This window comes from Hippoglossus stenolepis, chromosome 10, assembly GCF_022539355.2.
Source record: "Hippoglossus stenolepis isolate QCI-W04-F060 chromosome 10, HSTE1.2, whole genome shotgun sequence".
Taxonomy (NCBI): Eukaryota; Metazoa; Chordata; class Actinopteri; order Pleuronectiformes; family Pleuronectidae; genus Hippoglossus; species Hippoglossus stenolepis.
In genome coordinates this window covers 17627049-17771227 of record NC_061492.1, presented here as the reverse complement: position 1 = coordinate 17771227, position 144179 = coordinate 17627049, and the positions used below count along the sequence as shown (strand labels likewise).

The window sequence follows — 144179 nt, the reverse complement described above, 5'->3', positions numbered from 1 at the left end:
AGTCAGCTGTGAGTTAATGTTAGGTTTACGATTATCACTCAGGGACTTTACTTTTATGGCCTCGGAAAGCCTGAAACTTTATGGTGTCTCGGACATCTGGTGTTGGGATTTCACCCCAGGGGTCTAGACCAGAGATGAAGCCAGGATGTCCCCCATTGTAATGAAACATCAAAGAAGCTGATGAATAACTTCTCTTTAGCTAGTGGGAGGGGGCTATGCGTTATAAGAACACAGCGCTCCGGAGTGTTCTTTGCTCTTTGTATAATGTCCTTCTGATGATTGTACTTTGAGTCCATCTGCAGATGTAGAATTAAACTTACCGAAAGACAACTGTATGACTTTGTGTTTGATTAATAGAATTATCACTTTGTACAGTAACAATGTGCAACAAGTGACAAGTGGACACTTCACTGCATTACCATTACCATGTAGCCTATTGTGCATATCTTTATCTGATTCGATATCTGGTCTTTTTCTGCAGATACGCAAATCAGATAGAGTTCATCCTGAAAACCCCCAGAGAACAGGGCCAGCGGGTGGGCCGCGAATCCCAGGTGAGACTCACACGTCATCAACCGTGTGGAGTTTAACGTCATCTCATCTCCACACTGTGTGACGTCACACAAAGAGGAGGACACGTACCTTTAGTGTCTGAGTCAGTTACCTGTCTGAATGTCTTTTCACCTGTGTGTCTGTCTGTTTGTTTACCTGTCTGTCTGTCAGTCTATTCACCTGTCTGTCTGTCTGTCTGTTTACCTGTCTGTCTGTCTGTCTATTCACCTGTGTGTCTGTCTGTCTGTTTACCTGTGTGTCTGTTTACCTGTGGGTCTGTCTGTTTGTTTACCTGTCTGTCTGTCTGTCTGTCTGTCTATTCACCTGTCTGTCTGTCTGTCTGCCTGTTTACCTGTGTGTCTGTTTACCTGTGTGTCTTTTTACCCGTGGGTCTGTCTGTTTGTTTACCTGTCTGTCCTCAGTCCACATCAGTCCACATCCACCCAGGTGACCTCAGTTGACATTGAGTCACTTTTGGTTTGCTCTAATTTACTTTCACTGTGAGTAAAGTGGCTCTCAGCAGAAGAGAGGAACGTGTCTACGGCCGTGATGTCACTGAATGATTTAACCATTTGATGTCATGGTTTAGTCCAGGTAATGGAGCACTGCATCAGACAGAACAATGCTGTGGACAACTACCAGAAGTATCTGGAGGAGGAGAAGGAGGTAGAGGGAAGTCAGGAGCCACCATCTGCCAAGACCATCAATGTTTTTAGATGCAACTGTCAACAAATTGATGGACAGACGTTGACTGATTGATCGTTGAGGTTGTTTTGTGCATTGCACTCCCTCTCCTTTGTGCCTACAGAGATCCTAATGAGGTTTTGAATTTTGTTTGAACAAGAGAATTTCTGTAAATCAAACAAGGAAACGTTTTACGAGAAAAGATTAATAGAAGACATGAGGATGAGGGAGATAAAAGAAATAAAACCAACAGTGTTGTGATCTCACACCCTCGGGATTAGAGCGACAGATTGTTTGTTCCTGTTGCTATGGTAATGTCTGATAGCCGACGGGTAGCGTTTACTCTTCACACCTTTGTTTCCTTTGTTTAAATACTGTTTAGACTTTTTGTATCCTGAGAAATGTTCAGGTCTGTGCTGAAAAACAAGTTGTCGTCTTCAAAAAAGATGATCTGTGACAGTATATAAAGATGATCAGTGACTGTATATGAAGACCATCAGTGACTGAAAAAAATTACAGTATTTACAGCATTGATTAGAATAAACAGTGTGTAACATAATGGAAAGTAAATGAATTGAGTTATTGTCAGTTATGGTATCTGCGTAAACATATTGTATTTCAAGCAGTCTTGTTGTAATCATAGTCCATGATCAGCAGCCACCACGCTCAGATGCCACCATAATCCACAATCCATCGTCATGATCCACTGCCGCCATCAGGGTCCACGGCTGCCACCTCGATGGTCCACCACCACTATCCACAATCAGATGCCAACACGATACAAGATTCCGCCATTACGATCATGATCTCTGCTTCGCGATCAACTATCACAAACCACGATGTGACCACAGCTGCAGACCTGGATCTGCAAATGATAAAGCACAAGGACTCTGGTGAAGAAGTCAAGTCAGTAACGTGTTGATGAGACATTAATGTCTTTAATGTGATAGAGAGAAAAGAGAAACTCCATGTGTCCCCCGACATTTTAGACCTATAGCAGCAGAACTAAGAGCAGGTCCAAGTAAACAGAACGTGACATCAGGTCTTCTTTCTGGTGAGTTCCTGGAGTCTGCTTCATGAATCTGTGTTTATCTGTGGAACTGATGTTTGTTGGTCCCTTGGTTCAATCGTGAACTTTCCTTTCAGGCTGCAGCACTGACAGATGTAAAGCTTTAGTTAATGGTGAATATACAGAGTTTCACTGTTACTGTATTTTCACAATCAATGTGGATGGAAATAAAAGGGTTTTATTTATTTAACCGTTTTAGGTGATGTTAAAGGTTCGACTGATGAACTGATGAATATAACATTCTTCAGAAACAGCGTTTTTTTTACCTGTCAGAGTAAAAAACGTTATCATCTGTCATAAGGCGATGACTAAACACTGACACAGTAAAAATCTGAGAATGTAAATAAAGATGGACGAAATGACAAATCATCTTGATCGCCCACTGGTGTCTGGCTGCGGTATAGGCCATAAACTCTGCCTCCTCCATGTTAGCAGATGGGACGTGGACCAAACTAAAATATCAAAGTACATGTTAAATAAATGTTTATCAAAGATGGTTTCTGCCATTTTAGGTATAGTTCAGATCACACTGATGTTTGTTCAAGTGTTTCTGATCAATTTGATTTTAATTCGTTATTTGATAATAACAGCTTGATTCTATAAAGCGCCTTTCAAGAGACCCAAGGTTGCTTTACATGTGTCTGTGGGGACAAGAGACTCTGGCCTCAGTTAGTACTCCCCTCTGCATTTACTGATGTTTATTTCTATCCTGTCAGAGGCTCAGTTAGTAGTGAACAGGTGTTTGAAGAGTTCCTTGAAGCTGTCCAGAGATGCAGCGTTGCAGATTTCGTTGGAGATACAGTTCCAGAGGGTGGGATATAAAAACGGGCTCAGACGTCATGATTGACAGCTGAGACTGACTCAGGATTGGTTGAGTGTGTATAGGTAGGATCCCCAATCACTACTGCACAGAATCTGACTGTAGATGACATAATCATCACAAGATGGCAGCGTTTCTACTTTACTGTCTTGGTACTTTTACTTCAGTAAATGATCCGAATTCTTCTTCCCCTACTGGTTAAGTATATTTCAATCTATTCCTAGGCCCGGGGCTACAGAGCTCCAGAGTTTATGATGCCGCATTTAAACATCATGAAAATTGACTCGTCAACATGTTGTGCTCAGTACAACATGAGATGAGACGCTCACAGTCAGGAGGTTAGGACCAGCTTTGTCATTAGCATACGGACACAGAAATACAGAAAGAAATATATGTGGAAATAAATTTAAGACATTTATTTCTGTATTTATTTTCTCATTTGTTTAAGCATTTAAGTATTTATTCATACCTTTATTTATTTATATATTTATTCATTTATTTATAATTAAGTCATGTTTCGTCCTCCATATTTTCTACTGTGCAGTATTATCACTTTAGTTTCCTCCTCGTCCTCCAGTCCAGCAGGCGTCACTGTTGGCTCTGAGCTCGGTGTCTCTGTTTACCAGCCGCTGGCTCACTTTGTTCGCTCCGAGACTCAAAGTGCGCAAAGAGGAGGAACATGTGCGACGTGCAGCTGCTGCGGGTGTCAGTACATGAGCGGATCAGCGCTGCCGCTGAAGACTTTCTGCTGCAGCTGGAGAAAGGAGGAGAAACGGCTCAAGTCCCGGCGCTGAGAGCGCTGCTCACCGAGCGGCTAACGGCGGCGGCGGAGGAGATCGACGCAGGGATTGAGGAAACCGTGGCGGTGTACGAAGACAGAATGGAGCGGTCAGAGCGGGAGATCTGCCGCCAGAGGAGGCTGCTCGATGCCGTGATGAAGCCCGAACTCCGGCTGCACAGAGTTGGTCAGTCCCTGGAGGAGCCGCTCACAGGCTAACGTTTGCTAGCATCAGCTCTGCTAACACGAGTTGATCAAACTAACACTCCTTAAAGGGAATGATAAGTTTAAAACAATGTCTGGTTGGTTAAGTTGATGTAGATCAACGGATTAGGAGCTTTGACCCTCAACTGCAGCCAGGGGTCACATGTCCTTGATAATCATCTGCAAGATGCTGTTAGAAAGCTCAGCACACATCTGGGGTGTTCATGCATTTTGGCTCCTTTTGTGTAAAAAGTCCTCCAGACTGCTTCGTCTATTCCTGAAAAACAGACACATATTGTGTGAATATTTATGATACTGGAATATTTTAAAATGAGTATAATTTCTACATCACTGTTGTGTTATATTAATAACAATAGACCCTATTTTTGAGATGCTTGATTTCAAAACGATTGCTGTGACACATGGATGACTAAAATCCCTGTATGTCATAGCAACGCTTTCTCTGAACTGGAGAATCTGGGTTTTATTTAAGTACTAAAACTGGTTTATGACGTGGATTGATTCAGTCACTGGAGTTGTGTAGTTAAGATGATCCCAGGTATTCCAGTCTATTCCTATTCCATTCCACGTGTTGATAATCGTAATATATTACGCTTGTTTGAGAACAAAATTTAAAACTTGCGGTTCTGTCTCGCTCCAGCTGCCATCTTGAGAAATCTCCCCTGGCTGCTTCAGCTTCAAGTGCTCGTGCATCACGGTTGTGCTGCTGTGATCATTTTGGATTTGCAGAGTTTACAGAGAAACATGTTGTTTGGTCTCCATCTAAAAAAACTCCCACACTTTCGATGATCGTGGGCTATTTGTTTTTTTGCTTCAGTTTGCTCTTTGGGTGAATTCAAGCTTTGACTCGACGCAGCCATCTTCCTTCCTCCTAATGACGTCATCACTAGAAGACCAGACAGAGATGTGAAGAGAGTTTGTGGTGATAAGAGCTGACGACGCTGTCGGGGTGATGTAAACATGATCACATGATCTATGCAGCAGAGTAATACGTCACTTCCTGTCTCTGTCTGCTGCTCCACCTTCACCTGGTGAATAATGAGGAGGATTTGATACTGTTGTGAACGAGTCTGTGCAGAAAACCTGCTGCTGTGTTGTTCATGTGTGAAACACAAACTCTGGAGACAATTCAGTTTTTTACCCACAGGTCATGTCTAAAAACAGCTTCACCAACTAACTAACCTCCACTCGCCCTGCTCTGCTCTGCTAGTGTCCTAATTTGTTTATTTGGTCTCAAAATATAAAACTTTTTTACTGTAAACACTTGGTTTAATGCTGCTTAATTTACGAGCTGCATCGTAAAACCAACTATGAACTACCTCAACATCTCTGCTTCTTGAGTGTGATCGTTCAAAAATAATAACAGTCGACATTAAACGACCAACACAAGTTTTTTAAAACACTTCAGGAAACTCTGAAATGATAAACGTGTGTATTTTTGTTTCAGTGTGTCCTGCAGACGTACAGCAGCTGATGGTGAATAAAGAAGAGGTTCCCCCTGAGCAGCAGCAGTGGAGCCCCCTTGTGGAGCAGGAGGACCCAGAGCCCCCCAACATTAAAGAGGAACAGGAGGAACCGTGGACCAATCAGGAGGGAGAGCAGCTTCAACAACTTGAGCAGGCTGATATCAAGTTCACATTGACTGCTGTCACTGTGAAGAGTGAAGAAGATGAAGAGAAACCTCAGTTGGCACAGCTTCATCGGAATCAGACTGAGGAGAACAGAGCGGACTGTGGAGAACAAGAACCAGCCAGGAACTCAGGTCCTGATGGACATTTACAACAAGGTACTGAGGACAAGACTGTAGACAGTGAAGATGATTGGATGCAGACCAGGGGACCTCAGTCTGGTTTAAATACAAAAAATAACAAACAGCCTCTAAGTGATATGAAATGTAAAACGGGTAAGAAAGCATTTAGTTGCTCTGAGTGTGGTAAAACATTTAGACAAAAGGGGGATCTAACTGTACATATGAGGATTCATACAGGAGAGAAACCATTTAGTTGCTCCGAGTGTGGTAAAAGATTTAGCCAAAAGTGCAGTCTAACTTTACATTTGAGGAGTCATACAGGAGACAAACCGTTTAGTTGCTCCGAGTGTGGTAAAAGATTTCGCCAAAAGGGCGGTCTAACTGAACATATGAGGATTCATACAGGAGAGAAACCGTTTAGTTGCGCCGAGTGTGGTAAAAGATTTCGCCACAAGGGCAGTCTAACTTTACATATGAGGAGTCATACAGGAGAGCAACCGTTAAGTTGCTCCGAGTGTGGTAAAAGATTTGGTCAAAAGGGCGATCTAACTGTACATATGAGGATTCATACAGGAGAGAAACCGTTTAGTTGCTCCGAGTGTGGTAAAAGACTTCGCCAAAAGTGCAGTCTAACTTTACATATGAGGAGTCATACAGGAGAGAAACCGTTTAGTTGTTCAGAGTGTGATAAAAGATTTGGCCAAAAGGGCGATCTAACCGTACATATGAGGATTCATACAGGAGAGAAACCATTTAGTTGCTCCGAGTGTGGTAAAAGATTCCGCCAAAAGTGCAGTCTAACTGAACATATGAGGATTCATACAGGAGAGAAACCGTTTAGTTGCTCTGAGTGTGGTCAAAGATTTTGCCAAAAGGGCAATCTAACTGCACATATGAGGATTCATACAGGATAGAAACCGTTTTGTTGCTCTGACTGTGGTAAAACATTTATCTGAAAACACCTGCTGAATAAACTTAAGAGAAGTCATACAGGAGAGAAAGCATTTAGTTGCTCCTAGTGTGGTAAAATATTTAGACTAATAGGTAATCTAACTGCATATGAGTAGTCATACAGGGGAGAATGAATTGACTTGCTCTGTGTGGTTAAATATTTAAGTTGCATCGTTTGCAAAAAAAGATTTATTAGGATTTGTCCCCTATTCATATTATACGTATTAATAGTTCACTGTTGTAAATAGAGAATTTAGAATCCCACCTTCACCTGTTTTTATCAGAGTTAAACAATTTCTATATCCCTAGAAAAAATAACTCATTGAATAACATGAAAGATTTGTGTTGATATTTCTTGTTTCTACTGATTTGATTTATGCCATATATATTACATACCCATATATACTTAATGTATTTTTCATAATGTCCTCCATGTCTGGTAAAAAATTCGCCCGAAATTAACAGCTGAATATACAAAAGAGAAGTCATACAGGAGAGAAACTATTTAGTTGTTCCGAGTGCGGTAAAACATTTAGAAAAAAGTACCATCTAACTGTACATGTAAGAAGTCATACAGAAGAGAAACCATTTGTTGCACTCAGTGCGGTGAAAGATTTAACCGTACGTTCATTTTAAAGACACACATGAGAATTCATACAGGAGAGAAACCAATAAATTGCTCCTAGTGTGGTAAAAGATTTAAACTAATGGGCAATCTAACTGTATACGATTAGTCATACAGCAGATAATAATTTTACTTGCTCTGTTTGGAAAAAGATTTAACTGTAGGTACAATTTAAAGAGACATGAGGATTCATACAGGAGAGAAATGAATCGTTTGCAAGAAAATATTTATATAGATCTATCTACCCAGCTGTCTTGAGATCATTAACAAGTTCTTCCTGTGTAGTTTTGGGCTAATTCCCTCACCTTTCTCATGATCATCGATACCCCACGAGGCATGATCTTGCGTGGAGCCCCAGACCGAGGGCGATTGATGGTAATTTTGTGTTTCTTCCATTTCCGAATAAGGGCACCAACATTTGTCTACTTCTCACCAAGCTGCTTGCCGATGGTCTAGTAGCCAATTCCAGCCTTGTGCAAGTCTAAAATCTTGTCCCTGGCGTCCTTGGACAGCTGTTTGGTCTTGCCCATGGTGGTGAGGTTGGAATCTGACTGATTGATTCTGTGGACAGGTGTCTTTTATACAGTTAACGAGTTGAGATTTTGAGTACTTTCTTAAAGTGAGAGGACTAATCAAACTAGTCTATGGGAGCCAGAATTCTTGCTGGTTGGTAGGGGATCAAATACTTATTTCCCTCAATCAAATGCAAATCAATTTATAACTTTTGTATTTTGTGATTTTCTGGATTTTTTTATTTGAAAATCTGTCTCTCACTGTTAAAATAAACCTACCATTACAATTATAGACTGTTCATTTCTTTGTCAGTGGGCAAACTCGACAAAATCGGCAAGGGATCAAATACTTATTACCTTCACTGTATATACCTATGTATTTTGCATAATGTCCTCCATGTCTTTATGGTTAAAATGTTTTCCTTGCACAGTATGTATATGTATGTTCTTAACCATTTCATCTGATTAAATATGTTTGTTTTAAATCACTGCGCTAACTGATCAGTAACTGAAGAGACAGTTAAAAAGTGGAGGGACATGTGACCATGGCTGTGTTAAAATAATACATTTTTCTCAGGAAGGTTCAGAGTGAAATGGCCTGAAGTATTTCAGTGGCCGCCATTATAAAAGCTGTTAGAAATCTGAATGATAAGGAAAGGAGCTTCAATGCTTCCTAACTTATCACCTTTAGCATAGGAAACACCAGACCATCCTTGATGAAAGGAAAAAAGAAAATGTAGTCCCACAATTCATTTAAAGCGATGCAACCTCGTAGCTGCAGCTGGAAACGCCCACGTTAGCACGTCATTCTCTCATCTCCTCTGAGTCTGGGAGCAAAGCGGAGTTGATGCTGCATTCCAGACAACTCGGACGTCGTAATTTTCCAAACTCCTACTTGGAAAAAAGTGTAATGGACGCCACTCAAAGTCGGAGTTCGGACATGTGTTCTCGGAGAAGAGTCATCTACCCCGACTTCACCGAGCACCAGTTCTCTGACGTCACACAACAATGGCTGCGCTCATGGAGACGTAGATCCTGTAGCTGAGGCCCGTCTGTTGGATTCAGTGACAGTGTGTGTTCTCTCTTATGTATTGAATGGCGTCGTCTCCCTCCTCTTTTTTTCTGTACGAAAAAAGGCTGCGTGATGAGACAGTTGAATTGTCTCATCACGAGAAAAATAAATCAGCTGTTCACGGTCAGACATGTATGTTTATGTTTATGTTTATGTTTGATGTGAAGTTGGAACTGTGAAATTTCGAGTTGGAATATCTGACATCCGAGTCGTCTGGAATGCAGCATTACACACACACACACACACACACACACACACACACACACACAGACAATGAAGCAGCGGTGAGAGAGGAGAACTTGTTGATGACGAGGCGGTAAATGTCAAATGGGAGCAACACAAGTGTGAATACAGGGTTCCGGACTAATGATAAATTATTATCATCAGAGTCTGACATGATACAAACCAACCGCTGCTTCTGTTCTGATCCTGAAACAGCGGTGTGTCAGAGTGTGTCGTCCTCCACACTCACTGACCTGAGCTCACTTTACACTTTCACTATAAACACCAACACTCATTACAAGTTATGAGAACCTGAACAGAACTGAACTTTAATTTGTGTTTGTTTGATTCTCTCCAGAGTTTATGAGACACACACACACTAACCCCTTGCTCCTGGTATTTCACGTGATGGCCTATAGCATGATGATTATATATTTTTTCACGTTAATCATTTGTAAACTGATTTGTACAGTTCAGTTTTCATTGAACACGTTCATGCACAACACTTATTAAATGATCTGATTACTGACATCAGATCGATTTACTATGTTTAACTGAAAACTGGCTTCAAAATGGTGAATATGTACACTACCGTTCAAAAGTTTGGGGTCACTTAGAAATTTCCTTATTTTTCAAAGAAAAGCACAGTTTTTTTCAATGAAGTTAACATTAAATTAATCAGAAATACACTCTATACATTGTTAATGTGGTAAATGACTATTCTAGGTGGAAACGTCTGGTTTTTAATGAAATATCTACATAGGTGTATAGAGGCCCATTTCCAGCAACTATCACTCCAGTGTTCTAATGGTACATTGTGTTTGCTAATCGCCTTAGAAGACTAATGGATGATTTGAAAACCCTTGTGCAATTATGTTAGCACAGCTGAAAACTCTTTTGCTGGTGAGAGAAGCTATACAACTGGCCTTCCTTTGAGCTAGTTGAGTATCTGGAGCATCACATTTGTGGGTTCGATTATACTCTCAAAATGGCCAGAAAAAGAGAACTTTCATGTGAAACTCGCCAGTCTATTCTTGTTCTTAGAAATGAAGGCTATTCCATGCGAGAAATTGCGAAGAAACTGAAAATTTCCTACAACGGTGTGTACTACTCCCTTCAGAGAACAGCACAAACGGGCTCTAACCAGAGTAGAAAGAGAAGTGGGAGGCCCCGGTGCACTACTCAGCAAGAAGACAAGTATATTAGAGTCTCTAGTTTGAGAAATAGACGCCTCACAGGTCCTCAACTGGCAGCTTCTTTAAATGGTACCCGCAAAACGCCAGTGTCAACGTCTACAGTGAAGAGGCGACTCCGGGATGCTGGCCTTCTAGGCAGAGTGGCAAAGAAAAGCCATATCTGAGACTGGCCAATAAAAAGAAAAGATTGATATGGGCAAAAGAACACAGACATTGGACAGAGGAAGATTGGAAAAAGTGTTATGGACAGACGAATCAAAGTTTGAGGTGTTTGGATCACACAGAAGAACATTTGTGAGACGCAGAACAGGTGAAAAGATGCTGGAAGAGTGCCTGACGCCATCTGTCAAGCATGGTGGAGGTAATGTGATGGTCTGGGGCTGCTGTGGTGCTGGTAAAGTGGGAGATTTGTACAAGGTAAAGGGATTTTAAATAAGGAAGGCTATCACTCCATTTTGCAACGCCATGCCATACCCTGTGGACAGCGCTGATTGGAGCCAATTTCCTCCTACAACAGGACAATGACCCAAAGCACACCTCCAAATTATGCAAGAACTATTTAGGGAAGAAGCAGGCAGCTGGTATGCTGTCTGTAATGGAGTGGCCAGCGCAGTCACCAGATCTCAACCCCATTGAGCTGTTGTGGGAGCAGCTTGACAGTATGGTATGCAAGAAGTGCCCATCAAGCCAATCCAACTTGTGGGAGGTGCTTCAGGAAGCGTGGGGTGAAATTTCTACAGATTACCTCAACAAATTAACAGCTAGAATGCCAAAGGTCTGCAATGCTGTAATTGCTGCAAATGGAGCATTCTTTGACGAAAGCAAAGTTTGAAGAACAAAATTAATATTTCAAATAAAAATCATTATTTCTAACCTTGTCAATGTCTTGACTATATTTTCTATTCATTTTGCAACTCATTTGATAAATAAAAGTGTGAGTTTTCATGGAAAACACGAAATTGTCTGGGTGACCCCAAACTTTTGAACGGTAGTGTAGTTTTAAATGACGCCCCCCACCAATATAAACAATCATATTCCTCAAAGCACAGGCAGAGGTGGAGGGGTTGGAGCAATCTTTAAATCCGACCTATCGATCAACCCTCGACCAAAAGGTAGTTATAACTCGTTTGAAAATATTATAATCAGCCTCGTACATCCAAGTCTGAAGTTATATAAACCAATTCATCGAGTTATCATATATCATCCGCCTGCCCCTTACTCTGAAGTTTAACTGAATTCTCTGAATTTCTATCTGAGCTAGTTCTTACGACAGATAGTCATTATAGTCAGTGATTTCAACATTCATGTAGATGTTGTCAATGACTTAGTTCAGCATTTAATTCATTCATGAACTCAATTGGTTTTACTCAACATGTAAATAAACCCACTCACTTTTTCAATCACACTTTTAATCTTGTTCTGACATAGACATTGAAAATGTCATATTTCCCCAAAACCTTCTTCACATTACATTACATTTTACACACACATGACACACACTATTACATGTGTCAGTACAATACAGGAAAGTCATCAAATCTTCACTCCCAGACTAGTTGATAACTTTGTTAATTATTACAGCAGCCTCATTAAAAACAAACCTTGATGCTGTCGCCCCTGAAAAAGAAGAAAGTAAATCAGAGGAGATTAGCTCCATGGTGTAATTCTCATACATGTTACCTGCTCACTTATCAGTCTCTTCTCTCCTCTTTCTCTGCCTATATTTCCACAGCCAAAAGCACTTTTTACCAAACTACAATTCAATCCTCATTTTCTAACTCCAAAAAACTCTTCTCCATCTTTTCCAACCTCCTTGACCCCCCCAGTCCCCCTCCTCCTTCCTCCCTTCTACCAAGCCACTTTGTCAACTACTTTACAAAAAAGATAGATGACATATGCTCCTCATTTTCTAATCCTCCTTCTATAACTATATTTCAACAACTTCATCTTCATCCCCTTCGCTTTCTTTTTTCACCCTCCTGTCTCCCAATCAAGTTCTTACCTTGGTAACCTCCGCCTGCCCGACCACCTGCCCCCTTGACCCATCCCATCTCACATTCTCCAGTCTGTCGCTCCTGACCTTCTTCCTTTTCTCACCCATCTTATCAACACTTCCCTGTCAACTGGCTGTTTCCCTAACTCTCTGAAGGAGGCAAGAGTAAATCCTCTCCTGAAAAAACCCACCCTCGACCCGTCTGAAGTAAATAAGTATAGACCTGTCTCTCTTCTTCCCTTGTTTCCAAAACTCTCGAGTGCACTATCTTTAATCAACTCTCCTCCTATCTTAACCACAATAACCTTCTTGACCCTCACCAGTCTGGTTTCAAGGCAGGCCACTCAACTGAGACGGCCCTCCTTGCTGTCTCTGAGCAACTTCACACTGCTAGAGCAGCCTCTCTCTCCTCTGTCCTTATCTTTCTAGACCTCTCTGCTGCATTTGACACAGTGAACCACCAGATCCTTATTTCCTCCCTTCAGGACCTGGGTGTCTCAGGCTCTGCTCTCTCCCTGCTCTCATCCTACCTCAATGACCGCACTTATCGGGTAACTTGGAGAGGATCTGTGTCAATCTGAAACACAGGTAGCAGCACGAATCTCTGCCTGTCTGACTGACATCGCTCAGTGGATGTCTGCACACCACCTGAAAATTAACCTTGACAAGACTGAACTACTTTTCCTTCCAGGGAAAGACTCTCCCACCCATGACCTGACTATTAACTTTGACAACTCCGTGTTAACCCCCACTCAGACTGCTGGGAACCTGGGTGTGACACTCGACAGCCAACTCTCCCTTACTGCCAACATTACTGTAACAACACGTTCCTGTAGATTCATGCTGTACAACATCAGGAGAATACGCCACCTTCTCACTCAGAAGGCGGTGCAGGTTCTGGTCCAGGCCCTGGTCATCTCACGGCTAGACTATTGTAACTCCCTCCTGGCAGGTCTACCTCCTAGTGCCATCCGACCTCTGCAGCTCATTCAGAATGCAGCAGCTCGACTGGTTTTGAACCTACCTAAATTCACTCACACTACTCCGCTCCCTTCACTGGTTATCGATGGCTGCCTGCATCCGTTTCAAAACATTAGTACTTGCAGAAAGTTTACACATCTTCTGCCGCAAACTAAAAACACACCTCTTCCGACTATACCTTGAATAACATTTTCAAACTAACAATTTAGTAGCACTTAAATGGCACTTACTTATAGCACTTTGTAGTTTTGCTTTTTTGAAGAAATTGTACTTTCTCAATTCTTGTTGTTCTGGGTTTGTACCCTCATGGTTGAATGCACTTATTGTAAGTCACTTTGGATAAAAGCGTCAGCTAAATGAAATGTAAAACATCACGGAAGCTGGTGAGGAAGTGGCGTTCCACCAGCCAAGATGATTTTCACCTAGCCTGGGAAGATAGTCTGATAAAATACAAGAAAGCCAGAAGCTCCTATTATTCATTATTAATAGAAGAAAATAAGAACAACCCCAGGTTCCTCTTCAGCTCTGTAGCTGACAGAGAGCCACAGCTCTACTGATCCATTTAGTCCTCTAACTCTGAGAAGCAATGATTTTATGAACTTCCTTACAAATGAGATTATAACCATCAGGTAAACAATCCACCACCTCCTCCCCATGAACAGCATAGATACATTGTCTAGTACAGAAACCATAGAACCACCTGTAACACCAGATTTATATTTGGACCACTTTTCTCCAATTGATCTTCCTGAACTCTTCCTAGTTTCATCCTCTAAACATACAACCTGTCTATTAGACTCTGTCCCAACTAGACTATTTAAGGAAGTTTTCCCCCTAATTGACAGTTCCATACTAAATCAGATTATGTCTTTGATAACTGGCTACGTACCAAAAGCTTTTAAGGTAGCGGTAATTAAACCTCTGCTTAAAAAGGCCACTCTTGATCCAGATGTTTTAGCTAATTATAGACCTATATCAAATCTTCATTTCCAAATTCCTAGAAAAAGCTGTTGTTAACCAGCTGTGTTAATACCTAAACAGTAATGGTTTGTTGAAAGACTTTGTCAGGATTTAGAATAACCACAGCACAGAAATACCACTGTTAAAAGTTACCATTGACCTTTAATGGCATCAGATAATGGACTTGTCTCTATACTCGTCCTGTTGGATGTTAGTGCAGCATTTTACATCATAGATCGTAAGATTCTGTTACAGAGACTGGAACAACATGTAGGGATTAAAGGAACGACATTAGGCTGGTTTAAATCATATTTATCAGATAGATTTCAAGTTGTTAATGTTAACAATGACTCCTCAATGCACAGACAAGTTAGTCATGGAGGTCCACAAGGTTCTGTCCTTGGACCGATACTCTTCATCTTATATATGCTCCCTTTAGGCAACATCATCAGAAAGCATCACGTACACTTCCATTGTTATGCAGAAGACACCCAGCTCTACTTATCTATGAAGCCTGATGTAATCACTTAGTTCAACTTCAGGAATGTCTCAAGAACATCAAGGCCTGGATGACCCAGAACATCTTACTTCTAAATTCAGATGGAGGTCATTGTAATTGGCCCTAAACATCTCAGAGAAACACTGTCTGACCAGATAGTCACCTTGGTATTAGTTTGGCCCCTAGTTCCACTGTGAGGAACCTTGAGTTATGTTTGACCAGATCATTTTACCATTGTGGCAGTAGACCTTGCCACGGGGCTCTCACCACAGCAACCAGAGACGAACCATTCGCTTTTAAGCATATTTATTTATGAACATAAATTCAAACTTAAACTTCTAAGCTTTTCAGCTCCGTAGCTCACTCTGCAGCTCGCTCCGTGTCTCCGGGCGTCTCTCGAGTGTCTGAGTCTTTGAGGCAGCTCCGATGCTGCTTCTTAAGCATGAGGACCAATCAGCTAACAGCTCTCACCTGCACTGATATATCCTCTGTGGTGCAGGTGAGGGGGTTTTCCCAGCCCCGTGTAGTGTAATTACTTCCTGCTCTGTCTCGTTGGTTGACCTGCACATGTTTACACCCAGAGATAATATAATGATAACATAATTATGTCAGAGGAAAGCTGTTGTACAACATCGCCGAATAAACTTAAGGTCATGACCCCAGTGAATCACAGGTGACTTACCGGGTTTTATGAATTACTGTTTAATTAAAGTAGGCAACATATTTTTGGTGTTATTTAGTAATAATTTTACAATAATGTTTCAGCATAATGTAAATCAAGGGATCTGAGAGAAAACAAGACTTCTGCACTTCCACTAGGAAGACCTGGCAGGAGACTTTGACCAATCACAGGGCAGATCAGTTGAACATCCCGAGTATGAGACTCTACGATCAACTATTTTGCCAGCGATCCCATCTACAGCAGCTTTAAATCATTATTTAATTACTATCTTTATTTGATCAAATTCTGATTTGTTCAAAGTCTCTCTCTATCTCTCTGAAAAAGAATTCCCCTAACTTCCTGTCACAAGTTTTCTCACCACACGAACACACTCCATTTTACCTGCCCCTTCATTCGCTGAGACAAATCACCAGGTGTGAGTCACACTCCTGTTACTATAGAAACCTAATGTTACATTTGACAACAATACAAAACAAAAACAGCTCCAGATTGATCCATTTTATTCTCAATGTTTTTTACAGGAAAAGGAAGAAAGTAGGACATGATTTGATTAAGATATAAAATACAAATTTCCTCAGAGGGGTACCACAAGGACTCAAGCAATGATTGTACACACTAAACTCACAGCTTAATGCAATCCAATACAATACTACATCTACAGTACATTTCGCTCAACAAAAAAAGAACTGTTCAATATTGCATCCAAACCGTGTAGCATATATTTATTATATATATATATATATATATATAGTGTTTAAAATATAAACTCAAAATACATTTCAGTATATAAACAAAACAAATATATTTATATCTGATTCTGCATATAAAAGTAGTTAACATCATAATATGTTATAACTACATTTAGTGTATCATCCAACATTATAAGTATAAATATATTTCTATATATAAAATCTTATAAATGCATATAATAGAAAATAGTTATTATAATTAATAAAGATAATCTATTATCCAAGGGATAAATTTACAACATTCAGAGGGGTCACTGCAGTGCTACAGGGCAGTGAAGGGGTCCTTCCTCGTGTTGCGACTCTCCCAGCTTCCACAGCTTCCGTTCATGTTTAAGTCCGACTCAAGTAGCTTATTACTCCGCCTAAAACTAAAGGTAAAAATATTTAAAAGTTTCTTAATAAGAAAATTCAACCAAATGCCTGAAGTTCACAGGATTGGTTTCTCAGGTTTGTGACATCACAAACCCTGGCTGAATGAATCTGTTTTTTTTTGGTTAAGGTGGAAATACTGATATACTGGCGCTGACTGATTATTTCTCTAAAAATGTCTTTTATCATATAAAAGGCATGAGGGGGACAAAAACTTGATTTTGACCAGAGGAGGACTGTAACTGGGGCAGTTACAGCATTACTACTGGGCTTTGTTTGGTCCTCAAAGTGCACACGCTGGCACAGCAAAGAGTCCATTCAGCTTCCACAGCGTGAAGAACTTTTCACCTGTTCACCAATACGTCACAGCTATCTGCTGAGCAATTATCATTACAGGCCACATTTACATGGACACCAATATTCCAATATCAACCTGAACAGCATTCTCTGATTACCTTAACCCCTATGAGGTCACTCTATTAAAAAAGCTGGGCATACACTGTGCTACTTTAGAAATGATGTTGTTAAATTCACACTATACAAGTAGATTGTCTGAGATGGAAAGTCACAGCCACGACACTACCTGACTGCTCAGACTCTACGTTGCATCTGCTTTTTGAGGAAGAATTCAAGGTTTGTTTGCTGATATGCGAACAAGGGAGAAACATGCTGCCTTTATCATGTGTGCCAGAGGCATCAGTATTCAGATACACAAGTAGCTTGGAAGACAAAGATTTGGCCATCTTTGCAGAAAGCAAACAAACTGCATTTGAGGCAACTATATTGTAAATTGATCATGATCTACACTGATTACTGTACCGTAAGAACCCCTTTATCTCCTTTTTCTTTCTTGCTGTGCAATTGCTTTAGACAATTTCCTACTATTGTGTTTTACCATTTCACACGACTAAGTGAGAGAAAATGTGCTGATTATGGGGAAATCGACCTGAGTGCAAGAGCCTGACGACGGCCAAACAACATTTCTTTCATGTCAGAAATTCATCCGACTGTCCGAAGAGTGGTCAGGAGCATCTGACCGCTCCTCAAACCCCGCCCCCTTGTAAACAACACAACAAAATACGCAAGACAAAGCTGAAAATCGCTCCGATTCTAAAATGTGTCACGCGACTCCGAAATCTGGTCAAAATCTGGCTCATATCGCACACAGTGTATGCCCGGCATGAGTCATAATCAAATCAAGGCATGTGGAGTATTCTGACTTAAGTCACACTATGTAGACATGTCGACGTATCAATCGCTACATGGACATATGGCAGTTACCAGCTGCTTGGTGGCACATGCCCTGGGTTCAAGTGTAAACACTAAGTAGTACGTCTCACTGATCAGACTACGATCTGTAACATGTAAACAGGAGTATGAATGGAATGTTCTGTGAGTAACTCAGGTAAACATCACAACTGGAATGATGTCTTATTCATAATAAGGTTAATAGTCATACTATTGCTGTCCATGTAAACATAGTCAATGTTGGGACTATCAAAATACTGTTTGCGTTTTGCAATGCAAATGCACAGATGAAAAAGCTTAAAACCTGACTTAACATGAGGCCATGTGTGGTTCCAGCTGGTAAAGGAGAGAGTCTGTTGTGTCCAGTTGAACACAACAGTGGTGGATGTGAAGTGTACAAAGGTACATCACAAACAGTCTTTGCTCGAGTCCTAGTGATACCAACATCCCTAAAACCAGCACGTCCTGAACTGATTACATTCATGGACAGTTTGTCTTTAAAAAGCATTGGATACTATGTAAAAGCTTCAGCTTACCATGACTATGTAAATAGCTAAAATATGGATGTGAGAGAGAATAAGCTGCATCATTTCATACAAAATAAAGATGGTTTCCAACAAAAAGGCACTAAGCACTGATTTTGGCCAGATGTAAAGAGTATTGCAGCAGTAACAACGCGATAATGTAATAATAAAAAACACTTGTACTAAAAGATTCTACAGGAAGCATCATAAGCATAAATGTAGTTCTCATCAGTAGAAATAGACTTAGAGATTAAATGGACAGATTAATTGGATAAAAAGGCTGGTTGGTTAACAGATGAAGGTCCCTCTACTGTCCCACTGGTGCTTGTGCTTCCACGTCCTTCATGTTCACAGGAGAGTAAAAGCAGGTCCTGCCAAGAAAACATCATTGAATACATGCCACAGGAGGACAATGTGTGTTATTAAGAACACTCTACATACCTCTTTGTTCTGAAGTAGATCAAACCAACAAGCACAATAACGAAGGAAATGATGATGATGATGACAAGAATGATCCTGGAGCGGGATGTGGTCTTCTTAATTTCAGCAACATAATCTAACAAGGAATACATGGGAGGAAAAGGGGTTTAACTCAATTTTAAATAATAAATCCACAGATTTAAGTCACAATTATAATATGAACTGGTCAGGCAGGGTGTCGTCTAACACGTCTCATCCCCACAACAGCCACATAGTTTCCTCCACCAAGCAGGTTATGTTTCACCCCTGCAGCTTTAGACTGACACAACTCAACGACACAAACACTAACTTTAATTTATTGTTTTAATACATCCTCACCTTCCGGAGGCACGACCTTTTTACAGCAGACAACTGTAAAAAGAAAACATTCTTACATCAGATCGTTGGATAAATGGAAATACACATTTTAGATTAAAAGTATGAATACAAAGAATACAATGGAATAAAACACAGCATCATTAAACTTCATGAATAGGTCTGCCAGGAAATGATACTCACCGGTGCAGTTGGATGTGTGCTCTTCATCCTATGGAGAAGAAACAAAAAGGGACAATACAGTGACAACAGGATTTTGGGTCGCATTGTCGGGAGGCGAAGGCGGCACGAAATCTCTCTGTGCAGGAAAAACTCTGGATAATGTTATTGTCCTAGTCTGAGTTCACAGAATAAAGTTTTCACACGTGTCTGATGGTTGGTTGGTTTATCAGCACAAACTAAAAATGTATTTGCACCAGACTTGGAGGAGGGATGGGGTCGCAGCATGAGAAGAACTCGTTCAATTTTGCAACAACAAAGGGGCGAATCCTTACTTTAACATAACAGATTTAAAAAAATCTGCAGTCATATTTAGTGAGTTGATATTTATAAGTGTGCAATTTAGTGCAGCTTCAAATTTTCCAATTTCTTAAAATTATTTGTTCCACAACTGTAGTTTAACTGTAGCCTTTCCAGACACATATTTTGTGTTGCTATATAATACTGTGTTAAGTTTATTTCTCTTTAGCAGACACACGTAGTTAAGAGTAAAATATATGTTTCATTGGTTTTCATTTCACTCTGTAATCATTTAGGTGATCAGACCACTCCCCTTTTTCTTTAACATGTATACTATAACAACTAGACAGTCGTGCTGGATGGTTCAGTCTTGGCTGAGGTATAGATTCTGTACCTTCTATTCATAATTCTGAGAATGAAGTCCGTCACTATATTTCTTTTTACATTTCAAACATTTTGCATAACAAAATATTTTTTTTTCAGATTAGAGCTGTGATACCTCTGAAAGACAGTCTCGCGTGTAGATGACCTGTGGGAAGCATTCTGAGGTGATGAAGGTGCTCACGTCCGCACTCCTGACTGGACCATCCTTCCATCCTTCCTCATGCGCGAGCACGGAGTGCTAATGTCAACATACAGAGGGGAAAAGAAAAAGTCTGTGACACAAACCATATTACAAAAATGTACAAAACAATGTGAAACTCATCAAGATGAGCTCAACCCTCATACTGATGAAGTGATAACATATACATGCCAATACAAGAGTGAAGCCGATAAGATGAACATTTTGCAAGATGTGGAATTGTGAAATGAGTTGGTAGATGAAAATAATAAGAATAAGAATACTCTGGTTTATTTCACTTACACCTGTGTCACTTGCGTTGGCCCACGAATAGCTACAGCCTGATGCCCTCTCATCTGGGACGCTGTAGGTGGTTTGAGTGACAGTACAGGTGACGTTCTGAGTGACAGTACAGGTGACGTTCTGAGTGACAGTACAGGTGACGTTCCCTGCCCCACAAACTTGTAGAAGACAATCTGGAGGACAGAAAGACAGGACGATCACCAGAGGCACGATTCAATTATGAAGTGCCCTCAGGTCTGAGCTGGGTAGACTGTAACAAATCGAAAGACTGTAAAAACAATTGATCAGACAACTGCAGCTCATTGAAAACACAACAGCCTGAGTCTTCACTAGCACCGGGACAATGGATCATATCAGGCCAGTTCTCAGGTCCTTTCACTGGCTTCCTGTCCATCAAAGAATTGACTTCAAGATACTGCTGTTGGTTTATAAGGCACTGAATGGTTATCTACATTTCTAATCTACTACTATTTTAACCATCCAGTCCCCCCAGGTAGTCCGGGACGGGTCTACTTTCTGTCCCCATCTGGATCAATCTCCTACCAGAGAACTGCAGGTCTGCTGCTACTCTCAATCCCGAGCACCGAGGTCACTGCAGCTGCTGGGTGTCTCCAGATTGAGGCTAAATAATAGAGGTGACCGGGCGTTTTCAGTGGCTGCCCCTGAACTATAAAACCCATAACATGCCTCCATACTGCTTGTGTGGAATCATCCAAGTGTCCGCAAGCCCTTACATTCATATTCGACTTGAAATTAGGTAATTTACACCTTGTCCCCTCACCCAAACCGGTTGAGGCTGATCGCTGCCGACACTGAGTCTTGTTCTAGATTTTTATCTCCACTGTAGCTTAGTGTTTTCTCATCATGGGAACTGTTGGTTTTCTCTATTGTAAGTTCTTGACCTTTACAAATAAAACTGAATTGAATAGATGGTTAAGATTGTCCATGTATTTGTACTTTTGCTTGAGTAAAACGTCAGTGCTTCCTCGAACACTGTTGTGAATGGTACCCGAAGCTGCGGTCAGAGTCGGTCACACCACTCTGCTGTAACAACTCCTCCTCCTCCTCCTCCTCCTCCCCCTTTCCTCTTCCTCCTCCTAAAACAAAATAATTTTTTGGGCTCCAATGACCGATTACACCTTGTGCAAATATAATCTAAGTGTGACAAATGTTATGTGACGCATTTTGAAGTTGACAATCATAACACTGACTTCATTATAAACTTATTGTGTATTTCTGAGTAACAAAGAAAATGAATTCATGCTCGACAGACTAAATGAAACAGGGGATATAAACATGTATGAGTAGAAAACACTCGAGAAGTGTTCGGTGTCATGTTTGCTAAACTCACTCAAACAGTCGCACTCAAACACGCACACACGGTGGTGTCGGCAGCAACACTCATGAACATGACTCGTGTGAAGAGACCTGAGTCGATACTTCTCTCACTTTCACTTTCTAACACTCGACACTTTCTCTCTTCGCTGCGCAGGTTTCAGGCTCAAATCATTGAAATGAAACATTACTCACATCCGACCAAGACCAGAGCCGAGACGCGCGTCCCCCTCTCCTCCATCTTCCTCCATTAATGCTAACTTCAAGTGTCTTCCGACTGCAAATTGTAACATTTCCTGTTCCGGTCCAACCTCCAGAATAAACCTGCTAATGGACGCACACTTCACCTGAGTTTAGATCAGCTAATCTAAACTAAAATAAAATAAACTAAACTGACATAAACTAAGTCAAAATAATATTAGATTAGACGTGACAAGATCCAACAAGATGCAACACAACATGACCATACAATTTGATATGATACGATTTTATTGTAGGAAGATCTTGTGGCAGCTTGCTCCAAGATTACAGTATATCTATATTAAAGAGGACAGTGGGTAGAACAACAAATCTAACAAATATTAGTGAAAATGAAAATAAATGAATAAATAAAGTGTATTTTAGGTGATATAAAAAAATAAAGTATATACAGAATAAATGCAGAACCAGTGCCTGTATTACAAATAACAATAGAAATTAGAAAAAATAAGTAGAAGTAAGTTACGTGAGACGGAAAACTAATACTAAACAAAAGTGGCAGTAATTAGAAATGAGGAGTTAGTCATATGGAGTATTTCACATGATATTGAAAATAATATGATGGAAAAAACTGTGATATTCCACATAATGGATATGATATCGTAATATTACACATGAAAAAACAGAATCATAATGCACTTGTACTTCTATGGTCCTCCCTGCAGAAGTTCTACAGTTCGATGGCAACAGGAAGAATATAGAGCACTCTTCAACACAAAGTACAAAGTGCTGCAAAATAAGAAAACAGATGGTTCAAATACAAAGGAAGTACATAAATAATAACAATAATAATAATAGGGATAAAAGAACAATAATCACCAGGCAGCCCAATCAAATTCAGGCACAAGCCTTTCTGAAAAAAGCACATTTTTAGCCAATGATGATGTCCAGCCTAGTTTTCAGCCTATATAACTCACACAGACATAACTGCATGTGGCACATCAATGACAATGCAGGCAGTTATAATAAATCCTCAAGCAAACATATCTGTTTTGTAGAAGTGTTCGAGGGGGAATCACTAATGACAGCGAGAAATTCTGAAGTAGCCCTGGAGCAATAACATAGACCATGAGAACAGCCTGTACCAAACAGACTGATTTAGAAAGGGCACTGTACAAGTTTATCTTAATATTTGAACCATGTACTTGTCTCCGTTTTCAATGTCCTGAATATTTTGATATTGCTCTCTCCTATAGTAGACTACTTCAAGGTTCAGATGTCCGGCTAACGTTACAGATTAATCCGTGTATGTGTTGATGTTGTTGTCCTGGAGTACACACCACTCCGTAGTGCTGAAGCAGTCCCGTAGAGCCGAGTCTGATTGGTCGGTCCACCGCTGAATGGTCCGAGTCACCGGTCTGTCATCCTGCTCTGTCACGTTCACAGACATTTTCAACCTGTCACTGCTCCAGTCTGTAGTCCCCACATGCTTCAAGGAGACCATCACTGTCCCTGTTCCGAAGGAAACGAAAACCCTCTGCCTGAACGACTACCGCCCAGTAGCACTCACCTCCACCATCAGGAAGTGTTATGAGCGGCCAGCAGCTTCAGGTTCCTCGGGGTTCACAATCAGTGATGACCTGACCTGGACTCACCACACAGACTCCATCAGGAAGACGGCCAGACAGCAGCTCTTCTTCCTACGCCGGCTGCGGAGGCTCAACGTGGATGCCAGGATTCTCTGCAACTTATACAGGTGCACCATAGAGAGTATCCTGACTGGCTGCATCACAGCCTGGTATGGCAGCTGCACCGCCCTGAACCGTAAGGCTCTGCAGAGGGTGGTGAAGTCTGCTCAGCACATCACCAGGACTGAGCTGCCATCCATGGAGGACCTCTACACCCAATCTGGAATCTTGAAGCTCATTCTATTTAAAAGGTGCAGAATACCTGGACCCACTTCTAGCAACATAAGTTTAGGGGAGATCTACGTTGAGGTAGTTAGTGGATTGTGTAGTGATTCATTTTAAATGAGAGAACTGAGTATTTAAATAGACTTTTGGAACAGGGGCCGGCTCTGTCCACTCACACTCACTCACACGCATCGACCTGGTATTGCTGTACCTCCAGGAACAGTGCACAGACACACCCACAAGAAAATCAGATATTAATGTTTTATGATACATTAGGATTATTTAAGTCAGTGGTGGCCATCATACAAATACACAATATTATGTTAATGTACTGACAAGTTAATACTTCTGGTTTAATCAAAGTCCTGCTACCGCTGTCACGTTGGTCACATTGGTCACATTGGTTGGTTTCATGTTACGTAACGTGACACCAGCTGTAACCATAGACCGTATGTAAGATACGAGAGTCAGTCTGTCACTCGGCCTGGACACAATATCTCAACAACCACTTTCAGTTTTTATTAACCATGTGATCTGTGTGATATTTGCTTATATTAAATTGGTTCATGATATCAAAATGGAATGACCGTCCTGTGGTTGTATGCCTCCGCCAACCAGTGCAGTTTCAGTCCCTCCAGGTGTTCCTTACATTGCATTCACTGTAATAGGAGATGACCCCGTGACCTTTGACCACTGAAATATAATTCAGTTCATCTTTGAGTCATAGCCTTAATGCAGCAAAAAAATAAGTTTTGTGAGGTTACAGTGAACTTTGACCACTTTCTTATTCATATTTTAATCAGGTCATCCTCAAGTTCAAGTGAATGTTTGTGCATGATGTAAAGAAATTCCCTATATTCCATCCACAAGCACATGAGGTCCCTGTGACCTTGACCTTTGACCAGCAAAATGTAAACAGTTAATCTTGGATCCAAATGACCATTTGTTCCAAATTTGAAAGGATACTCTGAGGGTGTTCCTGAGTTATTGTGTTCACAAGGCAAAAAATGATGTGATTTGAGACCACAATGACCTTGACCACCAACTGAATATTTGAAGCAAATTTTAAGAAATTCCCTCAAGGCATTATTGAGATTCTTGTTCTCAAGAATGGATTGGACAAAATGCTTGTGACCACTGGAATATTTTTACGCAGTCATAAAAATATCCTTTTACTTTGGTTTACAACACCAGTACAATACGGAGGCTACTGTATTTCCAAACTGGTCTTCCAGACATGTCAGCAAATAAAAGCTTTATCTGCTTGAGGAGATACAGATCAGAGCAGACTTGCGCTGCTAAAATAGGCAACAAACTGAAGAGGTAACACTGTTGTCATGAAGCTTTTACAATTAACGGATCAGACTTAACAATACATTTTTGCCTTTATTGAAATTAATGAATTAAATTAAATTCATACATAAACAAAATGCCAACAATAACACAGGGAACCTTAACCAGAAAAAAAAAAGTAAACCACCAAAGTCAATGCAGGTTTATAAATTAACATACAGGGGTAGAGTGCCTATAAAACACTTGCACTGTTGGACTTCATGTTTTGTTTATTCAGCTATGAATCACGGTTGATTCATGAGGTTTGATGACACACTGACAAAACGTTTCTCGTAAGTGATCCTGAACATTTCAGTTGAACCGGCGTAAAGAATCCACTGTGATTCAAAGCTGTCAAACAATAAAACATTAAAGATCCACAAGGATGAGTGAATAGAGGCAGAGTACAGAAGCCTGAATAATGAGTTTGATACATTTTGACATTATATTCCCTTACATGAAATATGTGCTTTTAAACATGGATGAATGCTGAGTGTAAAAATAGTTTTCACATTGGAGAAAAAAAAAGAAGAAAAATAAGATTGTCACCTTGTTCTCATACATTTATCAAACACACACTCTTTGATCGAAACACACACACACAGGTTATTTTTAAAGCTTTAGATGCCTTGAAGCACATAGGTAGTAACTTTTAACTGTGTTGCACAACATTAGATGTGGCCGTCACCAGTGAGTTTTAGCTTCTAGTTCAGTTACATTTCAACATCTGTAAGTAAATAAAACATCTACACCCTTGTTGACCTTTAACTCACTTAATGACCTGTTACACACTCTGCTCCTTGTAACTCTCATATCTGTTTGTACATATATAAACAACAGACACACTTTCACACTCTGTGCACTATGTACACAAGCCCATATTACAAACAGTGAATGGGTAAACAGACACAAAAGGTAGTAACACACAGGCTGTAACAAACATTAAATAACTGCATGTTCTTTTTCCATAGAAAAGGGAGAAATTGGTTTGTATTGCTTTGGCCTGTTCTGTGAGCAGCCTGCTCATGTTCTCCTCCTCGGTCCGCATGTGTGCAGTAGCATCAGCCACTAAACTGCACCACTGAGAGGACTTGGCAGCAAGGACAAGGATGGGAACCCTTCCTAATTGTCCCGTTTTGTTACTCATCTTCTTTTTAACCACCGTTTTGCCAAGTCTTTCCCTGTTGCTTCCTCTTCTTGGCGGAGGCTTCATATTAGCACCCAAACAAATCTTTTTGTGCCGTGAAGTCTGAGTCGTCTTGGTCCCATTTGCCTGGGGACAGGCACTCTTCAGTGTTGAAGTCCTGAGGGTTTACCCCAATGTCCAGGACCTGGGGGTTAGTGCGAGACTCAGCGAGTCTAGAGGAGCAGAGGGAGAGAGATATTTCATCAGTAACAGTCATGATGAATCCAGGGTACTGTCGCTACATTACGTTTAAAAGCTTGTGAACAATGGTACAGTGTGTGTACAAAATATGGACATGAACATGAATTCTGAAAGTGGCATTCCTGTTTTTCATGAAGGAAAATCATAAAAAAAGAAAAAATATTCCCCTTTATGAACTAATAATGACTAGTTAATAAAGTAGATGACACCATGCTTTTACAGCACATACAGAACACAACAATTCAATTCATGACGTCTATCACTCAGAGACAAATCTGATGAGGGTGAGGCAGACACACAAAACATTTGTGATGAAGACACTGAGGGAAATTTAAGTTCTTTGAAGGAAGCCGGATCTTATGGCTCATTGTTCTTTGTTTTAAGGGGGCGGGGTCACTATGTGTTATGCCTGAAATAATAACCAGGATAACACTGATTTCTTTTTGCATATGTGCACTACGTGTAACAGCACTAAATTACTTGTATTGCTTGACCTAATATCAATGAACTGAATTGTAAACATTACACATGTAAAAGAGAGTCTTGGGTTTAAAGTGACAACTCACTGAGACGATAAACGCCTTCACATAGATATTAAACCATTGTTAGAGAAATAATAGGATTGGTACATCAATGGGGCAAACACTAGTCCTTTAAGGGGCGAGAAGTCCCCTTCTCAGAAATGGATATCTTGTGTTATCATTGTTTATAATAATAACTTATATAGCGCCTTTAAATAATTACCTCCACCAAGGAGTTTGTTTTTAATGACATTTATTTGTTAGCAGGATTACTCAAAATCTACATATCTGATTACCATGACATTTTGTGGAGGGGTGAAGCATGACTCAAGGAAGAACGCATTAATATTGGAGTGGACGGGGCAGATCCAGGGATTCTTACTCCCACTTTCTTTAACATAGCGAGCTAGGGCAATAGCCTTGGTGGAGGTATGCGCTCTCCGAGTGCCAATCTAGTTTGTTAGTTAGCAGGATTAGGGAAAACCTATTAAACGGATTAGAATTACCAAACATGGTGGAAGGATGTGGTATGGGTCAGGGAAGAACCCATTCAATTTTTTGTGTGGATCCGGATCAGGGGCAGATCCAGGAATTATTCACACTGCGAAATAGGGTATTTTTGACATTTTCACCATTTTCCTAGGGAATATTTCATGGATCTTGGTGGAAAAAAGGTTTCAAATGTTTAGGGAACTGACATCTATGAGTGTGTTAACTTTGGTGCAGCTTGACTGTTCGGCCTTGTTGGAGGTATGCGCTCTACTGAATGATATTTTTCATGTAATAGGGAGTGACGTGGTTTTAGGGCAGCAAAAGTTGGGCAGAATTTTAAAAAAGGACCTGAAGTACAATGCAACTCTGTTTCCTTCATTCTTACCAAAGAGCCATTGAAAACAATCGCCACATCACAAACGGAGGACTAATCAGGTTCTGTGGCAGAGACCCTCGTCTTTCAGGGATGGATCCAACAGTGGAATGAAGTCAAACAAAAGTTCTGAGCTACAGCATGTTAATGGTATATGGCCTTAAAATGAAACTGTGAAAGCACGTGTCGCCATTAATCAGGTGGTACACTGACATTAAGGCAGATGAGCAGACTTGAATGTTGGGTCGACTGATGGGCAATGAGGTGGAAGTCACTAGATCCATATATGATGTCGTTACCTGAGTAGGATTCAAAGCTATCCAGACTGCGGCTGAGGGTGCAGAGGAAACATCACAAGTCAGGCAAAGATTTAACTCAGAACTGTTCTGAACTACCTCGTAAAAATAAAAAATTCAATGGACAGTTTGACCTACAGAGGGCGACAACCTTGATTATGAAAAAAGGTATATTTCCTCTGTGCAGGACAGAAAACATGCATCGTACTGATGATCTTTATGATCAACAGGCACGTCAGAGGATTTCACATCTAGAGCAGTGGCCAGTGCTCAGCCAGCAGGTGGCAGTGCAGTCTCACAAAGAAGCAACAAGATGAACAGCATTTGAATTAATCTGCAGTTAACAACGGGAGATACAGGGGTTAAACTGCTCATTTAAGAGAATTAAAATGTCACTCATAAAACAATAATAACAGACTCTTTGAATCAAAGGATTAAAAGTAAGGCGTTGCAGTGAGCGAGCAGATGTTTTTGTGATGCTGCATGTTACAAATCTCCAGGCTGTTTACATTGACATGATCAAATGTAGGACAGAATAATTTGGTACGAGAAAAGAATTAAGGATGAGGAAAATAGAATTTCCCAATCTCAACGTATACTGTCGGTGATTTAGTCGATTTTCAAGATCAATAGACATATATAGTATTACACCCTATAGCCACTAATCTGCTGTTAATGGTCTTTTTTATAATCTAAAATGATATGGGGGACGACAAGGCACATTTACGTTACTTGGCTATAAACAGTCAATTTATCCGAAGCTTATGTCAACCCTCATGTTGAAGTGTGTGTGTGTGTGTGTCACACACCAACTATCAGGTACAGTGATAATACAAAGACTGTCATTCTGTTATGGCCTCATTCACAGAATCTTTAATTGTCTCTAATTGTCTTCTACCACACCAGCTTCATCTCGCAGACATCGACCAGGCCTGGCTCTCGAGGGGCCCCTGAACTTTCTTCACTTCCATAAATCTACATGTGGATGCGTCTCTGCTCGTGCTGGGAGCATCCTCATTAATCACAGCACAGGAGATTAACGGCATTAAGGTGTAATTAAAGTGTGAGCAGACAAATATCCATCCAATAACAGACAAAATGGCCTCTTAACGCCTGATTACAGAGAATGTGGAATTCATTCTCTTCTTTTGCTAAACAGACACATGACAAATAGAAGGCAGAGCCCAAGCAGAGCCAAAGGAAATACAGATCTACTAATATAAGGTTGAATCTGTCGACCACCACAGCTTCTCTGAGTGCTGCTGATATGCACTAAACTAAAACATTAACCACACTGGACTCCGGCTCCATTCTCCATAGTTTGTTGCTACGTCGGCAGAGTTTAAAAGGAATTCGGCTCAGACAATGGACTTTCCCTTCAACCTAAGACATGAAACTTAGAGCTTATCTTTGTCATTATTTTTTTCCCACGTTGTGCTACAAAAATAAGTTACTCTACTGTGGTTTTGTGGTGTAAATACCAAGCAATGTGTCCGTCTGATAATCACATGCTTCCCGAGCTTATGTGAAATCAGTGTGTCGGTCCGAGACCATGGTAAATGGAGCCCTATACAAAATCAGCGTGAATCAGGAAGGCTGGTCGGCCGTGCCAGGGCCTGTAAGCTGAGCCCGTCTGTCTGTGGGAGAGCACTGGGCTGAAGCGAGTGCAGGGGAGAGGCAGTGTTTATTATGAGAGCAGCCCAAACCGCAGGTGGCTATTTCCAGAGCAGCGGCTTGTGTGGCTGTTTGGCAGAGACTGGGCTTTCAGGGAAGAAAAAATTATCTACATCCTGGTTCACTGGTTCTCACCTTGAGAAAGCCTCGTCCAGACCGTCCTCCAACTCCTGCCATAGAGAACACACACAAGTTGGTTAAAGTTTGTTTTCTTGAGAGATGATCAGTAAACAGTGATTAATAATGTTAAGCCAACACACACTCAAACACTTTTCTCTAAACTGCAATGGTCTCGGGAGGCTACTCGCAGCCCCACACCCACTCCAGCTATGTGACCATTTGATAAGGCCACTTCTCTTCAATAGGCTATTGTCTAACTCTGAGCAGCAGCACTGCAGCTCCAGTGAATACAACAGGTACAGAACATCACCAGGCACTTAATCAGTGTTTCCTTCATGGTATCCTTCTTTTCCTTTCTTATCAAGCCCGAACAGCTGAAACCGACTGAGCAGCCGGACCTGTCTTACCCAGACAGTATTGTTGTTCTCCGTTGCGTGGTTATGCTCCATAAAGGAATCCGATTCCGCCTGTTTGGTCCCTGAGTGGACCTGTGCCACGTTGGCTCCCTCAGCCAGGTCCAGAAGTTTCCCTGTGGCCACCTCTGCAACATGAAACAGGCGAAGGAAAGCATAAATAAACCTTTCAAATCTCATATTACATTTACTTTCTGCGCAGTTCTAAGAATTCACTAACAGTTGTGGTCATAATAATAACGACTCATTTGCTCCAAATGACAATTTGATCGGCTCCTGCGATTATCATACAGTCACGCAGCAGTAAACAGCAGCATGCGTGCACAAAGTATAATGCCATGGTAGTCATTATGGTTTTCTTATTGAGGCTCTAATGTGTCTCATTAAAGCAGCCGTGTGTGGATTGTCACTCTGTGATAAGCAAGCCTGGAGTAACCCCCTGACTCGCATGTCTCTGATCTGTAACGTGATTGGTTAGTAATGGCCTCATCCGATGATAAATGTGTGTCAATAATACTTGTCAACACTCATTTCTGTCAAGTCTTTAGGCAAATGTTGTCCGCTGAGAACATTAAAACCTTGATTCCTCTTTGTTGTGCACACACTTCAGTTCTGAAACTAATGATCCTTAGCTGACCACCGCATTTGTAGTTTTCTGCTGTTATGAAAAAGGTAATATTGTTGGACTGATTGTGGTTCATGGGGGAAAAGAGGGAGGGACGGCTTAAGGTTGGTAAGGCCTTGAAGTTAAAAGCTGAGGTTCAGGTGGAAGTTCGGGGCTCTGGGAACAAACACCCAGAAGGAGACTCAACACTTTTTTCTCTGCATTAGCTGGGGTTCAGCCTTGATAGCGATAGGGTGAAGAGATCAGACATCCAGAGGGAGCTCAGAGTAGAGTCGCTGCTCCTTCATGTGAAAAAGGGCCAGTTGAGGTGGTTCAGGCACCTAATTAGGATGTCTCCGTTCATTAGAGGTTTATCGGGCACGGCCCAACTGGAGACCCTAAACTCGCTTGACAGACGACATATCCCATCCGACTCGGGATCCCCCAGGAGGAGCTGGAAAGTGTGGTTTGGGACTCGGGGGAGAGACGTCAAAAGCATCCTGCTTAGCTGGCTGCCTCAATGACCTGAACCCGGATAAGCGGAGGAAAATGGATGCATGGATGTATGCATCAATAAATCAACTAGTTGATCAAAAAATGTATTATTGACCACCATTTTGTCTGTACTATTTCAAGCAAAATCACCAAATATTTAGTGTTTCCAGCTTTTCAAATGTGAGATTATGCTGATTGAACCATACTTGATATGTGTGCAGCATGTGACGGCTGCATCGCTTATCTGTTGTGTTTTGCACACGTCTGTTATTCACACAGGGAGCGTGTCTGCTGCAGAGATGCTGCTGGGATGCTTCTATGATGCTACGGCTATACTTGCAACTATTCCAGCACTACGGTATGAAGCAGTGCATCTTCCAGTCCTACAATAGCAATAAAAACCTTGTAAAAACAAATGAATGGATTGAGTCAACAGAAACTCGAGAGTGGGTACTTTGAAACAGGTAAAGGAAGTAGTGTCATTTATGAGAGTAAAGGAATTATAAGAGATGTAAAGGTGTCACTTCACATACTGGGAAATTGTGATGATTGTTATCAATATTTTTTGACATTATGTACAGTATATACATGATTAACTGTTTAAAATTAGTATTCTTGAGCAGTAAAACCTCACAATCAAGAGTAACTCAGGAAAAGTGGTATTTATATTGTGTGTGCACTGTGAGAGGCCTGGTGCCGGCAGATAGTGGAAAGTATCATGTCTCATGAATAAAGCTGAATCACCCACGACAACACCAGTGATCCTGAGAGTCCCTCTGACTCACAGTGAACACTACATAAATGTAACCTTCTGACAGCTACAAAGCTCTGCTGTCCCCAATCACTGCTTTAGGGCAGCCAGTAAAAAACCTCTGTCAGCAGAGAAATGCTCGGCCCATTTCATAAGGCACTCACATGCCTCTACCGCTCTGTGCATTACTCTGCTGTATGATTATGCCACTTTGCTTTACAGAAATCCAGCTAAAATGATCCACAGAATGGACGGTGGGATAATGGTAAAAAAAAAAAAAAATGCACACCAAGCCACTCTGTTACCAGAATCTGTTTCCAACTTTGTTGAGCCTCATCATCCTTAAAACCTGTGTTGGTCATAAAAAGCTCCACGTCCAAGGCCAGAGCCCCAAATAAAGCATCAGAACAGATTTACAGAGATCCCTCTCTGGCTGGAAGCCACCTGGCCACCAGGCAAAGGAGTAAGCTCCATGCACAGCTGATGTTTGCAGATGTTGTTGGAGTTGCTCAAAAAAAGAAAGAAAACTTTAAAGCCGGTTTCAGACATGAACTCTGGAAAATTGGGTCCAGACATTTTCTGGAGTTCGTTTTTCACAAATGAATCATGTGGGAGGAGATTCTCGGAGTCAGATGCTTTCACAACTACAGGAAAATCTCCAGAACATCCAGCCAAGGGGTGGCATCTGGTTACAGGCAGGACATGACTTCCGGCATCGTCTCTTATCACCAAAAGATCTTGAATCTCATATTTCCAAGTTGACGTCTTTGTCAGCATCTTCTACCTTTTCATTCTGAGATATTTATATTCCAACCGATCATGTGAAATGTCATCAACGCGCCCACTTGCTCCCTGTGAATCTTCTGTACAGTTTGCAGCTATATTCCCCTATTCCCACATGGACTCAGTCTGACATTTCACTAGGTTGGTTTGCCTTCTCACCAACAGCCAAAAATGTCAGGAAATTGTGCAGACTTCAGTGAATGTCTGCAATCAGGGCAACAGTGGCCGTCGACATATAAATTGTGACAGGAAAAAGGCGAACACATACACAAAACAAAACAAACAAAGAGGGAAGCATGATGAGAAATAAGTGAACAGCCATGGAGCCACTGGCGATAAGATGCCCCTGATCTTCGGCCTCGGACAATATGTGGAGCTAATCATGCCTGAAGGTTTCTTGGCACAGTGGATGCCTGCATCATGTTTAGAAGGCATGACCCTTGAACTGATGTCCTGGAAACAAAGGAAATCTGATGGAACAACTGGGTCACAAGAAAATGTGGGCCTCTTTACACTCTGCTTTACACACAAGCATCGTCGGGCAGAATATGAATGTGCATTCATGGATAGTTCTCTGTTGTCATTAAATGTCATGGGGATCGAAGATTTGTTTTAAAGGAATCCACGACAAGGCGAGTGGGCTTTAATATTTCCAACTTAAAGAGCGCATCATCATTACGATTAACATCAGACATAATCACTGAAAAATGTAATTGACAGCTCATTGTGCCGATGTCAGTGAGAAAGAATAACCAATAGAATGCAGATTGTTTTCAGCTGACCTGCAGCCTTAATATAGGCCAACCTCTGACAAGTGGCTGAATACTCAACTTCAACTCTTCCACCCCCTGAGGCTACAGATGCAGTGACAGATAGGGTGTGAGAGAGAGATGTGATGACTCACCTCCTCCCTTCAGGCTGCCCAGGCTGGCCGAGCTCTCTGACTGGGAGTTGCTGGCTCCTTCCCCGTCTGAGCCCGACTTCACTCGTTTCTCTTTCTCTGTGTGCCGAGGATAACAAAAAGGAAAGAAAAAAAAGAGAGCAGTCAGTTAAGCAAGTGGTGGTGTGATTCAGGAACTTGTAACCACTGTTCGAATGCCCTCGCAGTGCAGCACTGAAGGGAACCGTTTTCTAGCAACTGAATGTTTCGCTAACCAAGCGTATAATGTGTGCAAACAAATTAGCAGCAGTAAATTGGCAGATAAGGTTAAGGCCATTACTCAAGCCATCTGTCGACTGAAACTCAGAGGGCCTGCCTGGGCTGTAGAGATTGTAACAGACTTCATACTTCACACAGCAGTAAGTACAATGAGAGCAGACTTTAAACGGAGAAGAGAGAGCGTCTGGGTCAGACAGATAATTGGCTCAGCCCACTCCAAAACATTTGTACCTGCTAAGAAAGTGGTTTAAAAGCCAGTGCAGGTCAGTAAGTGCAAATGAAAACAGCGATTATTGCATTTTGTACAAAACACTGCTCTTAATGTAGAGAAGCTGCATTGCCTGTGTTTATCAACAAAACCTGGCCGCGTGTGAAGGACAGCGGACTTTTTGTGCTTCTCAGTGACTATACCTTGATTTGTTTTTAGCCACTGCCACTATATCAACAATGATCACCACATAATAATTGATACTTTTAAGTAAAAATCTTTCTTCACTGCTGTGTGGATTCATTCATTCAGCCCCTCCTGACTCAGCTTGCTCTAATTCTCTCTCTCTTGTACGGATACATACAAACATTGTCATAGGACACATCTCTAAACTCAGACTGGGTAAAAGCACACAATTTGTTTGTAGCAAACACGAATGACGTACGTGTTTATTTGGATATAGAGCGAGGGAGTGAGATCTGATCACAAGTGGTCACAGGAGACAAATTCAGGTGTGAACAAATCTCTCAGAACGGATGTTAGTACCAGATGTGAACAGGGCTAGAGTGGGACTAAATTATGGAGCATGCTATGCTTATTTTCAGCAAAAACCAGGACGATTTCTAGGACAGAGTGATACGTCACACTCGGATCTACAAATCAATCTTACATGTTGTGGTACTCTGACAGTAAAAATCTGACTGTAAACAAAGCAGTAGCCTTGGAAGTAAATTTACAACAACAGGTTATTTGATCATCTGCATGAAAACAAAGGGAGAGGAAAAAGGGTATGACACGCAAAGAAAAGTCCACAGCCAGAAGTGAGGAGCTGATGTTACAGTTGTGCAACATCCACGTCCAACAGTGCCACGTCTTGCACTCGTTGCACAGGAGCATGTTGCAAGCCCCTGTGTGTATGTTGTGGTACACCACTCCATGAAGAACATTAAATCTCCTTTTCCACTTTTCAAATCAGCTTTCAGCTACACCCCTTTGTTAACTTGCCCTACATGGGAGGAATAGTTATTTCTGTAAGGTCACACAGTTTGGGGAAATGCACTGTAACAAAATAAACATACAGTATATTGTCACTGTGTGTCCTCTTGTTTCACGCACAGCTACATTCCAGCTATGTTGCATGTCATACCATTCTTTCTCTCCTCTTGTTTCCTTTCTGTGTGATCACTGTTTTATTTATTACTAATGAAACACTTGGCTTTGAATAAATCCTCACTGTTGCACTGCTGCGTTTTGTGTAGCATTGCGATGTTGTGAGGACGGTGTCCGCATGTGTTGGCTTGTGAATCCGCAGAAAGGTCAGTGTCAAAAAATGTTCAGCTTTCAGGGTTTTAAGACCTTTTAAAAGACCTTTTTAAGACAATAATGAATAAAATTCAAGACGTGAATATCCCAGAATTACTTAGACTTCCTCATAACAGAACATGAGATGAAGTAGCCTAGAAAACGCCACGTTATGTCTCGTACTACAGACAGAGACAGGAGGTATCCATAGTCTTTCCCACAGCCAAGCGGAGGGTACCGAGATAAACAGGCAGGGGTGTTTGTAGACTCAGTTATCAGTTCCTTGTTGGTCTTGTTTGTGGTTTTATTACAATGTGCTAATATCTGTATCGTTTAGAAAGAACTACAACACATGGAGAATTTACAAACTATGTATTTAAGACCTAGTACGTAATATTTTCATTTTTGGCAAAACCATCCTTTAATAAGATCCATTAACATGTCTCCTCTCAAATTATATATGTCTCGGTCTGAATATTCTGTCCTGGCAATTTTAAACATAACTCCTCTGAAGCTCTCCAATATCAGCAGAGATAAATCTAAATTGTTAAATGCTTTTACTCATTGTCCTTAAAGTAAAAAGACTCTACTCGCGAATGTACAAATATCTATTATTGCCTTACCTAAAATATCCCTATGGCCCATTATGTGAAAGTGAGGCAGATGCTCAAACAAATCAAGAAGACACACAGGACAACACAAGACCTTCTGCTCCACTGTGATGATCCCTATGAGGCACAGAGATGCTGATGAACTGTAACTCGATGGCTGTAGATCAAATGTCCATTTCTGTCTGTCCAAAAGAGACCTTCTTATAGCAAGGAGGAGTTTATATCTCATCAAAATCCTTGGTGTAACAAAAGAAGGCAGCACAAGAAAACATCTCATTTCCCCTGAGTACAGGTAGCTTAGTGACAGCAGCGTTATTCCCCAAGAAACTATTTTCTCCCTGTGGCCTTTCCAGTGTGAGCTTTCAGTCTGAGTCGAGAAACAAACTCCTGCCAAACACGGAACCGACTTAAAGATGTGCAAGTTCAAAGCCCACTGTGGTGTTTACAGTGAATTTTCTATGAACACAGATTTCTGAACAGAGATGGGGAGCTGTAATATGGAGGAATGTGGGTCAGGAATGTGTGGTGGGCTGTAGAGAGCCGCTGTGGGTGGTAGAGAGGAGTTTGTCAGAAACAGACGCAGCAAACTAGACAGACGTACAGTTGATACCCCCCTCTCTCTGCCCTGATTCTCAGGGGTCTTGTAACTTTAATGAAACAGACTCGAAAGGATTTTTCATCCCCTTCCTATCTCGCTTTCTTTTTCTCCACCACAAGAGAATGCCACTACTTCTTTTTGAAAAAAAAAAAAATCATCATTTCCCCCTCTATAAACCCCTTCCAGTGCCGCATCACTTCTCCTTCATCAGTAACATCGTACTGAATCAGGAGAAAGCAGATTTGCTAATTAAAAGACTCGGCTAGAAAATGAAGACATACATAGGTGAAGAATAGTAGGAATGGGGAAAATAACATGGGGTGGGGTGAAGTGTTCGAGAAAAATAGTGAGGTTAAAAGACAGCACTCTCTCTTTAGCAGACTTAATATGCAGCTCAAAAATAACAGCCAAATAAAGAGGCGTGAGGTGGGAGCCTGTGGCCTTGATCCTGGGAAAACTAATCCATCCGCAAATGGAAATGTGCACACATAAAAACATTCTTAAACACCACAGAAGAAGAAGGTGAAGATGAAGAAAAAGAAGAGGCGAAAGAAGAAGAAGAAGAAGAGGAAAAAGAAGAGAACGCAGACGACAACGAAGAGGAGAAAGAATATGATGTCGAAGACAAAGTAGAGGATGATGGCGACGATGGCGACGCAGATGACAAAGAAGATGATGAAGACGATAACGAATATGAAGACGAAGAAGATAAAGAGAAAGACGAAGACAGTGAAGAAGACGACAAAAACAATGAAGACCACCACACAGACGACGACGTCAGACGAAGGCAACGAAGAAGTAGAAGTAGAAGAAGAAGGGGTAGAAATGTGGAGTGAATGAAAGAAGCAGTTAGAATGTTCATACAATGAGCATGTGAGTCTCTAAAGTCCTGAATTAACCAGCACATGAGACAAGATCAATGGCGCTGACACTGAATCTGTCAGGGGGTTGAGCTCGCACTGACACACGTACACAATCATTTTCTTTTCTCTCTCTCTCACACACACACACTCGCCATCCCAGCACCCGTCTCTTCGCCCCCTCACTGTACTCTGCTATTAAGGGCACTCACAATTTCAAAGCGGGTCGATGCTTTAAAGCTTGACATTAACAAGAAAAATCTAAATATATTATGAGGAGATAAAGAACATTTTTGTAGTAAAAGATGAAAAAAAAAAATTAAATACTGAGGGAAAATCCTAGCTCTGGTACATCAGAGTCCTATTATCAAAGCTGATCTCCTCCACTCAGCCCACCTCTGCCCCGGGCTAACCTCAAATCCTCGACTCCCCCAGTCGATACCTATATGAGATTTTAACCATGACGGAGTTTTCTGTAATAGAGAGGCGTCTCTGACCAAAGCAGGTCTGTCTGGTCTCTGATGATTTAACAACTGTGTGGGGAACTGGTCCAATCAATGGAAGCAGACAAACAGTTCTCCATTAGTTGACATGACCCCTCAAAAAGAAGTCAAGGTCAAAACAAATGATAAACGTTTCCAAGTTTTCTGCAAAACCTCAGGATGAAATACAGAATGACTGTGTACAGTAAGAGGAAGAGAATAACAATATGTGGGGGAGGAGAGGGAAAACTCATCCATCACATTCTGGTCGTCAGGGAAGCGACCATGCGTACCTTCCTTGGCAGCCTGCCAGAATTCAAACGCCACTCTGAACGCCTGAGCCACTGTGAGGGTTACCGCCTGGGCCTGTTGGTGGGAAGCAGAGAGACAGACACGGGTCAGATACAGCGGAAGAATGAAATGAAGATGAATAATCAGCCTTCTCAACCACGGGAAGGAAACACTCCAGGAAGTTGACGGAACTGTGACCCCAATAAAAACAGGAACTGAGCACGAACACGAGGAGTCCCCTTTCACAGACACTGGAGGAGGAGGAAGATAAACCCGTGCGGCTCCATGGCTCGTTGTTTATGAAAGTGGGAGGATACGTGGCCTTCTGGCCAGAACTAAATTAGTGAGGGGAAGGAAGAGGAGGGAGTGGTTCCCTCATTCCGAAAAACCTCCAGGGATGGAGAGAATGCCAAGAGAAGGATGACAGCCTCCCCCGCCCTACATGTTCTCACCCTGGTCTGTCTCCTGATTTAATGCTTGGACTCAAAGTGGCAATGCGTTTTTTCTAAAGTTCTCTTTTCAAGACATCTGCATTAACTGCTTTGCACACTTTTTCAGGAGCAAAAGCTGAACGTAAAGAATCTGACGCCTGCATTTGTACCATGTCGCCTTACTTTAAACAATATGTTTATTTATATGTAACTAATTGCAGTGAAGGGGTATTTTGACATTTAGGAAATTAGTTGATTTGCTTTCTTGCCGAGAGTTAAATGAGAAGATCAATAGCGCTCTCACGTCTGTATGCTAAATATAAAACCACAGCCGTAGCCAAATAATTAGGATTAACAACAAGGGGAAACAACAGGCTCTGTCCTGGTGCAACAATATACACCTACCAGCATCTCTAAACCTCATTACTCAACACGTTGTTTTTTCTGTCCAAAAATATTAAGTGTAAAAACAACATGTCATGGTTTAACATGGGGGTCCTGTAAGGGACTGTTTATTGGCTGGGAGCAGACTAGTTGCCTGGCAACCTCACAATGACAAAAAAAAAGACTTCTTAGAGTCACAGTGCCTGACCAAGACAAAATGAGTTATAACCATAGACTATATATAAAGATGGACGACATGTCTCCACCTCCACTATCCAGAAATGAAGGCTGAGATAAAAAAAATCCAGATACAAAAACACTGTCATCTTGCTCTGATGACATCAGTTGGAGCCAGAGTCTGCGCATTAGCGATTGGGGGATGTAGCCGGTCTCGAGGTCACACAGTGTCCAATCAGGAGTCAGTCTCAGCTGTCTACCATGACATTTCACCCCACAAGTAAGGTTCTCCAAAAGTAGCTTCACCATCATGTCATCCATCTTTATATTTAGTCTATGGATGTAATACACTGATTACTGAGCCTAAGAGATTTTCAGATAGATGTAAGCTACGTTTCCCCGTTTCCAGTCGAAGCTAACCAGCTGCTGGACGTAGCTTCAAAATAAATGCACAGATATGAGAGTACTGGACTAAATTAATTGTATTTCTCAGCACCGTAAAATATTTGTATTTTGCACTGTGCTGCCTGTACAAGACTATCACACTACTTATCTTGTATTTTATTTAACTGTCTGAGGGCTGCTGTATTCTATTTAAAGGGGACATAGCATGCAAATTCCACTTTGTTAGTGCTTCTACAGGTTAATGTGGGTATCTGGCATGTCTACCAACCCAAAAACTCTGGGGAAAAAACACTCGCGCGTTTTGTTATAGTTCCTCTAAGTCAGAAACGTCATGCTTGAGCGACTCGATTGCGCTTCCTGGGTTTTGTGTCGTAACAAGGAACTGGAAGTCTCCCTACATGGTCTTGGCCCACCCCCCCGTCCCCCCACACTCGCTACGCCGGGTTTACACCGGAGGCAGCGAGGCTGCGAGGCAGCGCAGCGCCGTTCCCAAGCACACAGCCGGGCTGTTCACACGGGACGAGCATTTCTCCGCTGGTCAGCCCGCGATTCACTCACATGTGGCATTTGTCTGGATCGTTGGGACTGGGAGGCTGCAGCAGCTGCTCGGGAGCGACCGCTCGCTCTCCCGTGCGTGAGCTGGAATTTGTGTCAGCGCCACACAGCCAACAGTGTGGAAGACTTCCGCAGTGTTCAGCACTACTGTAACCCCCGAACCCCGACATTCAATGGGTACAACAACAAGCGGAGAAAGCAGAATCGCGGGCTGACCTTATATATACAGTCTATGGGGCTGACCAGCGTGGAGAAATGCTCGTCCCGTGTGAACAGCCAGGCGGCTGCGTGCTGGAGAATGGCGCTGCGCTGCCTCGCAGCGGTCTTCCACACTGCCAGCTGTGTGGAAGACTTCCGCAGTGTTCAGCTCTACTGTACGCCGGGTTACAGTAGTTACGCCGGGTTACAGTAGTTACGCCGGGTTACAGTAGTTACGCCGGGTACACCGGACGCGGCGCCGCTCGGAGGCAGCGCAGCGCCGTTCTCAAGCACGCAGCCGCCTGGCTGTTCACACGGGACGAGCATTTCTCCGCGCTGGTCAGCCCCATAGACTGTATATATAAGGTCAGCCCGCGATTCTGCTTTCTCCGCTTGTTGTTGTACCCGTTGAATGTCGGGGTTCGGGGGTAAATGATGGTCTTCATAGCCCCCCCCACCCCTCTCTTTCTCTCTCTGTCTATCTGCTTGTGTGCTTGTAGTGGATGGGCAGAGGGGGACATTTAATTATGTGATTGGGAAAATTAAAACTCCAGGACAACAGAAGGGGAATACAAAGTATGGGATGCATATTTGATAATTTATATCATATAAAATATGTAATTTATATCGTTTAAAATCATGGGGGGAGAGGGGGGAGGGGGGAGCTGGCTCATTAGCATTTAAAGGAACAGGCAGTCAAAACAGGTCACTCTGTGGAGGGCTGTTTTATACAGGGTAAAAAGGGTGCTGTTTTATATGATCCTTGTGGTATTTTGACCAAAGTATGTTACAGACATTTCATTAAGACCCCAAGGAACCATATCAACTTGTGGTAAAATGGGCATGCTATGTCCCCTTTATGTGTGAATTTTTATTCTTGCATTTCTTTACTGGCTGCTGCTATGACAAATACAATTCTACAGGGATTAATAAAGTCATCTATTTATATACGCGTTCAAAAATACAAAAAAAAAAGGGAACTGAATTGAGCCATAAAGATAATAACTAATATTTATATCCTAAAGAAGTTACTGGACTATGTTGGGCACACACACATTTGTTGTCTCACTTGACACTCAACGGGAAAAACCTATCTACTCACCGTTTTTTTCTTAGTGCAGAGGAAGGCATGACACTCGAGGGTCTCATTGTGTTGGCTCTGGACAATGTAGGCAAACACTTTGTCGTGCATCTTGTCTGCCGTGCAATATGATATTCTGAAAGGGAAAAAAAACACACTTTAATAAAAAACACTGAGACTTTAGAGTCTTCACAGATCAAGCGGCGCCCCAGCAATCAGATTTTTTCTTTAAAACATGTTACAGGAGAAAAAAACCTGTGCATTCTTAAAGCCAGCTCCACACACACACACACTCGCACTGCTCTGCACGTCATCAAACACCCCCCCAGCTGTGTACAGGTACTGAGCCCAACATCATCATAAAACTGAACCGAGTGGACATCTGTGCTGTTCCGCAAAACGGATGCCATCCCTTTCTGCTTTTTAAACAAGTCACTACACTCCCACTGAGTGCACCCGTTAAATATGACGTACATGAAAACTCCCAAAGACAACGTTTCCTGGCTTGTTGTGGTGTCAAAGGTCACCTGTTGATGTGAGATTTGTCACATATTTATGAGGTATCCATCTCGCTTATCGGTCTCAGGTGCAGAGCAGGGTTTTAAATTACGCTGTAATGCTTCACAAATAGCTTTGCTCCACGGTTTGATCATCATGTCATCTTCACCCTGATACCAAAGTGATGGGATCAGCGGCCAGTTGACGAGGGAGACTCAAAATGATGGAGGAAGGCTATAAGAAATGTCTGCCATCTGTCCTTCTTTTCAGCTGCGACCATGTGCACCAATGTCACTGTGGTGTAGACACCCTTGGTAAAGTTATGACTAGGGAATATACAGTTTGGAATAAATACGTCAATAATGAAAGTAAGGCAAGAAAAGTTTGAGGAGGTTTTAGAATCACAGCTGCGCTCTGCACAACAAAATCAAGATTTAGAGGAGAGCGTTTTGGGTGGGAGCGTCAGGGAAATAGGGTGTCTCTGCAAATCCATTTCTTTTATTGGTCATTCGTCTTCTCAGCAGATGTCTGGGGAGGAGAGCTCCAATGGGCTGCAACACCCAACCAGCTGCTTTATGTCTTCACAGCATCCTGAGGTTACAGCTGGACCCACCTCACCCAGTCAGCCTTTTAATTACTCCTAAATTTACATACTTTTCATTCATCAAATGAGAGAATCCATTATCAGTGCTGCGTTTAACGGGCATTGCATAAAAGGGGGGCTGGATGAATCGGGTATTTTTATACTCAAGCACCACGACAGGGTGCTCCACGAAAAATATGAAATTAAGAATATTATTTTTCTTATCTTTATATTCCTTTTTCCGAAACAATAATCAAAAGAATAATCATTAGATTATTTGATGATGGAATTAATAATCCGTTGCAGCCTTAATTATCGGTGACTGCAGTTAACAGCAACATACACATTTTATCAACTTAATTGTATCCTCTGTTTTATCCATCTTCTTTGAAAGGGTTACTCAAGTTCAATCTAAAAAAAAAGCTCAGTGATTTAGATACTAGATTTTAATATAGATAAATGCTGCGAGCCTGACAAATTGACTCAAACTTGCTCAGCCAGGAAATTCGATGACAGGTGGGGGGACTGAGGCTTTTCTCTGAAATGGCTCAGATTTCCAAGGTCACCCTGGAAGACAACTTGTCAATAAAATGGTTCTAGGATAACTCCAGAAAACTGTCGATGATCAGTCTGCCTAGTTTTAGACAAAATTATTCAATATGAGGCTATTCATGCCTCGACAAATGATGGAAAGTCCCCGCTTGCATTGATGAAGACTCATAAATGTGGGATTTTAGAAAAGTGACTCAAGCTTTGCTCAAAGGCTCAAGGCCGGTGGAGGTTAGTCAGCTTTAATGGAGCAGGCTGCAGCAGGCAAGTGAGATCTGTAGATATTTAGTAGAGAGGACAAGAGAGAAATAGTGTGCGTGAGTGTGTGTGTGTCAGTCAGTCACACCTAAGGTGAAAGCTCAGGCGTACAGCTGTGAGGGAGTCCCATGGTAGTTGAGATTGATGAGACGTACAGTTTATGGACTGTCTACATTTCTCCCTCTCACACACCAAAGACACACAGACACAGACACAGACACCCACACAGACAGAGACACAGACACACAACCCTGCTATGTAGTACCACACATCCTTATACTCACATTCCTTCAGTGATGGATGAGAACAAGACAGGAAAAAACACTTTTTGTTTTAAATTCAGGGTGAGAGTATTTAATAATCGGAGCAGCCCGGTTCAGTCCAGGACACGGAGTGTGTGAGAAACATTGACACGGCGCCTGAGGAGTCGGAAAAAAAACTGACCTGTATATGGAGATGTTTTCTATCAGCTGGTTAGAGGCACTGTCGTAAAGGATGATTCCTCGTGGGGAGACCGATAACGTGACTTTCTGAAGTTTTTTTCCACTTGCTTTGGCCTGGAAGATGGGGAAGAGAAGGATGAGAAAGAAAGGGCGGAGGCCACAAGGAGAAAATATATGTGAAAGAGAGACAGAAAGGGAAGGAAAAACAATCAATACCACTTTGAATTTATGTTTAAAATTATTTTATTCAAATCAGTCACAAAGCACAATTCCTACCATCAATCGTCAATCAAACTCTCTAGAAATCTCTGACTGTCTGTCTGTATCTGGCTTCCATATCTCGAGAACTGTTCATCTTATCTGCGTCACACTCAAGTATTGTTAAGAGCCACAGGAATTGAGGTGTTGAATTTGGTGCGACGTGGACGCACAATATATTCAATATCCGCAAACTTTGAATAAACAGGCGACCAATGCACTGTAGCAGCTGCTGTTAGGACTAATCAATGAAAGTGACGTTGATCACAAAAACAGCGCATTCACTAGAACTGCAACTACAACCGATTCTCCGGTTTGGGGTTCTGCTTCGAGCTTCTCGGAACTTAAACAGTCAGCCGTCGGTCTCTACTTGCCACGGATCAGTTACAACAGGTCACTTGCACAGCTTCAGAAAGAAATCTGCAACCAGCATTGCGACAGGCCTGGCAAACCGACAATTCCAAACAGACATGTTGAGAACGGGAACTGCACAAGTGTTTCAAAAGAAAAGTTAATTTTAAACTGAACTTCTAACCAATAATGTTGTTGTTGACTTGACCAGACGTATCTGACATAAGCCATTGACCAAAGACTTTGTCAAAACAAACACAAACAAATCAAACAAGTTTAACAACAACAGTATATTTTCGACTGAGAACCACAGAGAAAATAGAGAGAAAATGTAATCTTTTCTAAAGGCGAAACGTTTTCAAAAAGAAACTCCCACTCAGCCTCCTAACATCCTTTTTGGAGGGAAACCAAGGGCAGCCAATAGATCAGGCCCAACCAGAGCCTCTGCCTCCCTCTCCATACATCACTGTGTCCCAAGTCCCCTATTCTGCCACCACTAACTTCGTTATCCATTGAGCTGCCAGATCCAATAACATTAAGCCCTTTTCTGCAATGATAAAGCTGGTTGAGCCATGCAATGAGCGACAATGTTCTAACTAATTGCATCCTCCTCTAAATGTCAATCTGGACCTTGGGTGGGATGAGGGTGAGTGGGGGGTGTTGACTATGATTTACAAGTGGCTGAGGTGATGATGGGGAGAATATAATATGGCTGCTTCAGAGAAACTTAGTTTTCTTAAACCAGGCATGATGAGAAGATTTTAGAAGGTCTGTGTATTAAATCGAATCGAATTAAGTTATGCGTGTGTGTGTGAGTCTTCGCTGCTGAAAATGTGTCTTTCTTACCGTAGCCACTATCCTCTTGACGGCAGCCGCAGACAGCTCCTCTCCTTTGGGCTGCTCGACCATCGTGACCCCCAGATATTTGAGCTGGAACACCATACCCTCCAGTAGGGTCTCCCTTGTGTCAGTCCAGTTCTCCGGAAGCTCTGCAAGAGGAGAGACATGCATGACAGCTCATCAACAACACTGTTGCTCTTACTGTTAAGCAGGCCGAGAGATACTCTGTGTCATATGTCAACAAAGCTCAGCGCTATCTCTCTGTGTCCACTAGCAGGATGCTAAACTCAGCTGGATTAGATACGACAGCAGCCGAACTATGTGCTCATGGCTGTGTCTAATTAGCTGTAGCTATACCTTCTTGAAGTGTGAGGTTAACTCAAGTGTTTTATTAAGTGAATATTTCACTGGCAAAAATAAATCATGTCTATTTTCACAGAAATATAAATATAAGTTACTGGAAATTAAAATGAGGAAGAGGGCACCAAGTTTTTTTAAACCTAAATAAAAAGGTGGATCATCTTCTTTTGGCGGCCAGAGCCGAGGTCCTGCCAAATGTGAACTGCATAGGTAAGTGAGTGTTAAGTATCAGAAAAAAGTATCAATTCTCCAAAAAGATAAATACCCTGAAATCTCTGAAATACCACAAAGGTCTCAAAAGACTCTTAAAACCATGAAAATAAAAAAGATTTTTGACTCAAACTCAAAATTTTAATCATATTAATAGGATAGGAATATCCTGAAAATACAAATAAGAAATAATACTGATATAGACAAACATAACTCTTAATAAATACCTTTTGATTCATAATGTAAAAAATGAGCAAAAGGATTTGTTATTTCCAGATGCTATTAGAAAGCAACTTGAAAGTAATCTTAACTGTAAATTGGGTTTAGTAGCTTCTATCGTAGTTTTGTTATTTTTTTACATTTTCAAAGTTACTTATTTAAGCATCTGTTATGTACCACTGTAGCTGTGACACTTTTATTACCCTGCATGGGGTCAATAAAGTTTCTTTTATCCACTCTGGCCCTGTGTGTACTCTGCACTGTATCCCTCTCATTTATCACACAGACTAATCGAGCATAAATGCCATGAAAACTAAATTAAAGTTTAATACGAAATGTCAGTGGTGGTCGTTGGAATATATATGTTTTCAACAAAGTGCCAAGTACAAGTAATAAAACTGGTCCCTCTTTACTACAATCCTGCCAACTACAGCCAGCAAAGTCTCATTAATAAAGGACCATCTCCTTAAGCTTCTGTGGCAAAGACTCTGACACTTACCCACAATATTGTTCTTTTCGTTTTTTGTTCTCTTTTGTTCGGTTTGTTAAGAAATGAATTTTTTTTTTCAGAGGGAACATTAGTCACGTGCTAAAGGCAATGTCTTTTTCTCCATGTTATGTCAGTATCATAACCAATATAGAAAAATAGACGACAAATCTACCACTTTCTTCCACTATCCAGAAGCCAAAATATCCCGGATACAAATGCCGCCATCTTGCGCATTGGAGCCAGAGTCTGCCATGAAGCACTCGGGGGATGGAGCCATGGTAGCATGGTTTTAGTGATACACACACTCGGCTGTCAATCATGACGTTTCACCAGTTTTTTTCAATTATATAATTAAAATCAAATTTACTAGAAAAATTAAAAGTGTGATAGGAACAACCAACGTGACATAAAACATCTTTGAGAAAAGATGTTTTACTAACATGGCAAAAAAATGGTTACTAACATAGAGGAGGTGGGATTTATGATCTATACTGCACCCAGCCACCAGGTGGTAATTGAGACACTTTGGCTTCACTTTAGTGGAGCTGTCCTGTCGACCATCTTTATATACAGATTATGGTCAGTATGAAGAGAGCCTGGTTCACAGAACAAAGGACACAGCGAGAACAAAACCACTTGTGTGACATGACCTTCCTTCCATTTAACACCAAACCATTAAAACCCATATGTTCAAATTATTCAGCAGCTTTCAAACTTGCCACACTCAAGTCTGTAATAAAAGGAACCAGTTGCAGAAAAAGTGGAAACAATATCTCAAACCGGATGTTCACACAAGCAGACAACAAACTTCAAAAAGATTCTTCTGTATTCAGCCATTTGGTCCAGCAATAAACATGCTAACTTCTCCTTGAGGCTCATAAAAAGTTTATGGACTTGCCATTATGTGGTGTGATAGTGAGTGGAGGCCATTTGTCTCTTCAAACGAGATCCAGCAAGAAACACAGTGAACAACAACACCCCTCCCACCTGGGTGGTCTTCATGTCACCCAGTATCTTCAGGGCAATTTAAATAGACTCCTGTTGTTGCTGTAACCATGTTTGTGTAGCCATTTACACAGTCACATCTTTAATACAGATTCAATTGAATTTTGAGTCAATTGACAAAAAAACAAATTGGCCACAATCTTCAGAATTGCTTGCTTGATTGAAAACTGAAATAAATTGATTGTTCAAATACTTATCTGTAATAGTAGTGCATAGACTATCTTTGGATTTTGGACCATTAGTGAGAAAAAGACAAACTTGGGCTCTGAGAAATTGTGATGGACATTTTCATCTTATTCAATTGAGAAAATAAGATTCACTGATTAACTCAGGAAATAATTGGTGATTAATTGAAATGAAAAATGACTTATCTGATGGTATTCACACAAATCATCTATTCGTTGTCCCCATTGTAGCCCGAGTGCTGTAATTTCCTTCAGCAGCACATGATTTTTGTGCAGATTTGATTGAAACAGGCTCCGTCTCAGCAGCTTCCTTACCTCAACTGTTTCAGCCTTTCTTGAACGAATACATTTTGGATTGTTAAGCTTTAATGATAAATTGACAATTATTCTTACCAATGATGGAATAACCAAATTAATGTCATACAATTTTAACTAAGCATTTAATTTAAAGTAAATTTACAATTTATTATTTACTTCAAACATTATCCATCTTCTAATTAATGTAACCACAAAAGAGAAGTGAACAGTGCATTAAGTATTTTAAAGCGTTGTGAATGTATTCATCCGTTGTGAACACTATAGCCAGTTTCAGACATGCACTGAACTCTGCATTGAACTGCGGACATTTTCCTGAAATTTTCTGAAGGGGCTGTCCCGACATTTTCCGGTTAAATAATTTGGAAATGTCCTAGTAAGCTCCTGTGAGAATGCAGCAGGAAAATGTCTGGAAACTACACTGCGAGTGTGCGATCAGTTGTGTCGATGGCGTTTCTAACGTGAGACATGAAACTGGAAGAATACAAATATCGCAGGATGATAAAGACACATGGAAGATGCCTACGAAGAGGTAATCTTGGAAAGACAAATGAGATTCAAGAGCCTTTGGTAAGAAGGGCTGATGCCAGTGTCATTGAGCTGTGAACAAAAACACTGTTTTCCGCATCCAAATTTAAACCTCATATCCTCCCTCCTGTTGAAGTTGTAAATGCATCTGATGCAGACAATGTCCTGCTGCATTCCTTATATGTGAAAGGCAAACTCCAGGAAATATCTGGACCCAATTTTGCTGACTTTTTCCGTGGTTAATCGCTAAAAATAGCATAAGACTTTATGGTTTTAAGAAACCATATCACATGAAGCATTTGAAGAAAGCAGCAGAGGTTAACATATAACATTCCTTACCTCTCCACCAAAACCAAGCCAACTGTGAGTGGTTATGGAGAATGGTTGTTAATGGTCTAAATGCAGCTCTAACCAAACCCATACTTAAGTAATGGGTGGGTGTTAACAGTGAACACCCACTCTAAGGTCAAGGTCTTTGCGCTCCTAAGTATGGCGAACAGATCAGCCCCCCTCTGCTGCTTCATTAGTCCCTGGATGAGTAGCACCCTCACTGTAATATAATCTGTGGCGAGGAATCACTCGCTGCCGTGAGTGACCTAAATCAAGTTACAGACAGGTCCAAGTGGACTATAAACGTCCATTAGTAGGTGTAGCCACTTGAAACATTTGCAAACAGTTACACAAACACAATGGCAATGATAGCCTCAGCTGCTGTGACATATCTCACCTTTAGTGTTTGCTTGCTTTTGTAAAGGCAACAGTGAACCTTCAGTCCACAGTTTTTGCGGTTTACAAAAAGGAAACATTGCCGAACCGGTCTGCATTTTTAACAGTCTGTGAGATTTGCTTTGAAAATGGTCAGAGTGATTCAAGGCTTTGGAGAGATGCCATTCACATAATACACACAATTGTAGCAGCAGGGTTGTTCAGGTCCAGCAGAGAGGGATCAGAGTCAAGCCTGTGCGCTTCAACTGCCCATACTAATGCCTGCAGAAGGCAAGTCTCCAGGGATGATGAGCAGTTCAGCATGAATGCATAGTCTACGGAATACTCCATCCCTAGAGATGAGAAGGCTACTGTAAGACTAGGGCCACAGCCATACTTAAATGTATTGCACAAGTGGTTTATCTCTGCATCAGTAATAATCTCCGTCAATTCGAACACACCTGAAAATGTATTTCACGTGACCATTCATTTACACCAGGCATGTGCGTGCCAGTGTAAACAGGAAGCAGATTGTCTTAATTACAGGTGATACTATGAACAAGAATCAACAGTCGTGAAAGGTAAGATGAGGGATTTCTTTCCTTGGACCTATGATGAGGTGGAACTGTTACTGACATTCGGTATAAATTTTTTCTCCTTTATCACTGGTGGTCGAACTGATGAAAAAAAGTAAAGAAGGGAATGCGGAAGACTGTCAGTTTCTACACGTATCAGTTTTTATCTTCCCATACTACAATGCAGCTTGATAAAATTCAAACTAAAATAATCGAAGCAATTCCAACAGGATCCTCGCACTTTTAATTCCTCAGGCAATAACAAGGCCAGCAGTTTTTCCAAACTTCTCAGTGGGCGCTCCAAAATAGTCAGCAACCTTTAACATAACAGTGATGCATTTTAAAACTTAAATTTAGTAGCAGTTGATGTAGCCTAGACTATACACAGATGATGGGTAATCTGAAACTTGCCTAAAAAGGCAAACAAATGAACAATGAAACAACAGCTTTCTTCAAAAACAATTGCAGTTCAAATGAGCAACTCATGATTGGAGGCTATTTTTAGACTGGTGCATAAACCCAGAGTACTGCTATGTATGGAATAATAATCCATTTTCATATTAGTCTCACACACACACACACACACACACACACACACACACACGTTAAGTTGCGGTGCTGATTAGACAAAACTTCAAAGGCTTTTCGGCTCCGCTGGAGCTCCGGCTGGTCAGAGAGCAGCACTCGCCTGTTCGTACGCCAGAGAGAGCAGGCATCTGATGTTCGTCTGAGTGAGAGGAGAATAAGAATCATGGGGGAGACTGCTCCCAACATCAGCGAGCTCAGGAAGTGTGAGGGTTTGATTAGCCAATCATCTTCAAAGAATGATGTGGATAATGAACCAGTGTGGTTCATTCGGCCTTGTTCTAGCTCTGCAAGTTTTTACAGGGCCTGGTGCCTGCACCTTGAACTTATGGAATACTGAACACACAGCCCTACACACTCACACAAAATCCCATTAACCAATACATACATATTAAAAACCCTTCAATGGAGATGTTCATGCCACACAAGGGAAATCTTTTTGGTCAGTCAATGTGTAGTAGCAGACACATTCACATTGCTCTCTGTGGTAGAGTAATTCCATGCAAAGACTTTGCAATAGGTACAGGCAACTATGGACCAGGACATAGGGTGAGTCTGAGTGAGATGTAGAGAAGAGAGGCCTTGCCCAGTCAGACTCTGATACTCATCACATTCCATATCTACAATTGGCAAAAAATCCATTATGATAGCATCTGTCCCCATAAATGTAAAAAACTATATTTCTATCCAAGAAATATATATATATAAATATTCAAAAGAAAGCATCCTGAAACTTTCAATAGTGTCCAATTGTTATTTTTCAGCTTGGACACTTAAACTCTATAATGGCACTAAAGCACATACCTCCACACAGTGCTTCCCATCTCACAATGTTAAAAAAGGGCTAAAAAAACAGACATCTAGATCTGCCCATTTCTCTGAATTGTCCGAATTGTAAATAATTGCTTATTTCATGTGTAATTTGTGATGTGATAACAGTTCATGTGCATGTGAACTCCTAAACCTTGACAAACATCTTCTAGGAAGCCACTAATTAAAGAATGATCTGCCTGAAATCCTCCAGCCAGTTGTCCACTCTGCCCATCAAGATGGAAATTTGCTTCCATCACCTCTGTCTCCTCCTGCTTCAGACAAGTCTCAACACTACACCATACTACTCAGCAAAGAGAAGAGCAATGGAACAAAGAAAAGACACATAACTACTTCCTCACTGAGCACTTCACCTCATCTAAACCACAGTGTAACACTACAGATCTTTAAAATCTCTATGCGACACTGTCAGCCGAGTAGCAGATAGGTTTACAGGGACATTAGACTTCTGGATAAAACAACCCAATGTCTCCACGCCCCACCGCTGCATAATTATTGCAGCTGCTGATTCAGGGTCATGGCAGAGACACATTATAGACCCGGTATCCTTGTATTGTGCTGTATTACCCTGCTGCATGTTCTCCTTCCTCACTCTCCCGCTGACCTGCACTTTACACGTTAACAATAAATACCAACAATAACCAGAAGTTATTAGGACATATACAGAAAGTAGTTGAAGTTTACTTTGTGTGTTTGATTTGCCTGACTTTTCTCTGATATGGAAAGAGATATCCGTATTAACACTTATTTCAGGTTAAACTGTGTTTTTTCGAAACTGGCCTGTATGATTTCAGGCAGGTTATTGAAGCTGTGGGGTTCAGTGAATCTCTGGGCAGGAATCCTAACAGTCTCTCTGTTGTCAGTGTGAGTGTACAATCTGCTCTCATTTGCCCACTTTTTACACAAGATTGTCGTAGAGGACAACACACTGAAGAGGTCTTAGCCTCTTTTTTAAGATCTGATCATTCAAGTCTATGCATAAGCTGGGACTTTTCATTAAGTTTTAATGAAGCTAATACTACAGAGGCAGTTAGGCCCTTTTGAGTCTTTCAGCAGGAGAACATTCAAAGGGTGGAGAATGTGGTGGTGGTGGGTATTTGGTCAAAAGCCAACACAGAGGATATGAACCAGGCAATTTGGACAAGGGTGGGTCAGAGAGGATCCCTATCGCTTTCCCTGTCAACAGCCAGCGACAGTGACTGAAGATCGGCTCTTCATGGCCTTGCCTCTGCTTTGAAAGAAGGGCAGTTGATAGACAGGAAGAAGGGACAGCCAGATAAACCTTTGTCATAAATTAAGTACAAGCTGATAAGAGAAAAGGGGAAGTGAGGTATAATCATGAAATAGAGTAAAAAACCAAGAAAAATATGCAAATGATGGAGGCAAGTCAAAATTTTAACCATAAATTCACACACATGTCCTTCACATAACAAATGTAATGGACAATTAGGGAGATGCAACAGTTTAATCACCGTGGAAACAGCAGGAACGCTCTGCTACGCTGTGAGTGCAGGCTAAAAAACGTAGTTAATACTCTGGGGATGGCAGAGAGGGATATGCATGCAGCAAGAAGGGGATGAAAACACACTGTTCACAGTGCCATCCTGACAATTCAGTCATTTTATCAGTGCCATCAAGAACGTGCTTCCAGACAACATTTAGAGAGTTTCTCTACAGAGATGAATTAAACATGAACATTCCCACTCGTACACATTCAGTGACACATTTCTCAACCGAAAACAAACTCAAGGGTTACTAAGTTGAGCACTTGGCGTGACTGAGCTCGTCAACTGTGACTTCACACCATGATTAACTATCACATCAAATTGTAGGAGTTAATGCTAAAGCTGTGTCTGGGAAAATCTTTTAACACCCTTATTGTTGACATCATTCAACAAGTGATAACAGATTACGTCAGTAATGAATGATTATTCTGGAGTTCTTGTAGGGGGAGCAAAGTGGCAGCTCGGCAGCAAAGTGGCCCAGCTTGGATTGACATACAAACACAAATAAAGACATTCAGGTCATTAGTCAAAGCCCTGCCACCTCTCCACAGCTCCAGCAGGCTCCACAAGTCCAGCCTGCTGCATCAACATTTTCCCCTTTGTTGAGTTTTGAAAGGAGCTTCAGAGCACCGAGAGCTCTCTGTGTGGTGTCTCGTGGGCTTCGGTGAATGAGTAAGAGGAGGGGAGTCCAAGTGCATTTATATGGGCCCTTTGGATACTACACTGTGAATGACTTATTGTTTTGGTACCATCTCCTGAATGAGATGGGTCTCCTCTGAGGCTTTTGTGTTTCTAGAACACATTGGTGATTGCACAGTGAAACAAGCACTGATGCCAGGCAAATAACAGGATCCCACTTCTTGCTTTGGTTGGAATCACTCTGGTTAGGGGAATTCATACCCAAGGATGCTATAAATGTATCTCCTCTTTTGGGTATGAGCCACTTGTTTATTCTTGGGCTGTCAGAGTCCTCCTGTCACTTTAAAATTACATCAACTACGTGTGGAGGAACTCCAAAGAGCATCTTGTCAGAATGCTTGGTCTTCTCTGTCTTCAAGTGCCCCCATTATTATTCAGTGGGTTAGAGGTCAGGTGACTGTGGAGGAAAGTCCATGACAGACTCCTTGATTTTCTTTGGTCTTAAAGTAGTTCATGATAACCATTGGGGTGTGTTCATTCATCCTGCTGCAGTATGAATCCTTCTCGACAAAGAAGCAAACAAAAAGTGCATGTCTCTGAAGAATGGAATTGTACTTCTCCTTGGTCAGTATCAAGTCAGTTCAGTGCAGGTGTTCAACTCCAGACTACGCAAAAAAAACAAGACTTGAATATTCTCGCCACTACATGTCACTACTAGTTTGATGCACAGCAGTATCATTCTCTCTCCCTTTCATCTCCCGAAATACAGCCATCTTATACTGCCACGAATACCAAACTTTGAGTACATGTCATTTTTTCCCATTCATCCACTGTTAAATGTTTGTATATCTTAGCCCATTTCATGTGTTTAGCTTTGTTTCCCCTCTGGAGAAGTGGTTTGAAAACTGCTACTTGTCCACTAAGACGAGAAAGTCTTGTTTTGATAAGGCTCCGCAGTTTCTGCAGACTTCTTCGGCCTGGCTTCCAAGTATAATGTCTGTAGAAATCCAGGAAAAGTCAATGTGTGAACACATTAGGGGATCCCTTGCTTCATTCACCGCGAGCAAGTGGAGGGGTTAATGACGGTTCTAATGGGCAACAGACGCAAAAATGAAAAAATAAAAATAAAAAAAGAAACAAACATCCCCCGGTGAAAAAGCTGTGAGATATTTGTGGAGAGAGTGGTGTCTACAATCAGACACCGCCAAAGATGTCAAGAGAGTTTATGGTGATAAGAGCCGACACCGCTGTCTGTGTGTTGTCAAGAAAACCACACGATCTCCACAGCAGTATAAGACACTTCCTGTCTCTGCCTGCTGCATCCGGCTGCTACACCTCTCACCTGAATAATGCAGAGGATTTGATGCAGTTGCAAACATGTCTGTATAGAATACATCCGCTGTGTTGTGCATGTGTGAAACACAGAATGCAGGTGAACTTCGTAGCCAATTCTCTGAATTTTACCCGCATGTTACGTCTGAAAACAGCGGATGATACAGCCTAAAGTGCAAAAAATGACAAAAGCAGAATTGCTCATGTGTCTTCAGCTATTTATAGATCAGCTGACCTACGCCTGTAGTGAGATGACCTCCTCTTATCTCCCAACGACAAGACATGTGCAAAAACAACCTATTCCAGCATTATCAGATTCCAATCAGGACACTTTGGGGTAATTTAGAAACTGCCGACTCAGATGAGGAAAGATGCCTGGGGGTGCATAAAGATGCAGCACAAGGCTTGTTAAGACAGAGCCTTATATAACCTTTAACTGTGCCACAAAAAAGTTTTGTCTTGCGTTTCCATTGCAGACTATTGACAATTGGTCTTGTGTGACCATGTTTTGTACTGTACACTGTGTCTGTAAGCTTATATACTCTGTTCAGGCTGTGCAGGTCAGAGACAAGCACCATCATCACTAACTCCTAAAAACAGACAGTCATTTTTCGAAAAGGCTGAGACGGAGAATTGTTCAGAAGAGAAGGACTGAGTGTTAGTCAAAGGGGAAAAAGTGTGTTAGTACACATGGGACAATAGCCACTGTCTGTGCCTGCCTGATCCAGTGCCATTGTTCCCCCTCTTCATTTTAGCTTCAGTGGGAAAAATACAGGAAATGTTTCACATATTAACGATAACCCAGGTCAGAGTCTCTCCGAGTGTGACATACACAAATAACAACATTGGACAAAAATGACCATGGGCATAAACTACAGGCCTGTTGACGAGAGGAGAAATCCATATTAGGTAAGATGAACAGTCAATGGGGATCATTTCTGCTCAGCAGCCTGTGACCCCTTTTATCATCGTCCTTGAGCACCAGGATGCTTCTCTGGTTTCGGCTCCTAACAACAGGCTTATGATATTCTTAAATATCAGAGTTGGAGCATTTTCAAAGACACAGAGGGAGGTACACATGACTGTGCAGCTATCACTCTCTGATTTGATAACCATCCAAAACAAATTCAGTTGGGTGAGGGGAAAGGATTTGCAGAGGATAAGAGTCTTATGGTCATGATTTAAGTCCTAACATTGAGACACGTGTCTTTCACTATTGGCTTAATCCACTCAAAGAAGGAAAGTGAGGAGAGGGGGAGAGAGGAGAGAAATGACTGGTCATGCCAGTCAGGGATTACAAGCTGATGACCAGCTGAGGCCAGAATGTGCTCTCAGCAAGAATCAGGGTTATGAAACTGATCCTGACGTTGCCCTGTGCACAGCAACGTTTAACAGAAAGTATAATGTTCAAACTCAAATAATACTAGCCAGTAGGCTGGCATTTTTATCAAATAGCTGAGTGCAGCTTTGCATCCAAGGGTCCATGTTTGCAAGCTCTGTGTTGACCTCCGTGTCTCCTCCAATTTGTTGTGTCTGTTCCACAGCAATAGAACTGGACCCCACCTGGCCCCAGTTAATCTGAATATGATCTGGACTGAGCCCGACTAGGGTTATTGTCAGGTCTCAGTTAGTAGAAACCACAAGGTCCCATAAGGACCTCTACACCAAACCAGTGGAAGAGAAACAGCATAAAAAGAAGGATAAATGAGCCATTTGTTTGCTTTGACTGAATTCTTGTTTTAGTCACATATTGCCCCAAAGGCTGATAAATATTCCTCTTGTTCAGTGTTTGACACACAAAACCACAGATTTGCGCTATGTGTCCCTGAGATTGAAAGTCAGCTCCTCCGTAAGGTTCTTCTCTGCATCTTAAAACTGAAGTTTTTTCCCCCTCAGAGACATTTCAAGTTCTTTATTGCTGCCCTTGCAGACTCACAGGTGGTGAGGAGAGCGACAAGCCAGCGAGAGGTGGAGAAATCCTCCATTAATGAAAATAGAGTTTACAGGCAAGGGTGTGTCATTGTCATGTAAGGTTTCCTAGGATTTCAATAACAAAACAAAACAGGGATTTTTCCTTCCCAAGAAATACCTATGGGTATATTTGGACCTTGAAGAAAAAAAGACACGTTTTGAAACAAAACAGAGCAGGTCCTTACAACTACCATGTCAAATAAAACAACAAAGCAAATTTGCAGCATGGCTTCACATAGAGTTCAACTTTGGTGAACTTAGACTGTTGATGTCACAGGCTCAACCAATAGCATTAGTTGTGTGGTTGACTCTCCTTGGCCATCATTGTGCACCAGAACAGAATTATGATATTCTTAAATATTTGTGTTGGAGTATCTCCAAAGACACATGGGGAGGAACACATGACTGTATAGCCATCAAACTCTGATTTGATGACCATCCAAAGCAGATCCAGTTGGGTGAGGGGAGAGGATTTGGAGAGGATAAGAGTCTTATGCTCATGATTGAAGTCATGATTTGAGACACATGGAGATGGTGTAATCTATAGAAGAGCTGCAATTAGTAGGTGATTACTCGATCAGTTGATTTCACCAACACATTTCTTATAATACAAATATTATTCATCTAATATACACACTATACAAGTAGATGCCTTCACAGAACCAAATCCCTGGACTTTTGTTTTGAAACAAGCATTGGTTTTAGACCTGGTCATTAAACTAGCAGGTCTTACCTGAATTACAAGCTCACAAGAAAGGGGGGCAAGGGAGAGGTGGCCTTATCTACTACCTGAGTTTCAGTCCTGTCTACTGGTAAAAAAAACCAAAAGACATCCCACAAACCTCACAGCCCGAGGGCAGTGGCAAAGAGAGTTGGTGAATAAAGCTTCCTATGGCAAAGCAAATACGCAACATTGCTTTGTATGGAGTTCAACTCTGACCAGTCATGTCACAGCCTCAACCAAAAGCAATGACATTCGTGTGGTTAATATCACTTGGCCATCATTGGCTATAGTTTTCATAGTGAGCCAAAATGAAATAGGCCCTGATATTAGCTTCGTTAAACCAGTTTTACTTGCCGGACATGAAAATTATAAAGTGTCCGAAAAAAGACAGGCTGCCTTTCTGGCAGGAGAACAGCATTGAACATAAGTAAATGGAATGTACAGACGATACAACTAATTTCCTAGTCTGTCACATCCTGCACTGCCCACATTCACCAAGCGATGATATATAAGTTGCATCGGTGCTTATCATTTGCCTACTTTCCCATATATGTGACCGTCCCCTGTCAAGTCAAGAGGAAAGGGCACTATGCTTACCCGAGTTGCCCAATAATGTCTTGCCCAGACTTTGGCTGCTGTGGGCCCATATTCTAATCGTGTCCGTAGTTGCATTAGTAACAATAACCCACTCGCTAGCTGGTTAAAGCTGAGTACGCCCACAACGCAACTGATTATACTAAGACAGATTTCCAAATATACTTAATTGTGATATTTGTAGGCTTTCTTTTCGCTGTCCAAGTCTGATGGCCTTTATTTTGTCGCTAAGATCTCCAACTGACAGTGACACTTCGGACCTCTGAACTACCACACTGACCATATGTCCCAGACATATGGCTGGGGGAGATTACATCAATTTCTTAACAGGAAGGTGAGCTGGTTAGCCACTGTGCTTGCTTGCTAACTTCTTTACTGTTTTTTCAGAAGGAAATAGTCTTTTCAAGTACTGTGGATAAAAAAATGCTCTGTCTATTTTGTTGAATAGAAAAACAAATCTGTTTTAGGAGGGACTTGTTTTTTAATTTAGTTTTTAATCTAGTTTCCACCATAAATTGTTTTTTTTATTATAAAAATGTATTCTGGAGCAATAGAGTTTTTTCTAATCACAGATAAACAAATGCAATACAGCAGAGTGAATAACAGAAGAAAATAAATCAGCTTTTGCTTCACAAATTCATAAAACTGCAATTTAGAGTCTGTGCCAGTTAGTGGTTTAAAAACAACAATTATGATGTTTAGAGTATCATATTTTTCCTGCTGTGTCAGCAGAAACAAGAGGAAGTCAAACATCTATTTCCCCATGGGATTAAAATTTGTCCTCATGGAGAAGCGGCGCCAGAACATGATGGTGCAGTCCTATTCCCACAAACACACACAAACACACATAACGCCACACAGTGACTCCACACAGAAGCAGCTTACAGATACTGAAGATCTAACAGGCCTATAAATCATTGAGGACTTTACAGCTCAATAAAGGATTCCTGTAGGAAGCAATCTCCATTACCGCCTTTGCTTGACTTTGTGTGGGGGACAAAGCACTGTCTGTGGCCAGTGCAGAGCACATTCTCTATGTTGTTGAATGAATGGTAATTGTAACACCTGTTAGTATTATGCATGGCCATAGCCTGTATATAAATGAAGCAAAAACATTCCTGGATACAAACGCTGCCATCTTACCCGACAGTCGGGTATCCACACTCTAAAAGGGATGAAGCTGTGGGATCAAGGTCCCATCGTAACACACGCTCGACCAATGGTGAGTCAGTGTCAACTGTCAATCGTTATGTTTCACCCTGTTTTATAGCATCAAGAAACTAAGTAATTCCACACTTGAGTGTGATAACAACTACCTAAGATGAAAATAATTATGATGTGTATTTTGACGATTAAATTTGGTCTTTGTTCCATCCACTAATATAGAACAGGCGGGGTTTATGAACGACACTGCAGCCAGCCACCATGGAACAATCAAGACGCTTTGGTTTCACTTTACGGGAGTGGTCATGTCATTCAGGTTTTTATATACAGTATACGTGTATGTCATTTACCACTATGACATGTAAATTACAGCTACAGATGTCATATTCTGTCACACCATCTGAATAATGTATAAAATGCACGCACGCACACGCACACACACACACACACAGAGAGAGAGATTTTCTATCTCCCACACTTTTCAGAAAAAGAAAAAACAAACAGTGCCTTCATGACCTAAAAAGATAGTTGATGTAACATACCATTTCTCTCCCTGCGAGAAATTGCAACTGTAGAACGTAATGAGAGGGCAGTGCAGAGTGACATTCTGTCAGCTCAGCAGACTGCCAAAAGACAACTGAGCTAAAACCATGCAGGAAATGACAGAGCTGACATGTTTGTGCCCGTGCAGAAAAACAAAACTGCGAAAGCAGGGTAAACGGGGCACTGCAGGCACAAATGAGAGCATACTCTAAATGTTGATGTGAGGAAATCGTTAAAGTGACGCAGACGGGTCTAGTAAAACAATACTGGAATCTATTATGATTGATCACTGACAGTGGGAGAGGAGGAATGCAGAGCTGATGGATGCCAAAGAAGTGAATAGGCTGCTTTGACAAGACCAAGCCCAACACACGGGGCGTGCGAGACAGTCTTACTGTAGACATGTGGCAATACTGCCTCAAATTATGGTCTTAGTCTTTCTCAAAAATTACAACCCAAGTCAGATGGCAAACTATCAACAGAGTAAACTACTCAGAAGAGCGCATGCCTCCACCAAGGGCGAACAGTCCCTTTTAATTCAATCATGCGGCACCAAATTTCACAAACTCATAGATATAATTTGACTAAATGTGTCTGATCTTTTTCAAAAAGATCTGTAAATGGTTCCCTGGGAAAATGGTGAAAATGATGAATGTTTAAGAAAGAACAAAAATGCTCGATCCACCTCCTAGTCCAGATATGCACTAAACTTTACTGGGTTCTTTCCTGGCAAATACAGAATCCTTCCACCAAGTTTCGGTGGAAATCTGTTAAGTCATTTTGAGTAATCTTGATTATAAACAAATAAAACAAACAAAGCAGCAAAACAATTGGAAAGGGATGAACACATAACCTCCTTGGCGGAGGTAATTGCAATATCTGCATGAAAATGGAAGGGAAAAAAAGGTGTGTCCACCTTGTAGCAGAAGATTGCCTACTCTACAAGATGAAACAAGTTGCTGTTCACTGGTGCTGCTGAAACTCAGTTCAGTCTGTAATTATCTCAACAGTCCAGGGCGGGGGGGCAAACAGTTAACCCCAGACAAAACTATACCCTCCGAATGAGAAAATAATGTAGATGAATAAATGGTGTGAGAGAGATCAGTTTGCCTCCGACAGAGAAAGGATGTGACTTTTGCCACAGTCTGAACATGGGCTTGTGGCAAAGTTCAACATCAGCTATTGATCTGCCATTAGTCCTCTGCATGTGGCCCCTGCCTGCAGAGGATGGACCATGCTGCTTATTGTGCATTACCACCCCCCAGAGAGGAGTGGACAGAAACAAAGCATCGATTGCACTGGTCCGGCACGCGTGACATCTTGCTGCCAAATGCTCTATTGTCCATGAAATATAATAGGGGAAGAGGGGAGTGGGGAGCAGAGGACACCCCCTCCCACCCTCTCCCTTTGTAAATGCAAGCATGAGAAGGGTTTACAAGCGTGTGAAAGCCACGCCAGCACAGTGAGTGTGGTCATGCTGGTTGTGGTTGTACACACTGGAGAGATGAGGTGGAAAATCCGATCAAAACCTGAGTTAGAGATTCAATTAAAACCCTTATCGTATATAGGCGCCACGCTGACTGTATGTATATAGAGAGAGGTATATAAAAGGTGACCACCACGGCTCTTCACAACAGCCTCACATTTTTTGGTTTCCTGTGGTGTATCGCCTAGCAACAGCGCGTTGCTAGGATGGCACAGGCTTGCCAGGAAGACGACCACTCTCCTCATCACACAGCTGTCAGCCGAGTGACGTGGCAGACAACCACGGGGTTTCGACGGGAGTCTCAAACTTTTCACTCCCCCGCTGTTCTCGGTGTCAGTGAGCGACTCGTCGGACCCGTCAGACGTGTGCACGCAGAAGCATCCCCACCACCAGCAGCACCACGGGCTGCTGAACTCACACACGCCTCAACAGGAGTCAGTTTACGCGGCGCTGCTGTCACTCCGAGCGTCAAGTTCACATTTCCGACTGAAGCACACGGACGCTTTCTTTGTGAAACCTGTTGTTTCAGTGGTTCCTGTGCCCACCACTCTGACAGCTGTCCGATTCCCAGCAGCTGTAGCTAACGTCCACACACACACACACACACACACACAAGTTATAAAGTAGCGTCAAGTAAACGCTGCTTGTCATGTTAGCTACTAGCTTGGTTTAGCCAGATTAGCAGTGGCTAACGCCTCCGCAGGAGATGCACACAAACAGACCAAATACTTACTTTTATGTCTGCCCGAACCCCACGACTGTTTGGCGATGCTGGGGCTCCGGATAATTGCCCTTCCGGCGGATTTCAAAGCGTCCATGTCTGTAAATCCCCCCCCTAAAAAAGTCTGCTGGGCAAAGAGCTCCGACGAGCGCCCCTGGTTCTTCTGCTGTGGAAACACTCGGCTCGGTCTAAAACACCGCGCTCCTGTCCAAACTTTGTTTCGGCGTTTCTTTCCTCCCCTCCTCCTCCGCACGGTTCGCTTTCAGGCGACGGCTGCAGATCATGCTCGTCCCCCTGGGCGGTGTCATGTATGTAAATGAGGCGGATAATGTGCGTGACGCCCGTTTGAGGAATCACGCGAGTGGAGAGGAAGAGGGTTGTGGCAGCAGCGGAGGTGGCGGTGCTCACATCCCGGGCGGGCGGTGCCGCCTCTCCCCCTGCAGCCGCTCTGCTTCCTGTTTCGCTCCTCCAACACACACGCAGCTCTTCTAGTGACAGATTGTTCGGCAGTCGCGTCACGGCCACTGATTGGACCTCATGTTTAATTCCACATGGCCTCTTCTGTTCGGAGCTTCTAAAACCACCGTCTGCTCTGTGGAGGTGCGTGTAATGTCACGAGTGGGTTGGAGGATGGGGCCAATTCCATTCACCATGTAAAGGTGCTAAACTCACATTTATACATATAACCCCTTTAGAATGTCAGGATATTATCCAGAGTATGCCTGAAGGCAGCTTTAGTGACATGTAACATGTAAACTTTGATTTATGTAGTTGAAGTTATTTTTCTTCTGATTGAATCACAGCAGATAAATCTGCATATTATTCACTGCAGTAAATTGAGAAATTCCAACAATGCTGTTGTGGCCCACATTCGGCCCCCACATGGAATGATGTCACTTGGGCGGTTTGCTCATCTTCTGACCATTTATTTTGGTAGTGTTCAAATTATCTTGTTTTAATTTGATTATATAATTTATTCATACATATGTATGTATTGAGACCCTACCAAATACTTTTGCAAGCTCCCTTGCCCAAGAATAATTATTTGATGAATTCCAATTAAAAGTTTGTTAAGTCTGTAATCAAACATGTTACCTCACATTTCTATAATTGTGAATAATTTCCTTAAGGCAAAATACAGAAATTCTTACTTAACTCACATTTTATTGTCTCAGCAATGTCCTTTCAATGCCCTTTTTCCAATACGATATGATATGGTGCACACACTGAATATAATACCATTATTTTTCTGAACAAGCTCTGTATGTAACCCTGATGAAACCCTACCCTCCTCATTCCGCCCCTGGCCAATATCATCTAGTAGAACAGCTGCATGGCAGACGCTCTGTATCAGTGAGTCATTGTTCACAATCGAAGGCCATAGTCAGAGCTGAACATCTGCAGTCGAGGTGGGGGGGCTCCTGATGAAAAATGTAATTAATGGAGTTAGGGAGATGTAGACTGTTGACACAAATGTCTCGTCTCACAGCCCTGCTGAGAAGACACCGTGCTGACCAGCCAAGAACAATTCATATCACAGTGACATATATATATAGTAAAGGACAAGCTACAGTCAACTAACAGCTACTGTGACGGCTGAAGCTCAAAATGACTATAGTATAGTCTCACTCTCTGTAGACAACTCTGCAGTATGCTGAGGCTTTTTAATATTGCAAGAAATATTATAATTATGTGCCGGTGTGAAGAACAATCATACATTGAATGAGTATACCCATAGTACATGGTAAAAGCTCTTTTTTAGTGTTGATGACCAATCAAAGCGCTTTGCAGGATAGTTTTCCCATTCACACATTCACACACACACATTCACACTGTGCATCTCTACCTTCTGGTTAGTGGATGACCCGCTCTCCCTCACAAAGTACCATATGTTGAGTCTATTTAGTATTTCTTTGATAAGATCATAGTGTTATCACAGTGTTGTTGTTTGGGTGGGGTTGAAAAATTTCACATGATTCGAAGTAGAGCCCCATCTGATTTGGATTTTTGGGAGCCAATACCAATACCTATACTATGGAGTAAAAAAAAAAATTCTGATACAGATAAATCACCCATTATGTTTTTTCAGTGAATCCTAAGACATTTTTTTATCAAACCCTTATGACAAAGAAACGTGAGGCTTTATATTTTACAGTATAAACATTCATTTTATTAGATTTATAACAGTATAAAAAGAAAACACAAATAAATGTAAAAAGTAAACATTAATAGTTTTCATATCGGAAAACAAAAATGCAGATACCGATATATCTGTGACAGGATCATATTGTCTGATTTTTAATCGGCCAACTGATTTATCACTTGTGCTCATACGGAGCCTGATTTCTACTCAAACCTTCAATGATCTTCCTCCGTCACACTGGAAGTGAACCATGAGAGAGAATGGCTTTCAAAAAATCCTGCCGCACCAGATTTCACTGGAAGCTCAGAGATACAAGCTCAACAGGCTAATACGTCCCCAGGGACATATTATAGTCAACTCCACCACAAATACAGAATTTAAAGCTCAGGCAGCAGTGCTTAAAGTACTGGTTGTACTTTGCACAATAATAATAATAATAATAATAATAATAACAATGGATCTCGTTGAGAACGATCATCACATCAATGTGGTGCTGTAAACTCAGTATTCAGGCAGGTGCATTCCTTATAAGTCAGTTTCCTGGCCGGCAGCTATGCCTCACTGAAAGGCTTGAGACAAAAGAGTGCACACTCCACCAGTAAATCTGCCCGATACTGAAGTATGCAAGACATATTTGGGCTTTTAAAGCATCACCATGGGGAAATACTTACACTAGGTGTGTTTGGCGAGAAAAATCAATGAGTTTCTGCCGATGGGTAGAGAAAGAGAGAGGTGGAGACTATTAGAAGGTTGCTCAACATTCAGCAGAGATGATTCTTCTCTCTGAAGGTGAGTATAAAAGACCAAATACGGGTGATTTATTCACTAACACAAGTGAGCAGCCTCACAGTGAATATATCTATACACATCTATTCACACCTGTGCTGAAAATTCACTATATCTCTCGTGATCAGCTGAGAAGACCATTTCAGTTTTAATCTGTTTCAACGTGTTCCTGGTTTTCCACAGGGATGGCTACAGGGACAGGGGGGATGGAAAGTGTATTTCCACCAAGGAAACTGCTTGCGGACTTTATGTTAATTGAGCAGGTCGAGAGAATCACCTAGGATTGGCTCATTCTCCTCAAACAGCCTGATTTGCTGTAGATTTGCGAAGCCTAAAGGCAAAACTGTGCCAGACATCAGCGGCTAGAAAAGACGCATTATAATCTCTTAATTCCACATGCTCCATTCTGCCAAAATAGTCAAATCATGTGGTTCCAAATTGAACCTCAGACAGCAATAATATACTGACTGTAAAACAAACGGAGGCCTAACCCTACTGCAGAGATAAGGAGTGAGGAGCATTGCTCACTGCACAGGTTTATCAGGTGTATTTTTGGGAAGACTGGCATGAGACAGAATGCTGAGTGAGCTTCTGACATGTACCAGCATTCTGTGTCCTTGGCAGACAGATTCTTTATCTCACTCCAAAATACTCTGTGCATGAACAGGGTTATCACTCAAAATTCAAACGTGACAGACCAGAATTGAATCTTTTTTATGGGTCCATCGCTGGAATCTCAGGACCAGAGGTCAGCAGAGCACAGAAACCCCCTGATTGTGATTACATATGAATTTGAAATATATAATTATCTTTATAGCAGTTTTTCCAATGGTGCACAACCTCATTTACCAAAGAGCCCAATGCTGCTGGATAGCACTGGAAGCACCATTGATTCACATGTTTTGACATGCTGTGATTAGCCACTAGCACGAACACATTTCTCATAAATTCCTTTTGTCTGAGCTGAATGGGATTTTCTGGTTTTGAAAAGAGGGATTTAGTGGTTCTTGACAGCTAGTAACCACAGTGTGTGGACAGAGATTATCTCTTTTAACCTACATTATACAGAGGGACACTGCATCCTAGTGGTAAAGAGAGGACAATGCGTCTTGGTGATCTTCAGACTAGAGTGTGTCAAAAAATTATTATCTCATAAATACTTTTTAAAGCTTTTTGGGGGGGGAACTTATGTCAGATCTGTCATAACAATCCACATTTAATATGTAACTTAACTTTGAGTATTTAGCAATGCATTTAATTTGAGTGAAGTAATAAAATGATTTATGAAAGATGACATTAGAATAAAATTAAACTGATGGGCTGACAGTGTTTGATATGTAATACAGGAATGGTTGAGATGGCTTAGAGGTGAACTTAAAACATATATACCATTAAATTTAGGGAATCAGATGAGAAACATGATTTATAGTTAGTTTCATTTCTGACAAAATCAATCAGTGACATCTTGTATTAGATCCCCTTAATAACCAACTAAAAAGAAAAAAAGATGTTGAGGTGTACAAATCTGTAGTAATACAAACTCGTATTCAAAGCTGAAGAAGTGTTTAAAATCAAGACACGTGGTTCGGGGGAACAGCAACAAACCGAAAGAAGTCAATTTGCAAGAAAAAAAAAAGTTTATTCCTTGCAAACCTCACAGAGCGAGCACAGCCAAGGTCAGACCTGGGGAGAAACAGAGCAGCGACTGTGGGCATAGAAAACAAAAAACAAACCAAAACACTTCTCTTAACTTTCTAACATCAGTTGACCCATCAACTGATTAAACTGTAATTTTCGCAACTTCTTTTTTTTCATCCCAGGAGCCAATGTCAGCATTCTGGGCTTCTCCATATACAGTAGGCGAAAACCACACGCACAACAGTGATCATTTCAGATGACAGCGAAACCACATCAGACTTAAGCGATTTTTCTCCCTGCAGGAAAATAACGATAATACCAGAAACAGGAGTAAAGAAAGCTGCTTTTAAAAAAAATAAACCAGCCACTTGCCCGACAGTTGCAAATACTGTAACATTCACAAAAGGAAATGTTTGACTTTCTAGTCCCTTACTTTTAACTACACGGTCTACTACAAGCAGGTGACCACTGTTCTCTACCTGCTAAACAGATACTTCCATTAAGTGATATTCAACTGGATATTTGACAGAAAAAAACAAATGTCAGCCAATTTATTTGCAGTACATTCTTGAACACATAACTAGAAGAAACGAGCATTCCAGTCTTGGCACACAAACTGAAGTGGAAGATTAATAAATAATAATATTTAACTGTTAATATTCAAGTTGGCATTTTCCGATGCTGTGTGTACATTGCACAATCCATCTTTATAAATTTCCCTTTCAAACAGCGTGTGTTTTCTACAGTGCAACTTTTAGTTGAAACTCAAAAAAAGAAAAAAGAGGGAGCGATGGCTTCAACTGAGGGAGTTGGGGTTTAACAGCCGTATGGATGAGCTTCCTTAGAGACCTGTGTGCAGTAGACTCTTTGGTAGATAACATCATGCCAATATACTGACAACAGGCAAACAGGAGTACAACGAAATCTATTGGTTTTGGTGCTTACCACTTTATCTGTTAACTGCGATGTCTATAACAAAATGGACAGAGCTGCCCTCCAGGAAATTGGCCCGAAAACCAAATCGGCTTCTGAAGGTAACTTTGTCCGTCTTGATTGGGCGAGGTCAAATTCTTATCCATTCCACCTTAAGCCAGATGCTTCACAACTAATTTGGGCTGGGTCATGTCTCATTATCTCTCAGTTTATGTCCTCTACTCAAGGCACTGTGATCATGACAACTGGAGAAAGACGATGCCGAGTACTGAGAAGCTGTGCACTTGCAGTCTTCTCTTTCTGCACTTCTTCAACTCAAAAACTCTTTCAGAACATAGAGCAAACATTTAGAGCTGCTGGGGTTTGTTTCTTTTCACAGTCTGTTTCTGTTTCCAACATCAGATCTTTTCCAGCTTGTTGAAATCGTCACTTGAAAGAGAAAAACCCCAAAATAAACAATTTACCACCAAACCCCAAAGCAGCGGAGGGCCGGTTTAATTTGATGTCTGATTGTGGATTGAAAGAATAAATAAAACATAACAGGGGAGAGAGTCTGTGCCAACTTTGCACTACATTCTTCTGGTTGTACAGATGTTGCCTTACTACCTTGTGAGAAAAAAAATCTGTCAAAAAAAAACAGGATACAAGTCAAGCTGTATGATGATGGAGAACTCTTGCCTTCCTGATTTTAGGAGGGAAAAAAAAAAAATCAACAAAAAAAAAAAGAAGAAGCTATTCCCCAGGACCAAAGAGCAGGTAACAGGCTGCAGTGGGGGGAAGGGAGAGCAACAACCTTGAGATGAAGGTACATACCCGATTCTGTGAGGTTTCACTAGACACTTAAGAGAAAAAAAATCTGGGACTTCCTAGTTGACATGTCCATTTTAAGTTTTTTTTGTCTTTTGTTTTAACTACAACAAATACAGTCACACAATACAACATCCTTCTGACCTGGCGAGGAGAGAACAAAAAACCCCAAGAAAAAACAACGTTCTCAGCCACAGACATGCCGAGCAGATTGGAAGGTGGTGGGCCTGCAGGTGAAATAAAAACTGACGAGAGTATGGATGGAGGGGAGGAAAGGATGGAGGGGCGGGACCAAGCGTTCACTTTTTCATTGGCTGGTAAACAGAGGCGTTGGGGTCGAGGCCGGAAGGATTGGTGTCCATGAACTTGGAGGAGTAGTGGGGGGCCACGGGGGTCATGCTGCTGGTGTCGGCTGTGTAGGAGATGCTGGGCATGACGGCCATCACTTCAGCTATCTTCTGCTTCAGGTCTTTAATCTCCTGGTCCTTCTGCAGGATTTGACCTGGAAGAAGACATTAACAAAAACAAGAAGTTAAATATATGATTACAACCCAAATATTATTTGTACGAGTCCTCACACTCTAAAGCCGTTTTCAGACATGGACTCTGACCACATCCATACTACTCATATGATAGGAGCCTAACAAATCAGCAAGTTTCCATTCAGTTTCCAAACATCTCGGTCCAGTGCCCATCCAGATTAAAAAGCTGCCCAGCAGTCTACAAACTAAAACAGGGCTAGGAGCATTTCCAAACTTCTCCATTCAGTGCTAAAACTCTGTAGTAGTGTGGACGCCAGACGTAATTGTTACAGAGATGATGCATCGTCAAACAAATCATTCGTATGGATGTAGCCTCAGTTGCCTTTCATATATTAAGAACACAGCAGGAGATTGTCCACATTCACAACAACGGGAACATTCAAGCGAGGGCGGGCGTCTGGGCAGAGCATGGAGGAGGTAAGACATGACGTATTAATCCGCTGCAGTGTTTTTGTTTACAGCATATCGACATCGGCGTCAGTTGTCATTTTCGTCAGGGTCTTCTACATGTATGGCACCTCATTTTCGACCTGAAATATTTGTATTCTTCCAGTTTCATGTCCATCTAGTGTTAGTAACGCCATTGACCCGCCCACTCAGTTGCTTCCTAATATCATCTGTACATTTTCCTGCTGCATTCTCACATGGGCTTACTCTGACATTTTCCTGACATTTTACTAGGCAGCTGGCAGGAAAAGTTCCAGAAAACATCCATGTCTGAAAGCAGCTTCAGTATCATGTGTGAATAAACATTTCGTCAATCAGCCGACCTTGTGCTATCTCCAGTTGTCTCTTGGCATCTCCCAGTGCAGAGAAGAGGTCCAGTTTGATCCTCGTCTCTGCACTCAGGCTGTTCTCCAGGTGCTGGGTCTTGTCCTGCATGGCTGACAGTGCTGACATCAACACCTCTGTGTCTTTTTCATTCTCCTTATATTTATGAAGCTCCTGAGGAAGAGAAGAGAGAAGTCCGGAGGTTAGTGTCTGTGACTGGTTAATTAAAAACACTGGCGACTGAATGTTGTGTTGTTGGTTTGTTTAGCAGACATGTTGGTAGCACTGTGTAAATACCGTCTGACAAAAAAAGCTGTTAATCATTGACTGACTTCTCTTAGAAAGTGTATTGACAATATTGTAAAAGCTATTGGCATTAAGAACTGAAAACATAGGCATCAACAAACCAGATCCACGGTTCATGAATTCCAACTCATGATTCCATAAGCAGAATTAAAAAGATACTTAATAAAGTTTGAAAATCGAAAAATAACAAGCAAACTGTAACTCACCTTACAAAAAAATTACACATAACCAAAATATAAAAACAAATGACTACATGCAAGTAAAACATTTGTGGAAAATGTAAATAATCTTTTACAAGTGCTTTCATTTAAAATTATATATCCTCACCTGCACCTTCAATTCAAGCTCTCGGATCTGGTCCTCCTTTAGCTTGATATCCAGTGTTAGTTTCTTACACTCTGTTTCTAATTCAGTGATTCGCCGCCGCAGTGTGTCTGTGCACTCCCCTCTGTAAAAAAGTATGAAATAAAGTATTGAATTACATTAAAGCTAAAAAACATCACACCTTGAAGGAAACAAGTGACAAGTCAAGAGTAAAATGGTTGAAAACTACCATTGTAACATCAGATGTGCACGTACCTGGATGCTGCTGCTAGTGCTACTGCTCTGGCTGCTGTGGCTTCCTCTAACTTCTTTCGCTTTTTTTCCTCTGCAAGTTGTTTCTCAGCATTGGCTCGAGCTTCCTGCTCTGCTTTGAGCCTCTTCTCTAGTTGGCCCACGGCCTGTTTGTCCTTTTGCTTTGCCTGCACAGCATTATGAAGCCTGCAAGTGCAGAGGCACACGAGTACATAGCATGAAAAGTCTACACCAAACTGTAAGATTCTTCTAGAAGATATTTCCCCAATCAGAAACTAGTTTTTGAATTTAAAGCATTTCCACAGTAGATTATGTAATGATTCTTCTGATAAAGACTGCTGTTTTCTTACAGTGACGTGTGACAATGAGCACCACTCACTTGTTCTGAAGCAGCTCATTCTCCTGGCGCAGTTGACCCAGCTCAGTGCGTATGGAGCGCTCTGCGCTGCCCAGTGAGCCAAGCTGGCTGCGCAGATCCTGCTCTACCTGCCGGCTGGCTTGCAGGTCCGCCTTCAACTTTTTAACATCCTGCTCCAATCTGTCAGAGGTGGGAGAGTTAAAAGAGGAGACGCATTGATGTGCTGCTTACATGACATTAGCATGATCTTTAGAAAATACATAGCGCTGCTGCTGTAAGCACAGATCAAGTTGAATTCCAAGAACTATTACACTCTAGTAACAATACGTTATATGTATATGTATGTAGCCAGGGATACAAGACTCTTCATGTTTTGGTCTATACAGACCAACCCTTCATTGTGCAAAGGTTTAGATCACAGAAGAGTCTCACAGAAGCAAAGCTTTGCCTGAATTATTGTTGTTGCCAAGGCCATCTCATATTTAATATAAGCAGATTTATGAATTACATGAAAAGACTATCTTAATTAAAATGTTAATGAGTTAGAGACACAGCCAGATACACACCTAAACTAGAATGTGATGCTACAGATATTGTTATATGTGGTATGTTTTTCCTATCTGCTGTCAACTCTGGCAGTCACCAAGAAAAATGTGCAACAAAAATCCACTTTTGAAAAGTACACCATTGACAAAATTCAATATAAAACATTCATAAGGCAGGAGGCACAACAACAATGACAGACATGGCACATTGTGGCCATTTACATATTAAATTGTTTGTCACCATCTACTAAATCTACTTTTACATCTGAGAAATAACCTGAAAAATAACTAAAAATCAACAATGTTGCCCACATTGGTTTGCAAACAGTGAGATTATATTTTTTAATCACCCTCAGTCAAATTATGTCACACCAGGAATATGTCATCTTAATGACCAGCGTTTTCCATTTTGTCCTCATCATTTCATCATGAACCGAATATATTTTTACACTTGTGTCTCGTATTGATAGATTTTTTTTACCATTTCAAATAAGTAAAACTTTAATTCATAGAGCTGTGTCTATGACCTTTCTGTCATAATGTGGAGCCCCAGGAGAAATCCTGCCACATCGGTGTCCTGTTGCACCCTCAAAGATTCTATAAAGCTTTTACCGGATGTCTTTACCCTCTCATGATGTTTGACACAACATGAAGCAACTGAGCTGTACATATTGTTCAATTATTTATTAGTCACCAAGTACTTGGCAATAAGAACCATCAGTTACAGCCACAAATAGAATCTAATTCTGTGGGAAACACTGATGACCATCTGTTTGCTTTGTGCAGGTTCTCTTACATCTTCAATGGCCTCAACTTGGGAGGTTAGCGGAGCCGATTTCAGTATTTTAAATGGACTTGTTTTGGCTGCATGAAGCACAATCAATTTCTGAGACTGTGTTTGTCTGCTCCAGGTACACAAGAGGTCAAAATGTAAATGGTGCGGTCAACAAAAACACAGCAGTGACGCATAAAATAAAAAAAAGCACAAAATAAACAGCAGGCAACAAAAACGTTTCAGTCAATGATACGGGTAAAGCAGCAAGCAATGTAAGAAAAATTACAATCATGCTTTAAAAGTACTGCTATTGAACAGTTTTGTTTCTGTATTCCTTCCACATCAGACCCAACCACACTAACACTCCACTCTTGACAGAGATATAATGTAAAGTAAGAGGATAACACCAAACAACAGCAATGATGCAGGTTTCGATGTTCATGTATTCATTGGCCAAACATTAGTATATTGACTAGTATATTAGTCTTAATGAATTTGCATGCTCTTCTTACCTAACAAGTGCTTCTGGCTTGCTCAGCTGGTTGTTGGGGATACAGTTGTCCGTGGGATCCCTGTGGGAGCCACCCGACATCCCCTTCCCCACCGATAACTTGTGCTTCTTCTCGTTCTTCCCCGAGGAAGAAGAAGATGATGGTGCAGAGGAGGGCACACTGCCGTTGGTAGCACTATGGCCACGGGGCGAGGAGTTGAGCGTTGCAGCATTGCTGCTAGCGTTTTTGTAATTTTTGGAGGAGGAGGAGGACGAGGAGGAGCAGGAGGAATTGTTGTCCTCTTTAAGCAACAGGTTCTCTGTACTGCCCAGCTCTGTGGCCAGTCTCTTGTTGTTCATATGGTTCTCCATATACTCCATCTCCTGGAGTTTAGAGTCCACTGATGATGGCAGGATGCTGTTGCTGTTGTGCTGCTTTTTAGTCTCCCCGCCGCCCCTTCCCTCTTTCCCTTTTTCTCTATACTCTAGTTCTGGCAGTGGCGCAGATATCTTTTTATTGGCTGGGGCGCCGTTCTGTGACACTGGAGGTGTGTCCACTTCCGATATTCCTTTTGCTGCTGCTGCAAGAAAACAAGAAATGAAAAGGTGATATGTATGAAATATATATGACAACTGTCTTGAGACTTCATCTCAAAGAGTCTCCTGGTATATCTGACAAGTGTGTAAATCTACATCTTTCATATTTTACACACGACTTAATATAAGCAGTGTGAGCAAGGGCACAGGATTCACATGTGTGAGATGGACAGACTTACTACAAATACAAATGCTACCACACAGCCCTGTCACATTTCAGTGATCTTTGCCTTTTACTTACTGGTTGTCTAGTCACAAATCATATGCTGGCTACAATTTTCCTACTTACTTCCCAACATATTGTGGTCGAACACCATTTTGCTTATGAAGGTTCGTAACTGAGCGAAATAACCTGGGAGTATTTAAGTGGCAGCCATAATATGCGCTATTTAAATTCTCTAAATGATAAAGAAAGGAGTTTCAATATTTCCTCACCTATCTATTTTAGTACAGAACAATCTTTTTTGAAAGGAAAGGACAAAATGCCACCTCATAAACACATTGGGCAGCTACATTTAAAGTGATGGGAAATCATGCATGCATGGCAGTTGTGACTAGACAGATCCATGTAAATATAAAAAACAGAATAGCCGTTTTATTCTCCTGACACGATCCAGAACTGATGTAAATCCTCACACCATCGTCTGAGCCCGATTTCTTAATGTCACATTTGTTCAGTCAGGAGTCATTTTCAACAATAAGCTTATTGAAATTTTGGTTCACAGTATCGTCATTTCAATCCCCCAGTTGTGGAATGCACAAAATGCTCCACTTATCAAATATATAAAAAGGTCAAAAGCACTACCAGGAAACTCTGTCTCTGAACATCATTTACTCTGGTCCCTTGCTCATTTAAAAAAAATTTTAATTCAATTATTATTACAATGGCTCAACTTACTTAACTTGTTTATTCCTCATGTCATTTATTATTTCAAAATTTCAGTCCAGTTTCTTCCCCTAAGTAACTGATGTTTAAATTTTCCCTCTGTATAAACTGAAAATATCAACTATTATGTCATTCTGTTTTAACTTTTTCAAGAATTGTAGATGTAAAGCACAGTTTGTCACTAGGCAGTTGCAGTCTGTTCGTAGCTCAACGTAAACTAAGTGGGAGTAATATTGGAGTAATGTCAACAGAGAACTTGATAGACGTATAGTTATGATGAATAGTTTGTTTTTAGGGCCTACATTTGTCATCATCCATTAAAATCACATGAGCAGGACCAAAATCTGTTGAGAAGAGTCATTCCCAAATTAAACATTAAACTTCACATAAATCAAACAGACTGTATTTTCTCAACCTTCATGTTTCACAATAGCTGTAAAAACTTTAATACTTTTTCTGTATCATACATTACTGTATATTTTTTACACAATAATGGGGGAATAAAGTACCTGCTATAGATTTTACAACAATCTTCAATGACTGATGCAAAAATAACTGGCAGAACTTACGGCCCGTGGATGCGTCATTACTGACTCAAGACAGCGAACTATCCGGACACAATACATGCCTATTTCAAGACATGTCCATTTTGTGATTTTTACACGTCTAATAAAACTGTGTGATTTTATTATCCAAATCTCATATGAACCTGAACCGTGTGCACACAGTATGAAAGGCACATGGGTTTGAAGCCTACCTTCTTCTGCTTCTCGCTCTTGCCTCTGAAGCATCTGTTGCTCTGGAGGCAGAGCCTGCTGCAGGAGCTGCATGTAAAACTCATTCTCCTTCTGCACCTCCTTCTGCTTGCGGAGACGCATCTTATAGCTCACGTAACTCTTGAAGCCAAAGCCAAGCGTGACCACTGGGTATCCAATGCTACAAAGAAGGACATAAAAAAAGACACTTACAAGTCGACCCTTTGATTATAGTTTGAAGGGAAAAAAAGGAGTCATGGAAACATTGCTGCAGAAATTGACTCATGTTATCAAACTAATAATTCTGCTTAATTCTATGTAACCAGTTCAACTTAAGGCATAATACAGGCTAAAAAAAGCCAAATCCAGCTGAAATGTAAATGACTCCTCGGAGTAAAATTATTAAGCCCTCTTAGCCTTATACAATACTGTGTATGAATATCAATGTTCACTGTAGAGTACTCATTTCAGCCTCCTTCAGATCACATGAAAGTGCAGACAGACCAATAGGCAGGATACAGCAGTTCATACTTGCATAATAAGCTATGTTTGAGTGCTTAACTCTTTAAGATTTTCAGGAAAATCAACCCTAAACTGATTTATCATGAAATTCAGCAAAGGGAATAAACTTAGAGGCAAGTGGCCCACAACAATGTGACATCACTGACCTCATGAAGTCAGAAACGAGTGAAAGAATCTCTGTGTTCAGATAAAACAGTATTTCCTTCACATCATTCCTCAGCACCATGGTGACAAATTCACAGTCGACGCTAAACTCAGACATGCCTTTCGATCAAAGCGGGCCCTTCAAGAACAGTGTGCTGCCGCCCCTTGTTAAAACAAAACAGTGGCTCACCAGTGTGCAGCAAACGGACGACACAAGTCCACGTGGAAGTTCTTCAGGTCTTTGAATCTGATGGCTGCCTCTATGTACACAAACAGTATCCATAGAGACACTGTGGGCAGACAGACACCTCTCTCTGAAAAGAAAAGCAGGATGAAAATGTTAGAACTGGGCATTAAATTGTGTTCATAGTAAAGAGCAACAACTAGCAAAGCTCGCACAGAATACTTGCCATAATTAAAAAAAATTCATAAGACACTGCCTAAATCATAATTTTATAATATTTTAGATCGAGAAAGGCTTTAATTATTTTCTCAGTGACAGTTAAAGAATTTGGCATAAAATGTATTGATTCTTTTATTTATCGTTAGTTTATAAACCATACTAAAACAACAGGTGCAATACTGGTTGTAAAGACACTGATAACTTAGGCCATAAGATGATGTTGCAACCACTTCAACTGTCCCAACAGACAGTGGCAGGGTCATTAGCCTTGATTAACATTGGTCTGCCTTTGTTTACCTTTTCTGTCCCTGCACACTTGCAGAGACAGAAAAGGTTAACAACTGGTAAACACTTGCTGTGATCGCTTCATTGCCTCTGAGCCCTTATGACAGTGTGGTCACGATAGAGACATTATCCACTGTCTCCTTTGCTGTAAGACTCTCACACACCTTTACCTCCAGGCTGTGTAAAGGTCAGAAATGTTAATACTTCTATGGTTGTGAATGTATTGCGAGTTACGTTGGAAGACTCCGAAAGCAACTGGTGACCATTCTGCGTTTCTCCCTCCCCCAACTGGCATGAGGATTTCAATCTGACACCTGGCCTTTGGTCAACACAGGGGGATACCACTAAATCAGAGTGACAACTAATCTGTGGAGCGCAGCTCACTTACACACACCATGCAAAATTCTATGAAGCAAAATGTGAATGCGAAGCAAACTACTTTTCACACCTGCTTTTCCCAGAAGTAGGAAGTAGAAGCTCTAGAAATTACTCTGACATAATAGGAGGATTTATCTTAAATGTCTTTTGAGAAAATAAAATGAAAGCTTGGGTCAACAGAACATCTGTAGACACAAAGGTCAACTTTTGTTCCTGAATTACAAACAAGCCTCTCGGAATGTCAACTTATCACTGGCATTTGACAACTTCTCCTATGCAGCATTAGAATAAAATAACAAATGTCAAGACATCTAAACAGAAAAGGGTCGTACCTGTGTGCCAAACATACTGCACCCACACATAGGTACTGGCAGCGAAGAATAGCCATTGCACTGGGATGAAGAGGAGGCAAATGATGTCCGAGGTAAACGCCACACACACAAAGAATACTGAGAAGGCCTGTAAGTGAGAGGAGAGGTGGTTACAATTAACAAAAAACATAAGCAGGGAAGAGAGATGTAGATAGTTTCTCTGTTAGTATTTCACACTCAGCTCAAAAAAATTACAATGTCAGCACATGAAGTATCAAAATTTAAACCAAAAAGAAAATAGTTTCCAGGCTGACAACTAGTGTTTAATTGTTGGACATCAGTTCACTGAAGGATCATAGCCCTATCTGTATCATTTGTAATGGGAGTGATCTCCTCCTGGGTGATTAACTCCATATTGAAGTTATGAACAATTCTACAGTGAATAAAGAAATATTAGGTGTTTGTTTCTCTCTTGCTACATCTTTGTGAGACATGGACGCACGAACACACGCACACCTACACAATGCATTTCAATGAGAACAAGATATCGAGCATCTGTAGTGGACCAATGGATATATAAAATTAGGATATATTAACATTAGGATAATTTTTTTAAGATTTACAGCGAGAGTAATGTAATAGATATAGAGAGTAATCTATAGATATATCAATATGTATGTCATGTCAGATGAGAAGGACGATCCAAACAAGCAGCAAACAAGGTTTGTTGTTTTTGAGTGTTCATTTCTAGCGATGAACTACCGATACGATCTGATTTGTGACGTTCATTGTATACCTGCTGCAGCACTTTCTGCCTGCTACATTTGTAGATGCTTTCTCCCATTATTCTGACTTCCAGATTCTCATAAAGTGTCTCCTTCATTTGCTTGGATTTTGGTGTGTCAGAATGAATGCTCTGTTTGTTATTCTATGATTATATATGATGATAATCATCTGACATTTTACTCCACAAAATCCCTTTTCCTCTTGTATGATGAGGTAAATCACTGATGATCTTTACAAGTACATAAGAAATCTGATTATTTGGAGCACTCAGGTAAGGCATGAATTCACTGCTTTGAATCATAGCAGACACAATTTAAGCTTATTAATAATAATAATATGGCATATTACAGCAACACGTTGTATATATTTTTTAATTTTAATTTTTTGTGTACAGGCATTTGGACTTGTGGTGGAATGATAAGTCAGGTTTTATAGCGTGTGAGACAATTGTCTACAATGTGATTCTGTCTGTGTGTGATTTTAGACATAACAGAAGGCTGAAAAGGCAGTCCAGGTCTAAACTGCTCATATATGTGTTGCTTCTTTTATACTTGTGCATAACTAACAACGACTTAGATGTTTAGTCAGACATTTGTCAGTAAATTGTTAAAGCGAATAGTGTGCTCCAGTATCTTATTTTGTTTCTGTCTGTGAGAATTAGTCCTATTTTTAGCACATTGTTTAATACTGAGACAACCAGCCTCTATTTGCAGAGGGGCTGAAGCACAACAAACTCCTTCTACACCTTAGCATTTACGTTTGTTTGGAGCTCTGATTCAAACCTGCCTCCAAGCAGGAGATGAATCCACCAATCATTTTAGTCGACACTCAGGTCCACCAAACAGTTTATATATGAAAGATGTGTGTGCCCTCCACTCTGTGAACTGTAATTCATAACATACTTCTTCGCATTTTTTTAAAGATGACAAACGTTTCTTCAGAAGGCATAATTCCAGTCTAACACTTTATACTATACTATACTCACCAGCCCCTGGTATCTAAATGAGTCGTAGACACTCCGGATGAAGAGCCAGAACGGCCAGAGGTACTCGAACCTGAACTCTAGTACAAAGTCTGCCAATAGCACCAGTGCCCACACCACCAGGAACTTCAAGTACAGGAAGGTACTGAAAAAATGAGCAGAAAAATTTGATGACATGAAATGTTTTGAAATGCAAAAACACCACAACCTTCAAAAGTGTGTATTTTCATATTGGCCATGTGATTTGTCCTGATAAAAAAGGTGCTCATCTTTACCCTCATGAGTCATTAAGTTGATATATCAAAGAGATTGCACTTGATTGTGGGTGTGTGTTGAGTAGAGTGTAAGATGCATGTCTCTGGAGCTGCTGTTTGACAGATTAGGTGCTTGTGTGCGCTGCACTTAGTCTAAGCTGCTTATGTTAAAAACTGCAACTGAATACAAGTATATGGAAATGTAATAGACTTCTGCAGGAATTCTGTAAGAGGCCCATGTCTGCACTTAGGCATTATCTTGTGTGATGCTGCTTTGAACATTAGGACATGACAATAGTTGTATTATTTATTCAATTACTGCATTTCTTAAGAGGTGTTGAGGTAGCACATGCCCAGAGAGTGATGATGTAAATTGCTGCTGGCTCTTTCCTAGTGTCACAGTTAATAGGATAGATTAATTTGATCTCAGTTGACATGTTTTTGTTGGAACAGTAAGACCCAGAAAGTGACACAGTGGGGGTGTTCTTTGAGCTCCAAAGCATGATGGTTGTGTGATTGAGGGGGGCTTCTGCTCAATAATTCAAGGACTTCCCTGCAACTCTGAGTCTAGATGCCACATGTGTAACAAGTGGCTTCTAACGCTTGGTTTATCAGACACATAGGAAGTCATAAAGATGTAGCACCTGTCAGGTGTAGCTGTAAAGACAGTCAAGCCAGTTTAGTGTCCAGATTGACTAGTTGTAAAGCAAGCTCAACAGAAGGCAGGTTAACTGGCTGCAGTCTTATCGTGTTTACAGTTAATTTTAACATGGGTTTGAGTATTACTGGACGAGCAAAGTGTGTGTGGTGAAGTTGGCAATGAGCACAACAAGCTGCTGTGGAGCTAGCCAACTAAAGTTACATTAGCTAACAGGGGGGCAGCTAATTCTGACAGAGCTAGCTGATGACAACTGACGACACATGGGAGGCTGTTTACTGAGTATCATAAAAACCTTATTTCATACAGTAACGCTGCTGTTACAGAGACTGTGTGACATGGTTCATTACGGACTGTATTGCGGCCTAACGCCGCAGCTAGCTTAACAGCTAACGGTGCCTTCCAACTGAATGTACAACCATAACATACCGCTAGCATACATTTGGCTAATACTAGCGGCTAGCTAGGTTAATAAAGAGTGCTAACGGCTGCAGTTAATTAACACACGAGTGTTAATGGCAGTCAACCCCACGCTCTGCAGATACTAAGCCGCGGGCATCTCCATTCAGTGGCCCTCGTTTGAGTCGTGAAGAGGAGGACCCTCCGCCAGGCTCCATAGAAGTTACCTGCCGTATATACCCTCGGTGATTCGGTTCCGTTTCAACGGCCGTCGGAGTTTGCTGCAGTCCGCATTGCGCCGCTTCATCCTCCTCCTCTTGGCTTTGGCCTTCGAGCAACCGCTGTAGTCTTATCCAGTTTTCTTGCGTACGCAGACAAAAACAAATGGATAAATGAAGTCGCTGTGGTTGTGCGTCGCTGTTGTTATTTTTCGCTCCCTGCTGGAAACAAAGAAATAAATAAAGCACTCTATTCGGGAACCTCCTCTTTTTCTCTCGGCGCAGGCTCAATAAGCCTCGAGCCTTCGCGCTGTGTTGTACGTTACGTGCAGTTGTCAGACGGCTGGAACGTCCAATTAATGTCTCCGCCGAGGCCGCTCCGTGTGACGGATCCGGGGGTGAGCCACTCAGGTCGCACCGCGGCCGCTCGGTCACTTCCTCTCTCCGCCAAACGCAGCGGGACAGAGCGAGGAGCCGAGGGCCGCTGGGTGAGGAGCGTCTCCCCCCTGGACCAATCGGGTGTCTGTGGACAAATCGGGCACCGACGATGGACCAATCAGCTGCTCCGGGAAGGCGGGCTCAGTCGTAGAGGTCCCTGCTTTTGGTTTATTATTGTGAGCAGGAAAAAGATGCGTTTTAGAGAAAAAATACACTTTGTGCCAAACAGAAAAATTCAAACATTATAACAAACTGGGGTTTATTATATTTACTGACAGATTTGGCCCATGGTCATGTGCGCTCTCCATGGTCATTGCTACCAGGTTAAAATGTGTGTGCATTGTCTCTATAAGCGTGCGTTTGACAAAAAACAACAACCTTGGTTGCAGTTATCATTAAAATTATGATTTATTGTACCCGTAGATGTAACCAAAAACTAAAGTGAAACTTATTTATATGACATACATTGTCATATGTTTTTTATTAGCGAATGCCATGTCTTAATATCGCAGGTATATGAATATGGGTTAGGGTTAGAAGTGATTCTGTTTTAGAATGGAATAAGCAGTGTGTATGCGCATGCGTGGGTGTGGATGAGTGTGAGGGTTTCTGCTCCGAGGCCTTGCTCATCTTCTGTTGTAATCCAAACAGTGTATCACCTATTGGTAAAATATATATTTTATTATTTAATAATAACCAAAATTATGCTCTTCACACTTTGTATACAGAGTCCACTAAGACACAACATAAAATCTGTTTTACTTTTCATTTCATTTGCAAAAATCTTTGTCGGATTTTAGGTCCAGACATTTGCATCATTAGGATCTTCCTTGATCTTCAGTTTTCAAAAGTAAATTAAACACACACACGCACCTTGACCTTTGCTTTATCTAAGAAGCAGATATTCTCTGGGGTTTCTTCTTTCCATACACTCCAGTGACAGTGTACAAATTAATCTGGTCACTCTAATTGGTTAGATGTTTACATGATGTTAAAAACAAATCATGTTTTCAAAGACAACAATACATAAAGAGGAACAGCTATAGAGCAGTAGTTAAATGGTCTTTTAAGCATCTTTTATAGCATTTTATAAAGGAAACAGTTGACGAGTTAAATAAAGGTGGACCTCCTTATACAAATGCATATATACAATGTACATGTTTGTACAATTATTCTGTCCCACTGCACTTTACTTTACTTTATTTCTGTCTGTGGTTCATATTCTCTGCATATTATTAGATTTCTTTTCTATTGCCATTTTTATTCTTTTGTCTACCTCATTTTGACTACCTGCTGCTCTAACAAGTGGATTTCCCCACCGTGGGATCAATAAAGTTTGAACTCATCTTATTGTATTTATCAAAGCCTAAATTCTCTTTCTAATACTAGAGTCTTAGTGTTCTTAGTTCAAATAAAAGACAGGTTTCAATGAGCTTTAAAATCAAATTTGAATATGCAGGACCAGTCCAGACCCGTTTCACTCTGCTTGCCCAGAGCTGATAAAAAAGTTGTGTTTAGGGTTGCGCCCTTATTCAGACCCTTCCACTTGCATCAGTTGGAGAAGAAGTGAGCAGAGAACATCTCTAATGGCTCCTCAGTACGCACCAAGTCTGCGCTCCCGTCTGGCTCCTATGCTGCTCCTCCTGCAGCTGGGCTTCATTGTCATTTTTGCCTTTTATACTGAGATCCAGTACCATGGAAAGCCACATGGGGACACCTTCAGTAACATCTACCCAGGTGAGTAGTGAATTTGGAAGACAATAGAATTGTAGACACTTTTAAGCTGCATCTTATAGCTTCTTTAAAAAGCTAAATAAAGTCACATTATATGTCAGGGGTATAGGGAGGGGCTGCAGTTATTACTGTTGCTTGATGATAAGCTCCTACAGTTACTGGCTGTTTTTGGGGCAGATGATATGGGTTGTCTCCTGAAAACGCAGCAGAAATGAACCAGAAGTGACTGTATTAACACATTTGTTATTCAGATATGTGACAGGTTTTAAAACATGCTATATGTCTCTTTTATTGCAGAGTTCCAGGATGTGAACGTGATGGTGATTTTCGGCTTTGGCTTCTTGTGCACTTTCCTTGTGCGTTATGGTTTCAGTGCCTCAGCCTTCAACCTCCTTGTGGCCGTCATGGCCACACAGTGGGCAGTCATACTCAACGGCATTGAAGCCTACAGTGGAAAGATACGGCTGGATTTGAGGAGGTAGCACATCACATTTCATTTTCAATGATTTTATGAACGATCTCTTCTAGTTCCTTTACCTCCATCTTCATCCTTGACATAAAATGTTGGATGGCTCAAAAATGTCTTGCAACCAAATATTGATGAGACAGAAATAATGACTATTGGCCATGGCACAGTAAATACACGTTAAAGCACCTGTCACATTTAATAACAATCTGACCTTGAACAAGCATGTCAACACTCTCTAAGATCAACTTTATCCAAGAGAAACCCAGAAATTGTTATTCATGCCTTCATTTGCTCTTGTTTGGGTTATTGCAATTCTCACCTGCCTGAGCCAGCAGAGTTTACATCAATTTCAGATTATCCAAAACACAGCAGTCAGACCTTCCATCAAATCCACGGTCTCCAATTCTAACTTCTCTTCATTGGCCTCTGATCAATTTTAGAATCGATTAAAAAACTTTATTGTTGACTTTTTAGGCCCATTCTGGACTTGCAGCTAACTACATTTCAGATCTGAGGTCCTGAGCTGAGACCCTTTACTAGCCATTCCTGAGGACTGAGGTTGACCAGGCCCCCACAATTTGGAACAATCTCCCTGAGGAGATCCGTCTGGCAAACTCCCTATTTTCTTTCAAACCGCTCTTAACTCTTCTTCTTCCAAATGTAAAAATGCCTAAAATTGAATAACCAAATTAAAATGGCTTAAGTTTTTGAATCCAGCGATTGCAAATACCCCCATGTTTAGTGGCGTAATGTGCCGGGGACAACCAACAGAAGGGAAGGGGAGTGGTGCGAGGATGAGGGAGTTGAGGAGGAAGTGTGCTTTCACAGGATTTTTGGTCTGAATTCCCCTTCATGGCTTTGTTTTCATTCATTTATTTAAACCAATTATTTTAATAATTCCATAATGTTTTGTCTTTATTGGTTTTACTCTTTTCTCAACTGTCACATTTTTATTCTGTGTTATTTGTCCATTGTTTATCTTCATGTTGTCTAATCTTCAAATTGCTTTTCTATTGTTTGCCCATGATTATTATTTATAAACTCACAAAGCACCTTGCAAATGTGTGTTTCGAAAGATGCTATATAAATAAAGTTTATTGTTAGTATTATTATCATTTTAGAGTTCTAGCTTTTATACCACTGCTTGTAATGTTTTAATACAGCTTGGTAGAAGCAGAAATGTGCACGGCCTCCGTCCTCATTTCGATTGGAGCTGTACTGGGGAAGACCAACCCTGTTCAGCTCATCCTCATCTCTCTGCTGGAGGTGTCAGGGTTCATCTTGAATAAATGGGCCCTGCAGACTCTGCTGAAGGTAAATTTAATTTGATCCTGTGTTTCAGCCTGCCATCAGATCTTCACACCAGTGTATTGGCTTGTCCTGATTTTGATGGCACTGTATACCGCTGCTGCTGCTGATGTTCCCTGACTGCAGGTGCGGCTGGTGAACAGCATCATGATGCTACACATCTTTGGGGCTTTCTTTGGACTCATGCTGACCTGGATACTGTATCGGAAAGGTTCAGAACAACGATTTGAAAAAGAGAGATTCCACCACAGATCTGGATTATTCTCCATGTTGGGTGTGTAATACTAATAGTTTTCCTGGTGTTACTGCTAGGGTTTGTTGTGCAGCAGGTGGGATGGCTGTCCTTCAACCGGAGAACAAAATAGAAAGCCTGTTCTCTGTTCTGCAGGGACTGTGTTCCTCTGGATGTTCTGGCCCAGTTTTAACTCGGTGCTTGTAGATGATCGTAGTCCCGGGGGAAAGCTCGAGGCCGTGTGCAGCACCTACCTGGCCCTGGCTGTCAGTTCTGTAACAGCAGCTGCCGTGTCTGTGCTCTCCAGTCCCAAGGGAAAACTCAACCTGGTATGATCTGACGCCTGATATCTTAAACATGTATCACAGTGAGCTGGACTGAATGGGTGCCTGCCTTGAGACCAGGAAATCTTCCCTAAAATTATATCAGTCAATATGCTTGGTGTCGGCATGATCTGACTCTTTATGTCTTCGCTTCTCTGTCAGATCCATATGCAGCGGTGCACCCTTGCTGGTGGTGTTGCTGTTGGTGTCTCAATGTCTGTGGTTCATCAGCCATGGGAGGCCATGATGATTGGATTCACTGCTGCTGTTGTATCAACAATTGGACACAGATATCTCCAGGTTTCTTTTAATCACCAATAAAATAACCATTTTAGTCCTTAATCAAATAATGTACATCCCGGATTCCTGATAATCTATCATTTTCTAGACTAAAATGCTACTTGCATTACAATTCCACGACACCTGTGCTGTTCTCAGTACACACGGACTCCCTGGTTTACTGGGATGGACAGCACATCTTCTCCTGCAGATTAAAGACTGCGACGACCACACAACGTAAGAATGCATCAGTCAAATGAAAGGCATCACAGCACCCAGCTCAGAAAAGGTGTGATACCTTGTGTCCTTCATTTGCAGAGCAATCCGGTTTGCTGTAGTTCACATTTGTACTCTCCTCCTCACCGTCACTGTAAGTCTTTCCATGGGAATCATCACAGGTAAGTTTCCATTTTTAACAGCCTCATATAACAGAGGACAGAACATTCAATAAGGAGGTTCTGAATAAAATGTGTCAACGTTATGTTTTCAGTATTTTAATGAAATTAACCTTAAAACGCCTCTTTTTACAGTGTCCTACAATTCAAAGGATGAAAACCCCAGCTGTATATGGATTGTGTTTTTATGTGTGCCATTCGTAAGCTTGTTTTCATAGGGACTTTTCTGTATCTTTAAGGACTTATACTCAAGTGGGACTTCTGGAGACCACCCCAGGACAAGAAATGTTTCGATGACCAGGCTTTCTGGGAGGTATGTAATCAACATTATATATCCCTTTCTACAATGAAAATAATAGTTTCCAGTGAGACTCAAAGACAAATTATTTCTATATTTTGCAGTTTCCTAATCTAGCAGTAAAAAAGTGAGAAGGTGGAGAAAGACAGGCCAAGTCTGGAATCCTGGAAGTGAAAAATATTTTCATGTCAATGTATAATATTATATAAATGTATTATTATAATACAAATGTGTTTTTTTTTTTAAGAATGAAGGTTTAACCAGAGAAACATCAATGTAAGTCATTTATTGTTCAGTAGGTTTTTGTTTAATGTTGTCATATTTGTCACGAAATAACCTCATGGTTTGGATGTTACACAAGCAAAATGTATAGGAGTAAGTATAGCAATAAACAATAAATTTGGATGATGTTCAGAGCTGACAGTGTTTACAAACAACCCAATATGGTTACATTCGGTATGTGTGTATGTGTACAGTATTTTGAAACATGGCTCTTGATATATTTTGTATCACAATAACTTATGTTATTTCCACTCAATAGACAGTTCAAATTAAATCAGTGTAGTCAGTGTACCCAAAGGAAACATGGACAGTTCAGGGCAGTAAATCTTCCAAAACACACATTTTGTTATACACAACTTGTAAACCATTCTAACTAGGCTACATTTAACAATTTGCCACATTTGAAATTACTTAAACTTACAATGATTCTATTACAATTTGTGCTTAGTTATGATTTAGCTATTATACAGCAAATGGTTTAAATTAAACATGTTAATTTTAATGCTAAAAAAGTTTTTTATATATATAAAGTGAGGCATATTGTCTCATACAATATAGAAAGCAACGTGTTGAAGAGTGGACATAAAGACGCACAGTCCATTACTGCCACAGATCCTCTGTGCGTCCAAACTTGAAGACCAAACCCCTGCATGGAGAGACAGGAGGGTGGTATGAGAAAGTGAAGGTTGAGCATGGGTTGAAAGTAAGATGCCACTGAGGACTATTGACTTACCCAAAGAAAATGAATGCATTCTGGAAGAAGACGGCAATACCCGGGTAGACGACAGGCTTCTCTGCAAAAGATAACAGGTTCAGAGAGGTTATAAAGTGGGGCAGTTTGTACAATTTGGTACAATATCACACTTAAGTTGGATAATATTTTTTCTTCTTTTTTTCCCTATGGTATGCATCTTCAGTTACTCCAGTTTATTCCGTCTCTCTTTTGAAAACACAGCTCATTTATGTTGCCTTTATGTATGAAAACCGATACATCCGTTTCAAACAATGTACGTCACCGCCCACAACTTCCATGCATCGTTCATGTTGACATGGTTGTTAAGCGCTACATCCACTAGAGGGCAGGGTGGAGTCCAGAGTTTCTGACAAACACTGGGATGGTCGGAGAAAGTCGTAATAATGTAAAGAGAAAAAAGTGGCCGTGTTGTAAATCCGTTGTGGTCTGTGACGCCATTTAAAAACACGTTGTGGTCAGGGACACGTGGACGGTAAATTAATTGTCGAAATTTCTTGCTTGTGTGCGGTTAACACTACCCCCATGATTTCCAGTGGCCCTGCTCCGTTCAGTCCTTATCTGCAAGCGTTCACAAAACATCCACAAATAAGGACAAAATGAAAGCAGAGAGAGTACGGACAGGAGGGTCGTCCATTTCCAATGTGTGAGACCCTTACTGAGCAGTCAGTGTGACTTGCGATGTGCCAAGTGGACAAACTTACGAGGCACCACAAATCCTCCAAACAGAATCCACATGGAGGCGATGAGAGAACCAAAAGCCAGCATGAAGCCAATGAAGAGCCACACTCGTGCACCTGCAGACAGAGATAAGAGAGGGTGGATTACTGTGGCACTCAACATGGTGCTTCTTTATTGGTTTGTGTTTTACTGCATATGTGTTGCAATGGTTGTACAAGGAAACAAGCCTGAAATTAGGGCAAAGTATGATAGAAGCTACATGTGACCTGCAGAATATTTTAATGACTAGAGAAGAACCCCTCAGCACAAATGGGAAATGAAGAAAATGAACTGTATATGGAGAAATATGCCCATAATACAGAGTAACTCATCGTGTCTTTTATACCACACTCACCCGTCTGTCCAATGCAGCCTTCACTGTAGCTGTCTCCTCTCACTTGTCCATTTGAAACAGCATTTATCCTAAATGGGTCAAACGGGGGGGGGGGGAACAATTACAAACATATCAGAAGCTACTTAATAGGTTACTTTTACCTGATTGCTTACATGGATTTATATGCTGTATACATGTCTCCACTTAAGATGGGCTCAGACTAAAGGAATTTCAGGCCTATTTAACCCTGATTTGATCCTACCCAAACATGTTTGCAGAAATATGGTACGTTGGTTGGTACCAATGTTCGGCCCAGATTAGCTGGTAGTGTGAGGGGTTGCAGAGCGATTCTTAAACCTCCAGAACCGGCCCCAGAATTATTGGGGTCACCCTGATAATTTTAGAATATGTTTGATTGATTTAGGATTTAAAATTGGGATGATTACGTCAGTATTTTCCAAGCAGAACCAGAGCAGAGAGAGACAGGAGCAGCTGATGGTGCTAACGAACAACAAAATATTCATTCTGCTTTTGTTTATTACCATTATAGCAAGTTGTGACTGAAAAGCTGTACTTATGTCATGTAATAACAAATGTTTCATTTCAGTTGCAACTTAACAACTCTATCAGCTGAGAGAGGCCTCATGATAGGGCCGCAACACAAAGTGAGTGGGCCATGCACTGACAATTTTGCCAAACTGAACTTGATTATATTGCCTCCGAGAGAAATAGTCCACAAAGCCCGACTTACATGAGAAAAGCCACTGTAGCAATGACTCCACAAGTGTGGTAGGCGTGATGAAACACTCCCTCATCAGGATATTTCACTGCCGCGTCGATGATGATCCACCAACCAGTGAAGAACTGCAACAACACGATTCATAGTTAGTCAGAGGAGATCACTGAGGCTGCTTTTAGACATGCACTGAAGTCCACACATTTTCCATTTTCCTGAAATATGAGTATGGGAGAATGCAAATGTCTCAGTCAGATATTGTTTTGCCAGCCCCTTGGTAAAATGTCAGAGTGAGTCCAAGTGAGAATACTGCAGGAAAATGTGAAAAGCGAGTGGACGTATTGATGCGTTTTTCTAAAGCATGATGGACACAATGCAGACGAATTTGCACTTTCTCCGCCATGTCTGCATGGGTTCCTCTCTGGGTACCCCGGCCCACAGAAGGTTAACTGGAGACTCTAAATTGACTATAAGGATGAATGTGAGTGGGAATGGTTGTCTCTAAATGTTGGTACTGCCATACGCTGGTGACCTTCCAGGATGTAGCCTGCCCCTCACCCAATGTCAGCTGGGATTGGCTCACTCGTTCCTAAAAAGAATAAGCGTTATAGATAATGGATGGATAGCAGTTTCTGTTTACTATTTACAAACAGGAATCCCCAATTTGACTCATTCTGTAGAGATTGTCGCAGAGGATGACATATTATACATTATTATAACATAACATTATTGAAGCTTCTGGAATAAACTGGAACACCGGCGTAGCGTAGCTGACAGTATGGCGCTTCTCGTTTGTGTCGTCTCCTTAGGGTTGTCGCAAGTGTCACATGACCACTGAAACATGATCTGATTGGCCGGAGGTTTGGTTCGTTGTGAGACATTCGATTGATTTTCCCTGGTATCCCAGATGTTTAATAAGAATTTTTGCAACTGAAATTTAGGAGTTGAATTTTGGCAACTGAATTAATGGGACTGAATTTTAGCAGTCGAATATATATACTTTAATTTTTAATTTTTTTAAAGTGAAATTTTTTATTCTGAATTTGTGAACATAAAAGTAAATAAAAGTGAAAATTACTTAATTTGAAGACTGAAATTCAGTGGCAAAAAATACTAATGCATAATTTCAATTAAAAAAAATTCAGTGCTAGAAATTCACTGGCTTTAAAATATCAGTGTTCATACCAGCACTCCAGCTGCTACAGATGCGATGGTGTTCCTCCTCTCCCCCCAGTCCACATTACACTCGCAGTCTCCGCACCGGATTCCGTCCAGAAAACCTGACATGGCTCCAACTGTTGAGTGTGAAAGTGAAAGCAACATCATTAACTTCAGAGAAACACTTTAGTCTAGATCAACGACACGAGTATCTGTGATGAACAGTGGATTATATATATATATATTATCAGATCGAGGTCTAAAGTGTGTAAAATCAATGTGTAGCCTACTTCCGGGCGCAGTAGCTGAGCAGTAAAGATGATGCTCAGCTCCCTCAGTCAAACACTGAACACCAACAACACTAACTCCATCTGTATCCACTAGATCAGCAGCAGACTAACACATATTTAACCTCCAGTGTGTCGACATATCACTTTAACACGCAGCAGAAGCACACAGAGTCCACACCGCAGAAAACAAACACGGCCGTGTCGAGGCTTTTGTTCATCGCTTTGATACCAGCGAACATTTCCCAAGGTTTCTTCCTCCTGCGTAAGAGGCGGAAAATAACGTCGTAGCTCGAAGGACAATGTCTGAACCAAGCAACCACACGCGCCTAAATGCCCTTATTTCACGCCAAAGTGGTTTTGAGATGGATTCGTTACCTTTTAGTCGCTGTTTTGGTGCGGACCCCCCGGTTCAACCAGACTCTGCTTCAGAAGGAGCTCGGGTCACGCACATGCGCAGTTAGTCCACATCCTGTACGCGAGAGAGCCGCTGCGTTCAGGAACCGTGGGACATGACGGGACTTGTTCTCAAAAGTACATGAAAATACTACGCAAGTACTCGATTTGTAGTAAACCTGATAAGTAGGGATAGTAATACGTTCATAAACTTATATTTCACTCAATATGAAACACAGTGGATGAGCATTTTGTAGAGATCCATTGACGTTGGCATTTACTTCTACAACTGCTACTACTACTACTACTACTACTACTAATAATAATAATAATATTTATAAAAATTATAAAAGTATAATATTTATAATATTATGATTATTGTGATAGTAAATTAATCATAATGATAATAATGATGGTGATGATGATTATAATAAAAACAATAAGACGAAGAAGAAAAAGAAAGAGAAAAAGAAAAAGAAAAAGAAAAAGAAAAAGAAAAAGAAAAAGAAAAAGAAAAAGAAAAAGAAAAAGAAAAAAATCTACATTTCAAAACATAGCTACAAGGTGCTTCACAAGTTAAAAATAAAGACTTGCGGGCAAACAATCAAAAACTAGAATGGTGCTCACCTCAGCCAAGGCCCAATAGTCTCCCTAGATTTAGTAAAGCTGCACCACAATCCTCACACTCATAAATATCAGTCATGCCTGATTTGTTTAATCAAGATCATTGTATGATACAAAGGAAAATGGTGAAAAATTCTCGTAACGTTAAATAAAGTAAAAAATAAATAAATCTTGGAATTACAAACTATATTAGATGAAGTCAAATGTTTGAAATTTGACTTCATCTAATATAGTTTGTAGATCTTCCGTCATTCGCTGTATCCTCCACCTCATAGGACATTTGTGCTTGGTTGGGACATCGTGTGTGAGTCACATGTGGCCGTAAAGCCTCCTGCTAACCCTTTCATTATTCACACTCTACTGTGCTTTCAACTGGGTAGAGGACTATAAAGAACATACTGTATGCGAGGCAGTGGTATCACACAGCATCACTCTCTTGAAGAAATCATTGACCAGGAGTTTTTCCTGACATTTCAGGAGAGCAATTGTTTACAAATAGTCATATAAGTTAATGGAAAGCCTTGCATTGACACGTTTAACCCCATTTTCATCCCTCCTTGGAATCCAACGCTTCTTCGGTTGGTTCTGCAAAACATTGCTGCCAGGTGCTTGACGATGCAGACTGAGACACTTTTATGTCTTTTTTCTTGATGCTATCCTCATTTCGGTGAGAAATTATACATTTGTGTTGCATTTAGGTCAGTCCTCATTACTCTTTTATTTTCATGTATTATAAATTAATGCAACATGAAAGAAAGATATTACCCTAAGAGGAAATCGAAGTGGAATCCATTGCATTTCCACTAAAGAATGAACTCAGCTCTTACAAAGATGCACCTCGTCTTATCTCAGTACAATGGAGGGAATAAAGGCAGCTCTCGAAACAATTTTTTTAATAATGTAGGTATATACAAAGAGCCAGAAGTAGCACTGAACAGAGAGGAAGAGAAAGTAGGATAGAAGAAGTAATCTAGAGAAATGAGCACTTTGTGGAGCAGGAAAATGGTCAATATTGCAGATAAAAATATAAATGTCTAAAGGTTACTCTGTATTTACTAAGCATAAGTCTCAATAAAATGTCCACCTACTACCATTTGTGCTATTTACCTTCCTACCAATTTGATCAAAGTTGGGTTAAAACCTTTCTGCCATTGATGAAATACAAGAAAACAGTTGTAAGGGACAGGGTGATTTAATGGATTATAAGTAAACTAGAATCTCCCTTTCTGCTACAGCTGGTTGAACAATGACCAGAAATTTTTTTTTGCAGAACGTGTTGATGTCACAATAAGTTGACCCTGGACCTTTTGGATATAAAATGTCATAATTGTGTCCTATTAAACATTTGAGTGGGTTTTTTTTGCCATAAGAGGTTGCAGGGACACCTCTCTAATTCTTCCCACTGTCCAGAAATGAAGACAAAATATCCTGGATACTCACGCTGCCATCATGCACATTTGGAGCCAGTGTCTGCACAGTAGCGTTAGGGGGATGTAGCCGCGTGGTACTGAGATCCCACTGATACATGCACTCGACCAGTCGTGAGTCAGTCTCATTTGTCAATCATTAAGTTTCACCCCATTTTCAGAGCATCAAATAACTAATTAAAACCCAAGTTAAAAGAAAAATTAATACTTACACAAACATCAGTGTGATAAGAACTACATGACATAAACCATCTTTGAGAAAAATGTACTTGACGTGTACTTTGACTTTTTAGTTTGGCACATGCCCAAACGAATAACATGGAGAAGTCAGGTTTATGACCTACACTGCGGCCAGCTACCTGGTGGTGATCAAAGGGCTTTGGCTTCACTTTTAGCGAACTGTCATGTTGTCCATCTTTATATACAGTCTATGCTTTTGACCAGCAAACTCTAATTAATACATCTTTGAGTCCAAGGGAATGTTTGACAGATGAGAGTCTGTGATACATAATGTTCACAAGAATCCTCTTTATTGTCAGTGATTACACGAAGCAGACATTCATAACAAATACTGGAATACAAAGATATGAAGCATCGATTTAGTGGTCTACAAAAGTGTCTTTCACATATATCTAGAAAAAACAGCATTTAAAGAATTGTAATGTTACTTTATTGTCGATACATTCGAAAATGTCATGTAAGCTAATATAGATGAGCGAACTCATCAGTCAGAAGAAAGGACAACCTTAAAAGAGACCAAGCAATTGTAAGGCGACAGATATGGACAGAAAGATGACTCCAAAGTATCCAATGTAACCATAGGCAGCATTCATCCTCTTGGATGGATCTGGAATAAAATACAAAACAGGACAATACAAATGGTCACTAAAGCAGAATCATAGGAAACACATAACTACTATTTATCATGAACAATGAACATACATTTTGAGAGAGTTTTTCCAGGTGTGATTTTGAAACTTTCGAAATTTAGCAGATAACATATTAAATGACAACTACTTAACCAATTAATTTAAACCATTACCACAATTTAGACCAAATAGATGTACATATGTTTTCATCACTAACTTTTGCTGATAGGTGAAAAGCAATATATAGGCTCAAACAATCACTGTGCTGTAACCTCTGTTATACTCGGACTGCAGCCTTTACACTTGTGATGCCACAATATTATTAACAGTATTTAGTGTAAATTACAAATCCTTGCAGTGAAGTGGAAGAAAAAATGGATGAGTTATGACCTTATAGCAAATGATATACTTATATACTGTTTTAATCTTTAAAGGCCCCTTAACACATAGAGCTCATGTCAACACTCAACACATTAATATTAGTGAAACTTTATTTAAAATATAAGAGGTCAGCCTAGAATTGTGTGTAAAAATTAATTGACATATAAACAGTGGCTACATATGATTTAGGTGCATTTGTACAGTGGCCCTGAGGGACAATGCACAATGACATTTGCAGAAAACATTACAACATTTCACAGAACAGATTTTACCTTGTTGTATGTTTATTTCTAGTATATATAAGACATCGAACAAGAAGTAATGTCCCTCCCTTCCTGTGTTCGGCAAGTGTTGTTGCGCTTTGACCCTGTGGGCCCCCGTACCTTTGGCCTTGATGTTACATCCTGTCACAAACCATTAGCCATTAAAGTCAATCTTACCTCCTGTGTAGTAACCCCAGGCATAGGAAAACCTGCTGGTCACCCAAATAGCCCCCAGCACAGATGCTGACAACTAAGATTAAAAACAGGGAATCAGAAACAAAGGGATGACACAAGGGTTAGTTTAATGACAATATTCTTTATCACAATGACACTGCTTTTTTCCCTTGACCGTTATCTGAAGAATTTATGCCAAAGATCACAAGGAGTGGTTGCCCCTCCCACAAACCTGTCATAACATGTTACACCAACTTATGTAGCCCATAATATCCACCTCTGAGTACAGATAGTGCAGCCAAAATGAATATGTATAAGTTTTGCCCAAAAAGCATACATATGTAACTTCAATTATGATCACAATTATCTAGAAATGACACATACCGGATAGACAAGAGCCGCAAGGGTCTGGAACACCAGCCACTGAGGGTAAACCTCCAGGGTGTTCTGATGTGCTCTCTGGATACAGTTGAACACTTGCTCCTTGTCACTGTACATGGTGGGATACTGCAAAGATCATACATGTTAGAAATGCTGCCATAACACATTTAAAGATTCAATAAAACATGAACACATTTAAAAAAAAAAAACACAGCACAGACTTCTTCACATTCAACCGTCAAGATAATTATCTTAAAGTCGAACTTCACCAACCTTAACGTCGTACTTCTTCCTGGCAGCCCCAACCTTGACTGCTAAATACCCCAGCATCAACCAGCTGTACAGGTAAGTAAATATAGCGTAACCAAAGTTGGAGGGTAACACGGTGAGGACGTCCATCTCTGCTCGATGTGTTGTTCGGGTTTCAGCTGCAGGAACACACGGTGCTGTGGAGACTTTAACCGCACTGGCTCAGAGGAGGAAGTCGCCAAGTAAACAAAACTGCGTAAAACATCGCGAGATTTCATGCCCCGCTTACTCACGCTTATATCATTCAAAATCCTTTCTTTGTTTTGTCCTGTAAACCAGCTGCTTTCTAGACCCACAGATGAATTTGACGTGAATCGCTTTTTCTGCAATAACGAACCTGAGATTATTTGTCATTCATTTATTTGTTTTTATGTATACAATGATTTTGTTCATATATCAAAAGTGACTCAATTATTATTTTAGAAAATAACTATACACATTTTTATGGTAAGAATGATATTTATAGTAAAAGACAGTTTATTCTGAACCTTTTTTAGTCTCTATGGGAAATACTGACTACAAATAGAACATACATACAACGATTCCAAAAAAGAAATCAGACACTAAACTGTGATTAAATTAGTAAAGCCTGAACAATGTGTTTTATATGGAAGCACCATGTGCAAAGTTTTGTCTTGTCGTTTTTGATTGAATTGTATACCATATTTTTTTCATATGAACTGTATGACTTTCACATGGTAATTGGGGGGAAGCTTATATTTGATTATGTTATGTAAGGTTATATTGTATTATCTGTGGTTCTATTCTGTTATGTTATATTATATTGTATTTGCTATGATTCTATTATTTTCTGTTATGCTGCATTTCCATATTCTATAATGTTATGTTATGTTGTGTTGTATTGTATTCTATTGTATTCTGGTGTGTTGTATTATATTGTGTTGTATCTGTTATGTTGTGTTTTATTGTATTGTAATCTGTTCTATTTGATGATAAGGGCACATATGTCAGTTTAGGAAAGCACATATCGTTTTAATAAAGAAATCACTACTTCCTCGCACAGTGAACGGACTCGCTCTGTTTGCCATGACGACGGTGCGCCGTTCAAAAGGGTCCGACCTTCCCGTGTACCACGTGACTGGAATTTTCCACCGTCAGTTTAAACTCGTGGCTCCGCCTCCTTTGCTTCATTCTATTGACGACGACATAAGCTCGAACGTCGACGAAGAGGATCTCTGGCGCCTTTGAAAAACTTTTCGCTACAAACCAACAAAAGAAGATCAAAACTGCAGATTCCTTCTCGTTGAATGTTTACCCAGTGATTTGTTTTTCAAAGCGACGTTCTCTAAACCGCGTTTTTACCGACGACGTCCGAACAAAGGTTTTAATCTTCGACAGGCCTGGTAAGTAGCACCGCGGCAGCTAACGTTAGCATAGCTCTGTTTTACAATTGTAGAGTTACAGTCTTAAACTATTGTAATCGTCTATAAAGGGCTGTTGTAAATATAAATGTAATATTCATGTAATTAATAATATATAGAGCGCCACATATTAATGACGGTGTTATTTGTTGGTATTAGCAGGCGATAGCTTGTGCTAGTCGAGGCTATTTTAGCTTGAGTCAGACTGGAAATTTCCAGTCTGTGCAGTCACGTGTCTCTGCTTCGCTCGCTAGGGGCAGCACTGAGATATCAGCTGTTATGCAACAGTCATAGCCCCTCCCACACACACAGGCTGGTATTACTTAGGGATTAAATCTAAATCAAAAGGTTATTGTATTTTTTTCATTAATACTGAATTTGTATGAAAATGAATTGTTGAAAGCTCATACAATGATTTTTAAAATTTCTTTAATTGTCTTATTTCAGCTTGTTGCAGAATACAGAACAATGGCCAAGGGAGAAGGCTCACACTCAGAAATGGCCACCGCTCGTCAGAGTGACGGCATCAGTGTCATCTTTGACCACAACAGCCCTGCTTCGTCTCGTTCACGCTCCCGAAGCAGCGGTGGCTCCTCTGGCCGCCACAGGGTGCGCAGCAGCCGCAAGACACGTCACAGGTCTTCATCATCTTCTTCAGTGTCATCCTCATCCAGCTGCAAGTTGTCATCCCGCCCCAGGTCCCGCTCTCATCCTCGCTGCCACAGACGTTCCTCCCGCTGTCGCTGCGACAGCCACCGCAGAAATGGCCGTCATATAGGCTCCCCGCCACGCCAGATCAGAGCCGACTCTCGCTCCTACAAGCAATCATCCTCGCAGGACAGGTACTCGAGTAGAAGAAATTACAGGTCACATTCCAGGTCTACTAGCCACAGGCATAGAAACAGGAAAACTGAGGGCCAGGTTGGAAACAAAATTTCCAGATCCCCAGGCAGAAGCCACAAGAGCAAATCCAGATCTTCAGGACACTCTGTCAGTCAGACTATGGATGGTAAGTTAAAATGGGGAAATTGCCTTTTAAAGTGCATTTTTTTATCTGTCAAAATTATTTTTTCAACTGATTGAATCCTTTCTCAATACTTCTATGTTGCCCAGATAAGAGAGAACTCAGCGCTGAAAAGACCAACGCAATGAAGATCCTCGGAGTGGAGAAGGTAGATCTTCCAGAGAGTGTGAAACCAGACCTGTCGGAGCAGTTGGTGGAGTCCGAAGAATCGTCATCAGAATCAGAGACATGGGTGAGACAAGACCCTGAAAAGACTGTGTCCCAGGTGGGTGCCAGAAAGTGAATGTAGTCTTCATACTGAACACATCACATGCTATAGAAGAGGCATCGTCACAGATTCCAAACAGTCTTACAACTATTTTCTATCAACTTGGACTGCATGTAAGTACAAATCAAGTGGTGTTGACAATTGAGGGTAGTTAATCATTTTTATACCACTTGTTCATAATAGTGTAGTGACCATGTATAACACTTTTACACTGTACAAGAGAAAAAAATTGTGCACCATTTTATCAAAGTTGCAACCGACCTGTAGTTGATCAAACACAGTGTAACATACATGTCTGTTGATAAGCATTAGTTCTGTGCTGTGTTGAATTCCTGTCTTGTGTTGACCTTTGGACCTGAGGGAACACACATACTCTCTCTGTATTTATTCCTGTCTTCATAGATAACATGACAGTGGTCTCCTTCACTCATCGGCACCTGGGATTAAAAGGCTGTCATGTGACTTGGGTGAAGACTAATTGTGTTTGCCTGAAAGGTTAAATTGATAATTCTTGTGATGTTGGTCTGCAAAGAAACCCACACATATATGTAAATATGCTCACATTTTGACACAATGCTAATTACACACATTGATACCTGGATGTTTTACACAAAATTTTGATATTTATGAATCTTTTAACACTTCATATAGAAAAGCAATATCAATTCTGACATTACAAATGTATATATGCTTGCCGTTGAAATGGGTCATTGTTATTTAGCAGACTCCTCCTCTCACTGATGGAGCGCAGGCGCGTGGACTGCGTTATAGTGACTATTCCTGTCAAGAGAGCTAAAACAGACGAAGAACTCCTCTCCGTATGCCAAAGATAAGTTGGTACACGAGGCGTGTGCTGAGGGGCTGGGAAACCTGCGTCACCATCATTCTGCCACTCTAGTCAGAGAAGACATCCTTTTTACTTTGTTCTTTTTGTTTGCATTGTTTAGTTTCAAGGTCTGTTATCGAAGCATTCATTGAATGTTTGAGTTTAATCTTTGACAGCAGTTGGGGGGTTGTGCATGAGAGCTGCAGTTTGTTGAAGCTAATGCTTATCTATGCAATAGTAGTGCTTTAAAATATTAGTAATATCATTTTTAACCCATCTATATAGACCTCACAAACTGTCAAAGCTCACTCCATTAGATTTGCTCACATCTAACTAGGTGTGTCTTTCTTGTCTTTTTGAAACAGAGCAGTGATGAAGAGCCTGATGACATTTCCAACCCAAAGATGTCCCCTTTAAGAAAAAGCATCTCTTTCAGCATTAATGTAAGTTATAATAATTTCATCTTGTCCATGTTTTTATTGATCTGTTAGATATATAGTCTATATTCAAGACCATATGCTGTTAACATCACCCTGAACATATGATGATGTCCTGATGGTTTTCTTTTTCTTATAATCTTCTCTAGAATTCTGTGGCCAAACCAACAGCAGCAGCTCTATCCTCTGCTAAGGTGACTCCCAGAGTGGACAGCTATGAAAGCAGGAAGCCCTACGGCCACTGGATTCCAGTCAGATCGGGCAAATCCTCCAAAGCACGCAAACACAAACTCACTAAGTCACACTAGTGTGACAAGACCATACGGACACTGTAAATACTGTAAATGTGTTGTACATGCGCTCATTTCATCGTCGACTTTTTTTCAGATGAGTTAAATGGGAAGAAGTGAAGAGTACGGTACAGGTGGGATTATCTTTTGCCCTTTGTCGTGTATTAAGCTGTGAACAGATTTAATAAAGATGTTTATTTGATCAGAAAATACTGATTTATCATTTTTTTTAATAACCAGAGACGGCCTGTGTGGAGGGAAGGTTTTATTTTGAACTGGTTCATCAGTAGAGTGGTATGTTTCCAGAAATATTTGAATGTGGTACAAGTAATGTCAAGGTTAATCATTCATACAGAATATTGCTTTTATATGTAACTTGTATAAAGTGGTGCATACAGATATTTTAGAAGACTGTTTGATATTTAAAAATGAGTTGTGGTGGGATATGCCTGTATTAAGTTGAAACTATAAACATGACTTGGACATGGGTTAGTAGTTTGAGTACACACAAAGAGTTGGTAAAAGATTTGGCAGTAAGGAACTAGGTGGCACAAATACCTAATTTCAAAAATATTTAGTTAATTATCATTCCTTAGGTTTACCCGGTTTTTAAAGTTTAAGCGCACGTGTATGTTAAAATCGATAATGCAGGATTTGTTGCACTTAAAAGAAAGTATATGGATAAATCGGTGTGGGAAAATAATGCAAGTTAGTTGCATTTCCTATGATGACCACATGGCGTCAGTGTCTGCACCAATGTTGCTCCTAAACACAGGGATGGTGGTTGTCAGATTATCTGGCTGGTTAATGTTTTGTTATATTTTATATATATATAATTATATTAATGTGTACATACAGTACTTTGTCATAGTACAGTGATGCCTCCATCTATTCCACAGTTAAACAAGCTCCTTCATGATCGGCAGTTCATTTTAATCTGATTTTACAATGGACCTGTTTCACAGACATTAATAGCTGCATCAGTTGCAGGGTCCTGGTTCAGTGTGTGATGGTTTCCTGTCATGTGACAACTTTGTTCTGTTAACAGAACCATTGTTAATGTTACTACCACCTGTGCTTTCCAACTATGACAAGTGAAAAAGACCTTTAACAATTAATCAAACACTTTCAAGGGAAAACATTTTTTCTCCCTATTTTTGTCTGATGGGATGATCTCCAACCATCCATCAGCGTCACTGATGTCTGCTAATGCAGGACTCCAACTTGTTCCATCTTGGGTAACCTGATAATCTTCTGTTGTGGCTGCTGTGCTACTTACCTTAAAGCTTGTGTGTATTAAGCGTGACAAGTTTTTGGCATTTGTTGGAAACGCTGGTTTATTGCAAGAAGGTAACATATCTGTCGGGTTTAGATAACCATCTCCTGAGTAAGTAATACGTTTTCGATGCTTCCAAGATTTTTAAAGCTGATATATGGATGCATGTCAAAATCTGTTGTAATAGAGTAAAATCACATTGTTTTGAATGTCTTTACTGCCAGACTCCGTGTCTCCTGCTGTAAACCGACCTGTTAATTCTGATTCATTACTGAGATAAGGATGCAAATGCATTTATATTCAGTTGTACTTTTTAGTTTCACCAAGCGAATTAGACAAGACACGTCTGTCAAATTATTCTTGTATAACTATCATGAATATGTATGTTATGTTTCTTTTTTGATTTTTTAAAGCGTGATTTGGTGCCACTCACTTTTGTGTCTGTGGGAAAACTTGATTGGGCCTAAATCAAAGCCCTTTCACTTTAGAGGGAACACTTAACTGGCAGTTGGCCTTGAAAGAATCAAAGGTGTCAGACTATCTGAGACACAGTGGTGAATTTATGCTCTGCTGTTACTTACAAAATTCCCAGCCAACATCCTCCGGTGAATCAGATAAAGAGGACAAAAATATCCCAACCATAAACCAGAACACTTAATCCAGCCACCACACCCCCCGAACAGATCTGGAGCAGAGTCACATATCAAAAGACTGAATTTTAAAGACCTCCCCTAGACTTTCATCAGCAAAAACAAATGGTGTGTGCCAGGGAACGTCCCATAAATTCACTCAGAGGTGACTAATCAAGGTAAAATATAACCGATTGAGTGGAGCCCGGAGTGTTTGATTCATTTCCATGTTAGTCTGACTTTCACCGACACAAACCTGTCACCGTTTGTCCGGTAGAGGGTGCAAAGCCACCATGCTCCGACATTGGCAAACTTGCATGGGAACCTGTTTTCATGTCTTATCTCGTCTCCAGTCACAAGGCTTTCCTGCTCATGTCACAGCTTCAGGCAAGTTGGTTAAACTGAGATGTGGGTGATAATGAATAAATTGAATTGCTCAATTGTTGCTCCCTATCTTCTGTGTGTGCACCTACACTAAAAACATTCTTTTGGCTGGCATCTGGCTGCTAAACATGCCCCCAGGCCGCGATGGTAGTTCATTCTCACGCTCAAAATGTCACTTGTCATGAGACCACACACGAGAAACCCACAGAAAAACCAAAAAGTGTGCAAGATAACTGGATAATTGCAAGTGGTTTATTAAAAATAAGGATAGGAACATGCGCATGTGTTGTTTAAACATCTAATACTGTACAAAGGAACACCAAACATTACATATCATAGAGATGACTGAATTATCTTCCAGTTAAAAAGATGTTTGAGACAACACACCGTCTCTTTAGCAAGTACAGAGAAGAAAAAGAAAAAAAGGGAACCAGCAAACATCCTCTGAGGTGACTAGACAGCCGTGCCTCTCTCCAAGTTTTGTTTGATCTCCGCTGTGTATTTGCCGTAGAAACGCTCCGCCTTCTTGTTGAACTTGGCGTTCCTCTCGTTGATGTAGTCGATGTCTGCATCGTCGTTGTAGGCCCTGCGCCGGCTGTACTTGGCCCGCTTCTCGATCCTGACAATCACAAATAAAAGTGGCTTAGGGAGGATTTCACAAACCAGTATGACCGCTCTCCATGACACATTCATTAACATAATTGTCTACAGGCAATAATTTGGCTGTGTGCGTTGAAATTTGGCTGAGGAGAGTGGCGATGGAAAACGAAACACACACACACACACACACACACACACACACACACACACACACACACACACACACACACACACACACACACACACACACACACACACACACACACACACACACACACACACACACACACACACACACACACACGAGGAAAATACAGTCAATTTGTGAGCTCCCAGACTTGATTCACTGTGTCTTCAAAGCATTGTTGTGCGTCATACTCTGGAAACTCAATCCTTGTCTAATGCCCCACAGTCGCATCTCTAACACAAGCCTTAGACTGTCTCAAATATAGAACAGCTCAGGGAAAGAGCAGGGTAATAAAACGTGAAAGGAAAGTCTGTAGCAAAGACAAAAAACTTAACAAAGAACCAGTGGAAGACCTGAATGGTTTGAGGCAACAGTTAAATGTGAGGGACACCAGAGGTATGTATGATCTCTGTGTTGGGACTTATGTGGACAACCATAGACCCATGCCCACATACCAAAATACTTGTGGTAATCACAGCAACATTGGTTTGATGTTATATAGACATAAGTACACTAATACTGTATCTGTGTACAGATGAGAATTTCAGCTGCATATCATGATCTCAGTCTATAATAACACCTGGAAACACACCACATGACCACTCACATACCGCCTGTGCAGGTGTAAAAAGGAGGCAGATGGCTGTTGGTTGCAGAAAATACTACAAATGAGGAACAGCAAGGGCAACAAACTAAGACCATGCATGTCTTTGCTTGGACTGATGACGAGGTGGAAGTTGTTACTGGGAGTGATAGCAACTGTTTGCAAACCCAATGAGGAAGAAAATGTGGGCGTCTGCGTCATCGGTTCCATATGTCTCCCTTTCTGCTTTCAGAAGGTTTCATTTCTTTTCAAAAATGTAAAAAAATTAATTATGATCTTTGAAACTGAGGCATACTATTGTGGACGTAGTTGTCTGTATTCCGACCTGGGGCCACATTCAAACATTCTGAGAATATCCTAAGAAAGCCCCTAACATTAATAACCGTAAAATGAACAGTGAAATGAATGGGTATAATAATAGAACTTAGTCTCTATTAAGACATGGTGTAATTATAAATTGTCTATTTTATGTAATGGACATCTCTGGTGAATACACTGGAAGGCATACATTACATGTCGCCTTCAAAATGTCGTCAAACACAGGCCTGCTTGTACACCAATTCACATGCTGATAGTTCTTAAATTTGCTTATGTTTATTTATGCTGATTTCAGTACTTAATCTATTTTATATTAACGGAGAAAAATGGCTCAGCTTCCACCAATCTCTGTGATTTCTGGCCAGTCTATACAAGTAGCAGCCATGAAATCTAACATTGAAAGGAGCTAATATTTAAAAGGAGCGAAAAGAATATACAGAAAACCTTAGACAGACGACCAATTTTTACCATTCGCTCGATTAGTCCACGGACAGTAAACCATTTCATGAGGGAAATCCGGCTGTGGTGTTATAGTGCAAAGGCAGGAGAGCTTGTGCTACACCAGTGAGGAGTGGGAAAGGTAGTGGTGTGTTGAAGTCTAAGGCTACGTAATCAGTAATAGTCACCGTCCAAACCGACACACCCGAAAACGTATACCAAATGATCATTCACGTACACTGGGCATGTGTGTGCTGGTATAAACAGGAAGCAGATTCTCTATTCGGCAGTTGGTTGCTTATTTACAACAAATACTACGGATGAGAAACAACAATGTTAAAAAGTAAGGGATTTCTTTTCTTGGAGGTGGAACTGTTACCAACAGGAAGTGTTCGAAAAACTCCACAGTAGTGTGGACGACCGGCATAAACATAGCAACGATGCAGTGATGCATTTTAAAACTAAAAAGGAAGTAGTATGAATGTAGCCTAAGTGAGGAGGAGACTGCAGCACACATGTGATTCTTCTCATACAAACTGATTGCAGAGTTATCTTAGACATGTGAATTTCTTAGTTTTCTGATTCAACATACAATATGTAACTCTTGCTACTAGGACTCTCTCAAACAAGACCTTGTCTGATGATGTCATGAAGCAGCGTGGGATCATGGGTGATATTATATTTTTAAGAAATCCTCCTCCCTTCTCTGAACACTACTCACCTTAGGAGCTATTGAGGGCAGCGATGTTTTGTGAATATCTCGTCATTACAAGGATCTAGTCTTAACAGTGACGAGAAACTCTTAGAAGACAACATAATTCTAAGAATTTTCTTATCATTTCGTCACTAAGACTGACTCTTTGTAGTGGGGAGCTTAATGAATATGGCACCAGGAGAGATAGACGTCTGAGATGGTCCACCACACTGTTCCGATGACGATAAACTGCCTCCAATCAGCTGCCTGCATCAGGGATTTCTGCAGCTTAATTTGTCTCTGGTTCACACATCACATCCCTATTCTTCCAAATTGGCAAAGACGTCATAAACTCACGCTTTTCACACATAATTTATTACAACTGAGATAGTCTCATATTCCAGCTTCACACTACATTTGTGGTATGACAGTTTCAGAAGAAGGTCTGGCTGATCCAATCCAATCATAATGAGCAAAGTTGTCCCAAACCGTGCTCACACACACTTTTCTTTTATTAAGTAAAGGAAGGAGGGTTTTACATGACTGTTGACCTACCCTTGTGTTCATTACTTTGGCAAAGGCTCCCATTATTAGTCCATCAGTGACTAACGACTATATTAAGTATGAAATGGAAAAGTCCCAGTTGTTTTCTGTGGAACACCACATGACAAAAAACTAAATTTGTGATTAAAAAAAACATTAGCGTGACTTAATTGGTAAAAAAAATTGTTTCCTTTTAAAAACATAACAAAATCACAAAAGTTAAATCATTTGATATACTAAATATCAGCAGTGCACTGGATCAAATCACATTAATAAAAACTAAGGTTGTTTAGATATAATTCCCAATAATTTTAAAGATACAGCTATTTCTCTATTGTACTCTATTCCGTCATTAGTCACAAGCCGTTATCATGATAATTTTTCACAAAAATACTTGTGGAAATAAGTTAAAAATGTAGCATTAAATAAGATAGACTTAAGTATGGATTCATTAAAACAATATTTTCCAATGCACTTTTATGGAGAGACAGTGATCTCCATGAGCTTCAGTTTGAGTGTGAAAAATAGAAAATTAAGCTGAGGTCATTAGAATACAGCCCCATACACATTATAGAAATACATGGAAACTCATTGTTATGGATATAGATTTCTCATCATTAATTTCCTGATAACTAATTTGTACTTGTCTATCTGGTCATTTAGAGCATACATCTTTTCAAACATTAAAGATTTATAGGATTATTAAAACCTGTATTTTCAATTGCATTAGTTTTTGGATGATGATGAGATTTATGATGATGTAAAGTTTTTGTGAATTCCCTCAGTTCCTGTTTTTGCTCAGTGGTTTTTCTTCCCTTAGTGCTCTATTGAGCTCTTGGTTTGTATGTGTGCTTGTGTGTGTGTGCTTGCTTGGTGTGAGGGAGTTGATTTTATGTGAAGCTCTTTGTGTTACTTTTTTTGTATGAAAATTGCTATATAAATAAAGTCTGACTGATGATAAAATGAGTAATCCCTCACGACCAATGATTAAAAAAACGGGGGTTGTGCTGTACGTCACACTTCGATGGATTTTCAATTTTCCAATGGATTTGGGCCTGTGCTTTAAGTGCTGTGTTTATTTTATTTGTTTGTTTTACTTACTCTCTTTCTCATTTCTCACTGGTAAAATCCACATAGGGCAGAAATGAAAGAAGTTACATGGTACTGACAGATGTTTTTGGTGGACACAGACTAAATGAAAATGGTCAGGAGATGATATGGCATAATCATTCTACTATCCGTCTGAGTGAGACTTACTGTTTTTCTACATCTTCCACCATGCGCTCAATTCCGTCCTTTGAGGGGACGTGTGTGCCGTGGATCAGGGTGTTGGACGTTGGGTAAAAGTCTGCACCACTGTGAAGCACCAGCAAATAAATTAGAAATCCATTACCACAGATAATCACCATTTTAACATACTTAAACTGACTTCTCTATTCCATCATTGTGATTACGGCCATTCTGATGAGGGAAAATGCTGTGGCTGTAGGGCAAAATGTGTTGGTGCATCATTCACGGTTCTGCATGTGGCAGCCTTTAAGGGTGGAGAACCTGCAGGCACTGATCTTATCTCTGACCTTAGCATGTGTGCCCTTCCTGAACACTTCTACATCTTAGATTACTTTGGGTGCGTGCAGATATATCAACAATAACCCCAGGGCAGATGAGGGGGTACGTTATTTAACATATACAAAATGCTTTGTGCACATGTGATGGCTGAATGCTTAGATGATTACGCAAAGCAAATTGTTTCAATTCATTTTACTTGACTAGAAATTTCACAGTTATGGTCTTAATAGCAGAGATGTCTTCATGCATAATTTTTATGGCCCTGTTAGGACGGCACAAGAATCTTTTCAGGCCAGAGGGCGTCTCATCCCATGTTGAGGTATGTGTGTATCTGGATAAACTAATAAAAAACACAGATGGAGTACTGTCAAAGTGCAGGAAGAGGGGACAGAGGCTTCACTCACCTCTCATCTCGCTGTTTCTCGTAGCTTTTCATGTCTGGTCTGATCTGCTTGGTGAGCCTCTGGTACTGACGGAACTGGGCCTCAGCATAACCTGCAGTCCATTGTGTGAGAGGGAGAGAGAACAATTTGACTGAGTTATAATTACCGGAACTAACAGGAAGCAGGCGCAAAGCTCAGCGACAACCTGTGGCTGGTTGAGGAGAGACAAAGAGGCGGTTCTCCTTCCTTCCTCTCTAGAAGACCCTCTGGTGGTAACTTTCCCCCCAGAGGTTTTGATGCAATGCTACATATGGCAGCCATATTCAGGAGACACGTGGGCATTCTTTTTTTTTTTTCCTTTTACAGTAGATTAAATTGGAAGCAATTTCAGAAGACTAATATTCCATGGAATCCTTACTACCTCAGCCAAGGAGGGTATGTCTTCACCCCATCTCTTTGTTTGTCTCTAAGGGGGATTACGCAAACGCTAGAGTGGAATTCCATGAAACTTGGTGGAAGGATAAGACATGGGCCAAGAAGAAACCTATAAGTTGGATAAAGGGGCAGAGCCAGGATTTCCCCCCCATTTCCTTCAACATTGCGAGAGAGAATGTTCAACATTTAACATAATAATAAATAAATCTTATGAAAAAAATTATTTAGAGGACGGATATCTATAACTTTGCACTAACACATATACATTGCACACGCCAACCAAAACACTGCTCTTTCACCTTCAACAGGGTGATGTCATGTGTTTGCCGAACTGCAATGTGGTTCTGTTACATCGCGTTGCTCGCACACAGCGTACAGCAGAAGTTCACCAGATCTAAACCTTTCATGTAGCAGTGGAAGCAGCAGCCAATCAAATTATGTTCAAACAAACACGAAAGTACAGGTGCTCGTCAATCAAATCACAAAAATGTGAAGGCAAAGGCAGCTGGCCAACCTGGTGTGTTTTCATCTGGTTGTTGATTTTATTTACTGTGCACTGTTCTTAGCATTGTATTGCAAGCTAGCATGGCTGAGTAACTTGAAAGCCGGCTGTGTGTGTCCAAGGCATGAAATGCCGGCGCCAAGCTTTGGCAACACCCACATCAAGCGTTAACGCAATGCATACATGCAAGTCCAGTTTTAACCTTGGCGGAGTTATGTACTTTACGGAGTGCCATTATAGTTTGCAACTGATACTACAGATGTGTAGGACTTAATCAGAACCATCTTCAGTAGCAACCCTTCTCTGTTTGACAAAACGGTGGAAAACTACCAGACTACTAATCACATGCAACAGAACATAAAAAAAAATAGAGAAGTAGAATCACGGTTCACCACTTTCCTCAAAAGTAAATTGTATTGAATTACTATTTACTAAATAAATAGACTGAGGTTCTGTGGCGTGACATGGGGCTTACTCATGGAATTCCAAAGTCATTAAGTTACAACTACCGCAGTGTGTTGAACAATGAATGCCAATCATATTAGCTGTGAAAGGGACAGAAATGCATAATTAGCTTAGATTTCTTTAAAAAAAGTTAAATTAGTTTTTAGTCTCTACTTTGGAGCTTTAACTGAGTCACAAAGCTATTTATTTGTTGAAGTGAACAAGAAACCACTGACAGCATGTTAGGTGACCTAAAGATGGCAGCTTTGTGGTTCCCTCTATTGACCAAGTTGGTTGATAAGTGTACTTACTGATCAGTGAGAATTAAGAGCAGGAAGCTGTTTCAACGTTAAAGAAAAGTGAAAACTTTTATAATGTCTTAAGAAAAAAAAGAATGTTAATAAAGAACTTTCTGTTTGAGGACCCTTTACAATTCAACACCAAATTTCTAGGTATTCTTCAGCTTAAAAGGAATATGTTGAGTGTAGAGTATATAAGAAATATGAAACCAAAAACTGGACAGTAAACCAGGATGAGTGAGGCTTTTAATTTCTCCCACATGCTGCTACATAGGTATATTATTGGTATTGGTATTATTGGTTTTGGTAGTGACCACTACCACAACTGTTGAGGTCAAGAGGGAAGTGGACAGGCTCTGACAAACTCACCTGAGAACAACACACCTGTGATTTCCTTTTAACACACAGACTAACTGAACATTGTTCAGTACATTACATTTCATTTAGCTGGCGCTTTTATCCAAAGCGACTTACAATAAGATCATAATTACCCTACTTGCTAATAATTGTATTTATTTCACTATATGAAGTAGTTCATTCGTTATGAAACAAAGTGTAAGCAACAGGTGCACGTTAAACAAAGTCCAAGTCTGTGTTCTCCATAACCACCAACCTGCAAATCCTGTGTCGGGGTTCTTCTTCTTCTTCTTCCGCTCCCAGCGCTCTGCATCATCAGCAGTGATCTCCAGCAGTTTCACTCGGTGATAGTCCTCCCCATTCTCAGCACATTCCTGAGAGCCATAAAGAATATCTTCATGAAAAACTCAAAGTAGGACTAAATGTATATGAACTGAAAAGGAGAATTGAAAATTATTCTAAAAACTTCTGACTAAACTAAATATATGATATGACAACTGAGTCAACAACCTGGCCTGTGGTTTCTATTGTTTTTCCAGATGATCAACATGAAAAAATCCTGACACCTTTTTAAACAACGCGTGTCATCTTGCTGCATATCCAGAGCACCATCAACTGCTACATTATACACGTAAATACCTTTTTCTTCTGATCTACAGCGAGCTCCCACTCGTGTCGAGCTTTCTTAGCTTCCCAGTTTGAAGGGAGTTTCTGTCTCTTGTCCTCCTCCACCACCTCCTGATGGTTCAGTTTCCGTGCTTCGTTCTACAGAGGAAAACAACACTTAGAGCACCCGGACATGGTTTGTTTATGTCGTCAAAGCTGTTATTTCTGGAGGTGACACTAAATTACCATCAGCGCTTTAACTATACACATGTTAACAACTCACCCGTTTGAAATGCAACTCCCGAAATTTCCGCAGCCTGTCTTCTCTCTTCTGTGTCGCAGGAGTTTCGGCCTGTTCCTCTTCGGTGGCTGTAGCAGATTCCTTAACAGAAACAAAGCTACTATTATGTTTGGAAAATATATTTAATTAGACGTAAATTAATTATTACCTATTGCAACCAAGGTAGTCGACAATATCAGGCCGAAGTAGCGTATAACAGCGACAGTGAGGAAAGAGCTGCGACGAGCTAACGAAGCTAACTAGCACTGGCTAAGCTCGGTTAGCTTCGGACAACAAGTAATCAACAAGTGTGGCACAGAAACCCAACCTCGGCTGGTGGGATTAATTTATCCCGCGCTAGAGTGAATTATATTAGTCAGTTAAACTCTGTGACAACATTAAAACAAGGGAGTAATTTGAAATGACAAGGAAACTACGAACCCCACTGCAGGACGCCATTGTTGTGCTACAGACGCTAAACGATAGGAACTGAGACAGGAAGTGTGACGACTTCACCGGATATTGTGTAGACAGTAAACGTTAACGGTTATATTTTATTGTTCGGTCAGAAAATATTTAAATAAACCTTAATCACTGTACAGCCTAATCGTGAATTTGTTTTAATTAATGTTGAGAAAAAATGTATCTTTATTATTTTTATTATCATCATGATGTGACTGTGTTTCTTTCACATTAAATACATATTTTATTTTCACATGATATAGCGTGATAAAACTGCTTTTTGCTGTAGTCGTGCTTGCTTTGTTTACCTAAAATTACAACATATCTATATTTAATCTTCGTATAATGATTATAATTATATGTTATTCCTCATATATTAATGAAGTCATCTTATATATAAGGTCTAAAGTCTGATAAATAATTTATTTTCATGAACAGTGTATAGTTCAGAAAGAAAGAAAAAAATACATTGAAAATAACAGTAGTTATATGTCTGATAGATGCAGATGTTATTGACTTATTTTGCATCTTGAAGCTCCAGCTCTTTACCTTTGACATGAACTGGTGAAGATGATATAAGTGACAGAGGGAATCACACATGAATAAAGGAAAGAAAAACGAAATTTTTGTAAATGACAAATTAAATAGGAATATTAATCAGCAATGGATGCAGAGGAATGTGGAGTTTAGTGTGTGTCTGTGTGTGTGTGTATGAGAGAGATGAAGCCACTTAAATGTGCTAAGGTTCAGTTCACTCAGGTGTTTCCTGAGACAGGAAACTAAACCAAGCTGCAGGCGGAGGAGAAGAGACTTACAGTTAGAGCACAGGAGTGAGCTCCAAGGCAACAAACCCGTATGTACAAATGAAAATGAACAACCTCCATCCTACACCTAGGAGCAGATTTAAAAGAAGAATAAGAAAAAGAAATGCATGTGAGGGAGCATAAGTACATAACCTACATTTCTCCACCATTAAGAATTTGTTTCAGTTAATTGGTGAGAATAACACATTTCTTTTATAGTAGGGGTTGTGCAGGGAACAGTGGCACTTTTTGTTCAGTATTAACACTAGACAATCATTTCCTGACCTACAATTTATCTGCACAAATTTAGTACCAATATACCAAGTGTCGAACCAAGAGGTTTGCAGCAAGACAAAGCCTCAATCTTCAAAATGCTTTCTCTTTAAAATAATAAAATTACATTCAAGATTAAGATACTGAAACAAAGAAAGCAAAACAAGTCATCTTAATAAAAGCCCAAACACTTATTAGCCACAAAAAAGGACTTTAAAATAACATAATTCAAACACAAAAACATGACCAAAGCTGCTATAAACTTGCAGCACTCAACGCTGAAAGATAACTGACTCAGTGTTAAATAGATTCCAGTTCCACACTTCTAATCAGAGTTTAACCCCAGACTATGTACCAGAATAGCCCTGTTCGGCTTCCCAAGAGCAAGCAATATGAATGAATTGAATGAAAAATCACGAATCTGGATAAGCAGTAGGCAAAGAGGACGTCATAAAACTGTATGTGTATAATACTCCATTCTTAACAACATGATGACCTACAAATACACATTCTGCATGAGGCAGGCAGACTGTGGTACATTACAATTCTAATTCAAAGGCAACTTTTGAGCATCTGAGAGTGCACAGGAAGTGGTGTTTAAACAATCTAGTCTGGGGTTATTTTTTCTGTCACCCGTCTTATATTCAATATAATAACAAACATGACAAACATGATATAGTACCACAAAGAATATGAAATTATTTGCTGTAATCTTGCATCAGTTGTGTGCCTGTTTTTATCATAGCACCGCGGCTAAAGTGTTTGCCCGGCCTCTTGTATTTTACAGTCGAGTCTTTGTGTTTGATTTTCTACCAAGCAATCTCGCCTTTTGAAGTCTAAATTCATTGAAAAATACTTCTGGACTAATGGAAACTGGCATGACGCACAGAGACAGCAATCATGAATATGACTGCAGGTCATACGGTGAGAGGCATCAAAGGTCAAGCATAAAGTCATCAGTGAGCCACACAGAGAGTCTGTTTAGACTCCCCTAAACTCAATTGTTATGGTCATTTCTGCCGTAGAGAAATGGACTCTCATATCTTTTACCAATGCATCATTTACCCACAAAAACACAAGCATCAATCAGGGAAAGATATCCTCGCACCTCCAACTATGATTCTATGATCCGATCAGGAGTAAACACTGTATGGAGCTGTTTGAGCATGTTTGATTTGTCCTCGCTTTTTGATTGCATTATGCCAATAGAGCTCTTTTGTAGGATGTAATTAAGTGGAGTTTATAGTCGTAGATTAAAGCCTCCTCTAGATCACAGGCGGTGGTAATGGAGTGATACATTTTCACTTGAAACCAGATGGGAACACATCACAACAGAACAAAACATCCCATGAAACAGTAATGGGCATGGTTTTACTCTTACCATGCAAAAGAGAAAACATCTTCATGATATATGACTCTCAAATAAGAAAGAGAGACAAACAGCAAAGCAGCCCAACAAAAGAAATGAAGCAAAATAGCAATGTCTCTGCATTTAATTTAAGAATTCAGAACTGCAAAACAACAGGAATAGAGCGTTGTGTATAAGCAATATACTGTATATCAGAATCAAAACGTTATTGGCCCTGTATGTGTACACATACAAGGAACTAACTCCGGTTTTACATTACTCTCAGTGTAATTACATGTGCTATACATCTCTCTCTCTCTCTCTCCATCTATCTCTCAATCCAACCATCCCTTCATCCATCTATCTCTATAGATTATTAACAGCGTGCAGGATTTACATGAACAGTTATGTACAACAAGATGTATATACGAAAATGACATCATACATGTTAGAAACTGTGCATATGCTGTAGTCCATAGTGGAAGTAAGTAGATGTTTGGTGTCAGAGGGGTATCGACACTGTATGACACTAGTCTTTTTTAATGTTGTTCACATGTTCACACACTTTTCAACACTACTCATGTTTACCTCCCATCTGGATACATTCAGTTACTGGTTTGGAGGCTCTAACATGTTTGTTTTGTAGAAATATACAACAAATGTTGGTTGGTAAGAACTTCTAGTCATAATTGTAACCTCATAGTTAGTGCTCATGCCATTTATAAAGCCAAGGTCCATGGCATTACGTTCCATTCTAAGCAACGGTTGACAGAAATTCAGGCGCTTAAATGTTTGGGGACCTTTCACACAGAACCTACATTATGAAAAAAATCAGTCAAGAGAATGTTAAATTTGCACGATAGGAACATTAGTAAGTGCGAGTATTACTGCAGGTTCACTGTGGGTACAGACTGTAACAATACTCTAGCTACAGTGGGGTTAAGGCAAAGGAAAATAAGTCTTTCTACTCATTCCTTTGCCAGTTCTCGTCAAGGGCCCTGACAACAGCTTCATAAGTTTCAGAAGAGATCGGTCTGATCTAAATGTGAAATACAAATTGGCTTTGTGACAGGTAACGTGATCTCCACAACGCTGTCACTGCCATTTAAAGGATACTGTACGTTAGCGCAGTACGACGTGTATCTCACACGCGTCGGGGCCACCCAAAAATGCTGAACAGCCACTCCTCAATATTAACTTTTCCAGTCAGGCAAATCGGGCCTGAAATAGAGTAACATTATATCTGCAAATAAATTGCACTTTAGGGGCACCTTTATAAAAACAGGCCGGACCTCATGCTACTTCATAACTGTCTTCCATTAATCAATCTGTACATGGTATAAGTCCAGTTTTTTACATGCTGTGAATGAGATACTATATGTTTTTGTACATACAGAAATACATTTGAACAGGACTGTTATCTTGCTCTTAATAAGAGTTCCACCAGATAGCATATGTGGGGGGGCAGGGCCTCTCGCTGTGCAGGCAGCTGCTTCACATCTGGAACTTAATATAAACATCATGGCCAATAAAATCATTCCATTTCCTTAATTACTATTCCTGTCATTTCCGCACTAAATGAAAAGTTATTAATTCAGGGCCAACACAAACATGCTTCTCCAATACAAGGAGCTACTCCTGAAGAGTCGCCACCCTGACTACAGGCCGCTGTCACTGGACTGGAACCACAAGCTCCTGCCTTGCTCTGCCAGTGTGTGTTTGGATGTGTGAGTGTGTCTGTATGCATGTATGTACGGGGGGAGCAGAGAGGCCAAGGCGCTGCAGACATGAATGGAACACAAGATGGCGTCTTGTTTTCCATCTCAATCCAAATGTTACCGCTGGTGCCAGTATAATCATGACAGGCACCGTTTCATCTTCGTCCTGCTCATTTCCTTCCTCCTCCCCTCCACACTCCTCCTCTTGTTCCTCTGCTTTTCTCAGCGTGTTCGACACATGCCCAGCAGCCAGTTTCTCCACCTCATTTACACCACTCTTCCCTTCCATGTTGGCGTTTTAAGTTCATAATAGGCTGATAATAAGAGTTTGGAGATGGTCATAGAGGATCCGTCTTTAATGCCGCCACAAATAACTACAAGCACTGCAGATATAAACGCAATCTCTCACAGGGTCATATGTCATCGAGCTAATTTTCAGCTGAAACATTCCTCACAGCACATCATTATCAGCCGTTCCTAACAGTCAAAATGCTCCCCATTGATTTCCAAGCTGCTGCTGCTGTTAGACATGTCCAAAGGGCATGCATGAATGGAATGAATATAGAGCTATTTGGAGTAGGGGGCTATGGAAAACGCCCCCACACCCAATGCATCTTTGTGTCAACACAAACGGCAGTGTATGCGTGTCCATATGGAGCTCGACTCACCAATTACCATGCCCCCCAGGCAAAATAATGCTAATATAATGTAGATTGAGATGAATGTGATTCAACATACTTTGACTCCAGCTGCAGCCAATCACAGACCGATGGAGAGGAAGAGGATTTGGTGAGCGACACATATACTTACACAAAAGACGCATGTATGCACTCAAATACCACCAGTTTTGCAGTCAGTGCTTTTGCTCCACCACACACAATTAAAGTCCCAATTAAAGGCCATTATGGGTTTTCCACTAGAAGCAACCGCAGGGAGAGCAGCTCCACGGCCCGTACATTGCGGGCACACAGATGTCTCCTCTGTTGTCATCCAAAGGAACTCAGACTCATCCGCAAACTTTATGATCATAATTACTGATCAAAATTAAAGTGCAACAACAATATAAACTCAGAGGACGGCAATAGAAAAGTTTGAGCAATTCCGGTAAGTGAGGACAAGTGGGACTATCAGAAGGGAAGTATTCATCCTGAGGAGAAAAGTGCAATGAGGTGATCATCAGCAGGGACTCGAGAATTTTTTTTCCCACAACTGCACCACAAGAGGGAGGCATTTCCCTGATATTCTCCAAGAGAGGATGCTTCGATTAAATTAGATTTAGAATATCAAATAAAAAATGCCTAATTTTCATGCTTATCCTTACTTAAGCAAGTTTATCTCTGATTCCCACAGCCACAGTCATCAATAGATGTGAGTTCTCACCACAGATGAAAGCGCCGGGATCCATATCTGCCGTGAAGCATCCGTTCACCACCATACCCACACACAAGTTCAACATGAGTGCGTTTCCCTTGAGCGGGGCCCAAAATTGTCATGGGTTTCCGCTTCTGAGTTCCCATCCTCTTACCCAGTGACCTTAATGAGAGAGTGAAGTTCTCACTTGGCCAAACAATACACTGTTGTAGAGGGCTGTGATAAGAGGTGGCCGGTCAACTGCCCCTGGACATGCAGCTGTATATAGCTAAACAGTGTTCCCCATCTGTCCCCGGCCTGACACGCAAAATCAGCTGCCAGATCAAATAGCTTCACACAGACACATACACACGTGTCAGAATGCATGTGGCTATGCACAGTCACACACGCAAGAAAGAGTGAATCCCATTCCCACCCAATATTGTGCTCCGAGAACTAACAATCCGTTTAGTACAAAAAACTGCAGGGCTCCTTTCATCTTGAGTTCAAGGCACCAATGATCTAATTGCAAATCTGATGATGAACAAACCAGTGCCAAGTCTTTAAAAACAAGTGTCAACAACAACACCACTGTGAACTGCTGAGTGATAAATGAGCCCTTTCTTCGTGGTCACTATGGTTTATTCTGTGAACTATTTTGGGCTTAAAAAGATCTTTTATATTCATGAACAAACTTTTTTTTGTGAGGCAGAAAATGTTAATTTAGCCTTTTTCAAGGTGGAGAGCATTTTCCCCTGGGAATGTCAAAAGCAGAATTTGTGATGTGAGAAAATGTAATAAGATACAGGTCAGGCTTATGTTTATAGAATATAGGTTATACATCTTTTTTTTTTGATTAAGTAAATTTTTGACCCTGGGAACTGTAGTTGAGGATAAAAACTCAGCACAACCTCCATAAATCCCTCTAAATGGAGCATTTGATATGCGCAAGGAAAGGCATCAGAGGGGTGATGTATACCCCATGTGTGTATATACACAGGCAGGGTCAACTTTTCAGATTGTAATGCAATTTCACAATGGCATCCTTAGTTCTATAAAAGAAAAGATACATGTTAAATCATATGATGCGGAATAATATACTGATAAATATCAACTTCAGATTGTCTCTTTAGGTCTAGTACTCACAGAGATATCTTGGAAAAGATATTTCTGGATCATATTTCATTTCAAAAAGTTAATCATCTAGAGATACCCTCCCAGGTAATTTCCCCAACAAATCTAGTGACAATCGGTCCTTTGTACATATGCATACATTTATACAAAGACAGGGGTGAAAGGAATATAAACCTGTCAGATATGCCAGTGTGCAGGGTAATAACACTGATCTGTCAATTTATAGCTGATTAAAGCTGTATCTCCTGAGCTCTTGTCAATCATGTTGGAAGAACTGAAAAGTAAATGCAAAGTATATCCTATACCTGCTCCAGACAAGAAACCACAGTTAGCAGCAAAGAAAAGAAACGATAGAAATAGAAATAGAAGCAAAACAAGAATAACATTGGTGTCACTTTACACAACTGAGACCTTTCTTTATTATTGAAGAACTGAAGTCTGATGCTGAGCTCTGAGATACAGCAGCAGTCACTAGAACAGAGGAAGGCAGGATGGATGCAGCAGTGAGGTAGCATAGACCTCCTGGTAAATTTCAGAGAGTCGTCCTTTAAAACATTGTGAAGGCTTGTTCATAAGCAGTAGGGGAAAAGACAGGTGAGTGAGCTGTGAAAAAACCCCTCCAGAGTGACTACTGGTGGGCAGGTGAGGAATGGCAGGTCTGCGGCAATAGCAGAGGTTACTACTGTGTGCATTCAACAATGATAAATCCAACCAGGGGCCAAGAGGATGACAGACACATGGCATTAACCAGCGATGACAACCATTTAAAAGTAACGACAAAAGCTATTGTTGATGTTAAAACAAACCGAAAAAAATGTAGCAGTGTTTGATCCATCCAGTTAAAGTGGGCGTGTGACGTCTTATTATGTCATTAAACCCAGACACACAGGGTGACCTGATAATGTGTTGGTCACATAGCAGATGGCCACAAATGCCCTGAGCAGCAAATCTACTGCATGTTTCTCTCCCTGCATTTCCAGTCTATCTTCATGTCCTTATTAAATAAAGGCACAAAAATGCCCCGAGCAATACTGGATAAAAACAAACGCGCACATGGGAGTGCTGAACAGGACAGGGAAAACAATGACGGAGTCACCGAACTGCCTCAGTCAGACAATCTTCAGTGATGTAGGGTTATGTGTGTGAATGAATGAGGTGTTTCCCCTAATGTGGGCTATAATCTGACACTCTAGGGAGGAGCAGATGGAGTGCTGTGGAAAATATCAAGCTCACATTCGGACTGGAGGGCCGTTTTTAATCTTGTATATGAAGGGGAAAAGAGAATTATTATCGACCGGGAAAAAACTAAAAGACAGTAACGTGGAGAAAGAGTAAAAAGGAGCATTTACAGGAATGGGGAAATGAAAAGGAAAGAAAAGGAGCACATTAGCTGGTACAAGCTTGAGCCATGTGTAAACAGAATATATAGAAACCAGATAGGGGCCAATCCTAAAGGTAATATACCGCCAGAATGCGTTTAGCAGAGTCCATTAAAGCCAAAAGCCTCTGAGGGAACGTTTCTAGCCAGACATGGGACTCTGATGGAGGTAGCCAAGACACTCTAACTCCAGGTTATCCTCTCACTCTGAGTAATGGACCAGGGTGTTTTCAGACTCCCATCGCCCGAAGCAAGCCCCTCAGTGCCCCTATGATGAAGTTAGAGAGGCAGCAGGAGCGCTATGACCGAGAGAATGAGCTGTGCACGTCTCCTGTTGCTGTTGAATGTAATTTCGGATCGTATTGCAGCGGAAGCACAACTGACAGAGGAGGAATCTATCGAATTCAGCTCAGACATCACAATAATATTGAGTCTTGTTTATAAACACACATTCAGGATGCTGCGGGAGTATCATCCGTTTGAAGGCCCCAGTGCTGAGCACAGAGCGTCAGTGTCACTGAGAGCGAAGCCTGAAACAGCTGTGGGATTATGGAACCGGATAAGGCTTCTGCAAACAAATAAAAACATAACTTAGCTAGAATGAATGTATTCGATTAGACATTTCTCTTACACCATCTCAAAACACTTTAACCCTTTGATACACAACATAGGTCAAAAGTGACCCGGCTCAGTTTTATTTTCTATAACTTTGCAGTGAATCAATTTCATCATTCAATATGTCAGGTATTCCCCAATTAACTTTTTTAAAAATTTTTTGGCTAGCTAACCATAGCTAGATCAACAAAATAAAACTCAAAATATAACAGTATATAGAAAGGCATGAAACAACACATAAAATGAAAATGGGTCATTTTTGACCCATGTTAAAAGGGGTTTGCATAGCTTGTGTATCAAAGGGTTAAATAAACAGCTAAAAAGTTATCTGGCTGCAAATTTTGTATTTTATTTCAGGGAAGGAATTTTATTATGACACACAATGTTTGCTCTATCACATGTTTTGAACTTCATAGGTAAACAAGTCCAGAGCCATGTTTCGTGCTGTGACAATGTATTCAGCTTAAGCTCAATGCAAATGTCAGATTGCTTACATGCTAATAGAAAAGCTTCCATTCTGGTATTTGGTATACTGTATCAAATAAATAACACAATATATATATATACATATGAATACAAATTGTTTTAAACATATTGTATTGTATGTTCCATAGACTGTGTTTAAAGATGGACAACACGTCTACATTTCTTCTCATTGTACAAAACATAGCCAAATTATTCCAGATGTGTGTGCCGCCATCTTGCACTTTTGACGTAATTTGGAGCCAGAGTCTGTGCAGTAGTGATTGTGTTGTGACGCTGCAGTATTGAGGTCCTGCTGATACACAAGCGTGACCAAAATGCGAGTCAGTCCCAGCTGTCAATCATAATTCAACGCAATTTTTTTTTAGCATCAGATAACAAATTATAATCAAACTTATGGCAAAAATGAGCAAATCGTCAGTGTGACAAAAGCTACCTAAAATGAAAGAGACCATCTTTATTTAACATGTATTTTTACTTTTTTGATGACCTTTGATGAAGCCAGCCACTAGGGGCAAACGTTTGGCTTCACTTTTGAAGAGCCGTTACGTCGTCCATTTTTATATACAGTCTATTGTATGTTCACTATCATTGTTTCTACTTTCATACTAGACATTTTTCCAGTTAACACTAAACTTAATTCAGCTGAAGCTAATGGGAATGTCACTGTTTTAGGGCTAAATAATTACAAAACTAAAATGCTGGAAAAATTAAGGGATCATAGAAGTTATTACAGTTCAGGAGGAAAATGTCTGTACTAAATTTGTTGACAATCCATCCAGTTGTTGTTGAGACATTTCACCTCAAACCATAACCTCTTGCTGGCATTAGTGGAACAGTCTTGGAATCAGAATTAGTATCAATCTGCTGATAACCATAAATGTCTGTGGAAAGTTATGTGCCAATCCAGTCTGTAGATGTTTTTACAAGATAAGTAAAAAGTTTGACCTTTAAGGATCACTGCAGGTAAGGTCAGGACTATATCTGTACCAATTGTCATGTCAATCCATGAAATAATATTTGTATATTTCAGAACACCAAAGTGTTGCATACAGACTGACTGACCAACATTGCCATTCATAAAGCCACGTTGTGAGCGTGTCTAAAAAAAGATGAATTAACTGTCACCTGACAAGTCAAATTTTCCCTTTGCTTTCTGTCATTCATTGCACCCCCATGTCTTTTCCTCAGCGGTCGAGCGATTCTTGGCTCCTTTCTCCAGCGCGACGGCATCACTATTATAATGCCATCATTCTAGCCTGCCAAGCCATAGAGAATGATGTCACTTCCACTCTTGGTCATGGTGGTTTGGGTTTGGCCACTGGTGCATGTGACAATTTGTGCCCTACTAGGAAGCCCTGAAACTTCCAACTTGGCAACCGGCCATGACACCCACACCCTCCCCCAGTTTCACTTCGAGGCACCCATTGATGCAACTGAAAGTTTTAATTCACTAGAGAGCTTCTGACAAGGACCCTTATTTATGCTTATGATCTTTTTAATACTTCCATGTTAAATATCTGCCCCCCCACTCTGTCTCTTCTTGCTCCGTCATGCTGTGTATATTCTCCACTCCTGTCATTTAGCCTGTGGCTTTGTAGTAATGTTGCCAGGCGTAAAGGGCGAGGCGCAGGCCCAGCCGTGGCTGATGTATGGCTTCTGAGGAGGAAACGAAGCACAGGCGATGAGAGAATGTGGAAATGTACGTATGGCACGATGCCCGCTGGGCCCAGCCCACTCTGCACTGTGTTTAGAGGCGGCCTTTCTTCTCATGCCAGGTGGGTAGGGGATGAAAGAGGGCACCGGGGGGCTGGTGGGTGGACAGGCCTGGGATCAAACACCAGAGAGGCACTGGAGGGTGCCGGGGTGGTTGTGGGGGTTGGCAGCTGCGTGATGAGTGCGAGTGGTCAATTGAGGGGACAGTTTTAATTCATATGTGATAAATTATAGCGCAAATTGTGCAAGCATTTTTTACTGGCTTTATTCTCCCCTAGGTTAATGTTTATGAGGCTTCCCCGTCTCTGGCTTTGGAATATTTCTGAGGCCATTACTGCCCCACTCATCAACATACTGTGTTTCATTTCCTTTTCTGATACCACACAAAATGACACACAGCATTAAAGTGAAAATACATCCGGCACTATATTCTATAAAGGAAAGGCTCCGCTAAAGGATTGGAAAAACAGTTAATGTGAGGTATTTATAGTTTTCTGTCATGTTTTAAATTGCTACTTCATGTATATTCAATGAGCTACACCACTTTTTTACCATGACCATGTCTGTAATTTGCTACTCAGCAGCGTCACTGTCCAAATTCTGATTCTGCATACTATATTTGAGGTTGGGAATTTCACATACATACTTGCAATGTGACTAAGAGCAGGGGCCGATACCTTGTTTGTTGTCCTCATATACAGCGTCTCATTATCTCAGCCCTACCAGGGCTGGTGTGTGGGTTCTCAGCGGGGAACCCCAGCCCGGTGCGGCGAGCGCGGTGGGGAGGATGGGACAAACCAACCACTGCTCGCAGGCTCCGGCCGGATGGGGAGGGAGGAAGACGACACATCATTTGGAGGTTTGGGTCTGATGGCTTCCCCTGGTGAGGGACCTAACTGTCCCCACTGGGAATGTGGTCCCTTTTTACACCCACGCCTAAAGACAGAGGGAGACAGAGGTGTACAAACACAAAAATAAGTGAGAGATATGGCTGTAAAGAGTGAAGCGACGGTGCAAAACAAGTTTACTAAGTTGAGTGTTTATAAACAGCATGAATAAAACACGAAGGGATTCACACATATACTTTATATTGCAGGAATAAGTCATGAGAATGACAATTTAGCTTCTACTCATCAAAAGAACTTGTTAATCTAAGTCCTGTGGCACTGCACTTTCTCTACCCATTATATTCTCTCTGTAATGAAAGGTGAATATGATGCACATATCCCTGTATTTATTTTCTGTTTTTGTCATTGTTTTTTAGCAGGGTTACGTCAAAATTACCGGATGACAATGAAAAATGGTGAAAGGGTGTGGTTACAGGTCAGAAAAGAGCTGATTTAATTTTGATGTGTATCAGAATCAGGGTGCGGATTCAGGATTCTTTTTGCACTTTCTTTAACATTGTGAGATAGGGCGTTTTCAACATTTTTGTTGATTTCTCAAATAATGATCAGACACATTTAAGAGAGTGGTACAATTTGGTACAGATCCCAAAAATCTGGATCTAGTGAATTTTAATGTGGTTTCATAAGGGGACTATTGTGCCTTGACGGAGGTATGCTAATAGTTTATCTTAATTTTATTACACTATGTATTTGTATTCTACTTTCATGTGCTTCCTTGTCTATCTTGTCTGCTGTTGCTGTAACAAGTGCATTTCATGGTGTGCATAGGATCAATAAAGTTTATCTTATGTTATCGTATCTTATCTTATGTCTGTACAAAGATACCTATGAACTTTCTATAAGGTGAAGCTGTAGCAAGATAGATATTAAATTCATACTAAAATTGTCTCACTCAAATCAAACTTTTTATAGTCTTTTATTGCTTTGTTTTCCAGCCTGCGTGTTTACTGTTTTTGGTTTGCCCTCACCTTGTCATGTTTTTGGCCACAGCAGGCGACTGTTAGCCTGCTAAAGAAGCCAGATGTTTGAGTTAGTGTAGACAGACCTGAAAGCAGAGTGACTATTGGACTTATCTTCACCAGGTGGCCAGAAACACGACTCCAAATGAATCCCAAAGTTACTCTGAGACGGAGGGATGTGTAAAAACACAACAGCAATATCAACTTAAAAAGGTCATGATACATCAGTGTTGTGTTCACAGCTTGCCTCCACTGCCACAAGTGAGTAGAACTTAGTTATTCCAGATTTAACAGATGCACGCTCCAAAAACACTCGTGCGAAAGTGGTGATTCGGTGGAAATTACATTCTTGCGTGGCTAAAATGTCAGTGTCTGTCACTGATGGAGACCAGACATTGTTTGGGGGATTACTGACGATACCTCTGAAATTCAACCATGTTTGAAAGCCGAGTGTATTTCATAGAGAAATCCATGGGTTGGGATTCATAATCAATGTTGCCGTCAGTCGTTCCTGTTCTGAGGCGGCCGGGGGCTCGCCAGTCGTCGTGGTTACTATAAAAACTAATCATTTCAATTTCCTCGTATCTTATTTCATTCATTTACTTTAATCACGGCCTATGGGAGGCGCCAACGTTTCCCCATGAGTGTCGTCTGCTAAAGGGAGCAGAGATTTAGAGTGGGCCGTTTTCAGCTGGCACTGGGGCATAGACATACATACTACTGAATTTCATTTACATTTCTTTTAATGATGGCTTAATGATGGCTGAGGAGTTCAAGCGATTAGAGCTCATCTCGGACAAGGCGCACGCCCCTTTTGATCTTGGAGTCCTGCAAATGAAGTCAAGGGGAGAGACAGAGACGAATCACATGTGGTTTTGGAAATCATTTAGAAAGGACTGGTTTTCCAAACTGATAGGGGGTGAAAACTGCTTGATCTTTCTTAGATCTACTGTTTCAGATTCCCTATCTCTCCCCTTCTGTCTGTGTGAGGTAAAATACAAAGAGGCAGAGGCTTGGGTTTCCCCTGAAGACTAATAGACATGAATTCTTTCAAATAGAGAAAAAAATGCACTGCACTGAAACAATGTACGCTTGAGGCCAGCAGCATGTGGATGATTGTGATCGCTGAACTGCCTGGCACTGTGGAAGTCTCGGGCCAGTGAAGAATTATGACCTTCGTCTGCTCCATTAATTAACAGCCATTCAGACAGGAAACCAGAGCCAGTGCTACAGTCCGCTTTCATGTCTCATCCCATTTGCCTGCAGAAACCTCATTTTTCATTATTTACTGTATCACTTCCAGACTGATGATCATCAATATTGCGTAAATGAAAGGGAGGGGGGGAAGAAATCTCTTTTTGGGGGTAAAGGTTTGAAGTGTGTAATAGCTTGCTGTTGAAATATTGGCCTGTGGTACGTGTTGTTAGTGAAACCCTCAGTGGGCTGTCACAGCGTGACATTTGAAAGGCGGCCTTGTACAGCCACACGTCCAGGCGTAACAATAATGAACCTCGGGGACTTTGAGAGCAGGGGGAAAGTGGACGCAAGTGTTTTATGATCTGGCAGCGCCGCGAACAAAGCAAATAATCGCAAGGCACAGAGGAGCAGGTAGTTTCACTTAACCTCTGCTCAGGGCTGAGCGCCAACTTAACTGGAAGCACATGGCTGCAGAGCACATTAGATAAAGTGGGGGCGGGGGGGCAGAGAAGGAGTGATTATTCCTACAGAATGACCTCCAAATGAAATGTCCATCACGGCGCAGGTGTAAGAGAGCGACCAGCCTAATGACGGTGTTATCACACAGTAGCCGGCTCTGTGCTGGTTTATACAAGTTGACCATAGACAGTTACTCAAGTTATCAAGGCAAGCGGTAACACACAAAAGACTTGAGACAGTCACAACTCTGCTCAGTGCCTCGTCTACCTGAGCGGTGAAATGGAAGAGAGAGCATACATCTCGTGCACTGTGGTCTGCTGTTTACTGGATGTCTGTGGCCTGTGGCTTTGTCTCCCTCCCATTAGTGTGTTCAGCGTTGTTCGCATGTCGACCATGGCCCTACAGTAAATGCTCCTTATCGGTCGGCCACTCCTGAGGGCACCGCAGCCGCAGAAACCCCTGAGAGGGTGTAGGATGAATGAGGTGTGTACATGAGGGCAAGTGAGAGTAAAGTGGGAGTCCGCGCTATGACTGTGAGACCTATGCAAGTAAGATGACATTAAGTGATGATATTGTGTTGGCTATGTCTGAGGGTGAGCAGCAGTGACCATCCATCTTGCAGGGCCTGGAGCTGCCTGTCGCACTGCCTGGCTTAATGTCTCCTCTGGCCAAGCGTCGCTATCGGGTTCCCCCATGTGGTTCCACTTAGACCGCCAGGGGCTCCAGCTCCACTCGGCAGACAGCCTCTCGGGCCACAGGGCAGGACCGCTGCAGGGGGAAGGCCCCTCAGAACTGGCTCGATAACCCACATCGTGGCACACACCTCATCGCTGGCAGCTGGTGCCTCATGGTGCGTTCAGTGCCTGACTGCTCTGAGCTAATGTGTTGCTGTTCACTGATCATCACTGGGCTTCTTTGCTTACTTGGGATGATAAGACAGGTCAGGTTAGAGGTGACACTACAAAGTAAAATAATCTGGTCATTTTAAGATGTAATATATCAATAAATCATCAGAAACTGCTGATTTGCTTATTTAACATTTGAAATATACTGTACATTGACTGTAGTGTGGTTATGATCTATGGCACCAATGCACAGTCTGGTGGTGAAATTACACCTTCCTGTGACACACCCTGCTACATATGAACCCAGCACAGAGCAAAAGCCCGTCCTCTCTCTCCACCCTCCCTGTCCCCCCTCCACCACTTACAGTCTATCACTGTATATTTTTATTGATGAGGCCTGACAGCGCCCCAATTCCAATATAGCCTCGGACATTTGATATGCACACCCCACCCTTAAAGACAGAAAAAAAGGAAGAAAAATGTACCTCGGCCTCCCTCTCTCTGGCCAGAGACTCCGCTCCATAACAGCGGGCCCTAATTTCTCCTTCCAGTCATGGAATATGATAATTTTCTTATTTGCAAGAAATATCAATTGCTCAAGGCGGACACATAATCATTGGGGAGGAAAGGAGAAGCTACCTGTGTAATGTGCTTAACAGGCTAACCCATTTAGCCGCAGGCGCTGTTTGAAAATGAGAAAGTGCTGATGGTCAAAATCAATTTTCCCTGTGTCCAAATTACTCCCTGACCGGCTTAGAATTTCACCTAAATGGCCAAACCTTAAAACACTGATACTAATTCTATCATATTAGAGCCTGGTTTTATAGTTGAAGTTATTGCTAATGTCATTTTGCTGTATTTATTGATGCAGCTAGATGACTCGAAGGCCAGGGATCATAGAGTTCTGTTACTGCCTTTGTGTTTGTGTGTACAGATGCATTCAGCGGAGCTCAGTGTATGCACTGTACATATAGCCACCGGGCTTTAACTACGCTTTACATACAGTATATGATGCTAATGGATTCATAAATGTCCTCTATCATCGCAGAGAAATTATATATATACAGGGTGTAATTTCAATATGAAAAAACAGTGAAGGCCTTTTAGAGAGCAATAACCCAATCTGTCTGTAAACGACAGATAAGCATCTTTATGTTCCGAGTTCCTCTACAGACTGTAGCTCTAACTGTAATATCTTTGGAAACTTCCTGGTATAAGGATTTAAGTACAGAGAACAGGAACAAAAACTGGAACAGGCACATTCTGTTTCTACCAAATAACCATTTAGAAACACAGTATAGTTTCACAGAAAGTGGAAGAGATGTGATCAGAAGAGGTCAGGGGAAGTGACAGTAAGATAACTCATTAGGAAATTATACTGGAAACAGCACAATAATTATTTAGAAGTATAAGAAGACTTAAAACTTAATCTGACTAAATGTTAGGTCTCTGCCAAGGAGGCTCTTAGTACCTGCAGGTTGGTCTGTGTGGAGACGTTTGACCAGTGGCCATAAAGTTAACTTGTCAAACAAGGAAGTTGGTCCTGTCATGTGGTTATAAACTGTACAGTTGAAACACTAACTGCAGGTTTTTAAATGTCATTGTATAATTTACTCAGAACTCAGAACAGATTGTCTGACATTTTGGGACTTCTTGCTGAGAGTTGGATGAGAAGATTGATGGGACTCCTGCGTCTGCCTGGTGTGAAGTTACAGTCAGCAGCTGGTTAGTTAGGTTCAGAATAAAGACCAGGGCAGCATGGGAAACAGTCCAGCTCCCAAATTAACACCTTTGATCTCATTGGTGTAATCTGCTATTCTATCAACACTTTATTGTACTGGAAAGACGCTGAACCAGTCCCTTACTCTGACATTAAACAGTGACGGGGGCCATGCAGCTCAGAAACTGGCACAGTCTTTCTTTAGACTCTGCACAGCAGTTTGAACTGTATTCAAAACTGAAAACCAGACTGGCCTGTTGTTCATGTTTCTGCGTCTGAAAACTGTCTATCAAACCATCTATCAAACCGTCACTCATTTGCTTTGTTTGTATAAATGACGTGATGCTCACAGGAGAGATGTGCTACACAGTTTAAATGTTTCATGGGCAACTCAGTTTTTCCAATTATAAATCCAAAATACTGTCACTTCTTTCCAAGAAAATATTTTAAGACATTAACAGCTTTGTACGAAGCCAATTAAATTTACTCTTTTATTTTTATATAGCTACTATATAATTACTGGACTTTTTCTTAGAAAGATAAATAAACCGGGATGCCTTTACCGACCACGCCGATAGTGCACTTTTCCTCCGTTTACAATAAATATATGATGACAGTTCCAGGAAACTTCTCAGTAAATTACAGGTTACATTTATTAAGAAACGGAACCTGGAAAGTTAATGGCTTTTTAATTTTGTCATGCACAGTGTGAGGTTTGGTGTGCGTGAGAGATTGCATTCAAGAGGTACAGAGGATGGTCCAGTAACCAGAAGATCGGTGGTTCGATCCCCGGCTCCTCCAGTCTGCATTCTGACGTGTCCTTGGGCCAGATACTGAACCACAGGTTGCCGCTGACGGCTGTGCAGACATGGTGTTTGATAGAAAAAGCAAATAGAAGTGCTGAATGAATGTTTTTGTGAATCGCTGAATGCGATGGTCGATACTACTGGAAAAGTGCTGTATAAATACAGTACATTTACTTTTTACACACAAAATAATCTGGATTTGCTTGTAGAATAGAAGTCACCACAGTCAGGACACATTATTGAAACCATCTGTGAGAGTAAAGGGTGTAACATCAGTGTCGATGAAGGCTTTTGAGGGACTTGATCTAAACCTTAGAAACTATTTAAAAGAGCATTACGACCCACAGTATGATTTGTGATTTCCTTATGATATGAATTGCCTTGGGCTTGTTTTAAAGGAGCTCATACTTTGCTCGGGACGTTGCTGGAACAGATCTGATTTGTCTCCCCCCCTTAGACTTCAAAAAACAAAAAACAGCTCTGGTCAGGACTATGGATCTGTGGATTCAGGGTTAGGTTGGCTTGTGGCCATGTCCCGTCCACCTGGGCTAGCCACATCATAAACAACAGCTGTGTGTCAGGTCTGCTGCTGTATCAACATCACCACACTGGCCGCGGGCTGGAGCCACACATAGGTATTATATCCATGAGGCTTCCTGCTGGAGGACAGCGCTCTAAACACCCAGGCCACTGTCCAGGAAGTCAGGTAACGCGTCTAAGGCCTTAAAGGTTACCTGCAGGAGAAAGAACTATGTCATGTTAAATTGGTTCCAGATGTTGAGGTGGTTTTCACTTGCAGCTTCGAAATAATTAAAGGACATCAACATGCCCCTGCTCCCTCACACGTACACTCTCTGAGTTCGAGATCACGTATCTGTTACAGCTCTGGTTTATCTGTTTGGCCCTGTCCACTGCTCCAAGCGCAGGTCAGCCTAATAACCTTTGTCAGCTCTTTAGGCGTGAAGAAGGTATATTGTAACCATTTTGGCAGAAACGGGCCTGCTTTCCCGATATTGACTCAAACACGCAGAGGGGAGAAGGAGGGGAGGCGCAGAATAAAGTGACACTAATGGAACATTGATGACAAAACAAGGCGCGCACAGGGACCACTTTCTAGCGTTTTTAATTCTTAATGTTGTTGCCTCGGGTTTCAGCATGTCTTGGGCCGAGGCAGCTGCTCGCGCCCCCCGACGGATCTGGCGCGAGGATTAGGATTTCTCTGAGAGGAAATGGTCACGTGATTTACTGTTGCTAGAGAGGCGCTACAGGTGCCAGCACGTAAGGAGGGACGGATAAGATGACCAAAAACCTGTCTCTTTGGAACCACACCGCGCTCGTCTCCCTGCTCCGGAATCAGCTCTATCGTGACTGGGCCGTGAGATCCGAGCGTCACCCTATACTTTGAAAACACACTTTGATGGCAATTAAATATTAATATGGGGAATCATAGCCGGAGAGCTGTATCCACATTACATGGAGCATGTAAATCGTTCCAATCAGTGAGCCAACTGAAATAGCATCTGGAGAGCTGTATAAATAAGACTATGGTTATCTTTAATATCATTAATATGGACTAAACCAACCACGGAGGGATAAAACAATATAAAACTGGAAAGAAATTGCTGCAATTATTATTATTATTTTGTTTTAATTTGCACGTGAATATGTGGTGTAAAGTTAACTTGACCTTGTGTGAGTGTGTCACTAAATCTGCCATTAACAATTAACCATAAAAAGCTGGTAATTTTATGAGGAATGATGCTCTCTGTGTTCTTCCTTTGACTCAAATGTCAAATAAAAAGCATTTCAAATGTGTGGAATGCAAAGAGGAAGGGTGTGGAAATCATAAAAATTCTCTCCTCATCTCTGCTCCACACAAACACACAGTCATCTGCCCTTTCTCTTGGTTTCTCTCTCTCCCTCCATAATCACGCCTGGTTTCCTCCCAATAGGAAAACATCCCTCTTTCCTCCTCGCCTGCGTCTGTCAGGGATTCTGTGTGGGCCTGGACTCAACTCAGGCTGCGGCCAAAAATATCCCCCCATGGCTCCTCTGAATGGGACTGGCCACATAGACCACAGGCGCACAGCCCTAAAAATACAGAGCAAGCTCAGCCACAGCTCCCCCTCGTTCATTCATTAGCAGTGTCAGCTAACAGAGGGGAGAGCAGGGAGACGGCCATGCTCACGAGGTGATGCAATGTCTAAACATCTCTAACAGTAGGCGTGGAAACGACACCTACCTGTCTTCTATGAGACAATTATCAGCTCTCGTCCACGCCCCGAGAAAAAGCCCAGGCTCTTTTGCCAATCCTCAGTTAAGTGCCAGATACATGCTTTCACATTTCTGCCTGGAGACAAAAACTTCTCTCGGCCATGATTGAGCAGTGGCGGTGGTGGCGTGGGAGGAATTCATTAAAAGTCATAAAGCTGTCTCACCAAAATGAATGACTGCCTTCGGGCTGGCTCTCACAGATAACCATCGTCTCGTCACACAGTGCCACCCTTATCGGCTTGATCTGATGAAAGAGTGCGACACGCGAGGTGAGAAAGATTGTGTTTAATTACGGCAGTATTGTTTATTAAAGCAAGCCTATTTGTCTGCATTCCTCTCCTGCTGTTTGATGTACATTTCGCCGCCGTGTGCGATGCCAGCTCGGGAGTTGGGTGGCTGCTCGATGTGTGGGCACCGTTACTTACACATTCCGTTCCTCTAACTCGCCAACAGACGGGACAGGCCCGGGCCAAATCACATGATGTGTGTGTTTGTGTACAGTGTGGAAGAGTCTATTTGTGGGACTACATTTGCAGGAATATGAATATGTTTTCATGGAGGCTGAGTTTATATAGTTGTGTTCTGTTTGTCTGTGTGTGTAGCAGAGAAAGCCTACTGCATATTTGTGTTTTTTGAGTAAGTGTGTGTGTCTGAGTATGTGTGTGCATGTGCAAACAGCTGGCAAGCCTGCCTGTGGTGCTGTACACACAGAAGTGAAGGTATTCTGGCTGAGGTTACGAGGTGGGTGGGGGGGGGGTACGCTCGGGCTGAATGAGGCATTTAGTGCTGACAGTTAAAAATACCCCGAGAAGGACTAGTGCTGCTGCTGCTGCCGCTAAACGCCGACCTGTGCCACTCCCGCCCCACACACAATCTTCACACTAACCACCTATTTCAGGCCTGGTCTGCGGCCTTGCATGCCAAACCTGATGTAAGATAATGGTTAACCAGCGGTATGAGCGCAGGCCTGGGAGTCCTACCACACATGAAGGGCGTGTGGGTTCTTTATTGGCACAAATCAACTTGTTTGATATTCAAAAGTAAAAACACTGCCTTATCATGCAGTGTGATAATGGAGCGGTGTTGTGTCTCAGCATTATTAGCAGCAGTGGAGAGATTTATGGGCGCGTAGGCAAAGTGGTGATAAAACCTGAGCTCCATAAAGTAGGTCACATGTCACGTCCCATGACCATAGAGCTGCGATGCTGACAAAATGGTATTTCAGGTCATCAGACAAGTAAAAAAACAGATTATGTAAAGAAACATTTTGTTCATATTCTTCCAACACATTTTCAATTTTTCCTAACATTCCTACATGATAATGAAATGGGTGAGTTTGGTGAGGGCAGGAACTGGTCCAGTGTGCGGAAAAGGCTTTATATGGCTCATTATATTCCATCAGGGGTGGATCCATGGGGTGGGCCAGGGGGGGCATTGGCCCTAGCTGAAATCTGATTAGCCACTGATGTGCCACTGTCCTATCAGTAGTCTTTTAAAAATAGTCACTTACTAGCAATGAAAAAATTAATGACAATTTCATAAGAATATATATTTTCTAAGCTTTATTGAAGAACAAAATTTGCATGAACAAGGAACAATTTTCAAAATATATTTAATGATGGGTGGCTTTGCTAAAAGCTATAGAGCTATTTCCCAGTTTGGGATCAATAAAGTAAAACCATCCACCCATCTACTCCAGTATTCATTATATTTTGCCAATGCTACAGTTCCCTGGAGTTGGAGGAATATACTGTAATTTCCCATTGGCTCAGGCTCGGCTGCTTATACATTGCAACTGAAACAACAACTTAATTTCCCCGATTCAATCTAGCCATTAAATCATTTTAGTCAGAGACAAATGGAGAGCTGTTTGCTATTTATCAGGCTGAAAGGATTCCTCTGGCTCATTTATTGATAGCATTACAGTAATATAGGTGTTTACGATAGGTGTGGGGCTTATTTAGAGTTAATAAAACATTCTCTTTCCTATGTAATGAAGGATGCTGTTTGACATAAGTGCTTTTTGTTTGTTCTGTTTGGTCTCAAGTGTGAGGAGAGGACCATTAACTTGAGACAAACATTTTTACCAGTGGTTTGTGAAAGCCCTCTTTGAAATGTACCGGAGAAAAGCCACGGATAAAGAGTTTCTCTCACGTCTCAGCTCAACTCAAAACAGAGACTGTAATGATTTTCAATATTAAATCGGATTTCCTGAAAACTGAGGTGATGTTAATATTGAAGTAAAATATGCTTTCTATAAATTTCATATTGTAACGGCATAAGATGAAGTGAACTTTAGAATTAAAAACGTTACTCATAAAGTAGCTTGTGCAAGAATGTGCTAATACAGTTAAGATCAGGGCTGGATACAGGTTATTAAGATGCTATGATTCATCATCATGAAATGCAGCAACACCTTTCCTGGGAATTGCTCAAGATGCTTCATTAGAAAAAAGGCCCTAGTGCCTTTTAAGGTGGGGTGGGTTAGCAGAGGGGATACGGTTGACAAAATATGAAACAGAATGTGTGTTTTTGTGTTAAATTTGATAATGTTTCCCTCGGGTTTCCAGGAGCCAGTAGATGGGGCCGAGTGCAGAGCGCACGACCGAGCTTCAAAAAAGCAGCTATTTAAAAAGTCTCAGTTAACAGGACCCTCCAAACAGCCTAACTGCTTGAAACGTCAGCCAAACAAGATCCACATTGTTCAATGGCATGCCCAAAGTGGCCATAACCCAAGCACGGGCCCATAAACAACTCCAAATTGGTTTAATTATCATATAATTTTAAAAATATGTTTTAATATAGGGTCTATCCTTTTATTTACCCGGAGTGAAGTGGAAATAAGACTTGGGCCCAGTAACAAATTCAATATGTTCATTATGTAAACACCTTAAAGAGCTCGGGGGAGAGCGGGAAAAAGTCAAAATGTAAAGATTAAATAAAAGAAAAGTGGGGTTTTCACTTAAGTGCTGCACACATGTGAAAAAAGACTGAAAAACCAAATGTTTGGTGCTTTGCAAGAAACCCAAACATGCTGATGGATAGATAGAATGATGTCCAAGCCCCCTTCTTTTTTCTTTGTTGCTGTTTTTCCAAGAGAGCTGACAAATGATGCACAGAAGAAAACCACCCGAACAACTATTTCCTTGTTGCAAAGGGCTATATGCGGCAGAGAGGGATAAGAGAGGAGGAAAGGTCAAAGTTGACAAAGAGGCTTTTCAGCTAAATTTGTCGGCTTCGAGCTGTGAGCTGCAGAGTTGAGCAAATAAACCTCGTGCACACCACCACCACCCTAATCAATACTCTCTCTCTTGACCCCAACTGTTGAGTGTTGACACGTAGGGGGCGCCACGTGCCTCAAACAGTGCCCCAGAATCATGTGAGAACACACTGTACCACAATCACAACACACAGGAATGTTCAGCATGTTTACTTTAAACGCTCTATTACCGTCAGCTTGATGTGCATTGCCACAAATTTCTGCTTGGCACAACAACAATGAACAAATGGAAATGAGATGGCGAAGCCCGGCCCTGGACATGCCTGTTCGTGTCTCACTGGGAGGGAGCTGTGGTTACATCAGAACACCTATTACAAAAATACTACACGATATAAACTGGATTGTGTGGCATGTTTTCTATTGAGGAGCTGGAGGGAAGTAAATTTCACCGTAGGAGGGACGTGTTTTCAAATGAACAGGGAATTTATTTAATTGTGTCTGAGCTAATAATTTTTACAACTCCATTAATTATAAAAACTATTTAATACTGGCGGATTCTGTTATAAAATCAATAGTGCATACATCTGTTTGACATTTGCATTCTACTGGATTACATTAATTATAAGTAGAACAAATGATTCCTCCTTTACTTTGGCTTTACATTTTCTTTATCTATAATAGACAACAGATATTGAGAAATCATCAGTAGTTAAAGGAAACTTGTGTAGGGCCATGTAGTCCCCACTTTGTGCGTATTTATGCGTATGCACAGAAGCATGTTGTTGACGTAAAACACATTCCTGCTGTTTTATTGCTCCTCCAATGATCGACAATTGGCAGTGGTGGCGGGCCAAGAAATGCAGCTATATGTGCCAACACAATGCATATCAATTACTCTGTACCTTTTGCTGAGTTCAGCGAACTCACATGTGGCATTCACAGGATAATGGTAATTTCTAAAAGTAAAAAACAAGCAGTGTGACAATGAAGCCACCAGCAACAGCACTGAGTATTGTAACTGCCATGTTCCTCGCGTGGTCCACACTCCCTCAAAAACACAGTCCTCAGAATTTGACTGTGTGATATGAGTTAGTTATGTGATTCAGTTCATGCGCAAGGTGTCACTGGTTACTGTCTGATAGCATGCATGCTATATGGGTCCAAAATCATGGAGGCAGGAGGAAGCCTTCTCACCCTGTGATTAGCTTTTATAGGCATGAATGCGGCATCGCCTTTGAACAGGGTGTCCAATTGCAATTAATACACCCATGAAATCTTGGAGTCTCAGTGATGTCAGTTGTGTAGAAATATGTAAATCTTGAGTGTGCTAACACAAGCCACCAAAAGCTATAAATCATACAAGCCTTAAAAAGCTTGTATGTACTGAGTTCACCAAGGTCTAGTTTTATTACCTCCACCAAGGAGGTTGAGTTTGTGTGAGCGTTTGTTTGCTTTTTGTCTCTCAGCAGGATCACTCAAAAACTACTGAACCAATTTTTGTAAAGTTGTGTGGAGGGGTGAGGCTTGGCCCAAGATAGATCCCATCAAATTTTGCAGCAGATCTGGAAAAATTGGTGGATCCAGGATTTTGTTTCACTGTCTTTAACATGGTGCTCTCCAATGGCCCTTTTAGTTCATGGCGATCTCAACTTTTCATTTGTGAGCCAAAAAAACATGTTACTTCTTTTTTCAAATATTAAAGTTTCCAGTTTAGTGTTGTTGCAGAATATGTCATTGAGGGCGTTTTCACACCTGAAAGTCTGGAACATGGCCAGAAAGGCTCATGTCTTTGCTACACTGTTTACATTGGATTTTTTGTTGCCAGTGTAATATCATTATGGTATTACTACCAGCTAAAGGTTCGATCCTGTGTAAACTCCAGTTCAAACAACAAACAAAATTTTGGTCTATGGATCCAGACTGTTGTACCAGTCACTTTTCACACCAGACTAATCTGAAAAAGTGCGAAGGTTCGGATCAAACAAGGTAGTTGTGAAAGAGGATATTTGAGGGTCAGTGTTACATCACTGTGTTTCAGTATAGACCCATAACAAGGATAGCACAGAGATGCCATTGCATCTCCTTTAAGACTGAATGTTATCATTCCACATTTGTGGCCTCACAAAATAGACAGCAGTGCCAGAATGAGGGATGAATTGCCTTGAGTCATCGGATTCCTATTAGGGAAAATGTTTGCGGAATGATTGGCAGCGATACCAGAACCGCTTTTAAACGGTCAGAGAAGATGAAGGAGGAAAAAGCAATTGACGCATCGTGGCTGTTCCAAGACTAAATCTGACTGTCAACAATGTTCGCCTGTGATTGGGCCCTCCAGAAGGACACCCACTGCACGCCAAGCTTTTAGTTGAGGAAATAAAGTAATAGCAGGAACCTGATAGTGTTTAAATGGTCAATTCAGCCATGCAGCAGATCCAGAAATTTTCTGCTTAACTGCTGAGGATGACGACGTTGTTCTTACTCTTTTGTCTTATGCACATGACTTGAGGAATGAGGTAGGCATGAGATTCATTTCTTGTGGACAAAAAGACCAGTAGCTTCTATAAGGTCTTTTAAAGAACAGACACTAGGGTAATGGTGTAAATAGGACCCTCCTACTCTGAGGAGTAGTTGAAAAGATGCATCACATGTTAAGAGAATTCAACAATTGACATTTTAATATTTTACAGTGACAAACCAAACAAACAGAATTGATGTTTGTGTGGTATAACTAATAGTGACACCTTGGAAGGAACACAAACTGCAGCAGCTTTATTTTGGAAGGCCCTCCACATCCTCTCTGTTTGCTTTGTTTCGGGTGAGCGCCGAAACCTGCGTTTCATTTGCAGTTCTGACCTCGAGGATCACATCATAATTTTCAGAACGAGTTCACTCCTCATTAGAAGTGAAAAAAGTGATGGAGCGACAGGGGGGCGGAGAGGGAGAAACTGAGGAATAAAGATAAATGGGACATGAAGAAGAGAATGAGAGAAAGCTCAGAATGAAAGAGTGTTTTCGGCTGATGTGAGCCAAATGACAGGCGTCGGGACATGAATGTGAAAACTTAATGGGTCTGGCCTCTGAAGTGGGCCTCCACAGTAAAATGAAAAGCCTGTGGAGCTGGCTCCCGTGATGGATGAAGCGTTGTGCTTCCCGGGCCCTGACAGATTCTGGGAAAGCGCTCGAGTCGTCTCCGGTCCTGATAAAGAAATAAGAGGAGAGCCAGCGCTGCTTGTCTTGCTCCTGAGGTGACAGAGGAGCTTTAAAATGTGGTAGATTTTACCAGCCAGACAGCCATTATCTGCAACCCCGAGCAGCGATAATGCGATTTGCACCCTTCTTTTATGACAAGGGCAGGATCAATACTTTTGTGTGTGGAAATATCAACAATCATAACTAGAAACATATACGGTGTGAGCCTGGCCTTGATGATGATCTCCCTCTAAGCCTCTGACCCAGTGACTCCGCAGCAGACTCAACACAAAGACTTGGGACGGAGCCCATATGTCCCTGTTCAAGAGACGTCTTCAGTCATGGTCTCTAATTGGTACCATCTCCTCTCAGGGTGACATCACTGGAGTCATGGCAGAGGTGATGGGGACCAGATGGTGAAGAGATGGTGATGAGCCACTCCTGAACCTCTCGTATCTTTACCTCTCGTCCAAGTACTTTTCATTTTGTCGCAGCTTATCTCATCTGTCAGATCGTCATGGTTCACCCCCCTCATATATTTTTTTTTTTCACCATCAAAATTGCCTTTAGTTTCCAACACAATTGCCATAGACTAAATCAATGTGAATGGACTTCACTGCACACATCCCTCATAATTACTGAGATTGATCCTACACGATCTGTTGCTCTTCCATACTGTGGATAAGATTGATTTGGCCACAAAAAGATTGTGCTCTGATTTTCATAAAGTGGCTTGTGGTGGCTGCCTCCTCCTGTAGACCTTCGACCTCTAATTAACACCCCTCCTGTCCTCCCCTTCCTCCCTCCCTCTCTATCACTTCCCAAAAGTGATCCAACACGCTGCCCTGGCGAAGGTCGAACATTTTCAGGCCCTTGCACTCAGATATAAACACACGCAGACAAAGAAACACATTGATCCTGGAGGCTGGTGTTCGTTTCAGATTCCTGTTAGGATCCATAAACCCCATCGATTTCACCATCTCCTCTGATTAGGCAATTGAGGAGAACATAACAGCGCTCCGACGGGCCTGATCAGGAGGACTTGTCCCAGAGGACAGCTGATATAAAGAGGAGGAAAAAGTGTGAAATAGACCGGGACACAAAAAGTGTTGAGGCTGGTATCGACCATTCACTTCTATTAATACGTTTACGTCAAACTTTTTGTTCTTGCACATATGTAGTTCACAACAATATTGGCAGATTTACCGCTAATATCCTAAGGTCCTTGATTACTGACAGAAGTGGACAAAAGCAGGCTTTTCATTTTTAGCTTCAGCACTTTGCATTTGTTTGCTGAAATCACAAATTCAAACTGGAAGGGCACTCTGAGAGCCCACATCTCAACCAAGGCTAATGCCCTATCTCGCTATGTCATAGCAGTGCTTCCCCTCAATTACCTAGATTATGGTAGCCCACCATATCCTTATTTGTCTTTCGTAATGAACCACATTATTTTTTACACTTCTCGTAATGACATAAGAGATCTCTAACTTGGTGTTTTATTGCGTTGCTGCATTGTATAGCTGTGTGCAATGCTACTTGCTGCTAGCTTGCTTGGGTGCTCGCAATATCATCCATAAAGTTGTTACTGTCCATGCATGACAGTCAGACATCATAGTTTCAGCTGCATTCACCTGTAAGTGGTGTGCAATGCAGTTCTCTCTCACAGGAGAACTTGTGCTATATGTGGGGTAGAATTGACTGGAGTGTAAACTTACCCAAATCCAATCCACGTTGGCCTTCATGGATGCTCTGAGAGTGTAGGCCAATGGCTTTGAGAGTAGTGAACAATGGAGGTGCCATTTTTCTTCATAGCCTGTAAGCCAACAAAGTTACTTAATAATTCTCTCCTTGGCCTTGGAAGTCATTTTTGCAGTGCCTGTTCAGAGTGTGCTTGTCAGTAGGAGTGAATTGCTTGGCCTGCATTGTTTTAAGGCTGCAGTTTGTGTGGTCAGTTGGTTGTTTACTTCCTCCATCAAGTTATGTTCCCCCCCCTGTTCATTTGCTGGTTTGCTGGTTAATTTATTTGCTTGTTTATTTGTTTGCAGGATTACGCAAAAACTACTGAACCGATTTCCATCAAACTTGGTGGAAGGATAGAGGCCTGGGAAAAATCCAATTGGTGCAGATCTGGATTAAGGGTCATATTCAGTTTTTTTCCCCCCACTTTGTTTAACTATGTTTTATGACAAATAAATCATTGAAGTTATCAGACCACTTCCTTTTTTCTTTCAAATTTCTACTTTAAGAATTAAACATTCGTGTAAGATTGCTTGGCCTTGGTGAAGGTCAACACTCTACTGAGTACCATTCTAGTTACTGCTGGAGTTGGCTGCTCTGCTATGCTAGTGTCTGGGTCACTGTTGAGTTTCTAACACTAACCCTTTCTTGAAACCCTGGTATGTGCATGCGGTAAATTGTATGGGTACTGCAGCAACCCTAACCCTAACCCTTTTTCTTCACATCAAGCAACATCATACAAACAGTGTTTGACACTTTTCTAAGAAAATACCCCAAAACTTTACAGTTGACCCTGCAGGTCCCCGAATCCCTTATCTAACTGCCAAGTTTGAAGTTGATTAAAGAAAACCTAAATAAAGTTTGACAGACGAACAGGAAGAGATTCCTCACTTTATAATAAGATGTTAGGTGCCGCTTATGTTAAAGAGATAAACACATTGTATGAAAGCACCCTACGAACTTAAGGATACTGAGTGTCTCTTTTCTTTCAGACCACACCACATCAACATGTAAAGAAGTTGTTCGAGAGAAAAAGGGTTGGCAGACTTGCCAGTCCTAGTTAAGATTGCTAAACTGTGATTGGACAATGGCTGCTCAGGGGAGAAATTAAGGGAGCAGTAAATGCTCGTATAGCCTCAGTGACATCAGTGGATTGGTGGTGTGTACAAAGCAGTGGAACATGTTCTGCTCAATAATTTCAGACCTGCAGGACAGAGAGCAGACACAAAGCTCGTCTGTGCCCATGACACAGATCTCATGCAATGACCTGGAACTGCGTCTAAACAAACAGGCCAGACCATAGAAGTGGATGTAGTCTCAGCGACAGAGGAAAATGGTCCAGGCATTCTACCCTGTCTGTGTCAACAATGACACACCTCTGCTCCAGTCTGTCCACCTCCCTCCTCCTGCTGCCTTCAAAGCTCTGACAGAGTGAAAGAGAGAAAACAGGCCTGTGTCACACTGTAAAGCCAAAACGCTTACACCCCAGAATGCTTTTATTCATGGCGCTTCACTGTCTTGTGCAGGACTTAATCCAAGCCTCGCTTGGGCTCTGTGTGTGTCTCTTTCTCTCCATCTCTCTGGTCCCACTTGCTCTCCCTCTTCAGAGGGATAAAGCAGCAGTTGAAGAAGTAGCCCACCCTAGGGGTTGAAAGCTTGTATCCCATCCAACCCTGAAAGCTGTTTTCACTCAAAACATTGTCAGCGTGCCCAAACATGTCATAGGAAGTTATTTGTAACAAGGGGATAGGGAACTATCCTTTAGATCTGTCATCGGGCTCTGAAGGGGAAGCTCACAGCTCACTGGCCGCACACCTCCGCTGGCCAATCAGAAAGCAAGAAAGAAAAATAAATAGGGGACGCTGGCCCTGAATGGACAGCTCAAACTGGTGGTTTCATCATGCTCCTGGCACGTCGGGTGCAATGGCGACAGTGTTTCTGAGGATGTTTGTGCTTTGTGCTTTTCCTCCTCTCTTCCTCCACTCTCGTCTTTCCCATTTGGGACCTCTTTCAAACATGGTACTTGAAACGTCATTCCGCTGTGGTAAATGGAAATAACAGTGTATTACATAATGAACAGAATAAAACCAAAAGAGCTTTTACTTAGAAAACCTATATACCTATAAATATTACCTCATCCCAACCAGAAGTCCTCTTCATGAATGTGACCTATGACACTGCATATCATTAGACTTTGTAGCCTCTACTTAAAAAAACATAAATCCAGCTTGTTACAGAGGAATTAATAGCATTAATAGTGCACTTTAGTTATTTAGTATTTCACTTCCAAGACCTAGTTATAGTTAAAGCCAGAGTAAGAATTATAATCATAATAAGATTATTATTAAAGCAATGAAAGAATAATAAATTCCCACTTCTTTTGTAGTTCACACCTCCAGTTTGGAACACATATATCTATCCTCTAATTGCAGATATCTCTCTGTCTATGTGGCTAACATATCTCCAGAACGGTTCATCTTATCGACGTCATGATTTGTGTATCCTTTAGGGCCTAAGGAAGTACAGTGTTTGGTGCGATTTTCGAAACATGGATCTGTAGCAGCTCGGGCAGGGACTCATCAATGAAAGGGATGTTGTCGATCATGACAACAGCTCGCTCATGACAACGGCAACAGCAACTGATTATCCAGTTCAGGGCTCTGCGTACTGAGTTGAGCTTGACTGACCATTGAATAAACAGGTGAACAGCTCTTTGTGCAGCAGCGGTGGTGCAGCTTTAGGGTTCTGTGGACTGAATCCTGCCGCAGGTCTTTACTTGCCGCAGCTCAAGAACCGCAGGTCACTTTTACAGTTTTGGAAAGAAAGCTACAAGCGGCATTGGTACAGGCCAAGCAAGGATTACGAAAGGCACTTCACTAGTGTTAGGAATTTGAAGACTCAGGCTCATGCAAAATCAAAAGTCATTTTGGAAAATATTGGAAAACTTCTCCAATGCCACAACAGACATTAAAAACGTTGGTGCATGCTGAGTGTGAACAGTTAACAGAATTTAGTGCGGGAAGTCAGTGTTGTCACTTTCATATTTTACCATATTCTCCAAAGAAATACAAGCAGCTCCAGTACAGAACATATAAATGTATTGCTGTGTTTGCCTCAGTTGTACTCTGCCTGTTGTGCTGCTTGTGATGAAACACACACTGTGAGTCACTGCAGTGAGTCCTACCAGCTCTCTGGGCATAAACCAACTTCACGACAAGATCACAGACACGAGGGCCGACAATAGCTTGAGTCGTTAATCACAGGTGGAACAGCTGCCATGGTAGGAGGCTCAGTTGGAAAAGTATCACAGAAAATGACTCGCACGCTTTTCCAGATTTGTCGGTGCCATCCCTCGCATCTCCTCCTCCCTCATCAGGAATGTCACAGCAATCAGAGCCAGTGCCAGTGGCAGATTTTTGATCAGCAACAAAGCATCGATACGAGGATGAACACAAACAGATGCAAATCTTTTGGCTGAAACACGCAGTGACACACCTGTTTGCACGTAGGCAAGCTCAATTCATTAGTGCAGTCATCCAGAAATCAACAGGCACACATGCACACGCTCAATCAAACACACACACAAACACGTACAGACACGTACAGACACACTCTGTAAGCTGTGCCCAATCAATTGTTGTAACCATTATTCAGCATATGTGTTTAATTTGTCCCTGGCAATTTCCATCATGGCTGGGTGATGTTCTACAGAGAGAGATAGAACAAAGCCGAGGCACTCACATGACAAGTCCCGACCAAACCAACGCAACCACAAACACACAGGATAAATGTCAGCACTTTGACCGATCCAGCCTCTTGCTCTGCTTCTAACAAGCACAATAAATATTAGTGAAGATAATGATTAAGCTACACAGAGCAGTGGAGTAATGACTGTGGCTGAACTTGATGCTGTAACACATAGACTCGAGGGTTTGCCAGGTAACAAATCTGAAGCGTCTGATGTTGCACTGGACTCATTCAACCAAATTGACTCAGTTAAATGTTCTGGAGCCTGTGGTTGTCAGAATATAAAGAGAAGAGTCACTACCTCTTCCACACACATTTGTCAGTGCAGGAGGGCAGACTGGCTGCACGTGCAAACACACATGCACACCGGCTCTGTGGGTAATAGTGGCTGCACGGGTGTTAGAGGGGCGCCACTGTGGTCGGACTGGACTGTCTGGGAGCATAAAGTGGCCTTCTCATGGTTCCCCATTTGCCTGGGTGGTCTGACTCTGGCATTGGTGTGTGTGTGTGTGTGTGTGTGTGTGTGTGTGTGTGTGTGTACGTGCGGACAGGGACGGACATGCATTCATCCTGCAAAGGTGAGATGAGTGGCTGTGTGTGGTGGCAAAGGGTGGCAAGACAGCCGGGTAGTGCCCACACATGGAGCCCACAAGTCCCACTGACCATCCTATTAAACACACACTTACCACACACAGACACACAGACACACACACACAGACACACACACACAGACACACACACACACACACACACACACACACACACACACACACACACACACACACACACACACACACACACACACACATCATCCATGCGAAACAAATATTTTGACATAGACGGGCAGACGACGGGGCGTCTCCTCTCTGTAGCTGGGTAACTTCTAGTGTCGGGGTGTGCTCAGCACAGGATGGTCTCGGTTTGCCCAAACAGGAGCTGAGGAAACCTCAGCCGCTTTTAGAGTCAATCAGCCCTCCGCCAGCCCCCTACCCCGCCCCGACGACTCTGGAGGCAAATGTTAACACAGAGCCATCAGACGGTGGAGCGAGCAGGACAGAAGATTCCTTGGGTTTCTAAGATGTGGTGTGAAGGGAAAAAAATAAACATTTTCTTCTTCCAATGAGATTTCAACAGGCAGATATATGGCCTGTCGCCTTTCCAGTTACATTGAAAAAAAGTGTAATTCTCTGTCTCTCTCTTTCCATCGCGCTCTCTCTCTCTCTCTCATAAGTGCCAGGCTATTTTGGTTTCCGAAAATATTTTCTAAGGTCTGAAGAGCTGCTTTTCTGTCGCCGTTGCTGTTTGAAAGTGAGAATGTGGCTGAAAAGGACCTTTCACTGGCCAGAATCAAAGTGCTCTGACCATGTGAAATGGTCCTCTATTGAGAGGGAAGGCCACCTCAGTGCAAACAGCAAATTTATGGATCCACAACATCCAGTGTTCATAACCTGAGACATCAATGTTCACGTATAAAAGCAGGATATTTGAAAGGCTTTGTGAACAAGTATAACAAGGCTGCTGTCGCTTTAAACAGCTCTCTGCTCCTTTAAATTTTCTTTAGAGCAGAGACTGACTCAGCTGCAAGTTATTTCCATTTGATGCTACTTCATTTCTTCATTACCCTTCAGAAGAACTGATGGCACTTTTTCATTCCACTACATGTATCTGACATATAAAAGATATGATTGACTTACTGTGTGGATCAAATTACATAAAAAGCTCAAACTAGCTATTTTAACCATTGAAACATTAAATCCTGCTCCCATAT

At 41.2% G+C, this 144179-nt stretch overlaps 8 protein-coding genes across 12 annotated transcripts; 3 read left to right on the top strand and 5 right to left on the bottom strand.

The window, feature by feature from the left end:
• Positions 1-3717: 3717 nt before the first annotated feature.
• LOC118116768 (gastrula zinc finger protein XlCGF57.1-like) lies at positions 3718-7438 on the top strand. The gene is made up of 2 exons (XM_035168612.2): positions 3718-4090; positions 5576-7438. Exons 1-2 carry the CDS (start codon positions 3805-3807, stop codon positions 6790-6792), a joined length of 1503 nt encoding a protein of 500 aa, XP_035024503.1. The 5' UTR covers positions 3718-3804; the 3' UTR covers positions 6793-7438.
• A 17954-nt stretch (positions 7439-25392) lies between these two features.
• ldlrap1b (low density lipoprotein receptor adaptor protein 1b) lies at positions 25393-62923 on the bottom strand. 2 transcript variants are annotated; one of them, XM_035168013.2, is made up of 10 exons: positions 62489-62923; positions 45796-45938; positions 44342-44454; positions 42031-42145; positions 38781-38853; positions 34172-34267; positions 30629-30762; positions 30237-30271; positions 28431-28462; positions 25393-26717 (listed from the first exon to the last, which is right to left on the bottom strand). In XM_035168013.2, exons 1-10 carry the CDS (start codon positions 62571-62573, stop codon positions 26671-26673), a joined length of 873 nt encoding a protein of 290 aa, XP_035023904.1. In that variant the 5' UTR covers positions 62574-62923; the 3' UTR covers positions 25393-26670. The 2 variants fall into 2 exon arrangements, with proteins under 2 accessions (XP_035023904.1, XP_035023903.1); XM_035168012.2 differs by lacking the exon at positions 28431-28462 and having other exon boundaries at positions 62489-62917.
• A 4100-nt stretch (positions 62924-67023) lies between these two features.
• On the bottom strand, positions 67024-81183 carry maco1b (macoilin 1b). 3 transcript variants are annotated; one of them, XM_035168046.2, is made up of 11 exons: positions 80734-81183; positions 79199-79340; positions 77449-77575; positions 76241-76364; positions 75387-75565; positions 73169-73727; positions 71358-71516; positions 70982-71164; positions 70736-70850; positions 70096-70270; positions 67024-69285 (listed from the first exon to the last, which is right to left on the bottom strand). In XM_035168046.2, the coding sequence occupies exons 1-11, from the start codon at positions 80811-80813 to the stop codon at positions 69083-69085; spliced, it is 2046 nt and encodes a 681-aa protein (XP_035023937.1). In that variant the 5' UTR covers positions 80814-81183; the 3' UTR covers positions 67024-69082. The 3 variants fall into 3 exon arrangements, with proteins under 3 accessions (XP_035023937.1, XP_035023936.1, XP_035023935.1); XM_035168045.2 differs by having other exon boundaries at positions 70730-70850; positions 73169-73724; positions 80734-81182; XM_035168044.2 differs by having other exon boundaries at positions 70730-70850; positions 80734-81180.
• A 1530-nt stretch (positions 81184-82713) lies between these two features.
• On the top strand, positions 82714-86614 carry rhd (Rh blood group, D antigen). The gene is made up of 10 exons (XM_035168805.2): positions 82714-82899; positions 83194-83374; positions 84529-84679; positions 84800-84947; positions 85062-85234; positions 85391-85528; positions 85617-85744; positions 85826-85905; positions 86142-86215; positions 86305-86614. The coding sequence occupies exons 1-10, from the start codon at positions 82749-82751 to the stop codon at positions 86329-86331; spliced, it is 1251 nt and encodes a 416-aa protein (XP_035024696.1). The 5' UTR covers positions 82714-82748; the 3' UTR covers positions 86332-86614.
• On the bottom strand, positions 86471-90976 carry tmem50a (transmembrane protein 50A). The gene is made up of 7 exons (XM_035168806.2): positions 90847-90976; positions 90209-90318; positions 89039-89151; positions 88309-88376; positions 87938-88030; positions 87216-87276; positions 86471-87128 (listed from the first exon to the last, which is right to left on the bottom strand). Exons 2-7 carry the CDS (start codon positions 90308-90310, stop codon positions 87083-87085), a joined length of 483 nt encoding a protein of 160 aa, XP_035024697.1. The 5' UTR covers positions 90311-90318; positions 90847-90976; the 3' UTR covers positions 86471-87082.
• A 2452-nt stretch (positions 90977-93428) lies between these two features.
• mgst3b (microsomal glutathione S-transferase 3b) lies at positions 93429-95477 on the bottom strand. The gene is made up of 4 exons (XM_035169165.2): positions 95257-95477; positions 94987-95109; positions 94606-94678; positions 93429-93762 (listed from the first exon to the last, which is right to left on the bottom strand). The coding sequence occupies exons 1-4, from the start codon at positions 95380-95382 to the stop codon at positions 93662-93664; spliced, it is 423 nt and encodes a 140-aa protein (XP_035025056.1). The 5' UTR covers positions 95383-95477; the 3' UTR covers positions 93429-93661.
• Positions 95478-96430: 953 nt separating this feature from the next.
• Positions 96431-99729, top strand: rsrp1 (arginine/serine-rich protein 1). 2 transcript variants are annotated; one of them, XM_035167564.1, is made up of 5 exons: positions 96431-96656; positions 97122-97683; positions 97788-97930; positions 99158-99235; positions 99379-99729. In XM_035167564.1, exons 2-5 carry the CDS (start codon positions 97143-97145, stop codon positions 99535-99537), a joined length of 921 nt encoding a protein of 306 aa, XP_035023455.1. In that variant the 5' UTR covers positions 96431-96656; positions 97122-97142; the 3' UTR covers positions 99538-99729. The 2 variants fall into 2 exon arrangements, with proteins under 2 accessions (XP_035023455.1, XP_035023454.1); XM_035167563.1 differs by having other exon boundaries at positions 97788-97963.
• Positions 99730-102046: 2317 nt separating this feature from the next.
• syf2 (SYF2 pre-mRNA-splicing factor) lies at positions 102047-110578 on the bottom strand. The gene is made up of 7 exons (XM_035167566.2): positions 110509-110578; positions 110071-110169; positions 109821-109946; positions 109438-109555; positions 107166-107256; positions 106450-106548; positions 102047-102427 (listed from the first exon to the last, which is right to left on the bottom strand). Exons 1-7 carry the CDS (start codon positions 110524-110526, stop codon positions 102262-102264), a joined length of 717 nt encoding a protein of 238 aa, XP_035023457.1. The 5' UTR covers positions 110527-110578; the 3' UTR covers positions 102047-102261.
• Positions 110579-144179: the final 33601 nt, after the last annotated feature.

Coding starts and splice junctions, on each gene's coding strand:
- syf2 (XM_035167566.2), bottom strand. Junction 109,947..110,070: donor GGGAGTTGCATTTCAAACGG/GTGAGTTGTTAA, acceptor TTTCCTCTGTAG/AACGAAGCACGGAAACTGAA. Junction 106,549..107,165: donor GAGAAACAGCGAGATGAGAG/GTGAGTGAAGCC, acceptor GGTGCTTCACAG/TGGTGCAGACTTTTACCCAA.
- rsrp1 (XM_035167563.1), top strand. CDS start 97,143: ATGGCCAAGGGAGAAGGCTCACACTCAGAAATGGCCACCGCTCGTCAG. Junction 97,684..97,787: donor TGTCAGTCAGACTATGGATG/GTAAGTTAAAAT, acceptor TATGTTGCCCAG/ATAAGAGAGAACTCAGCGCT. Junction 97,964..99,157: donor CTGAAAAGACTGTGTCCCAG/GTGGGTGCCAGA, acceptor TTTTTGAAACAG/AGCAGTGATGAAGAGCCTGA.
- rhd (XM_035168805.2), top strand. CDS start 82,749: ATGGCTCCTCAGTACGCACCAAGTCTGCGCTCCCGTCTGGCTCCTATG. Junction 84,948..85,061: donor TGGATTATTCTCCATGTTGG/GTGTGTAATACT, acceptor TCTGTTCTGCAG/GGACTGTGTTCCTCTGGATG. Junction 86,216..86,304: donor ATGACCAGGCTTTCTGGGAG/GTATGTAATCAA, acceptor TATATTTTGCAG/TTTCCTAATCTAGCAGTAAA.
- tmem50a (XM_035168806.2), bottom strand. CDS start 90,310: ATGTCAGGTTTTCTGGACGGAATCCGGTGCGGAGACTGCGAGTGTAAT. Junction 88,377..89,038: donor GCTACAGTGGCTTTTCTCAT/GTAAGTCGGGCT, acceptor TGACCCATTTAG/GATAAATGCTGTTTCAAATG. Junction 87,277..87,937: donor TGGAGGATTTGTGGTGCCTC/GTAAGTTTGTCC, acceptor TATCTTTTGCAG/AGAAGCCTGTCGTCTACCCG.
- maco1b (XM_035168044.2), bottom strand. CDS start 80,813: ATGAAGCGGCGCAATGCGGACTGCAGCAAACTCCGACGGCCGTTGAAA. Junction 73,728..75,386: donor AGAGCGAGAAGCAGAAGAAG/GTAGGCTTCAAA, acceptor GTTTTCTTGCAG/CAGCAGCAAAAGGAATATCG. Junction 71,165..71,357: donor AATGAGCTGCTTCAGAACAA/GTGAGTGGTGCT, acceptor CTGCACTTGCAG/GCTTCATAATGCTGTGCAGG.
- ldlrap1b (XM_035168012.2), bottom strand. CDS start 62,573: ATGGACGCTTTGAAATCCGCCGGAAGGGCAATTATCCGGAGCCCCAGC. Junction 45,939..62,488: donor GGGTTCGGGCAGACATAAAA/GTAAGTATTTGG, acceptor CTCCTCTTGCAG/AGCTTCCGGAGAACTGGACT. Junction 44,455..45,795: donor TCAAGAGGATAGTGGCTACG/GTAAGAAAGACA, acceptor CCCATCTTCCAG/GCCAAAGCAAGTGGAAAAAA.
- LOC118116768 (XM_035168612.2), top strand. CDS start 3,805: ATGTGCGACGTGCAGCTGCTGCGGGTGTCAGTACATGAGCGGATCAGC. Junction 4,091..5,575: donor ACTCCGGCTGCACAGAGTTG/GTCAGTCCCTGG, acceptor TTTTTGTTTCAG/TGTGTCCTGCAGACGTACAG.
- mgst3b (XM_035169165.2), bottom strand. CDS start 95,382: ATGGACGTCCTCACCGTGTTACCCTCCAACTTTGGTTACGCTATATTT. Junction 95,110..95,256: donor GGAAGAAGTACGACGTTAAG/GTTGGTGAAGTT, acceptor TGATCTTTGCAG/TATCCCACCATGTACAGTGA. Junction 93,763..94,605: donor CTGGGGTTACTACACAGGAG/GTAAGATTGACT, acceptor ATTTTATTCCAG/ATCCATCCAAGAGGATGAAT.